We start from the raw sequence: 144,179 nt of genomic DNA, 5'->3' as shown, positions 1-144,179 counted from the left end.
TTTCCCTTTTCACAAAAGTACCTCTTGTGAATTCCTTGATTCTAATTAGTCAACAGGTTGAATCGGACATTACTGCTTTGTTTCGACATACTCTTTCCTCAACTTATTTTATGTTTAACCAGGAATATTTTGAACAGTCTGATGGTGTCGCCATGGGCAGCCCTCTGTCTCCTCTGGTGGCTAACCTTTTTATGGAGGATTTTGAGGAGAGAGCACTTGAATCAGCACTCTGTAGACCAACTGTTTTTTGGAGATACCTCGATGACACTTTCATAGTGTGGCCCCACGGAGAAGAAAAGTTAATGGAGTTTTTTCATCATCTTAACTCCATCCATGAGAATATTCGATTTACTATGGAACTAGAGAAAGATGGCTGCCTTCCATTCCTGGATGTTTTGGTTAAACGGAAGAGTGATGGCACTGTGGGACATTCTGTCTATCGCAAGCCCACTCACACTGATTTGTATTTACATTGCTCAAGTTGCCGTCACCCATCCCAGACCATGAGTGTACTTAAAACCCTTGTACACAGGGCACACACAGTGTTGGATGCAGAGAGTTTGCCTAAGGAACTGGCACATTTGAGGACGGTGTTCAGAAACAATTGGTACTCGACCCGTCAAATTAACAGGGCCTTCTCAACTAGAGCCAGGAATTGGGAAGTGGATAAAGAGGAGGACGCGCCAGCCAAGTCCCTAGCTTTTCTTCCCTTTGTCGGAAATATCTCCTTCAAGATAGCAAGGATTCTTAATCATTTTAATGTGAAAGTGGTTTTTCGTCCACCTTCTAAGATTTTGGATTTGCTGGGATCGGTGAAGGATGATTTGTTACTGCGGAAGACAGGAATCTACACATACTGTGTCAATGTGGTATGGCCTATATAGGACAGACAACGCATACAGTGGAAGAGCGTTGTACAGAACATCAACGTTGCACTCGCCTACTGCAACCCAGTAAGTCTGCAGTTGCGGAACATTGTATTTCTAACGGACATTCAATGGAGTACGACAAAACTTCGATTTTTGGCACTGCTAAAATTTTTTTGGACTCCATCATCAAAGAATCGGTTGAAATACGCATTGCAGGAAATCTAATGAACCGTGACAGTGGTTACCAATTGAATAACACGTGGAATCCCATCATCTCCGAAATTTGCTCAAGACGAAGACGCCAGAAGACTTCGATAGCTGAGGTCAGCGACAATACCAACGGCAGCTGAGTACTGCAGTTCCACCAGCAAGGGCACTGCCACTGGGCGATGTGGCCCTTCTGTCTCCGCAGTTGCAACTCACTCGCGGCAGTACTATCAGCGCACTATATAAGCTGGAGCGGTGAACGTCTTCGTCAGTCCTTGTTCGGCTCACCTGAAGATGGCTGGCAGTTGTCCAGCCAAAATATCATGCAATGAAGTTTACGACGACCGGCTGCAAGCCCGAAATCTTTTTGAACACTCTCTTGGCCGTCTGTGCCGGGGTTCGATGCCTGGCTTGTGGCCCAGCATCTGGGTGTTCCCTCGTAGGTCTGCACTCAGGGAGGCTTGCCGGCAGTGTTTCAGAGGTTCCTCCTCCAGCCCCCGAAGTCATACATTCTGGGATATTTCCATCTTCTCCTTAATCCAGGTAATGGCTGGTTCCCAAGCTTGGTTAAGGGAATAGCCGCTGTCACAATTCAGTTCAGGTTTTCTTACTCTGATCTCTATAGCTTCTTTGATGATACACTCCAAATATTTTGAAGTCTATGTTAGAACCTTGGTCTTGTCATAAACCATGCCGTGAAGTTCTGACATGCAATGCTCAGCAATTGCAGACTTATTAGGCTGTTGCAATCTCGTGTGCCATTGATTTTCATAGCATTGGTCTTCAATGGTGCAAATTGTTTGACCTTTGTGTTCCTTACTGCATTGGCACGGTATTTTGTAAACACCTGATTTATGTAAACTAAGGTCGTCCTTAACACTGCCAAGAAGTGCTCTGGTTTTAGTTGGAGGGCAGAAGACGGTTTTTACTTGATATTTACATAAAACACATCCAATTTTTCCCGATAAGATCCCACAGAATGGTATTAATGCCATGGATGTGTTCTCCTCAGGTTCTTCATTAGTTTCTGCCAGTTGTGTTGCGAGTGTCAGATGTAGAGCATTCTGGATTTGCCTTTCTTTATATCCGTTCCTCAGAAACACAGCTTCAGATGGGCCAATTCTTGTTGGAGACTGTCCTCGTCAGAGAGGCTGCGAGCTCTGTGTACAAGAGTTTTTCGCACACCATTCTTCTTAGCAGGGTGGTGGCAGCTACCTGTGTGTAGGTACAAGTTGGTGTGAGTTTTCTTTCTATACACGCTGTGCCCCAGCCTGCCATCATCTTGTCTGTTGATGAGAACATCCAAGAAGGGGAGCATCCCATCCGATTCTACCTCCATGGCGAACTTGTTATTTTCATGTCTTGAGTTGAGATGTGCAAGAAATTCCATCAGCTTGTCTCTTCCATATGGCCAAATAACAAACGTGTCATCCATGTATCTGAAGAAACAGCTAGGTTTTAGATGCGCTGACTCCAAGGCTTCTTCCTCGAAATGTTCCATGTACATGTTAGAGATGACGGTAGAGAGAGGACTCCCCATAGCAACACCTTGGGTCTGCTCGTAGTAGTCACCATCAAATAGAAAATATGTTGACGTTAGAACATGTCTGAACAGATTGGTGGTTTTCTTATCAAATTTCCAGCTGAGGAGTTCCAGAGATCCAGGTAGCGGAACCCTAGTAAACAGGGAAACCATGTCGAAGCTCACAAGTATGTTAGATTCCTTAATTGTGAGGTGGTTGATGTGTCCCAAGAAATCTGAAGAGTTACAGATATGGAATGGGCATGTCCCCACGTGAGCCCTGAGCAGTTCCTTGAGGTACCTGGTGAGAGGGTACGTCGGGGCACCAATATTGCTGATGATAGGACGTAACGGGACATGTTCCTTGTGGACTTTTGGTAATCTCTACAGCCTCGGAGGGACAGAAGCCCTCGGTTGTAACTTCTTTGTGACCTCTTCAGAGAAGCTGGAATCTTTGAGAAGCAGCAGAGTTTTCCTTTTGACTCTCTTGGTAGGATCAGTGTCAATCTTGTGGTATGAGGTGTCATGTAGCAGGTCCTGCATCTTCATGGTGTAATACTGGTGGGACAAGGTTATCGTAGCATTACACTGGTCTGCCAGTAAGACCAATATGTCTGGATCTTCTCTTAGCTTCTCCTCGTTTTTGGAAATATTTGGTTTCATTGGTCTAGTTCTAGTTATGGCCCTGCAGGTTTCAAGACACACCTCTTCCACTGCCTCAGGTGGGAGACGAGCCGCTGTCTGTTCAACTGCGCTAATAATGTCTGCAACAGGGGCATCTTTAGGTATCGGAGCAAAGTTCAATCCTTTCTTGAGATTTGAGATTGGGTATTTTCCAGTTTTATGTTCATGAGATTGATAATGGTCTTCCCCCTATCTTCAGAGGGCCATTTATCCGATATACGTTTGAACTTGGATGTCTGTCGTTTGGTGGACTTTATTTGGGCACAGTGTGCTGTGGCCCATGTGACACCATCAACCTAATCCCAGGTGCAGGAGTTGAAGCAGTTGGTGAGCTGTAGATGTAGATGTAGGAGTTCTTTATTGGTGGTGTCCAGACACCACCGAGTGTAGCAAACACTCTCACTCATACCAAAGCTAGGCTGGCACGTTTCTTGATTTTTCAGGCTCCTGCTGAGTTCATGTTACCTTAGCAAAATTCGGTACCACACGTTCTTCTCGGCCCCTCATAAGGAAAGCAGACGAGCTCAGTAGCTGACTTCTTTGATGACGCAGCTTCTCGAAACTATTCATACTGTGATGCATCTCCTCCCCGTTGAGGTATGTGATGTGATTCTTCCAATTCTCCAGGCATATTTTGTGATGAAATAAATCTCAGGTGAACAGCCTGGTGCGACACAATATTTCGGCAGTCGATCTTGTTGCCATCATCAGGTGTGCTGATCTACTGCCAAGGAACAGCAGGTGTGAGGTATATATCAGATACCTCCTACCCCTCCTTGTGCACTCCCTCCATCATCCACGACATGTGCGCTCTCTTGGCCGTCCGTGCTAGGGTTTGACGCCCGGCTTGTGGCCGAGTGTCTGGGTGTTCCCTTGTAGGCCCACGCCCAGGGAGGTTTACCAGCGGCATTTCGGAGATTTCTCCCCCTGCCCTCGAAGTCAGTACATTCTGGGATATTTCTATTTTCTCCTTAATCTGAGTAATGGCTGGTTCCCAAGCTTGGTTAAGGGAATAGCCGCTGTCACAATTCAGTTCAGGTTTTCTTACTTTGATCTCTATAGCTTCTTTGATGATACAGTACCAATATTTTGAAGTCTGTGTTAGGACCTAGATCTTGTCAAAATCCATGCTGTGAAGCTCTGACATGCAATGCTCAGTGATTGCAGACTTATTAGGCTGTTACAATCTCATGTGCTATTGGTTTTCATGGCATCGGTCTTCAATGGTGCGAATTGTCTGACCTATGTATTCCTTACTGTATTGGCATGGTATTTTGTAATCCCCTGATTTATGTAAACCAAGGTCATCCTTAACACTGCCAAGAAGTGCTCTGTTTTTAGTTGGAGGGCAGAAGATAGTTTTTACTTAATATTTGTGTAAAATGCTTCCAATTTTTCCCAATAAGGCCCCACAGAATGGAATGAATGCCATGGCCGTGTTTTCCTCAGGTTCTCCTTTAGTTTCCGCCGATTGTGTTACTAGTGTCGGACATAGAGCGTCCCGGATTTGCCTTTCCTTATAACCATTTCTCAGAAACACGGCTTCAGATGGGCCAATTCTTGTTGGAGACTGTCCTTGTCAGAGAGGGTGCGAGCTCTGTGTACAAGAGCTTTTAGCACACAATTCTTCTGAGCAGGGTGGTGGTATCTATCCATGTGTAGGTATAAGTTGGTGTGAGTTTTCTTTCTATACATGCTGTGCCCCAACCTGCTGTCATCTCGTCTTTTGATGAGAACATCTAAGAAGGGGAGCATCCCATCCGATTCTACCTCCATGGCGAACTTGTTATTTTCGTGTCTTGAGTTGAGATGTGCAAGAAATCCCATCAGCTTGTCTCTTCCATGTGGCCAAATAACAAACGTGTCATCCATGTATCTGAAGAAACAGCTAGGTTTTAGATGCGCTGACTCCAAGGCTTCTTCCTCGAAATGTTCCATGTACATGTTAGAGACGACGGTAGAGAGAGGACTCCCCATGGCAACACCTTGGGTCTGCTCGTAGTAGTCACCATCAAATAGAAAATATGTTGACGTTAGAACATGTCTGAACAGATTGGTGGTTTTCTTATCAAATTTCCAGCTGAGGAGTTCCAGAGATTCAGGTAGCAGAACCCTAGTAAACAGGGAAACCATGTCGAAGCTCACAAGTATGTCAGATTCCTTAATTGTGAGGTGGTTGATGTGTCCCAAGAAATCCAAATTTGATGAGAAAGCCACCGATCTGTTCAGACATGTTCTAACGTCAACATACTTTCTATTTGATGGTGACTACTATGAGTAGAATGAAGGAAGGGAGTCCTCTCTCTCCCGTCGCTGTTAACATGTACATGGAACATTTCGCGAGGAAGAAGCTGTGGAGTCAACGCATCTAAAACCTAACTACCTGTTTCTTTCGATATGCGGTTGACTTGTTTGTTATTTGGCCACATGCAAGAGACAAGCTGATGGAATTTCTTGCACATCTCAACTCAAGACACAAGAATATCAAGTTCACCATGGAGGTAGAATTGGATGAGATGCTCCCCTTCTTGGATGTTCTCATCAAAAGATGAGATGACGGCAGGTTGGAGCACAGCGTGTATAGAAAGAAAACTCACACTGATTTATACCTACATGCAGATAGTTGCCACTACCCTGCTCAGAAGAACGGCGTGTTAACAACTGTTGTACACAGAGCTTGCGCCCTCTCTGAAAAGGACAGTCTCCAACAATAATTGGCCCATCTGAAGTCCATATTTCTGAAGAACGGTTATAAGGAAAGGCAAATCCAGGATGCTCTAGGTCCGACACTTGCAACACAACTGGCAGAAACTAATGAAGAACCTGAGGAGAACACATCCATGGCATTAATACCATTCTGTGGGGCCTTATCGGAAAAAATTTGACACATTTTATGCAAATATCTTCTGCCCTCCAACTAAAACCAGAGCACTTCTTGGCAGTGTTAAGGGTGACCTTGGTTTATGTAAATCAGGGGTTTACAAAATACCATGCCAATGCAGTAAGGAATACATAGGTCAGACAATTTGCACTATTGAAGACTGATGCTATGAATACGAATGGCACACTAGATTTCAAGAGCCTAATAAGTTTGCAATTGCCAAGCATTGCGTGTCAGAACTTCACGGCATGGATTATGACAAGACCAAGTTCCTAACACAGACTTTAAAATATTGAGACTGTATCATCAAAGAAGCTATAGAGATCAGAGTAAGGAAACCTGAACTGAATCTTGACAGCGGCTATTCCCTTAACCAAGCTTGGGAACCAGCCATTACTCAGATTAAGGAGAAGATATAAATATCTTAGAATGTACTGACTTTGAGGGCCGGGGGAGGAACCTCCAAAATGCTGCTGGCAAATCTCCCTGGGTGTGGACCTACGAGGGAGTACCCAGATGCTGGGTCACAAACTGGGCATCGAATGCCGGCACAGACAGCCAAGAGAGTGCCCGCAGCGGGGACGGTGGAGGCAGCACCCATAGGAAGGGAAGGGGTAATCTGATATATACCTTATGCCTGCCATCCCTTGGCAGTAGACTGCTGAAATATTGTGTCCTTTGTACGCTCACACCAGGCTGTTCACCCGAGATTTATTTTGTCATGAAATATGTCTGGAGAAATTGAAGAATCACGTCTTTATACTTGTATTAGTTGTCCTTTGTACTTTGGTAATGATTGCTGCCATAACTGCATCATGGTTACTGATACCAGTTTTGATGTGGACATCCTCAAGGAGGTCAGGTGCATTTGTTGCCATTAGATCTAATATATTTCCATTACGAGTGGGATCCTAACTATTTATTATAGGTAATTTTCAAGGAAAGCATTTAGCAAAGTTTCACAGGATGTCTTATCACTACCACCACTAAGAAAACTGTAATTTTTCCTTTTAATTGTTGGATAGTTAAAGTCTCCACTGATAATTACAGTATGACTGGTGAACTTACAAGTGAACTGATGTTTTCTCTAAAGCTTTTGGTTACATCAGGAGACAAGTCTGGTGGGTGATAGAAGGATCCAATTAGTATTTTATGCCCACTGCTGATACTGAGTCTCGCCTAAACAATCTCACATGCAGCTTCAATTTTTACCTCAGATGGGTTGAGTTTCTTGTCTACTGCAACAAAAAGACCACCTCCGTCCTTTCGATATACACTTAAATGTTTGCCAAAAAACTCACTGCTATCAATTTCGGGTTTCAAGTGGCTTTCTGTACTTAGTATTATGTGAGTTTCACTGCTTTGCATGGGGGCTTCAAACTCTAGTACTTTTTTGCAGATGGTTTGGCAGTTTACCATTAGGATTTTAACAGTATCATCTGTGGGAGGCATTTCTTAATCTTACACTGATGCTCCTGGGTTTCGTACAGCTATCGTTATCTGGATTGGATGCAGGGTTGCCTAATCTAAAAAACCCTTGTGTACACACCACACGCAGTTAGCTACCTGAGTAGCAGCCTCTGACATGTAGTGCACACGTGACCCATTTAGTGACCACCTACAGTTCTCAACTGTATGGCACAAGTCCAGGAAGTCACGGCCTAACTTGTCACAAAGCTGCATGTTGCTAGAATACACCAATAACAAATCAAGCAGCTTGCCTCTGAATTACTTTGATGTCTGCCTTAAATCTGACTTGGTATGTATCCCAAACACCTAAGCATTACTCAAAAATATGTCGCACTAGCACCCTATATCTGGTATACTTTACAGATAGATCAAACTTTCCTAGAATTCTCCCAATAAATCAAAGCTGATCATTCGCCTTTCCTACCTTAAACCTCACATGCTCATTCCATTTCATATTGCTTTGCAACATTTTATTCAGATAGTTAAATGATGTGACTGTGTCAAGCAGGACACTACTAATGCTGTATCTGATCATTATAGGTTTGGATTTCCTACTCATCCACATTAACTAACATTCTTCTACATTTAGAACTAGCTGCCATTCATCACGTCAATGAGAAATTTTGCCTAAGTCATCTTGTATACTCTTATAGTCACTCGACTTTGACACATTACCGTACACCACAGCATCATCAACAAACAACCACAGATTGGTGCCCACACTGTCTGCCAAACCATTTATGTATATAGAGAGTAATAGAAGTCCTGTCACTTTTCATTGGGCCACTCCTGATGATACCCTTGTCTCTGATGAACACTAACCATCGAGAACAACATACTGAGTTCTATAACTTAAAGAGTCCTCGAGCCACTAGTATATCTGTGAACCTATTCCATATGCTCATACCTTCTTTAACAGCCTGCACTGGGGCACTGTGCTTCCTGGGAATTTAGAAATATGGAATCTGCCTGCTGCCCATCAACCATAGTTAGCAGTATATCTTGTGAGAAAAGTGCAAGCTGAGTTTGACACAAGCAGTGCTTCCTATAACCATGCTAATTCATGGATATAAGTTTCTCAGTCTCAAGAAAATTTATTATGTTTAAACTCGGAATATGTTCAAGCATTCTGCAGCAAACCATTGTTAGGGATATTGGTCTGTAATTTTGTGGGTCTATTCTTTTGCCATTCTTATACACAGTAGTCACCTGCACTTTTTTCCAGTTGCTTGGGACTTTGTGCTGGATGAGAGATTCATGATAAATGCAAGCTAGGTAAGAGGTCAGTACCATAGAGTACTTCCTGAAAAACCAAATTGGGATTCCATCCAGACCTGGTGACTTATTTGTTTTCAACTCCTTCAGTTGTTTCTCAATGCCAGGGATGCTCATTACTATGTCATCCATACGGGAGTGTGTTTGATGGTCAAACAATGGTATGTTTGTATGATTCTTCTGCTGAACAGTTTCTTGGACATGAAATTTAACACTTTGGCTTTCATTTTGCTGACTTCAAATGCCACACCAGACTGGTTGAAAAGTGACTGGATGGAAGGTCTAAACCCACTTGGTGATTTTACATACAACCAGAATTTTCTTGGGTTCTCTGCCTGTTCTTTTGTTGACTTATGATAGTGGTAGTAGTTGTATGCCACATGCGTAGATTTTTTCACAGACACATGGATCTCTATTAACCTTTACTTGTCATCATTTGTGTGAACTGGGAGTGCAATAGCCTCTGCTTCCTCAGCATTTTCTGAATCTCCTTATTAAACAAAGACATGTCTTTTCCATCCTTTGTTGACTTACTGGGCACATAATTCTTCAGATGACCAATTACAGCCTGCTTAAACATTGCCGATAATTCTCCTATGTTCATCTTACTGCAACTAGGTGATGTCAGTTCATTGTCTAAGTGAGATGCTAACAACTGCTTGTCTGATATTTCTGGCAGAAATGCTCTCCTAGCCTTGTTAACTGATTTCTTACCTTTCATAATCATATTTGCTATAATTACATCATGATCACTTATCTCTGTTTCTATACTGACATTGTCAATAAGGTCTAGCCCATTTGTAGCTGCAAGGTCTAAGATATTGCAAACTAGTTGCTCAAGACTTGTTCAAAAGAACCTCACATGACTGTCTGTACCCCTTGTAATGAATCGATAGACATCACAGTCTATGTTTGTTAGGACTCTAGAATTGTCACAGCAGAATCAGGTGGCTGATAAAAACATTCAAAAATTAACTTGGTTTCACTGATCTATTAGAGGGTGGAAGTGCTTCTCACTGTCCTAAGTAATTCTCTATTATATGCACTACAGCATATTTTTCCCTGCTGCAGCTTTTCAGAAAAGAAACTTAATGATTGCCAATAGTTATTTACTTCTTGATCTAGAGCCACACCGACAGCACTTTGGCTGGACCTATTACTGTAGCCAATGGAGTGGTATACAACAAGCAAGCAGCACCACCTCAGCAAGGCTTCTCTGTAGAATCTTGAATGTGTCGTCCATTTCTGACTTCCACTGGAGTATTCATTTTCCCTGTTTTTTTTTTACCAATCAGAGTATTGTTGAGGGGTGTCTGAATGGAGGTGCCATGTGCTGATACCTTGTTGCATAGGAAAGTCACTTCCGATTTAGTAACCACACACTTATACTGATCCTGTTTGATTCAGTAGCTGTGTAACCTTCACTGTGCTTCATTAACATGCTGCTCATGCAACTGAGCATTTTGTGAAAATACTAGCAGATCCTCTAGACATGCAAAACAAAAGGGAAGCCCCTTCAAAACTTTATCCACAAACTGCTGCAAAGTTAACATATTGTTTTAAGTCAAAATGGCATAAACAAAAATTCAAACAGCCAAAGGGATTAATCACAGCCATCTTGGCTATATCACCAGGTACCACCTTGTCCTTGCGGCAGTCCAAAACACTAAAAAGGATTGTCCCTGCCAGAATGCTTATACCTATCAGGTGTTGTTCTAGTATTTGTTCCTCGGCAATCAGCGCAAGGGTGCCACAAACCACATCCTTCTTGCAAACTTCTTGTCGTTGTGATAAGCAAAGACTGTCAGATCATGGATAGCTCTATCCTGAAGCATCTCTTTAAATACTGGTTTAAGCTCCAGTAGGTGCTCCAGTGTTATCATGCGGGCACAAAGCAAAACATGGGGGGGGCCCAGTGTGATACATGTACGATGTGCCATGTTGTGCTTAACACTGCTCTGTTGAATCACTTTCTGTGTCACTGCAGGAAACTTCATTGAATGAGCATAGTCTGTGTTCTGTACACACTTTGTAATGCCCTTCAGCTTGTCCATCATTTTCTGGGCTGCTTGTAATTTGCTTGCTGTGGGCAGCAGTTTACGATGTAACTCATGGTTCTCTGCCCGCAACAGATCTGTGTTGCACTTTACTCCATAATACTTCTCCTCGGTGTCGCAATGGTTTGAAATCAAGCTGTGGTGGGAGTTTTCCACCTGTGCATGCTCATTGCCATCATTGGATGCATTAATGTTGTCGACTCCAATTGCCATATTTGTTGCAGAGTGACTGTGGTATCCGGACACAGTGCAACCATTAATTGCATGTGTTAATTGGGATTTCTTTCGTTATGTCTTAATTGCATACTGTGTGGTTCTACAGTGGATACAGGAGTGAGAAACAGAAACTATTCATGAACAGAGAATTCAAATATTAATTTATTCTACAGCTAATATCAAATAGTAAAAATAATACATAACTTTGTTGTTAAAGTTGTAGTGCCAGCTGCTAACAGTAGAATGGAATGTAGAAATATATACAGATACGAAATATTTATAAATCCATCACTTTCAGTGCAATGTCTATTCAGCAGATGTTGAGCCCTGACCACTATGAAAGTCTGTAAATGTTATTCAACAGGCGAACCCACAAAAGGGGGTCAGTGCATGAATGTTCAAACTTAAGTGCATCTGCTGTTGCAGCTTTTGAGAGGGCGTGCTTGCACCTCATTGGCAGTGGTGTAATTGTTTGTCACAGCACCCTCACACCATTTTGGCAGCTATAGAAAACACAGCAGCATAACTGGAGTGTGTGTATTTGAATTTACAGACAATCAGACAGTGGCCAATACTGTATCTTCAAGTCCACTGTCAATGCAAAATATGCAAAAGAATTGGTTCCTAACATAGGTTGTGTTATGTCAGTGGCCACAAATGTTCACTCGAACTGATGCAGGACCAATATTGGTTGTCATAATTTTGCATACATGTGTGAGGATAGCAGAATCATTCATGGCCATTGGCATTAAGGATCCATTGGTCTTGATATCCCATGAGTATGAAGCTGGAATGGTGCTGATGTCTGAGCCCATGTCGACTAAGAAGACAAAGCCTAATGTTTTGTCAGGGATGTGTAACCATTATGACAAAGTAGTGTATACTGTAGGTAGCAGTGACTGAATTGGTGGCCTTGATGTTGTGCTGCTATGAACAACCCATTGATCAGTGTTTTGTAACCTGTACTCCTTTGTGTGAATATGAACCTCTGGTAGCTGGTGCTGTGTAGCGATCTGTCATACCTGCTACAGAAAGCAGTTGTGACTTGGTTGGGAACACAAGTTCATGCTCATTGTAGCTTTAAATCCAAAGTGTCTATGAAACCAAAAAATACCTGTTTTGGTAGCTTGGGGTTGTCTCTAATTTTGGGATTGTAGAGCCAAAAGTGGGCGTGGAAGAGTGTTGTCATCCAGAGTAGTCCAGAACTGTAACATCTGAAGCTGTCTTGTCATCTTCCCAATCACAGTGCAGAGGCTTTGGAGTTCATCAGAGACATTCATTGAGGGTCAGGGAATAGGGGTTAGTGCATTGGTGCAGTGCGGCATTGAGTCATTGGGCAGACTGGGTGGGTGCCAGCCATCCTCAGCTGGTGCAGTGGTTGATGTCACGACCATTGTGGCAGGCAAGTTGAGAATAGTGTGCAGTCTGTTGGCCACCTAGAGCAACTTGTGCAATGACTGCCCCTCGTGTACAATTAAAGCCACCAGTATTTCAGGGGGCATTTGTTGTTTCTAGATGTGCAATAACAATGTGTCAGAAACTTCATTAAAATTGATCATGGCATACACATATCACCACAACTCTGGCAGAAAGAATCAGCATTATTCTGCAGTCAGCTTGAAGTGACGGTTCTGAAAATTTTCTCAATAGGTATTTGCAAAAATAACATTGTCTTCGTGGCCGTGCGGTTCTAGGCGCTTCAGTCTGGAAGCGCGTGAACGCTCTGTTCGCAGGTTCGAATCCTGCCTCGGGCATGGATGTGTGTGATGTCCTTAGGTTAGTTAGGTTTAATTAGTTCTAAGTTCTAGGCGACTGATGACCTCAGAAGTTAAGTCACATAGTGCTCAGAGCCATTTGAACAAACATTGTTTTCTCTCCAGGAATTACCATTTGAGTTCACGAAGCATCTCCGTAACTCTAGTTGCCCATCTTCTAACTGCTTCAATGTCTTTCTGTAATCTGCCTTGGTGGGGGCCCAAACACTCGAGTGTACTCAAGAATATGTCACACTAGTGTTCTATAAGTGGTCTCTTGTATAGATGAGCTACACTTTACTAAAATTCTCACAATAAATTGAAGTCAGTCTTCCCTACTATTGTCCTTACATACTCATTCCATTTCAGATCACTTTGCAACATAATGCCTAGATAATAATCATCATGGCTGTGTCAAGCAGCACACTACTAATGCTGCATTCAAAAATTATGGGATTATTTCTCCTATTCATGTGCATTAGCTTATTTTTTCTACATTTAGAGCAAGCTGTCATTCATCACACAAAGTAGAAATTTTGTCTAAGTCATGTTGCATTCTTCTGCAATCACTCAACAATGACACCTTCCCATGCATCATCAGCAAACAGCCACAGATTGCTGCTCACCCTGTCTGTCAGGTCATTTATGTAAAAAAAGAAATCTCCCCCCCCCCTCCCCCCCTCATCAATCTTCTGACTGGTTTGATGTGGCCTGCCACAGAGTCCTCTCCTGAGCCAACCTCTTCATCTCAGATTATCAATCTCACCAAACATCCACAATTATTCATTGGGTACATTCCAATCTCCCTCTTCCCCCACAGTTTTTATTCTCTACACCTCCTCCAAGTACTATGGAAGTTATTCCTTGATGTCTTAAAACATGTCCTGTCAACCTGTCCCTTCTTTTTAATGTTTATTATATGTTGCTCCTCAGTGATGTTAAAGAGACTCCTCTCATTTAGTATCTTATCAGTAAACCTAATTTTCAACACCCATCTGTAACATCACATCACAAAGGCTTCAGTTCTCTTCTTTTCTGGTTGTTCCACAGTCCTTGATTCACTTCCGTACAGTGTTATACTCCAAACATATATTCTCAGAAATTTTCTCTTCAATTTAAGACTTTTGCTTCATGCTAGTAGACTTTCTTGGCCAGGAACATTTTCTTTGTCTGTGCTAGTCTGCTTTTCACATCATTGTTGCTTCGTTTTTTATGTGGTGTTTTGCTCCAAGATAGCATAATTCCTTCACTTTGTCTGCTTCATGATACCCAATTTTGATGCCAAGTTTTTCAGTTAACTTATTTCTGCTACTTCTCATTGCTTTTGTCTTTCTTTGGTTTATTCTCAATCCACAGTGCGTATAGATTGAACAGTAGGGACAGATAATCTGAGTACTTCATTCCATCTCTTCCATTCTTATTTTTTTCCTCTTGGTTCTTTTGCATTTATGAGACTACCCATCTTACCTTATAACTTACACCTATTTCCTTGAGAATTTTGAACCCTTGCAGATTTTACATTGTCAAACACTTTTTGTAGGTCTACAAATCCTGTGAATGTATTTAGATTTTCCTTAAGCCTTGCTTCCACTATCAATGGCAATGTCAGAACTGTTCTTATGCCTTTACCTTTCCTAAATCCATAACAATCACCATCATACAGAAGGCAGATTTTCTTTTTCATTCTTCTGTATTTTATTGTTGTCAGTAAATGAAATGCTAGGATGTTCGGCTGACTGTCCTGCACTTATTTGCCCATTCTATCTTTGGGAGTACGTGGAGGATATTATTCCAAAAATCTGGTAGTATTTCTCCAGACTTGTAGATTCTACAATAGTTATAATGTAATTGGATAGATAAAAGATCTATTCTCCAAGAGGTGGCAGGAGAACACATGTATTAAAGGAAGTACGTATGCAAACTTTCGAAGCCAGTGGCTTCTTCTGGTAGAAAGACCGAAGGGGAAGAAAGAGGGGTGAAGTAAAAGGATTGGTAAGTTTAGGAAAAGGGGTAGAGTTCAGAAAAGTCATTCAGAAACCCTGCATCGGGGGATGAGAAGGAAGGACTGATTGTTGGGGACTGTATTGGACAAGATTTGGACACCTGTGGGGTTTTCAGGTGTAGTTGCCAACAATCAGCCTTTCCTTCTCATCCTGTCCAGTAAGTCTCTCCTAACCTGTGGTTCTGGATGACTTTTCCTAACCCTACTCCTTTGCTTAAACCTCGCTAGTCCTTTCCCTTCACCCCTCTTCCTTCCTCTTCAGTTCTTCTGTCAGGAGGAGGAGCCACTGGTTCTGAAAGCTTGCATATATGTAATACCTTTTATATATCTAAAAACAAAGATGATGTGACTTACCAAATGAAAGTGCTGGCAGGTCGACAGACACACAAACGAACACAAACATACACACAAAATTCAAGCTTTCGCAACAAACTGTTGCCTCATCAGGAAAGAGGGAAGGAGAGGGAAAGACGAAAGGATGTGGGTTTTAAGGGAGAAGGTAAGGAGTCATTCCAATCTCGGGAGCGGAAAGACTTACCTTAGGGGGAAAAAAGGACGGGTATACACTCGCACACACACACATATCCATCCACACATATACAGACACAAGCAGACATCTCACAAGCAGACATATTTGGTCTTTAAATATGTCTGCTTGTGAGATGTCTGCTTGTGTCTGTATATGTGTGGATGGATATGTGTGTGTGTGCGAGTGTATACCCGTCCTTTTTTCCCCCTAAGGTAAGTCTTTCCGCTCCCGGGATTGGAATGACTCCTTACCTTCTCCCTTAAAACCCACATCCTTTCGTCTTTCCCTCTCCTTCCCTCTTTCCTGATGAGGCAACAGTTTGTTGCGAAAGCTTGAATTTTGTGTGTATGTTTGTGTTCGTTTGTGTGTCTGTCGACCTGCCAGCACTTTCATTTGGTAAGTCAAATCATCTTTGTTTTTAGATATATTTTTCCTACGTGGAATGTTTCCCTCTATCATAACCATACCTTTTATATATGTGTTCTCCTGCCACTGCTCAGTAAGTAGATTTTATATCTATCCGATTACATTATATTTTCAAACATTGACTATTTTCATTTACAACTTGAATAGTTGCCTCTTTGTCCCAGTGATTTTAGAAATCCCAAGGGAATCTATTCTCTCCCCTGTGTTTAACATGAAATTTCTCTTTGAGTCATAAAGTTGACACCTTTGCATTTAATTATGTTGAGGGTAGTTTTGATTTTCCTTTATGCTGGATCAGTCCTTCCAATGACCTTTCTTATAAAATTACTTCATATTTTTCATGCAGGCATTTCATCTTGGCTTCCCTGCACTTACATTTATTTGATTCATAAATCAGTATGTATGTGACAGCATGCATATGTAAAGTGTTCCAAAATGCACACCTAAAAATAGAATTTTCTGGTGTTCGTACATCAGGTTCTATTGGTGATTAAAAGGTAAGGTCAAGTAACTTGGGCAGCCCCTGTGCAAGGGACCATTTGTATACCCAACAGAAGGATTGTCTTAATGTCTCTGTCCTACAATACAGGATCAAAGTACAAATATTACATGCGTCCTGCTTACGCAAATGAAGAAGGCCGGTCAGCTCATTTTGCATTTGATGTGGTCTATGATGGGCTTTATGTGACTTATGGAGGCATCATTAGTTTGTGGGTGTTTCCTCAAAAAACTACAAAAACTTTATTACTATATTTTTTCCATCACCAGTGCACCAAAACCCAACTGAAGATTCCAAGATGGCTACACACAGCAAAGGCTGTCATTTTTATAGTACAATTGGAGGTCCTTATCTCAAACAGACTTGACAATGTCCTTGATTTTCGTATCCATTTTCAAGATACAGAGGTTCAAAGTTATCTTACTTCTACACATAATTTCTTATATGAGACAATTCTCAATAATAAATAACACAGCAAATTACTCAAATTTTAATGGCATATTCTCTAGGAATTTATCTAGAAGAACCATCTCCCCATTTTCCAAAATCTTTATCCATCATCAAGAAACACCCCAGAAATCCTTTTTTTTTTTTTTTTTTTTTTTTTAAATACCAAAACCCAGCCATTGATTCCAAAATGGCTATGCACAGAAAATGGCTGTAATTTTTATGTTGTATTCCTAAAATCCTGAACTCAAAAAACCATGATAATTTCTCCACATTTTTGTCCATTTATGAGATAAATAGGTTCAAAGCCACTCTACTTGTACACATAAAATACACATGTACAATCTAGAGTGAGGCGAAAATTTAGTTTATAAAATGTCATAGGACAGAGAAATAACCTGTAAAGTGTTTCCATCATCATCTGGGAACACCAGTTCTCAGAATGGAATAGAAAAAAAGTACTTACATCACTGAAACTTTTTTTATTTTTCAATGTAGTCTCCTTGTAGATTAATGCACTTGGTCCAACAATGTTCCACTGCCTTGATCCCAACTCGAAAATGAGTTTCCTCCAGGCCTGCAAAATAGCTGTCAGCTCTGGCTATCAATTCTTCGTTTGAAGTGAATCTTCATCCACCAACAAAAATTTTCAGTTTTGGGAAGAGATAGAAGTCTGATGGAGCCATATCAGGTGAATAAGGCGGGTGTGGCAACAATTCATACCTCAGTTTGTGTAATTTTGCCATGGTGATGGCACATGTGTGCAGACGTGCATTGTCTTGATGGAAGACAAATTTCTTCCTTGCTAAACTTGCCCTTTTTCACATATATTTTGTTACAATTTGTTCAGGACATTAGCATAGTACTTGCCAGTAATCGCTTGCCCAGTGGGGAGATAATCTACAAACAGAATACCCTTTGCATCCCAGAACACTGATGCCATGACCTTTCCTGCTAAAGGAATTGTCTTTGCTTTCTTTGGTGATGGAGAATCAGCATATTTCGACTACTTTGATTGTTGTTTTGTCTCTGGGGTATAGTAGTGCACCAAAGTTTCATGTGTGGCTACAAACCAGTGAAAAAATCTTACAGAATGAGATTTTCACTCTGCAGCGGAGTGTGCGCTGATGTGAAACTTCGTGGCAGATTCAAACTGTGTGCCGGACCGAGACTCGAACTCGGGACCTTTGCCTTTCGTGGGCAAGTGCTCTACCATCTGAGCTACCCAAGCATGACTCATGCCCCATCCTCACAGCTTTACTTCTGCCTATGAGAATGGGGCATGAGTCGTGCTTGAGTAGCTCAGATGGTAGAGCACTTGTCTGCGAAAGGCAAAGGTCCCGAGTTCGAGTCTCGGTTCGGCACACAGTTTTCATCTGCCAGGAAGAAAAAAATCTTGTTCGTTTCTCCTAAAATGAGCCAAACATTATTCCAATATGTTCATTCTTACGCGTTTTCGATCCAGAATCAAGAGCCGCAGCACCCATCTTGCAGAAATGTGAAATACCGTTTCAGATGACATCTGGCAAACATGAGCAATTTCATGCACTTTCAATTGGTGATCCTCCATGACCATTTTGTGCACTTTTGCAATGATTTCTGGAGTAGTGACACATCAAGAGTTAAGGAGGCAGTGCCACAGGATCAGGTGGGAAGGGGGAGGGAGGGAGAGAGAGAAAGAGCAAGTGAAAGTGAAAGTCAATGTGGGTGACAGACAGTGAAAGTGAGAGACAGAGCATATGACAATGACAATGAGGAGGAAAGAGATAGTGACAGTGAGAAGAGAAAGCTGCAGTAGGAATGAATGAATGAAGTATTAGCAGTAATTAGCAGTTAAAGAAAACAAGAGGAAGACAATGACAGTGCGAGGAGAATGTAGTAGTCGGACAGAATAAAATGGTCTGTGACATGACACAGGAGACAATGACAGAGAGACACAAAGAATGACAATGCTTGAGCGAGTGAGAAAGGGTTACTGGGAGTGGATGGGTATGAGCGACTTGCAGTGAAGGACTGGTGTTACTGGGTTACAGTAAGAGGAGCTTGTGGGAGTTTCAGGTGAGCTGCATGTTAAAAAAGGCACAAATATGTTCGCATGCTAAAATTTTTATGAAAATTTTTAAAGGTACTGAGGAAGGTAGAATGAGACAGTTGGTACCCCACTTTTCATTCAAAGTCTTTTAAATAAACAGGAACATATTCACATTTTTTGTGCTCTGATAAGAGCATTTTTATGCTGGTGACTAATCAGTATTATGTATTCATATGTTTCCTTGAACATTTTTGTACTTCCGTCTTCTGGTGATAATTGAAGTATTTCTTTTGTTATCTCAGGTTTCTTTGGAGTTACCTTCCTGGTACTTATATTAAACGGTCCAACTTCTGTGATTGTCCTTTTTAGATATCCATTTCTCTTTAACTGCCCTCCCTGATGTGGTATTCATTACCGTGGTATCAACAGCCTTAGAGAGCTTGAAACGCACCTCGTTATTTCTCAGTACTTAAGTGTCCCACTTAAAATTCTGTTTACACTTTATCATTACTAAATTTTGATCTGAGTCTGTATCTGCTAATGGGTACACCTTACAATCCAATATCTGATTTCATTATCTCTGCCTGACCAAGATGTAATCAAGCTTGTATCTTCACAAGTCTTCAGACCTTTTCCAGATACACTTCCTCCTCTTGCTGCTTTTGAACATTTGAACAGTGTATTCACTAATACTATCTGAAATGTATCGCAGTCTCAATTACTCTTTCTTCTTTCTCATTCCTACCACAACCCATGACTCCTATAACTCTGTCATCTCTTCCATCTCCTACTAAAGCATACAAACCCATGACTATTGGCAGCTGTTGTGGCCGAGCAGTTCAAGGCACTTCAGTCTGGAACCACGTGACTGCTACAGTCGCAGGTTTGAATCCTGCCTCGGGCATGGATGTGTGTGATGTCCTTAGGTTAGTTAGGTTTAAGTAGTTCTAGGTTCTAGGGGACTGATGACCTCAGATGTTAAGTCCCAGAGCCAGTGCTCAGAGCCATTTGAACCATTTTTGAACTATGACTATTAGACTTTTGCACCCTCTACACACTACATTACACACTCAATATCCTCATATAATTTGTCTAATTTTTAATTTTCTGGTTGTGATGTCAGCACATATATCTGAACTACTTTTCTTGGTAGGCCTATTGTTTTGCCATTGATTTTGATGTGAATGATGCTGTCACTAAACAGTTCACAGTAACTCACTCTCTGCTTTAGGCTACTGTTTTCACAATCCCTATAATTGTATGACCATAAATTCTTACCTTCTTTTGATTTTACTTCAATGACTTCTCCTGTATCCAGACTGAGCCTTTGCTTTTCTCATTCCAGATTTTCTATCTTCCGTATCACATACAGCCTTCTAACATACCATGATCCAACAAGCAGAGTATTATCCTTTGATTATTCAATGTTTTTCTCATGGTCACATCCATCTTGACAGTTCCATCTTGGAAGATCCAAGTGGGGAACTAATCTGGAATCTTTGCTAATCAAGAGATCATCATAACTTTTTCAATTAGAGGCCCCTTTTTCTGTGGATACATATTATATTATTTAGTCCTTTCCAATCCAGTTTTTTCTACTCAATGCATTCTTCCCAAGTCTTCTTTATAGCACTATAATGGAAATGTGTTGGACATTGTCCAACATCAGAGCCGTAGTGAAAATCGTAATGTAAAATGTAGTCCAAGAATGAATCCAAAAGGATTAATGCAGTGGTTTCAGTTGCCTTTGCTTGCTCATGTTGTTGATCATTACTGAGTCTTCCATCATTTAGAGGCTTTTTCCCGTCCATTGGCAGGAAGGTGCCTCGAATCTCTGTCCACTCCTCTGCCCTTTTTGACAAGGTCATTAACAGAACAAGGGTGACTCCTTGCACTGGAAATCTTTGGCCACCATTACTGATGAATTTTATTCACAATTTAAACTGTGGCTGGGATTGAAAGCAGAACATTTTGGTTTCTAGTCAAAGATGCTAACCCTAGATCATGGCTCATTGCTGTGGTATATAGTGTTTGCTTTGATAAAGTGTTTTGCATCAAAAGCAGAGCTACAAACCTAGAATTCTTTGTTACAAATATTAACAAATTACGATAAATGAGTGATTGTGACCAGAATTTGCAGCATCATATCTTTACTGTAAGGTATTTCCCTTGAAACACTCTTGTTTAATATTTTTATTTTAAATACAGTGGCATGGGAGGAGAAAGTATCTCAGATAACTGTTCCTGGAGATCAGTTATTTGCTACCATTAGTGGACTGCAGCCAGCTAGCAGCTATCATTTTAGAATTGTGGCAAGAAATTCTCTTGGGCCCTCAAATGCTAGTAATGATATTATGGTCACTACAGCTGAAGAAGCTCCTGAAGGACCACCACAAGACATCAGTGTCAGAGCTTTTGACTCAGAGAGCTTGTCTGTAAGCTGGAAGGTACAGTTTTAGCTACATTCCATTTTTTAAGTAGCCATATAAACCAAAGTTATCTACAATGCTTCTTGTGTGAAAATAACATTTGTAATTTGTATGTAACCTTCCAGCCCTGGTCAAATATTAATATTTTTATTTTTATTTTGAGTTCAAATAAAATACTATTATTGTACAAGTTATGATTTGTAATGCTTGACATTATCTCTATGGTCATCAATTATATGATTTTGGACTGAAGAAAATCATAATTACAACAAGCATTCAGTGTAGTATGCAAGTTTTTTTAAGTCTAATTGATAAATGTGCAGCATAGCAGTATGAGCCACAGATGTGATTTTGTATTGAGCTATTAGTCCCTTTTGTTTGTCCCGCTACTATGTCATGAACATTGTGTGAGGACATGGAAACAGCAAAAAGTCAGTAAGATTAGGGTTCTCCATTCTCAGATAACACTTACAGAAGAGTGCCCTATATGTTAATTTTTTTTAAAAAAAATAAAGAAGTTGGTATTTTTATCCCTACACTACAGAGGAGTTAGAAATTGGCAACAAGATATGAGAAGATGAACATGGAAGAGGAGTCAGCTATCATTATACACTGTAAGGCAAAAGAATGATGCATCATGAAGGAATTATCCAAATTGGATGAAAATCAATAGATTTGACGTACATGAACAGACAAACAAATGATTGCAGTTTCAGAAAAAACTGAATAATTTATTCAAGAGACAGCGTTTCACAGAATGAACAATTCAATAATGTATTGGTCCACCTTGGGCCCTTATGCAAGCAGTTACTTGGCTTGGCATTGTTTGACAGAGTTGCTGGATGTCCTCTTAAGAGATATCATGCCAAATTCTATCCAGCTGAGGCATTAAATTGTCAAAATCCCAAGATGGTTGGAGGGCCCATCCCATAATGCTTCAAAAATTCTCGATTGAGGAGAGACCTGATGACCTTGCTTCCAAGGTAGGGTTTGGCAAGCTCAAAGACAACAGTAGAAACTTTCACCATTTATGGAAGGGCATTATCTTGTTGAAATGTAACCCCAGGATGGATGGCCATGAAGGGCAACAAAATGGGACAAAAATATCATCGATATACCACCATGCTGTAAGGGTACTGCAGATGACAACCAAAGAGTGCTATGAAATGAAATGGCAATGCAAACCATCACTCCTGGTTGTTGGGCCATAAGGAAGGTGACAGTCCAGCTGATATTCCACCTCTGTCTGGGTCATCTCCAGTTATGTCTTCAGAGATCATCAGGGCTCAGTGTGAAGCAGGACTCATCACTGAAGGCAGTTGTACTCAAGTCAATATGATTCCATTCCCTGATAACCTATGAAGACAGGCGAGCAGGTGCCCCAGACAGCAGTAGGATACCAACCTGACTGTCACCAGCCATACCAACAGTGAGGAGTCACGCTCTGTGGTGCCATTTGGTTTCATAGCAGGGCCCCTTTGGTTGTCGTCTGCGGCACTCTTACAGCACAATGGTACATTGACAAATATTTTATGCCGTGTTTTGTTGCCATTCATGGAAAGCAATCCTGAGCTTATGTGTCAGCAAGATAATAAGCTTCTGCAAACAGTGAGAGTTTCTACCGCTTGTCTTCATGCTTGCCAAACCCTACCTTGGGCGGCAAGGTCGCCAGACCTCTTCCCATTTGGGAATGTTTGGAGAATTATGGGCTGGGACCTCCAACCAGCTCAGGGTTTTGACACTCTTAACATGCCAGTTGGACAGAATTTGGCACAATACCCTTCAGGAGGATATCCAATAATTCTATCAATCAATGCCGAGCTGAATAACTGCTTACGTAGGGGCCAGAGGTGGATCAATGCATTATTGACTTGCTCAACTTGTAAAGAGCTTCTTCTCTCTAATAAATCACCCTATTTTTCTGAAATTGTGATTATTTGTATTTTTGTACATGTATGTCACATCTACTGATTTCTGCCCCATTTGGATAATTCCTTCATGGTGCATCCCTCTCTCTCTGACTTTAGACATTTAGAAAGCAATTTTTGTCTTTGACCATAGTGATCTGAAAAAGACATGGAAAATATAATTCAGAGTAGCAGGTGTGTAATTTCAGACTTTTTTTGCACCTAATCTGCTGCTAATCTACTGAGGTTGTGGAAGCATTGAGAATAATGACAAAAATAAAATTTCCTATTGTTAGTAGATTTGAAATATCTTTATAATATTATTGTCCACTACAATTAGGGGCTGTTTCTCAGTAACTACAACATTTCATGTACATTTATGAAGCTCATACTATAGGCATTAAAAAAACTATAATAATTTAATTTGTTGTATAGGAAGTTTTAGTCTCCATCCCGTATCATTTTCTTCTATTCGTGTGTGAGAAAACAACTTACTGCAGCAGTATAGGATACTGACCTACACTCTAAGACTAAAGAATACCAGACTAGGTTTTGCTGTATTCTGGAAGGAGTATAGGTAACAACACACAGTAGTGTTGAGTAATTGAGTACCAAAAGGCACATAAACAAAACTGAAAAATTTCTATGTCATATTTTTCAGTATTAGTTTACATGGCTATCAGTCATTCAACACTTCAGCTTTATGGTGCGTTGTTGCCTTTACTCCTATGACTGTTTATATTCCACCAAGTACTTTCTGTTACCATATTTTCATTAACTCTGTCATATTAAAGAATCTTTTCTATCTATGGATACATTATGTATGCATAAATATCCTCACAATAATTTCTCACTTTGAAATTATTTGGTATCCTTCATCTATCTGTACTTTGTGCATCCTTAGTGTCTCATTGTTTTGCTGATAACAACTGTGGTGACATATCTTTGCTGATTACTTCAGATTCTTTGTAACTGTTTACATGCTTAATCTCCAGCTCCCTCTTCGCTCTCCTTTCTTCCTGTTCCACCATGCCCTCTCCATTGGGAGTCTCTATCCAATGTGCATGCCTTTGAGGTCTAAAAGGTTATCACAGGAGGCATGATAAATGTTTGCATTTTCTTTTAGGAACCTATCCGTGAACTTCAGCATGGAGAAATAATTGGATATTATATTGGTTACCGAATGAGTAACTCTACTGAGCCATTCCAGTATAAAACATATGAAGTGATACCAGATGCTGAAATGAAAATAATCATCTCAGGCCTCCACAAGTTTACCCAATATGCAATATTTACTCAAGCATATAACAGTGCGGGTGCAGGACCACAGAGTGCAGAGATATTAGTCTTCACAGATGAAGATGGTAATGTTGCATCCTTTGGCATTGTTAGTCAGTAATACAGAAAAAATATTTTAAAAAACATGTGGTTTATTTAAAGTCAGTAGATATTAGGCTATGTTGTGTGTGTTCCATTTATTAGTTCTAAAAATTAAGTATGCATACACTAAATACAGTGTTTATTTACACAAATCTTGGTACAGAACATTTGCAAATACACCAGTGTAAAATGAATGCCCTGAAGCAGTGATCCAATGTAAGTGAAGATTTATTCACATATTAAGCAGGTTGTACACTCTATATGACAACAATCACAAAGTCATACCAGGTAGTTATAATTAAAGTGCAGCTACTTACGGAGGTCCAGTGTGGGCTGTAATTATTGTATGGCAGTGAAACTTGGTAGATATGCTAATGCTTTAATGCAGAACTGATTTACGCTGGAAAAAATTAGTTTCATATTTGGCTACCAGATGCAAATCTGATGCTATAGACTGTTTGTATGGTGGTATTACATCCATGCTGCCACTGACAAGCCATAACATGAGGGAAAAATATGATTGTTGAGAAGAGAGACTGCGTGCTGTTAGTGGAACTGTGTTATCTGAGTGGTAGCAATTACAGTGATGTGTTGAGAGAGTATCACTGACTGAAAGGTCTGAGGAAAGGCCCAATGTCATAAATTATTTAAAGAAGATGACCTGGTAGAAGCTATTGATGAGGTTGCTGTTACTGTAACTGAACCTGCAGCATGTGCCTTGCACAGTGCTAGAGCTCATGCAGTGTCACTGGAATTTTCCATCCCATGGTCAACAGTCTATTTTACACTTGGTACCCATATAAGATCCAGATGGTGCAGCAGTTGAAGCCTCATAATCCACAGCAACATTCTCAATTTTCTCTTCAGTTTCTGAAGGGATTGAAGTTGCTGACATGTGGCCAGGCAATATTCTATGGACTGATGATGCACATTTTACACTACAGGGAGCAGTGAGTACACAGAATTGCTGAATTTGGGGTACTGTTAAACTGTGTGTTGTGTATGAAGATCCATTGCACTCACTGTAAGTGACTGTGTGCTGTGGATTACAAGCACCTTTATTCTTGCTCTGTTCTTCTGTGAAGAGAAAACACCCAGAGGGCCAGTCAGATGTACTTTGATGTTTGCACATTATCGAGACCTCCTCGTACAGTACATAATTCTTGATTTGTAAGAACTCAGTTGTGTCCAAACAACTGTTTTCAAGCAAGTTGGGGCAACGCCTCATGTTGATTGCCCAGTGAAAGGTCAGCTTAATGCAATCTTCCACAAACATGTGATCTCCAGAAGTTTTCCAGATGCATGGCCTGCAAGATCACCTGACCTGAATCCATGTGACTTTTGGCTCTGGGAATCTATGTGACTTTTGACTCCAGGGTATCTAAAAGAATGCATTTACCAGGGATAGATTTGGTCTCTACTATCTGAAGACCAATACACAGGGACACATTGCTCAGATTCCACCAGAATTGCTGCAAGCAACTGCTGAGCACATCATTCTACGGATGCATTTACCGGCTTTAAATGATGACTATATGAGTATACTACAACCCCATAAATATCACTCACATAGGGATCACAAGAACACGATTAGAATCATAACAGTATGCTCAGAGGCATTCAAACAATCATTCATCCCACACTCCATATGTAAATGGAATGGGAATAAACCTTAATAACTGGTACAATGAGACATACCCTTTGCTATGCACTTCCACCTGGTGGCCAAAATTGGAACTAATTTTTTTCCAGCGTAAATTGGATTTCAATTAATGCATTGGAATATTACCAAGTTTTGCTGTCGTACAGTAATTGCAACCCACATTGGACTTCTGTGAGCAGCTGCATTTTAAATGTAACTATCCAGTACACCTATAGACAGACTGTCTGGGACAACAATATTGGTATATTCTGTGGAGTTCTGAAGCTACAGCATTGTCCTGCAAGCATGCACTGAGGTGAGCGTAAAGGTGTAAGATACCATCTTGAGAGATAATGTTCCACACTACTTCCTAATGGGTACAATTGATTAATGCATCTTGGCAGTTATGTTGATAGCACCAGCCACCATCCCACCACACTCTCCACATGCTCAATGTATGGCATGTTTGTTGATTGTGTAGCCACAGGATTTTAAATCACCTTGGATAGCTTGCTGGTCAACAAACAAAATATGGGCTGGGTGCTGTCATACTCAAAAACACATATTCCTAATGTTGTAGTATCAGAATTGACTGGATGATATCTTGTATATATTCAACAGTATTCAGTGTTCTCTCAACAAAATCCATAGATGTGAAGCCATTTTATCTGTTGTTTCCCACACAATGACATCTGGAGTTGAGCCTATATGTGACAGCCTAGAAGTTGCCAATCTCATGGTTGATGTTATACTTGCATAAGACAGTTATATTTATTGTCATTGTCAAAGCCAACTTGGCACGCCTACAGTGTTTACAAATCAAGTACTATGTTTGGAACAGCAGACAGACTTTTCAAACAATGGACATTCCAGGTAGGAATATCAACAATGTAGGAAAAAACAGATTGCTACTAACCATAAAGAAGACACATCGCATTGCAGACACCCAGATAAAGAAAAACACACACACACACACACACAAACAAACAAACAAACAGACACGCGCGCGCACGTGCGTGCAAGCAAGCAAGCACAAGCATTCCAGTTTGATACGCTAGAGTTGGCAGTCATGTGTGCATGAAGTGTGCTTGCTTGTGTGTGTGTGTGTGTGTGTGTGTGTGTGTGTGTGTGTGTGTGTGTGTGTGTGTGTTTTACTGATGAACACTGTGACCAAAAGCTTTATGTGAGTGTCTTTTAATTATACCTGTCTCAGACTGGACATGTCTTCTTTACGGTCAGTAGCAATCTGTCTTTTTGCTACATTGTAGACAACTCTTTCAGCTATTCAAAGTAAAGTACATTTGTCTTCATAGAGATGTTGTTACTGTATAGTGTAGATAATAGAAGTTAAATTAGATAAATGGTGGTATATGAGAAGTGTTGAACTGCAGTGACGTTAAGATATTAGATGTCATGTCTATCGAAACATTCTATTTCCATTTTTATTTCATTAGACCTTGCAGAGTCCTTTATGCTAATAAACGTCCATCAACATTGATGTCAAGTCTGTCCATTTTCCTACATATTCAGTTTTGAGTTTAGCATTTCATTGTTCTTTCTTTTTGTTTTGAACCAACTTTTTGTTCCAGATTTTACATTTGTTTGCATTAATTAGTGGCAATGACTAATTTATGATCTCAGCACATTATTTTTAGCAAACTCACACCCATCTAGAATCTTCTTCCAAAACATAAGAATCCCCACAAAATTAAATCTTCATACTTACTCTGCAATTTGCGGTTAAGTGCCTGATGGAGGTTTCATCGAACCACCTCCGAGCTACTTTTCCATTCTCAAATTGCACACAGAAGAAACAAACACTTAAGTCTCCCCATGTGATCTCCAATTTCTCCTGTTTATTATGATGATCATTTCTCCCTATGTAGGTGGGCTCCAACAAAATATATTCCCATTCAGAGGAGAAAGCTGATGACTGAAATTTCATGAGAACTGCCACAATAGAAAACAGCTTTGTTTTACTGATTGTCACTACAGTACATTTCATGAGAAAATCCTGCCACAATAGAAAACAACATTGTTTTAATGATTGTCACCCCAGTTCGGGCACTCTCTCCCCTAATTTGTGATAATACAAAATGAGCTACCCTTCCTTGAACTTTTTTGATGTTCTTCATCAGTCCCATCTGATGCGGAGCCCCTACAATGAAGTGATTCTTTGGGAGAGGATGGATAAGTGTAGTATAGGCAGTCTGCTTAGTAGACCTGTTGCACTTTTTGTGATTGTTCTGCCAGTAAATTGCAGTTTTAGGTTCACTTTCTCCTCAACATTACCCAATTTAAGTTATTTGTAATTGTTGTCCCTAAATATGTGGTTGAATTCACAGCCTTTAGATTTGTGAGATTTATCATGTAACTGAAATTTAATGGATTAAGTGTACATTGTGTGAAATTATTAAGAAATATTAAATTTTGCCATAGTAATTTAATTTTCACATCATTATTACAAAATCTTACTCGCTTTCACTCGCATTGCTTGCTATGCCACAACAAAAATCCGGATGATATTTGTCGTAAAAGCAACCAAAACACAATGTTTTACAGCAGCAAGCACATTTCATAATAGCTACTGTCTTGCAGGTACACTGAGTTTGTAAGAGTGATACCAGAAAAATTGTTCATTTACATGTAGAAAGGTTTCTCTTTCATCCATTAACTTTGATGTAAACCATGCATATTTTATCATATTAGAGGAAGCAGGTGCCCTGAATTGATGCAGAATTAATAAGTGTAGTTTTATGGAATTATCTCTGGACACTATTGCTCTGTTGGTCTTCAACAAATCAGGAGCGTTCTGAATTTTCTTCGTGAAAATCTTAACCTTTTGGTAAAAATATATGTCACAAGGCTGGCAAAGTGGTGTAGACTTTGGTGGGATAACTTTTACGGTACAGGTGTATGCTTTCCTCTCATCCAGGAAGACGTGATTCTATATGGTCAGATCAGTCTGGCCTCCCCACGTATCAATGATGTATAGAAATTTTTCCTGTCCCATGTACAGAAGAATCACAGATTTTAAAAATTCTTTGTACACCATTTTCATGAACTTCCCTGATTTTGTGCAAATTACATTTTTAAATTTGATGGTTAGTTCATCCACTCTTTTCTGAACATTAGGGCCAAATTTTGCTGATGGTTCCTGCATACATAAAAAATGTACTGGATCACCTTTCCTGACACAGAGTGTACAGTGCTCTGTACGACTCTTGTTTCACTTTTTTCTCTACATGAAAACAGTTCTAGCCCCTTTCTCCAAGAGAGATCTGTTGTACATTGATTGATATTGACAGCTCATTTGATTGGTAGTGATTACGTAGTCGAGGTTAAAATTACCAATAAGTATTTTCGTTTGTGAGCAGAATTCTTCCGCAGCTACAAATACTTCTTCCATCATTGCACATTCTTTGGAACAGATGAACTTTGTAATCTTCCTTTGCCTGATTTTATGCTTTTGTTTAAATAATTTGGCCCAAGCTGAGCTGGCCACAAAATTAAAGGTATCCAATAAAACTGGAACAGCAGTGTTCATTGCCCATTGCTGTAAAGTTATGGTTGTCACCTGCTCGTGGAAGAAATTATATTATTTTCACAAGCCAGTTTCTTTCTTACAGTGTATTTGACATATATTGTGATATGATTTACCTGTTCCAAATTATGTCTCGCTTCGAGAACCATTCAAACATCTCATGATTGATCGCATTCCATTTATCACAATGAGTTCCATCTCATTTCACATCCTCTTTCCATTGATATAGCATTGATTTATGTTTTAATCAAGAGATGCCATGGGACTGCAAACTCTTTAGGCTTCATCTATCTCAGATAAGCTACTGCAAGAGTGACTGCTAGTTCTTTGTAGAATAGAGGCACATAATCTGCTTGTTCATGTGAGAATTTGTCAGCAACGAAATTGCCATCTCCCTCTCCTGTAAACTGCAAAGTAAATAGCTTATATTATGTCAATTCATCTGCAAGAAAGAGAACATCCACACAAAAATGAAACTTACCACCTCATATTCGTGCACCTCGTCTTCTTCGTTGATGTTTATTAATTCACCGCTATTGATGATCCATCTATTGGCCAACAAGTCTTGTATTATAATAAATACCTCATAGCCAATTGCAATTGAATTAGCAGACATAATGCTGGGCACTGTATTTGTTAGAAGATTTAAATCACGAAGCAACTTTTCAGCATATTTGATGGTGTTACTGATTTTGCCCCCAATTGTTCATTCAACTCCTCTATCTCTGAAGTATCTTCTTCTGGCTGCACTTCTGTAGACACACTTGGGTCATCCATTTCACTGTATTCTTCAAACACGCACAGCACTAACAATGCAGTGTGAGCAACTGACATTGAAGATAAATGCAAACTAGAGGTTTAGGAGCTAGTTCACTGCCATTTGTTTGACTATGGCGATACATGGTCATAGTACACAAAAGACTGTCTGTTCAAACTCTATGTATTATGAAATTATATTGCCAAATAAAAGGCGGTGACCAGTGCGATACACTGTCACAATGCAGAGAGTTTGCACGAGATATCCACATGGACAGTCGCTTTCTGTTTGACCTAGCCTACACAATTTAAACTTCTTAATAATTTCACACAATGAACACTGTTTGTTGATATTCTGTAAAATAAAATGGAAAAATGTTGGACTATTCTGATTTTTTAAAAAAGCAAAAACACGGAAAGGACTTGAGCACAATACCTCCAGCATGGTAGCTGTAGACCTTAACCGATCCGCCACACTCACCAAACAGCGGATAGCTTCATACTGAGGGCCTGTCTCTCTACAACATATCAGAGACCCATCAAAACCTGTTATTTACACTTCTGATAGTCCCCTTGTGAGAGATGATACTCCATAGGCACTCAATGTGATTAGAACTCACTTCTGAGGAATGGTGTCAAAAACCTTGTGTAATCAATTTAACATCCCATGTCAATAACGCTTGTTACCTTGGGAGAATAAACAGCTAGTTGTGTTTCACAGGAATATTTTCTGAATTTATGTTGCCTATTTGTCAATAAATCATTTTCTTCAAGTTAATGCATAACATTTGAACACAGTATGTGTTCCAAAATCCTACTGAAGTTTGAGATTAGTGTTAAGGGCCTGTAGTTCAGTGGATTACTCCTATTTCCATTCTTGAATATAGCTGTGACCTTATCAACTTTCCAGTCTTTAGTTACAGATTTTTTGACATGTGAGCAGTTGTATATGACTGCTAAATATGGAGCTATTGCATCAGCATACTCTAAGAGGAAACTAACTGGTATACAGCCTGGACTGCCTTTATTAAGTGGTTTAAGCAGCTTAGCTTCACCTCATATACACTCCTGGAAATTGAAATAAGAACACCGTGAATTCATTGTCCCAGGAAGGGGAAACTTTATTGACACATTCCTGGGGTCAGATACATCACATGATCACACTGACAGAACCACAGGCACATAGTCACAGGCAACAGAGCATGCACAATGTCGGCACTAGTACAGTGTATATCCACCTTTCACAGCAATGCAGGCTGCTATTCTCCCATGGAGACGATCGTAGAGATGCTGGATGTAGTCCTGTGGAACGGCTTGCCATGCCATTTCCACCTGGCGCCTCAGTTGGACCAGCGTTCGTGCCGGACGTGCAGACCGCGTGAGACGACGCTTCATCCAGTCCCAAACATGCTCAATGGGGGACAGATCCGGAGATCTTGCTGGCCAGGGTAGTTGACTTACACCTTCTAGAGCACGTTGGGTGGCACGGGATACATGCGGACGTGCATTGTCCTGTTGGAACAGCATGTTCCCTTGCCGGTCTAGGAATGGTAGAACGATGGGTTTGATGATGGTTTGGATGTACCGTGCACTATTCAGTGTCCCCTCGACGATCACCAGTGGTGTACGGCCAGTGTAGGAGATCGCTCCCCACACCATGATGCCGGGTGTTGGCCCTGTGTGCCTCGGTCGTATGCAGTCCTGATTGTGGCGCTCACCTGCACGGCGCCAAACACGCATACGACCATCATTGGCACCAAGGCAGAAGCGACTCTCATCGCTGAAGACGACACGTCTCCATTCGTCCCTCCATTCACGCCTGTCGCGACACCACTGGAGGCGGGCTGCACGATGTTGGGGCGTGAGCGGAAGACGGCCTAACGGTGTGCGGGACCGTAGCCCAGCTTCATGGAGACGGTTGCGAATGGTCCTCGCCGATACCCCAGGAGCAACAGTGTCCCTAATTTGCTGGGAAGTGGCGGTGCGGTCCCCTACGGCACTGCGTAGGATCCTACGGCCTTGGCGTGCATCCGTGCGTCGCTGCGGTCCGGTCCCAGGTCGACGGGCACGTGCACCTTCCGCCGACCACTGGTGACAACATCGATGTACTGTGGAGACCTCACGCCCCACGTGTTGAGAATTCGGCGGTACGTTCACCCGGCCTCCCGCATGCCCACTATACGCCCTCGCTCAAAGTCCGTCAACTGCACATACGGTTCACGTCCATGCTGTCGCGGCATGCTACCAGTGTTAAAGACTGCGATGGAGCTCCGTATGCCACGGCAAACTGGCTGACACTGACGGCGGCGGTGCACAAATGCTGCGCAGCTAGCGCCATTCGACGGCCAACACCGCGGTTCCTGGTGTGTCCGCTGTGCCGTGCGTGTGATCATTGCTTGTACAGCCCTCTCGCAGTGTCCGGAGCAAGTATGGTGGGTCTGACACACCGGTGTCAATGTGTTCTTTTTTCCATTTCCAGGAGTGTATTTATGTCTAAGTTGCTCATGTTGGCAATTGTTCTTGGTCTGAATCCTGGATATTTACTTTCTGGTGAAGAAACTTCAGAAAAATATGTTTAGTAACATTACTTTAGCGGCACTGACATCAATGACATTTCCATTACTATCACACAGTGCAGGTAGTGATTACATCTTGCTGCTGGTGTACTTTACGTATGAACAGAAGCTGTTTGGATTTTCTGCCTGATTTTGAGGCAGAGTTGTTTTGTGGAAAATATTAAAAGCATCTTGACAGTATTATGAAAAGGAAGGATTGCTACTCACCATATAGCAGAGATGTTGAGTCGCAGACAGGCACAACAAAAAGACTACTAAACATGTAAGCTTTTGGCTAGAACTCCTCCTTCCGAAATAGACGACATACACACATGCGGTCATGCAAAAACAGCTCACACACACATGACCAATGTCTCTGGCTGCAGACAGATACAGTGGTCATGTGTGTGTGTCAGCTGTGTTTTCATGAATGTATGTGTGCTGAGACCATCTGACCTAAAAAACTGCCAACTTCCCTTGCCACAATTCCTACTACCCATGTAGTAGTACAAGAAAATGAAGGATGAGTTGAATATCAACAGGAGTGGATTCTGATCCCACTTTGAAAACATTAAATTAGAGAATGCTTCTGCATAGATACAAGTTAATATCTAACTGTATTTGAAACAATAAATGAAAAAGGCTAGTGACTATATAAACACAAAAATCAGCATCAAGTTGCAGACCTTACAGGTTAATAAACTGTGTCTTGAAGAGCTCTTTGAATACTGTTACAACAATGGATCTGCAAACATACAAGGTGGTACTGCTGGCAGTTCATAAGCCATTTGTAGGAAATTTCTTGAGTTTTATCAAGCAATTAGGGATTCATAAGGTTATGTAGAACTAGATGGTTGTGGAGACAGTAATGTTATTTTCAATGTGATATTAGTAAAGAAGGTCACATATAGAGCTTTGGTTCACTTCCACAGTATAAATTTCCTATTGGGAATTGAAGGCATAATACAAAGGCTGCTGACTATTAGTTCCTGACTTTACTACCCATAGTGGTTTAAAATGTAAAATTGAAAGTAAATAAAACAATGGGAGTCCAGGTTGGAATGTCAACAATATTATGAAAATGATAAATTGCTACTCACCATGAAGATGGCGTGCTGAGTGGCAGACAGGCACAACAAAAAGTTTACACATTCTCACAAGCAAGCATGCTTCTCAAACACATACCTGCTCTCTGGTCTCTTCAGCAAGAATGCACCCGTGTTCCGTCAAGTGGAAGCACCAGTTCAGAATGGGGTGGGGAAGAGGGAGGGATAGCAGGATATGGGTGGGGGGAGAGGAGTCTCAAGAACTCTTCTCCTCCTCCTGATTCCTGCAGTGGAAACACTTCTTTGCCACTGATCCCTCCTACCAAAGCCATCCTAATCCCAACACTGAACTCTGCCTCTCTTAGTTAATACCCCCATCCATGGTCTTCCCTCCCGCCCAACCAGACCCAGGTCACTGTCCAGGAATTCCTTACCTTCAACTTGGCTTCACCATCCTTCCCCAGGTCCCTTTCTAAGGACATCAACCTTTCAACAGGAGAAATGACAGCCACACACAGTCTCAAAACAGGTCCCAAAGAAAGGACAGTGATAAACAGCCTCAAAACAGATCCCTCCCTAATCATTCTACCTGCAGACAAAGGTTCCACCACTGTTGTTATGAATCACAGTGATTACAAGGTGGAAGGTCTCTTCCAATTGTTTGACTCCTTGAACTATAAACTCTAACAGAGTAACCTCACCTCAGAAGTCCAAAATAATCTCCAAACACTGTTGGAAGTTTTAGGCCCTTCCCAGAACCTCCACCCAAAATCCATTTCCTTCCTCACCCCTATGACATCCTACCTACCCATTTCTACATGCTCCCTAAAATCCACTAATCCAAAAACTTTGGATGTCTGATTGTAGCTGGTTATTTGGCTCCCACTAAAACAATTTTGACCCTCATTGATCAACACCTCCAACCAACTGCCTGAAATCTAGGATCCCATGTCAAAGATACCAACCACTTCCTTCACTGACTCTCCACCATTGTCACCAGTTTTCTACTGAGACCCTACTCGTCAGTGCTGATGCCACTTTTCTATACACCAACATCCCACATGACCACAGCTCATTCCTCATACACCTTACTAATTTTATCCTAAAAGACAACTACTTCTCCTTTGAAAGCTAGGTATACAAACAAATCCACAGCACAGTCATGCACAACCATGTGGCACACTTCTATGCCAACCTGTTTACGGGCCATCCAGAGGAAAACTTCCTAGCCTCCCAAAACTGCAAACCATTGGTCTGGTCCAGGTTCATTGATGATATATTGATGACCTGGACTCAGGGCCAAGATACCCTATCCTCATTCCTTCACAATATCAAAACCTTCTAATCAATCTGTTGTACCTGGTCCTCCTTGGCACAGTATGCCACCTTCCTGGATGTTGACCTCCACCTTTCTAATGGCTCCATCCTCGCCTCTGTCCACATTAAACCCACCCACCACAAGCAGTACCTGCATGTTGGCAGCCAGGGGTAATGTATCTGCAGTGACAATAACTCCCTTGCCCAATATGCTGAAGGTCTCAAAAGGGCCTTCACAGACAGGCATATCCCCCAGACCTAGCTAGACCACAAATAGATTTCCTGTGCCATATCCCCACATACTCCCAATCCTCCCATCACCCTCATGAGCCAACTACAAAGGAATGCCCCATTCATCACCCAATACCACCCCAGACTGGAACCACTGTATCACGTTCTTCATCAGGGCTGTGATTGACTATCATTATGACCTGAAATGAGGCGCATCCTACCTGTGATCCTTCCTACTGCACTGGTTGTTACCTATCTCGTTTCTTGATAATTGAATGATTGTGGAATCTTACGCGGTATATTGTCGTAGGACCACATTCGCACCACATGTTTGTAATTGAGAATAGTACGAGTAGTTCCAGCACAATTTCAGCAAGACTTATTTATTAGTAGCTGCTGAAAGATTACACACTGCAGATCTCGTTTGTCTAGGGGTTTTCGAAGTTTTATCTGCAAAAATAATTACTCCAACAAGCATGGCCTGGGTTTTCTTCTTGTTTGAAATAAACACTACCGGATTCGAAATACTTTCAGCTAAAAATAATATTTACTCGTACTTTTTGTTTAGTAACTACAACATTTTCACTATGAACATTGATACTCTAAAGTGTATTATACTGTACTGGTCATGTAAACACGTCCATCTCCCTCTAATACCGACAAAGAAGTGGCGGGCAAGCCAAAATGTGCCCGGAAGTTGCAGACATTCCTGCATTCCAGATTCTTTGGTCTACTGACCTTAATAAACTCCAAAGATACATATAAATAAATACATATAAATCTACAACATTTAACATCTCAAACGAATCCATTATTTATCATAAAAGAAAATATTCATAATTAAATAAATTAAACACACTTTCAGGCAACATAATGAAGTTACCTTAGCTCTTTACTGTGGGCATCGTACTTTTCCCATGAGATAAACTTTATCTCCGACAGTTAAATACATTACACTACCCTTCCTAAAGTTTTGTCCCATCACCCACCTAATCTCCATAACATCCTACTCTCTCCATATGCCACTCCCACTCTCACCTCCTTGCCACAGGGATCATATGATTGTGGAAGACCCTGGTTCAAGACCTGCCCAATCCATCCACCCAGCACTTCCTATTCTGAACCTGACTGGCTTATCCTACCCCATCAGAGAACAGGCCATCTGTGAAAGCAGCCACATCATGTACCAGCTCTTCTGCAATCATTGCACAGTTATTTATATTGCTTATTTGAGGCGTGCTTCCACAAGATTGTCGGTCCACAACTGTTCAGTACTGAGGAAACTGGAGACTGTCAGTCAGTTGCAATGGACACAGAGTCTAAGATCAATGTTGCTACTTGTTGCCCATTGTATAGTTTGCTGCACCTTTTGGCACCATATTGTATGAATAATTATGGTTAATAGCAAGGTGCATGGTTTGAAAATGGATGTGTCAACTTGAAGTTGGTAACCACTACAGCTGAATCTTATGCAATCTTATGCAACTGAGATGGCCGAAATAAAATATTATCCACTGTCAGATGCATAGTCCAAGATCAGTGAGGATACTTGATGCCCACTGTATAGCTTGCTGTGCCTTTTGGCACCATAGGTATGAATAATTAAGGTTAATAGCAAGGTGTGTGGTTTGAAAATGGGCATGTCAGCCTGAAACTGGTAACTACTACGGTTGAATTTTATATTAGTGCAACTGAGATGGACAAAATAAAAAATTATCCTATTTCCTCAGCTTGTTTTATTGGTATTATCACCAACCAGTTGTCCACCAGTATGAATGGCCACCATCAATCTGTGGGCAAAAGCAAAGTGAACCACTCTGTGGTACGACATGTAGTTGAACATAACAAACTTGATTTCCATGGCTGCTTTGCAACCTGAGCCATACTGATCCTCCTCCTCCACCACCAGGTTTTCTGAACTGCACAGGTGGGAGCTATCCGTACAATACATTCTCCGCTTGTGACATCATTCCACCATCAACCTATGGTAACCTAATGTGCCCACAGCCTCCACCCAGCAGTTTCCACCCCGTCTGTCCCGTCACCTCTTCCCATTTCAGTTCCCCTTACCCTCGTGCACCACTTTCTGCCAGTGCATCCACTGATCTTTCCCTCTTCTCTGCTCCTATCCTTTTCTGCTCCCTATTCCCCTCCCCTCCTCCCCCACCACCTCCTGATGCTGTGCCTGGCAGCCTTCTCAAGCCACCATCTAATCCATACATGTATCACAGGGAGTACTGATTTCTCTCTCCCCACCTGTTCCCCACAATCTGTCTCCCATTCCACTCCGTATTGCTGCTTCTCTCTGACACAACACAGCTGCATTCTGGTTGGAGTGGCTAGAGACATGCTATGTGCATGAGGTGTGCTTGCTTGTGTGAATGAGTGCATGTTTTCCTTTCTGAAGAAGGCTGTGGCCAAAAGTTCAGTGTGTAACAGTCTTTCAATTGCCCCTGTCTGCAACTCTACATGTCATCCTTTCCATAATATTATTGAAAGCAGTTTATCTAACTATAATGGTCCAATTTTAGCAATTAAATATGCTGAATAATTAGGTTTGCATCATTACAGGAAAATACTTAATGAAGGAAAGCTCTGCTGGCTTTACATGCAACCCACTGCAAGTTGTGACTCAAAATGATCACCAACAAAGTCTGTTGCCTGGGTTCAAAGGCAAGTTCCATAGTGCCTTGTACTACCTGGTTAAACTAGTGAGAGCCCATTAACATCATTCACTGTATGAATTTGTAGTTCATGATTTTTAACAGAAACTTCAGGCTGAATATGGCCCACTAGTTTGGATCCAGGTTGAAGGCATAAAATAAATGCTTTGGCAATCCTGCAACTCTCTTGGGTGCAAATTTCTTGATCTGTACTACCAGAAGGAAAATTGGGGGGGGGGGTCTCTTAATAGTTAAGATGTGCACTACAGTTCAAAAGCAGCTATTATTGTAGCAGAGTAGGTACAGCATGATTACGATAGCATTTTTATTTTAGAGAAATCTCTCTGTGTACTAGATGAGCAGTAAGGTGTAGTATGCCAAGGAGAGATGTGCATATTGTCTATTATGGAGAGGAGTAAGCATTATACACTCCTGGAAATTGAAATAAGACCACCGTGAATTCATTGTCCCAGGAAGGGGAAACTTTATTGACACATTCCTGGGGTCAGATACATCACATGATCACACTGACAGAACCACAGGCACATAGACACAGGCAACAGAGCATGCACAATGTCGGCACTAGTACAGTGTATATCCACCTTTCACAGCAATGCAGGCTGCTATTCTCCCATGGAGACGATCGTAGAGATGCTGGATGTAGTCCTGTGGAACGGCTTGCCATGCCATTTCCACCTGGAGCCTCAGTTGGACCAGCGTTCGTGCTGGACGTGCAGACCGCGTGAGACGACGCTTCATCCAGTCCCAAACATGCTCAATGGGGGACAGATCCGGAGATCTTGCTGGCCAGGGTAGTTGACTTACACCTTCTAGAGCACGTTGGGTGGCACGGGATACATGCGGACGTGCATTGTCCTGTTGGAACAGCAAGTTCCCTTGCTGGTCTAGGAATGGTAGAACGATGGGTTCGATGACGGTTTGGATGTACCGTGCACTATTCAGTGTCCCCTCGACGATCACCAGTGGTGTACGGCCAGTGTAGGAGATCGCTCCCCACACCATGATGCCGGGTGTTGGCCCTGTGTGCCTCGGTCGTATGCAGTCCTGATTGTGGCGCTCACCTGCACGGCGCCAAACACGCATACGACCATCATTGGCACCAAGGCAGAAGCGACTCTCATCGCTGAAGATGACATGTCTCCATTCGTCCCTCCATTCACGCCTGTCGCGACACCACTGGAGGCGGGCTGCACGATGTTGGGGCGTGAGCGGAAGACGGCCTAACGGTGTGCGGAACCGTAGCCCAGCTTCATGGAGACGGTTGCGAATGGTCCTCGCCGATACCCCAGGAGCAACAGTGTCCCTAATTTGCTGGGAAGTGGCGGTGCGGTCCCCTACGGCACTGCGTAGGATCCTACGGTCTTGGCGTGCATCCGTGCGTCGCTGCGGTCCGGTCCCAGGTCGACGGGCACGTGCACCTTCCGCCGACCACTGGCGACAACATCAATGTACTGTGAAGACCTCACGCCCCACGTGTTGAGCAATTCGGCGGTACGTCCACCCGGCCTCCCACATGCCCACTATACGACCTCGCTCAAAGTCCGTCAACTGCACATACGGTTCACGTCCACGCTGTCGCTGCATGCTACCAGTGTTAAAGACTGCGATGGAGCTCCGTATGCCACGGCAAACTGGCTGACACTGACGGCGGCGGTGCACAAATGCTGCGCAGCTAGCGCCATTCGACGGCCAACACCGCAGTTCCTGGTGTGTCCGCTGTGCCGTGCGTGTGATCATTGCTTGTACAGCCCTCTCGCAGTGTCCGGAGCAAGTATGGTGGGTCTGACACACCGGTGTCAATGTGTTCTTTTTTCCATTTCCAGGAGTGTAGTTGGCCAGAAAAGAAAATATAAACCTAGTGTTAATTAACTACAGAAGCATACAGGGTAAGACCCTAAAGCTATGTCACTAATTAGTATTAACACATTTAATATTTGGAATAAAATGTTAGTTCAAAGCCAAAATGAAGAGCAACAAAATGTTAAACTTAGAATTGAATATATACCAAAATGGACAGGCTTCACACAAATTTTGGCAGTGTATTTACTACCATAAAGAACTCTATAATGTCTAATAAAAGGAATATAGATATAGAATGTTTCAATAGATGTGACGGAAATAATATGGCATCTAAATGTCACTACAGTATAACAATTGCTGTATACCAGCATTTCTCTAATTTATCTTCTAGTAACTAGAACTGTACAGGAACAATATCTTGATGGAGACAAATTTACGTTAACTTGATACAGCATAAATAAATACAAATAAAACAAAATAATGTATAAGTTTATGATAGAATGTCATTGATAATGAGACCTTTCATTTGCTCAATTGTTTTAGTTCCGGACTCACCTCCAAGAGATGTTCATTGCACCAGTGTATCTTCACAAAGTATCCTCTTGACCTGGCTGGAAATTGCTGTTAATAATGTCAATGGTGTCCTGCTGGGGTACAAGGTCACATACAGGACAGTTTCTGAGTGGGATGGTATGTATTTATGTATGTATGCTTATATTTTTCTTTATGCATGGGTCTACAAATTTACTAAATAACACATTCCAATCTCAGGAGCTGTGGGTACATATGGAGAACAATACCTCAATGAATATTGTGAAGAACTTAGTTCACAACCTTCATTCAGCTTAAGGTCACCAACACTTTTTTTTTATAATAAAAGAGATACATAAGTTTACATGGAATCTAGGGACTTTAGATCTTTAATAGACTATGTAATAACAAATGACAGGATATGTAATCAGGTTCAGGATATACACTTACACTGAGGAAGCAAAATCTGTTCTGAACACTGTTTAGTCATTGCAGCAGTTACAATGCTAGATAAGTGGAAGAAAGCTAGGGCAAGAAGACAAACAAAGCTTGAGGATGTCTTTAAGGTGTATCTTCTGGAACAAGAAAGTATTTGGATATTTTACCAAAGTTGGCTACAGAAATATCTGCTGGACACTCCAACTGTATGGGATGTAGAGAAAGAATGGCAAAATATTAAAGATAGCATAAAAAGAGTGACATATGAGGTATTGAGGAGAAGAAATGGCTAAGGAAAAAAGAAGGATTGAGGATATGAAATGAAAATATTGTAAAGGCTGTTGAAGAAAAAAATAGAGCCCACAAAAACTCCTGTGGAATAAAACACCAGAAACTGAAGGGGAGTATAAGCAAAAATGGAACCATGCCAAACAGATAACTAGGGTAACATACCAAGAGTCATGGGACCATTTTATAACTAAAGTAGAACAAGATATACAGAGGAGGCAAACTTTTGGCTATAAACCAATGAAACACGTAAACAGATTGAAGAAAAGATACTGAAGGACTAAATATAATTAGTGAAGATGAGTGGGAAGAGTTTTATAAAAAAATTGTGGGAAATAGAAGATCCAGAATTAATGAAGAAGGAGAGGATCATATCACATACTAGAACATTGGGTTCAATCACAATAAAAGAACTGCAAGTAGTTTTAAAAAGTATGAAAAACAGGGAAAGCATATGGACCAGATGGTATTAATTTGGATCATCTAAAATATGCTGGCCCCTTTTGTGATTTTAGGTTATTACACTTATTTGATGAATGTTGGCACTGGTGTAAAATCCCAGATTTCTGGAAAATATCAGAAGTAATATCAATTTTTAAAAAAGGCCAAAGAAACAATGAGAAAATTATTGGAGAATCAGCCTCCTAAACTTGGCCTATAAAATCTTTGCAAAAATAATAAATAGTCATTTAAGAACCGAAGTCTCTCCTATTGAAAGAACAATGTGAGTTCCAGATAGGCCATTGATACAGTGATAATATACTTACAATAAAGATAATTTTAGGAAGATGACAAGAGTTCAGTTTAGAAATGTATATAGCTTTTATTGGCTTTGGAAAAAGCTTTTGACAATGTGAACATAATTATTAAAGCTGGATATTGTAGACATAGAAGCTATAAAAAGCTTATACATGGACACGAAAATAATAATAACAGATGGTATTAACAAAACTGAAGAAACCACTAGCAATAAGGGACTCAAACAAGACTGTAGCCTGGTACCAACCTTATTTAATGTATATATAAATGATTTGATTAAAAACTGGAGATAGGAAGTAAATCTGAGTATACAGTTCAACAGAAATAATTATTTTAATGTTCTTATGTGTGCAGATGATGATACCATTTTGTAATAAAGTAAGATGAGCTACAAAAAGTAGTCTATAAATTACATCAACTAGGGAAAAAATAATGTAATGTTTGAATATCAACAAGAAAAATTACAATCTCGGCACATCATGGGAAATACCCCACATGCTCGAAACTAATAATAGATAATACACCACTTGATCAGGTCTCCAGCTTTAATTTTGTAGGATACAATGTAAGCTATGATATGGATAAGGACATAGAAAATAATGTTAAAAATAATCAATATGCAGAATGATAAACAAAGCATTGCAGAACAAAATACAGAAGGAAACAAAATTAAAATTTTATAAAACCATGGCTACACCTGTATTGTTGTATGGAAGTGTGCCATGGATCCCTAAAAAAATGATAAAAGCAAACTACAAAAAGTGGAAATGAGATTTCCTTAGGGAAGTAAGAGATGTTACCAGGCAAGACCATATGAGATATGAAGATATTAGGAATGAACTATGTACTTGTAATATTAAAGAAAAAACTGAACAAAATAAAACATTATGAAAATCACCCACAAAGAATGAGTGCAGAGAGAATGCCATGTCTGGCCATGCAGTACCAGCCGAGAGGAAGAAGGATCCTAGGAAGACCCAGAATGAGGTGGCAGTGAAAACTGAAGACAGAGCAGATACAAGTGCCTAAGCTTTGAAGTGCAGAAGAAGAAGCAAACAATTTTTCCTGCAAGGCTATGTTCATAATAAATAAATAAATTACACACTGCCTGACAAAAAGTGTGTAGCACCCAGAAGGGATATGAGCTCCTCATCCAGGCTTTGAATGCCCAAGGGATGTTGATCTGCTGTCACGCCATCCCCTGCCTTGCAGCATCATTTTGATGCTGTTTGGAGGGGCATGTGCTCAGCACATCATTGTCCCAGATGTTTCGCCAACTTTCCAGACCTTGGAGCTGCTACTTCTCAATCAAGTAGCTCCTCAGCTGGTATCCCCATACCGGTCCTCCCACCAAGGAAAAATTCTTGGCAGTACCAGGAATCAAACCCAAGATCTCCACACGGCAGCCATCTACACTATCCACTCTGCTATGGAGGTAGACATCAAGAAGGGGAAAAGAAAGTAAATGTAACTTCATAAGTTGAGAAGGTATGTGATGTTGTTACTGTGGTTACAACATCGAGGAAAATTTGCAAAGAACTTGGTATATGAGTCAATTTATCAGTATGATGCAGTTTTTCTTGCCTGGATGCGAGCACTGGTTTGGCTGGGAAGCATGTCATAAATGTGCTGTATCCTCTCCTGAGGTGAGGAGACCCACAGTTGTTATAAGTGGTCTTTGATATCCTGGATATTGACTCTGGGACAGAGATAACATCCAAGCTGGTCCCACACATCTTCTGTCAGGGTCAGATCTATAGATGTTGCTGGCCACAATTGTACCTTAGCATCACATAGATGGTTCACACATATACATGCCATGTGTGGAAGAGCATTGTCCTGTTGAAAAATAGCACTACAGTACCATCACATCAGAAATAGCACACGAGGATGCAGGATGCCAGTAAGATACTGTTGTGCCTTCAGAGTTCCATTGATCAGTGCTGGATGTGACCTGAAGTCATACCCTGTGGCTCCTCACACCATGACACCAGGAGTAAAACCACTGCACTTCTCCAAAACATCAGAAGAATGGGACCTTTGTTCAGACTCCCATCATAATACTGACGATGGTCATCCACGTTAGTGCAGATCCACAATTCATTGCTGAACAAAACGTGTTTTCATTCATTAGCAGTCCTTGCTTCCCTGTCTCACAGCACCATTCCAAATGCAGTTGTTTATGTCACAGTGCTGACATTAGCCCATGTGTGGGGCAGTAATTCCCTAGTATAGATGCTGCTGTATCTGACCAAGGGCAGAGAATTACACACAATGTTGCAGGAAGTCCATTACTTGTTCTTGGACAGCAGGGGCAGATATGCAGGTGTTACAATGTGCTTGGTCAAATCTTCCCTAATGTTGATTAGATGTGGTCAGTCAGAGGATATAAAATGTAGACTGGCAATGGCAATGAAAGCATTTCTGAAGAAGAGAAATTTGTTAACATCGAGTATAGATTTAAGTGTCAGGAAGTCGTTTCTGAAAGTATTTGTATGGAGTATAGCCATGTATGGAAATAAAACATGGACAATGAATAGTTTGGACAAGAAGAGAATAGAAGCTTTCAAAATGTGATGCTACAGAAGAATGCTGAAGATTAGATGGATAGATCACATAACTAATGAGGAGGTATTGAATAGAATTGGGGAGAAGAGGAGTTTGTGGCACAACTTGACAAGAAGAAGGGACCGGTTGGTAGGACATGTTCTGAGGCATCAAGGGATCACAAATTTAGCATTGGAGGGCAGTGTGGAGGGTAAAAATCGTAGAGGGAGACCAAGAGATGAATACACTAAGCAGATTCAGAAGGATGTAGGTTGCAGTAAGTACTGGGAGATGAAGAAGCTTGCACAGGATAGAGTAGCATGGAGAGCTGCATCAAACCAGTCTCAGGACTGAAGACAACAACAACAACAACAACAACAACAAAGTATTTTCAATGGGAATTAGTGATCAGAGCTGAAATGGATGTAATTAGCTCCGCTCCGGTTTACTGTCAGTGAGTTTACTTTGAGCCAGGTTTTGAGTTCTGAAAGTAATTTGTTGACATCACTCTCTATATTGGTGGACTGGTTATTATTTATCACATTGGCTAGTATTGTCAGCAAACATAGTGAACTTGCATGTTTTTTATGGCAAAGATAAGTCATTTATTTACATGAGAAACAGCAGTGGATGAAGGACAGAGCCGTGGGGGACTCTATGGAGTACAGTGCCTGAGTCGTATCTGCCCTCTCACCTGATTTGCTGCTCTCTTCAAAAACTGTGATTCCTATCTCAGAGGTAAGATTTTAGCCATTTTTCCACTGCCCCTCTGGTGCCACAGTGACATGCTTTGTTGATAAATATTTTATGATCCGCATAGTCAAAAACCTTAGAAAGATCACAAAATATCCCAGCCGGCTTTCAGAATGTCATTCTAACAGGCCAACTGGAGGCCACGATGTGGCACCTTTCGGACTCTACCAAGTGCTGGTAATGCTGTGTCACATGAGTACACAGCATCTTCAAGTCCTTCAGAGTGATCACTAAGCATCTGACACTATTTGTGCCCATTATATACCCTACCAGGCTTAGTAACAATGCTAAACATGAACAACACTAATGCACTCTAGTGGTTGTTCTACTGTCCTCAGCTGAGAATAATAACCACAGCAGGTGTGCAGCTGTAGGTCAGGGTGTAATCTATGGCAGAACAGTGCACAGCATTTTGAAAACATTGTCAATGTAATGTTGAACAATGTGATACTCCACAACAAGGCTATAATGAAGTCTACCATTAATGCAATATTTTTTGTATGGCCAATACCACTGCCCATTAGGCACCCATGGAGCATAGGGCATAAGGGAATGAGGGGAAGGACTGTGTTCCCCTCCCCACCTCAACCCTCATAGTAATCCTTCTGAGCTGCTTGCTGTATTGTTACAGAGAAATACAGGTCTGATCATTTACATACTTGCTACACTGACATCTGACCACATCTCCTGGGTGCTTCACTCTTTTGTCAGACAGTGTACATCACCACAGGCCAATTTTGACTGAATTGTAATTCAAGTGCATTATCGCTCCTGCAAGTGTGTGGTGAAGCATGTTGAAGACCTGTTAGAATGACATTCTGAAAGCCGGCTGGGATATTTTGTGATCTTTCTAAGGTTTTTGACTATGCGGATCATAAAATATTTATCAACAAAGCATGTCACTGTGGCACCAGAGGGGCAGTGGAAAAATGGCTAAAATCTTACCTCTGCGATAGGAATCACAGTTTTTGAAGAGAGCAGCAAATCAGGTGAGAGGGCAGATACGACTCAGGCACTGTACTCCATAGAGTCCCCCACGGCTCTGTCCTTCATCCACTGCTGTTTCTCATGTAAATAAATGACTTATCTTTGCCATAAAAAACATGCAAGTTCACTATGTTTGCTGACAATACTAGCCAATGTGATAAATAATAACCAGTCCACCAATATAGAGAGTGATGTCAACAAATTACTTTCAGAACTCAAAACCTGGTTCAAAGTAAACTCACTGACAGTAAACCGGAGCGGAGCTAATTACATCCATTTCAGCTCTGATCACTAATTCCCATTGAAAATACTTTGTTGTTGTTGTTGTTGTTGTTGTCTTCAGTCCTGAGACTGGTTTGATGCAGCTCTCCATGCTACTCTATCCTGTGCAAGCTTCTTCATCTCCCAGTACTTACTGCAACCTACATCCTTCTGTATCTGCTTAGTGTATTCATCTCTTGGTCTCCCTCTACGATTTTTACCCTCCACACTGCCCTCCAATGCTAAATTTGTGATCCCTTGATGCCTCAGAACATGTCCTACCAACCGGTCCCTTCTTCTTGTCAAGTTGTGCCACAAACTCCTCCTCTTCCCAATTCTATTCAATACCTCTTCATTAGTTATGTGATCTACCCATCTAATGTTCAGCATTCTTCTGTAGCACCACATTTTGAAAGCTTCTATTCTCTTCTTGTCCAAACTATTCATTGTCCATGTTTTATTTCCATACATGGCTATACTCCATACAAATACTTTCAGAAACGACTTCCTGACACTTAAATCTAAACTCGATGTTAACAAATTTCTCTTCTTCAGAAATGCTTTCATTGCCATTGCCAGTCTACATTTTGTATCCTCTCTACTTCGACCATCATCAGTTATTTTGCTCCCCAAATAGCAAAACTCCTTTACTACTTTAAGTGTCTCATTTCCTAATCTAATTCCCTCAGCATCACCTGACTTAATTCGACTACATTCCATTATCCTCGTTTTGCTTTTGTTGATGTTCATCTTATATCCTCCTTTCAAGACACTGTCCATTCTGTTCTACAGCTCTTCCAAGTCCTTTGCTGTCTGACAGAATTACAATGTCATCGGCGATCCTCAACATTTTTATTTCTTCTCCATGGACTTTGATACCTACTCCGAATTTTTCTTTTGTTTCCTTTACTGCTTGCTCAATATACAGATTGAATAACATCGGGGACAGGCTACAACCCTGTCTCACTCCCTTCCCAATCACTGCTTCCCTTTCATGTCCCTCGACTCTTATAACTGCCATCTGGTTTCTGTACAAATTGTAAATAGCCTTCCCACCTTTTTGCAGTTTCTTCAGTTTTAATCTACAGTTCATAACCAATAGATTGTGGTCAGAGTCCACATCTGCACCTGGAAATGTCTTGCAATTTAAAACCTGGTTCCTAAATCTCTGTCTTACCATTATATAATCTATCTGATACCTTCTAGTATCTCCAGGATTCTTCCATGTATACAACTTTCTTTTATGATTCTTGAACCAAGTGTTAGCTATGATTAAGTTATGCTCTGTGCAAAATTCTGCCAGACAGCTTCCTCTTTCATTTCTCTCCCCCAATCCATATCCACCCACTATGTTTCCTTCTCTCCCTTTTCCTACTCTCGAATTCCAGTCACCCATGACTATTAAATTTTCGTCTCCCTTCACTACCTGAATAATTTCTTTTATCTCATCATACATTTCATCAATTTCTTCATCATCTGCAGAGCTAGTTGGCATATAAACTTGTACTACTGTAGTAGGCATGGGCTTCGTGTCTATCTTGGCCACAATAATGCGTTCACTATGCTGTTGGTAGTAGCTTACCCGCACTCCTATTTTTTTATTCATTATTAAACCTACTTCTGCATTACCCCTATTTGATTTTGTTTTTATAACCCTATATTCACCTGACCAAAAGTCTTGTTCCTTATTACTTATTACCTCAAATTCATAGGCCTCCACATATACATTAGGTTTGGCTGGAAACATCATGTCCTCCACACCATAGAAAGGTTGCCCACTGCTACTTTTGCCATTAGGACAATAGCACAATTTGGAGACATACCTTGTGAACTTCCACTCTGTTATATGCATGGACTTATCCTGTGGGCCAATTCATCTACATCTAAGAAAATTTTCTTTCTGCAGAAAAAAGTTGTCTGAATAATGTGTAGAGTACCCCTGAGAACCTCCTGCCATTATCTCTTTATGAAACTTGGAATACTGTCTACAACTGCCCAACATATTTATTTGATTATGAGTTTCAAGGTTGACAATCCTGTCCACTATGAAACCAATGAAATGTACTGTGATCACAATACAAGAAGAAAGACTAAGCTCCATTGTGATTTCAAAAATCTAACTCAGCTTCAGAGAGATGTACAGCATTCCAATGGAAAAATATTTAATTCACTGTCAAACTACATCAAGGGCCTATATAGTAATAGTGTATTACTGAAAAATAAATTGAAGATGTTTTTACTTGAAAAAACATTTTATTCATTAGATGAATTTTTCAACAGAGAAGTATAATCTGTATGTATAATACTAAGATACATACTTACTGTGTGGTTTCTTAGGTTGTTCACTTTGCTTCTGTTTTGCTCTAGTTTTGTGTTTTGTATTTTTCCTGCAACTGTTTTTTCTTTTTTTTAAATAACTATATGACATCTGTGTAAAGTACATTTATATATTCTTTAAGCTTCTCCACATCCTAGTGTCTCACATGCATAAAAGGTTCTAGGTATATGTAAATAAATAAATAAAAGAGATAAGTTATAAGTTAACATAGAGAAACAAATATATAAAATATTCTAAATGATGAGGTTCTGCCAAAGACATGTTTGAGACATAAATTTTTGGGATTATGCATAGATATAAGGCCTTTATAGAAGCAGTAGGTGACCTATCTGCAGAAAAAGTAATGTCCAGTCTATATGTATTAAGGATACTATGGCCATACCAAAATTCTGAAACTGTATTTTCATGGGTGACAACTACTATGAATTGTCTGTAGTTGTTATGGATTTATCATAATTTGATGTTTTTTTGAAAACTGTTCTGATTACATTTTCCTAATCATATGCTACTACTCATAAAATGTTCCAATTACTTCCTTACTGAGTAAGTAGTAAACCTGTCTATGAATAATTCTGTCACCATGGCTTACTAAGATAGCTTATGCTGAGAGACAACAAAAAATTTTTTGTTCTGCGCATGTTAACTTAAAGGATAGGAATAAAATTGTTTTTGATCCAAGAAGGTTCCACGCGTTTGTCTTCAAACTGCTGCAATTTTTTCTAACCTGACATTTTTAACCTCTTGAGTGAAGAGCTGCTAAGAAAAGGGATTTCATGGAAGAACTATGTGTCATTTACATGTGGCAATGCAAATACAATGGTGGGATGTATAAACCAGAATTGTTGCTTTTTTGATGAAAGTTCAACTGCACAAACTTGTTCCTACCACTTGCTTCATTTAGGTGCACAAACATGTGTGAAACCTTAAATATTTTTATGCTGAAGAATTTATGATATGGAGCTTTACCACTTTCTCCAAAAAAGTTAAAAAAGACAGTCTACTTTTAACCCCCCAGTGACCCATGAACCATGGGCCTAACAGTTGGTTTGGTGGCTTGCATGCCTCAGCAACACAGATAGCCATACCGTAGGTGCAATCACAACTGAGGGGTATCTGTTGTGAGGCCAGAGAAATGTGTGATTCCTGCAGAGGGTCAACAGCCTTTTCACTGTTTGTAGGGGAAACAGTCTGGATGACTGACTGACTGGACATTCTAACATCAATCAAAATGGCCTTGCTTTTCTGGTTCTGCGAACAGCTGAAAGCAGGAGGAAACTACAGCCATAAATTTTCCCGAGGTTATACAGCTCTACTCTATGGTAAATGATGATGACATCCTCATAGGTAAAATATACCACAGGTTAAATAGTTTCCCATTCAGATCTCCAGGTGGACAATACTCAGGATGTTATCATCATCAAGAGACATAAAACTGGTGTTCTACAGGTCAGTGTGTGGAATGTTAGATCCCTTAATCGGGCAGGTAGGTTAGATAATTTTAAAACATGGATAGGTTGAAGTTATATATAGTGGGAATTAATGAAGTTCAGTGTCTGGAGGAGCACGATTTCTGATGATGTCAATACAGAGTTATAAATACAAAATCAAATAGGGGTAATGCAGGAGTGGGTTTAATAATGAGTAAGAAAATATGAATTTTTTTTTTTGCAGGTAAGCAACTGCGAACAGTATAGTGAATGCATTATCATAGCCAAGATAGACACTAAAAAATTGTTATCAAACTTAACAAGTTTCAGGAAAAATAATTACACATGATAAACAGTTTAAGTATTTAGAACTCAACATAACAGTTTTCAAAGGTCCCTAGACTGTGTATGTCATATATTACAACAATAATTTTTTTAGTCATCTTGTCCTGTTTCAGATATTTTCAGTCACAATTCTCCATCCCAGTTTGGTGATTCGAAAACCAGCTCTGTGATAGCTGAACAGGCCCATAAGTGTATCACAGCAAACAATTTAAGTCTAGAACTCACAAAGTCTCATATGGTGACAGTATTATGAAAAGGGTTGATTATAATGTAGGATAAAAAACTCTACTCACCAAACATTGGCAGAATATGCATGTAAAGAAATTTATAATTGTGCAAGATTTCGGAGTCAGTGGCACCTCCTTCTGGCAGAAGGAGTGAAGGGACGGGAAGAGCGATGAAGGAAAAGGATAGTAGAGGTCTGGGAAAAGGGATAGATTTCAGAAAACTCACCCAGAACAGTGGTGCAGGGGAGACTTACTGGACAGGATGTGAAGGAAAGACTGATTATTGGGGACTGCACATAATGAGATTTGAAAACTGGAGAGCTTAAATGTGGAAGATAGGGTAATATGCAGAGATTACTGCTAAAACAATGTGCGTGAGTTAATAAGAGTGAAAAGCTAAGTGCATTGTACATAACAGATGTGGGAGAGGGATGGAGAAAAAGAGAAAGGTGAGATAATGAAGGATGTAGAAAACTAAAACAGATTGAAGAAAGGAATAGTTACTGCAAAGAAATGCTGAGACAGAATAAATTAATGTAAATTAAGGCCAGGACCAAGGACATGTTGTAATGCTAGTTCATCTACATCAACATTTATACTCCGCAAGCCACCCAACGGTGTGTGGTGAAGGACACTTTATGTGCCACTGTCATTATCTCCCTTTCTTGTTCCAGTCGCGTATGGTTCGCGGGAAGAACGACTGCCGCAAAGCCTATGTGTGTGCTAGAATCTCTCTAATTTTACATTTGTGATCTCCTCGGAAGGTATAAGTAGGGGGAAGCAATATATTCGATATCTCATCCAGAAACACACCCTCTCGAAACCTGGACATCAAGCTACACCACGATGCAGAGCCCCTCTCTTGCAGAGTCTGCCAGTTGAGTTTGATAAACATCTCCGTAACGCTATCACGCTTACCAAATAACCCTGTGACAAAACACGCCGCTCTTCTTTGGATCTTCTCTATCTCCTCTGTCAACCCGACCCACTACGGATCCCACACTGATGAGCAATACTCAAGTATAGGTCGAACGAGTGCTTTGAAAGCCACCTCCTTTGTTGATGGACTACATTTTCTAAGGACTCTCCCAATGAATCTCAACCTGGCACCCGCCTTATCAACAATTAATTTTATATGATCATTCCACTTCAAATCGTTCCGCACGCACACTCCCAGATATTTTACAGAAGTAACTGCTACCAGTGTTTGTTCCGCTATCATATAATCATACAATAAAGGATCCTTCTTTCTATGTATTCGCAATAAATTACATTTGTCTATGTTAAGGGTCAGTTGCCACTCTCTGCACCAAGTGCCTATCCGCTGCAGATCTTCCTGCATTTTGCTGCAATTTTCTAATGCTCCAACTTCTCTTTATACTACAGCATCATCTGCAAAAAGCCACATGAAACTTCCGACACTATCTACTAGGTCATTTATATGTATTGTGAAAAGCAATGGTCCCATAACACTCCCCTATGGCACGCCAGAGGCTACTTTAACGTCTGTAGACGTCTCTCCATTGAGAACAACATGCTGTGTTCTGTTTGCTAAAAACTCTTCAATCCAGCCACACAGCTGGTCTGATATTCCGTAGGCTCTTACTTTGTTTAACAGGCGACAGTGCGGAACTGTATTGAATGCCTTCCGGAAGTCAAGGAAAATGGTATCTACCTGGGAGCCTGTATCTAATATTTTCTGGGTCTCATGAACAAATAAAGCAAGTTGGGTCTCACATGATCGCTGTTTCCGGAATCCATGTTGATTCCTACAGAGTAGATTCTGGATTTCCAGAAATGACATGATACACGAGCAAAAAACGTGTTCTAAAATTCTACAACAGATCGATGTCAGAGATATAGGTCTATAGTTTTGCACATGTACTCAATGACCCTTCTTGAAGACTGGGACTACCTGTGCTCTTTTCCAATCATTTGGAACCTTCTGTTCCTCTAGAGACTTGCGGTACACTGCTGTTAGAAGGGGGGAAAGTTCTTCCACGTACTCTGTGTAGAATTGAATTGGTATCCCGTCAGGTCCAGTGGACTTTCCTCTGTTGAGTGATTTCAGTTGCTTTTCTATTCCTTGGACACTTATTTCGATGTCAGTCATTTTTTCGTTTGTGCGAGGATTTAGAGAAGGAACTGCAGTGCGGTCTTCCTCTGTTAAACAGCTTTGGAAAAAGGTGTTTAGTATTTCAGCTTTATGCATGTCATCCTCTATTTCAATGCCATCATCATCCCGGAGTGTCTGGATATGCTTTTTCGAGCCAGTTACCTCCTAGGATTTTCTGTCAAGTCGGTACATAGAATTTTACTTTCGAATTCACTGAATGCTTCATTCATAGCCCTCCTTACGCTAACTTTAACATCGTTTAGCTTCTGTTTGTCTGAGAGGTTTTAGTTTTACTTGGCACATACCTGTCTAAAACGTATTTTATGATTGCCTTGAACTTTTTCCATAAACACTCAACATTGTCAGTGTCGGAACAGAAATTTTCATTTTGATCTGTTTGGTAGTCTGAAATCTGCCTTCTATTACTCTTGCTAAACAGATAAACCTTCCTCCCCTTTTTTTATATTCCTATTTACTTCCATATTCAGGAATTCTGCAACAGCCTTATGATCACTGATTCCCTGTTCTGCGCTTACAGAGTCGAAAAGTTCGGGTCTGTTTGTTATCAGTAGGTCCAAGATGTTATCTCCACGAGTCGGTTCTCTGTTTAATTGCTCGAGGTAATTTTTGGATAGTGCACTCAGTATAATGTCACTCGATGCTCTGTCCTTACCATATGTCCTAAACATCTGAGTGTCCCAGTCTGTATCTGGTAAATTGAAATCTCCACCTAAGACTATAACATGCTGAGAAAATTTATGTGAAATGTATTCCAGATTTTCTCTCACTTGTTCTGCCACTAATGCTGATGAGTCGGGAAGTCGGTAAAAGGAGCCAATTATTAACCTACCTCGGTTGTTGAGTGTAACCTCCACCCTTAGTAATTCACAAGAACTATCCACTTCTACATGACTACAGGATAAACTACTACTAACAGCAACAAACACGCCACCACCGGTTGCATGCAATCTATCCTTTCTAAACACCGTCTGTGCCTTTGTAAAAATTTCGGCAGAATTTATCTCTGGCTTCACCTGCATTATGAGAAACTGGTGTCTAGGGGAAGAATCCAGGTGGTGTGTGTGGTGAAACAGCACTGCGGTCATGACTATCATCTTGCACAGCTGCTCTGCAACAAGATATTGTGTGTTTCCAGTATACACGCAGTGCCTATGCCCATTCATCCTAACTGATAATTTGATGGTGGTCATGCCAATGTAAAAGACCGAACAGTGTTTTGCATAACAGCTGGTGTACGATGTGTGTTGTTTCACAGGTGGCTCTCCCTTTGATATTATATGTTTTGTCAGTTACAGGACTGGTATAGGTAGTGGTAGGAGGGTGCATAAGACAAGTTTTGCAGCAGGAATGGTCACAGGGGTAGAACATAGGGTAGGGAGATGAGTGCAGAAGGAGCATAGAGTCTGACAAGGATATTTCTGAATTTGGGAGGGCAACAAAAAGCTATTCTAGGTGTGGTGGAAAAAATCTCAGATAGAATGGATCTCATTTCAGGGCATGATTTTAGGAAATCATGGCCTGAGCTGATTAATACATTCCAGACCAGGATAGTACTGGTTGACAAGTGCTGTACTCAAAAGTTGTCTTTTGGAAGGTTCAGTAGTACCAGGATTTAAGGTGAGGTAGTAATCTGTAAGTATAAAGTTGATTAAGATGAGTAGGAAGGATGTCATAGGTTTTGAATCAAGTGGGCACTAACAGAAAATATTCAGCAGCAGACAGACTGTGTATGTGGGGGACGTTGTTATAGAGGGAGGCAGCATCAATGGTGACAAGCAAGGTGTGTCGTGGGGAATGGGACAGGCACAGATTTCAGACAATCTAGCAAATGGTTGGTGTCTTTGATACAAGAGGGAATTCTCTGTACTGTAGTTTGCAGGTAGTGATCAACTGGGGCAGATGTATGTTTGGTAGGTGCTTTGAAGCCAGCAACTATAGGATGACCAGGATGATTGGATTTGTGTATCTTAGGAAGAAGGTAGAAGGTGTGGGTGTATGGTTTGGGGGGGTAAGAAGTTCTACGGATCGAGGTGTTGTCCTTGTGAGGGACCTGAGGTTGTAAGGAGGGACTGCAGGGTCAGTTTGAACCACAGGGATGGGATCTTGATGGCAGATTGTGTATGTAGAGGTGTCCAGCAGCTGGCATAGACTTTCACTAACATACTCCTTTCAAATGATGAATAACTGAAAACCTCAGCTGCTGACAGGTGTTGTTGATATACCTCGATGTGGACAGCTGAAAATGTGTGCCCCGACCGGGACCGGGATCTCCTGCTTACATGGCAGATGCTCAATCCATCTGAGCCACCGAGGACACAGATGAATAGCGCGACTGCAGGGACTTATCCCTTGCACGCTTCCCGGTCGGGGCACACATTTTCAGCTGTCCACATCGAGGTACATCAACAACACCTGTTGGCAGCTGAGGTTTTCAGTTATTCATCATTTATTCCAGGGAAAAGCTACACGGTCATCAACAGTAATTGTTCTTTCGAGAACAAGTTACTGTCTCGTATATATACTCCTTTCAGTCAAGTACCACAGTAGTAGATCCTTTGTCTGCTGGGAGGATAATGATGGAGTCATCAGCTTTTAGGGAATGCAGAGCCAGAAGTTCTTCAGGGGACGGGTTAGGTTCATGTTGTAGGGACCCGAGGAAGCGTTGTGAAGCAGAGCTGGATGTGAGGCATTCTTGTAAGGCTTGTAAAGGATGATTTTGAGGTAGTGTTGGCGGATCAAGTTGAGATATTGGTCAGAACTGTTCAAGGCAGGTTCAGTGTCAGGTGTGCTGTTGGAAAGATTTTGAGATTGGGTTGCAAAGTGATATTCCAAGTTGCATTGTGTGTGAAGGAAAGTAGGTCCTTCACCAAAGCACCACGATCAAATCCATGTTTAGGGCTGAAATTGAGACCCTTGGGTAATACAGATGCTTCAGGAGGGAGAGTGCTTTAGATAAGAGTTTGAGAACACTGTACAGTTGTGACTGGTTCTTGTGATTATGGGTTATTAGTGGTCTGGGAGGCAGTGGTGCAGGCTGTGGGATGTTAAGGATGTTGGCCAAGCTCGATTTGTAGGAGAGGAGTGGTGGTTGATGGTGTGGCTGTTTAGGGAGCTGCAGAGGGACAGAAGGGGAAACACTACTGTTCAGGTAGTTTAGGAGAAAGTGGGATAACTTTCTGAGATGAAGTCTGGCATTTGTTGCACTTTGAAGTCGAATACTTGTCACCATTGATGCCACCCATCCCTCTATATCAACATCCCCCCACATACATGGTATGTCTGCTGCTGAACATTTCCTCTGTCAGCACCCATCTGATTCCAAACCTATGATATCCTTCCTGCTCACCTTAATCAACTTTATACTTACAGACTGCTACTTCACCTTTGAGGGCCAGACATACAAACAGATCAGGGGTATAGCCAGGGGAACCAGGATGGCTCCTTCCTACATCAAGCATTCATGGGTCACTTGGAGGGGACTTTCCTGGAATTCATAAGTCTTCAGTGCTTGGTTTGGTTTAGATACATTTATGAATCTGGTGCCAGTTTCCTTGATGTTGATCTTATCTTCACTGAGGCCAGCTACACACATCTGTCCACATTAAACCTGGTAACAAACAACAGTACTTACATTTTCAGAGTTGCCATCCTTCCCTTGTCAAATGTTCCCTCCCATACGGCCTTGGCATTTGAGGCTAACGTATTTGTTCGGATGCAGATTCTTTACAGCAATACACCACCACTCTCACCTCAGTCTTCACTGGGTATAATTACACCACCAGCCTAGGTCAAAAGCAGATTTCCTGGGCCATAGAATCCAATTCTGGTACTGCTGATCCTTCCAAAAAACAACTTCAGAGCACACCACTTATCACCTAGTGTTATCCTGGTCTGGAATGTATTAATCAGCTACTTTGACTAGGCCATGACTTCCTAAAATCATGTCCTGAAATGAGATCCATTCTATCTGAGATTTTTTCCACCACACCTAGAATAGCTTTTTGTTGCCCTCCGAAACTCCACAATATCGATGTCAGACCCTATGCTCCTTGTGCACCCATCTCCCCTACCCTATGCTCCTACCTCTGTGACTGTCCCCACTGCTAGACTTGTCCTATGCACCCACCAACCACGACCTATACCAGCCCTGTAACTGGCAAAACATATACTATCAAAGGGAGAGCCACCTATGAAATGACACCTCAGATACCATCTGTTATGTAAACACTGTTTGGCCTTTTACATCGGCATGACTACCACCAAATTAACAGTTAGGATGAATGGGCATAGGCAGAGGGTGTATACTGGCAACATACAATAGTCTGTTGCAGAGCATGCTCTACCCACATAGCAGACATGACCTCAGTGCCCATTTCATGACACTCGCCATCTGGATTCTTCCCTTTCACGACATGCACCATCTGGATTCTTCCCCTAGACACCGGGGGGGGGGGGGGGGGGGGGGGGGTTCTCGGAAATTTTCAAGCGTTACAACATGTTATTGGTTCTTGCCACCCACCTGGCCTTAACTGACATTAATTTATTCTGTCTCAGCATTGCATTGCAGTAACTGCTCCTTTATTCACTCCATTTTAGTTTCCTACAGCTTTTATTTTCTTTCCTGTCTATTTTTTGGCATCTTCCTCCCACCTCTGTTATGTACAATGCATGTAGCTTTTCACTCTTATTAACTCATGTGCAATGTTTTAGCAGTAATCTCTGTCTTGCATATTATCCTATCTTGCACCTTTAAGCTCTCCAGTTTTCAAATCTCATCCGGTGCAGTCCCCAGTGTTCAGTCTTCCCTTCTCATCCTGTCCAATAAGCCTTCTCTGACCAATAGTTCTGTGTGACTTTTTCTGAAATCTACCCCTTTTCCTGGACATCTCCAGTCCTTTTCCTTCACCCCTCTTCCTACCCCTTCAACCCTTCTGTTGGAAGGAGGAGCCACCGCACACAAACAAACACACGCACATGCACATGCAAATACAACTCACATACACATAACTACTGTCTGTTGCTGCCAAGGTCAGACTCCAGACAACTGCACATGAAAGGAGAAGCAAAGGTGCTGTTGAGAGGTTAGACAGATGATGAGGTGGGGCAGAAAAGGAAAGAAATAATAAGACTGTGGGTGTGTTGGTGGAACAGAAGACTGTATAGTGCCAGAATGGGAATAGAGAAGGGGATAGTTGAGTAAAGGATAATGACTAAAAACTATGCAAGAAAGTCCATCATAATCCATATATCTCCTCTCAAATTGCTTGTACAAGTTAGTATAAATTGCATGGTTTAATATCAGTGGAGACACACCTTGAGCTAATATAAGTTGACGTGCTACTTATGACACCAAACTATACTTTGTAACTATGCCTTCACCAAACTATACTTTGTAACCATGCCTTTGTGAGAAAGTAAAGCCAAACAATGTTGCTACTCAACATATAGTGGAGATGCTGAGTCGCAGATAGCACAACAAAAAGACTGTCACAAAATAAACTTTTGGCCAACAAGACCTTTGTCAAAAACACACACACACACACACACACACACACACACACACACACACACACACACAGGACCACAGTCTCTGGCAGCTGAAGCCAGATTACAAGCAGCAACAGCAGCGCATGATGGGTGGGGGTAAGGAGTAGGCTGTGATGGAGAGGGGATAGAAGGGTAGATGTGGGGGATAGTAAAGTGCTGCTGGGGATTGTGCAGGGAATAGGTGGAGAGATGGTAGGGCAGTTAGATGCAGTCGGGAAGCTAGACGGAAGGTGAGAGAGAGGGGGGCAGGGGGGGGGCAGAAAAGGAGAGAAGTAAAAAGACTGGGTTTGTTGGTGGAATAGAGACCTCTATAGTGCTGGAATGGGAACAGGGAAGGGGCTAGATGTGAGAGAACAATAATGACTAACGAAGGTTGAGGCTAGAAGGACTATGGAAATGTAGGATATATTGCAGAAAGGGTTCCCACCTGCACATTCTGAGATGCTGGTGTTGGTGGGAAGAATCCATATGGCACAAGCTGAGAAGCAGTCATTGAAAGGAAGAATATCATGTTGGACGGCGTGCTCAGCAACATTGTGGTCCAGTTGTTTCTTGGCCACAGTTTGTCATTGGCCATTCATGCGGACAAACAGCTTGTTGGTTGTCATGCCCATGTAGAATACAGTACAATGGTTGCAGCTTAGCTTGTAGATTACATGACTAGTTTCACAGGTAGGCCTGCCTTTGAAGGCATAGGTGATGTTTGTGACTGGACTGGAGTAGCTGGTGATGGAGGGGCAGGGGGTGTAAAATTACTCTTGACTGTCAAGCTTTTTTGGTGGAAATGAAGAAAGACTCTTCCACTGTGAAGACTGTTGCGTTTCACGATCATGGCCATAAATCCAACTTTTGTCAGCTGTGACAATCTTTAAAAGACAATTTAGTTTTATATATGAAAGCAGTTGTTTAATTTCTTGCAGAATTCCATGTAATGTTGTTTCTCATCATCTAGAACCAGCCATGCCACAAACTTCACTGAAATCCCTCTCATATCGAGTTACTCAGGCAGAATACTTTCACATGTGCCATAACTTACTTTTAGAGCTCTTGGGTGGTCAGTCAGTGATCTTGTGGAATTAAATCCCTCACACTCTGAAGATATTTTGATGTGGTGCCAGTTGACAGCTGACTGTAACAACTACCATCATCATTTAATGGAAATACCAGGATAGAATGTAATATGTGTGGAATATAGTTGTCATCATCATTTGATGTTCACCAGTTTTTGAAACGCTTATACCAGTCATAAGTCTGTGTCTGATCTAAAGTTTTGTATAAAAAAGCTTGCTTCACCATTTGATGTGTTTCTGCAGTAGTTTTGCCAAGTTTAAAACAAAGCTTATTACAGTCATACTGCTCTTTCAGGTCAGCTACTGCAAAGCTGCAAACTCGTGGAAACATGACAGTGTAAAAGTGCTCACTAACATCTAACAAAACTGTCCACCTCACAGCTGTTGGTCACTCTGCTTCAAGCAGAAAGTATGGAGAGACACCTAGTAGTATTTCAGTGTACTAGTAACTGTTTGCTCACAAAATTCTAACTTTGGATACCTCCTCATTATAATGCTTTCATTTTCGTTGCTGAGAATGGCTCCTTTTTTGAACCACTTCTTTCCATCCATTATTTTGTTGCTTTGTTTTCCTGATACTGTCATATAAATAACTCATGAATATTATAGTATCACTGTTACAGAAATTAAACAACAATATTTTAATGTCCAGAGGCTTCATCTCAGTCTGAATCTTCCACTGAAGAATGCAAAATGGAGTTAGTTGGGCTTCAAAAATATTGTAACTATAGCATGGAAGTGAGAGCTTACACCAGAGTGGGGGATGGTGTTTCAAGCAGACCTGTCTTCTGTAGAACACAGGAGGATGGTATGAAATGTGTTAGTACTGTTTTATAACTAAATATTTTGTTAGTATTCTGTTAATAGTTATTAGGCATGACTGCAGCATGTTTGTCAATAATGAACATTCCATTTTGTTATACAGGGTGTTACAAAAAGGTACGGCCAAACTTTCAGGAAACACTCCTCACACACAAAGAAAGAAAATATGTTATGTGGACATGTGTCCGGAAACGCTTACTTTCCATGTTAGAGCTCATTTTATTATTCTCTTCAAATCACATTAATCATGGAATGGAAACACACAGCAACAGAACATTTGCACTGAAATGAGGATTGACACATTGTTGGATGAACCATTTGCAGAAGGGTACCCGTGGAGTCCAGTCAGCTGCTGATAGTGCCTGCACATGCTGTACATGGAACAGAAACAACTGGTTCTCCCGTAGCACTCTCCATACAGTGACGTGGTCAATGTTACATTGTACAGCAGCAACTTCTCTGACGCTGACATTAGGGTTATTGTCAACTGCACGAAGAATTGCCTCGTCCATTGCAGGTGTCCTCGTCGTTCTAGGTCTTCCCCAGTCGTGAGTCATAGGCTGGAATGTTCCGTGCTCCCTAAGACGCCGATCAATTGCTTCGAACGTCTTCCTGTCGGGACACCTTCGTTCTGGAAATCTGTCTCGATACAAACGTACTGCGCCACGGCTATTGCCCCGTGCTAATCCATACATCAAATGGGCATCTGCCAACTCCGCATTTGTAAACATTGCACTGACTGCAAAACCACGTTCGTGATGAACACTAACCTGTTGATGCTACATACTGATGTGCTTGATGCTAGTACTGTAGAGCAATGAGTCGCATGTCAACACAAGCACCGAAGTCAACATTACCTTCCTTCAGTTGGGCCAACTGGCGGTGAATCGAGGAAGTACAGTACATACTGATGAAACTAAAATGAGCTCTAACATGGAAATTAAGCGTTTCCGGACACATGTCCACATAACATCTTTTCTTTATTTGTGTGTGAGGAATGTTTCCTGAAAGTTTGGCCGTACCTTTTTGTAACATCCTGTATATTGATGATTAATGAGTTATATATCATATTATGATATGATAATTTTTCTATATCACAAATCATTTTATTTATAAATTGACAGTCCCTGATAAGCCTGAAGACATTAAAGCACTGGCTGCTAATGCAAAAACATTGCTGATTTCTTGGAAAAAGCCAAAATCTCCAAATGGAATAATAAAAAGATACAATTTGTACATGAGGTCCCTGGATGGTGCACATCTGGTAAATATTCTCATAATTCAAAATATATTAGAAATGCATGTGATAAATATTTAACTGTTTGACGTAAAAAAGATCAAATTCATTTTAACTTGATTCAGAGTACTAATTGCACAACATGATAACATCTTAAACAAGCCTGCCACTCACATATTTGCTTTTATGACTGGATCAAACCAGCTGTTTTATTTCTGATAAACTCCACAGAGCAGCATACTTACATACTAAATAAAAACTTGCCATATCTGTGACAACTTCAGTTCATATTATAAATTTGACTGCTTATGTAAATAATCGTGAGATCATATTGTAGAGCACTGCCCCCCCCCCTCCCCACCACCACCACCAATATACACACACAGCAAAAACTGAAGTACATCAACATGCACAGACTGCAAATATGGCCATTGAATACAGAAGTTTTCAGAACCATATTGGACAAGGAATAGATATTGCAAAGACCGAATATCAGCATTCTGAATTACAGTCGAGAGTACAGTTGCCTTATCTGAAATGAGCTTTTGTTTTCTAAACTTTTATTTCTATATTTTGGGCAGTTACTTCTGTTGTGTTATCTTTATCTGAAGTCAATATTTTAGCAAAAAATTCAGAACTTTTACATTGATTCTATCTTTGTCTGTTTTTTGTAAAATAATTATATTGCCTAGTATTATGAAAATCTTTTTTTTTTTTAAGAAAACTTTTACTTTCAGCTTCTAAATCAGTTTACTTTGACATTGTAAAACATTTTAGTTTATCTACAGTTGAAAGAAGAATATGAAATACCTCCAAGCCAGACACACTACTTTGTGTCACATCTTGTTCCACATCATCGATATGAATTCTGGGTGACTGCAGCCACAATGGTTGGGGAGAGCCAACCCAGTCTGCATGTGATACAGGCACCATCAGAGCAAGTGCCAGCAAAGATTGCCTCATTTGGTGACCATGTGGTGGGTGCCAGAGGGGAAGAACTTGCCCTGCCATGTCTCACTGTTGGGCTTCCTCAGCCTACAATAATATGGAGGAAGGGGTTAGTAATCTTTAGCAACATTTAAGCTACATTTTACTTTTTTTATATGCTAGACAGAACATAAAGCAACCGTGGTTGTCTGGATTTACTAGATGTAAACGATGACATATCTTTTTGAAAGGGAGTGACTGATAGGGAGACTGTACTGTGGCAAGAAACCTTTTAATGGTTCAATGAATAAATCACTTGATATCTTCTACCTAGCTTACCTACCCTCTTTTCTGATTTTTCACAACTTTCTCTTGCATCTTTTTCCTATTTCATATGTTTCCCTCTCTTTGTAAACATTTCTTTCCTGGTGTATTTTCTTGGCCTGTTCTTTTCATACCAGATATTTCATTCACCACCTTCCTTCATTTATTTCATTCAGTTTTATGCTATTAATCGGAATTTTGCATTACATATGTGACCTAATAACATTCTGTCACTTCTAGGATGAGTACTCGACTTGACTTGGACACTTCATATATGCAAATCCTTTTCTTGTGCTGCCTCTGATGCACTCATAGACGGTGTATCTCAAATATCCCTCTTAGTTTGGGTATAATAAAATTAAGTCTGTGACATCTTTTAAAACTGCTGTTTAATTACAACAGCAATATCTGCATCAAAGCAGTCAGCTTGCTTGGAACTGATTGTCTCAATCAAGTGCAAACAGCAGAAGTGAGTGGTACTTGCCATGTCCTGATGTCAGGTAACTAATGCATCATGGAGTTGTTGTTGTTGTCATAATCAATAGTTCAAAAACTGGTTTGATGCACTCTTCATGCTACTTACTCTATCCTATGCAGGCTTCTTCCTCTTGGAGTAACTATTGCAAATCACATCCATTTGAACCTTTATACTGTACTTGTCTCTTGGTCTCCCTCTGGAATGTTTGCTCTCCACACTTCCCTCAAATGTAAAATTGACAATTCCTTAATGTCTCAAAATGTATCCATCAACTGTTCACTTCTTTTAGTCAAGTTATGCCATAAATTTCATTTTTCCCCAATTCTATTTGCAGTAGCCACCAGAAAGATTGCAGGAGGCGCACATCAGCACGGCACGTCACGGACGGTAGTTGCCGCAAATAGAGTTCCGTCCACCAGAGGGCACGCGAGAATTCGGCCGCGACCTCTGCCAGCGGAACAACAACAACAACAACTCAGGCAGCATGGGCTGTGCCCAGTCAGTTCACATCGGGCATGCCTATGAGACAGTTCTCGGTCTACTCTGAAGTGCGACGGAAAACGTGAACCGTGTTACTACACAATTGGCGACGAGTAGGGTCGTTGTTTCGCGTGTTGCGTCATTGTTCCGGTTTCGCGGCTTATCCACGGCATGGAGGATTTAGTGCGGGTTTTGGTTGCGCAGCAAAAGGAGCTCATGGCCACCATGAAACAAGTGCTTCCGGCGTTGCTCTCCACGCCGACTGCTCCAGAGCCGTTCCCTCCTCCCTTTCCCCTGTATGACGAGACGGCGGAGGATTGGGACACGTATGAACATCACCTTCGGCAGCATTTCCAGGTGCTTCATGTTGCCGATGTGGAGGTACTTCATGCTCTTTTCTTGTCTTCGATATCTCCCTCGCTGTATCAAGTTTTGCGGCAGCTAGCGCTGTTGCCGGAACCCTCGTCCTTGTCTTTTGACGCATTGTGTTCATTACTGTCTTCCTATTATCGCCGCCGCATGCATGTTGTGGCGGCTAGGGTCGAGTTCTATCATTGCAAGAAACAGCCCCATCAGTCTTACCGGGCGTGGGCCGCTACCCTGCACGGTCTTAGTCACAAGTGTCATTTTGTCACGGAGCAGTCGCGAGAGTCGTATGCCCATGTTATGGTGTGCGACGTCATTGTTCGTTTGGCCCCTGATAGGGAGGTCCGGCAACGGGCCCTGCAGTTAGAAGACCCTTCCCTCGAGGAAGTCCTGTCCATTGCTCAATCGTATGAAGTCTCTCACGCCGCCGGTCAACAGTTGGAAGCGTGGTGCGACGTCGCGGCGGTTCAGGGCGGCGCGGCCGCGTCCACTGCATCCGGGGTGGACGATGTGCGAGCGGTACAATCCGGCCGTTACGGCCGCTCCCGCATGGCGCGTAAACAGAGTTCCGGCCACCGGCCCCTGTTACCGTCCTGTGTGTCGTGCTATATACATCACGATCGGTCGGAGTGCCCCCAGCGTTGGGCCGTTTATCGCAAATGTAATAAAAAAGGACACATTGCTAAAGTTTGCCACTCAGCCTCGAAAGAATCGAAGGAAGCAGTTACAGAGAACATGGACGTTGACATTCAGGAAGTTTCATCGGGCCAGGCTCCCGACGCATCGGCCCACAAACTCTTTATCGAGGTGTCGGTCCGGTCACGCCCATTACAACTGCAAGTAGATACGGGTGCGGCGGTTTCTTTGTTGAATGCACAAACTTACTCCGAACTTGGGTCGCCCCCATTGGCGCCAGTTTACCGGCGTCTACACGGTTATGGTAAACAGTTCATTCCCCTACTGGGTCAATTCACTACCGACGTGACTTACAAATCAGTCACTCGGCATATTACTATTATTGTTGTCAGTGATGCGAGCTCCGCTAACTTTTTTGGCTTGGATGCCTTTCAAGCTTTCGGGTTTACTATCACTGACACCATACAGTTGGTCTCCGAAGATGTTCCCTATCAATCATTAGAATCTTTGATCTCTGACTTTCCGGATATCTTTGAGGAGGGCCTGGGGCGTGTTTCAGACTTTAAAGCTCACTTAACGTTGAAGGCGTCGGCTCGCCCGCGTTTTCTACGTGCGAGGCAGATCCCCTTGGCTCTCTGCCCTCAAGTAAAAGAAGAGCTAGACCGGCTGACAGCCCTAGGGGTCGTTCTTCCCATTTCTTCTAGTGAGTGGGCTTCGCCCCTCATTATTGCCAGGAAACCCTCGGGAAAATTACGTCTTTGTGGCGATTTCAAGGCCACCATTAATTCCCAATTGGTGGTGGACACCTATCCTTTGCCTCGGGCTGATGAATTGTTCTCTGCCGTAGCGGGAGGCCAATATTTTTCGAAAATCAATCTTTCGGAGGCTTATCATCAGATACCTCTTGATGAGGACTCTAAACGGCTGGTGGTTGTCAACACCCCGTTTGGCCTTTACCAATACCAGCGGTTGGCCTTTGGAATATCCAGTGCCCCGGCGATATTCCAGCGTTATCTTGAGCACGTCACATCGACAATCCCTCATTGTATTAATTACCTGGATGACATAATTGTCACGGGCCGCAGCACGAAGGAACACTTGCACAACCTTCGCACCCTCTTTCTCAAATTCAGGTCCGTGGGCTTGCGTTACAACCTGCGTATGTCAAACTTCTTCCAACCGTCCATTGAGTATGTGGGCTACACAATCTCTCGGCACGGCGTCCAGCCGCTAGGAAGTTTGGTCCAAGGTGTCATCAACCTTCCGCGGCGTGCTTCGCTGAAGTAGTTACAAGCTTTTTTAGGCAAGATTGCCTATTACCACCGGTTCATTCCCAGGGCTTCCACCATTGCCCGCCCCCTGTACTGCCTTCTGCGCAAGGGTGTTCCTTTTGATTGGTCGCCTGCATGCGAGAAAGCGTTCACCTTGTTGAAAGGCCTCCTCACGTCAGCGCCGTGTTTGGCTACTTTGGACCCCCATAAGCCGTTGGTCCTGGCTACAGATACTTCGCAGTATGGGGTAGGGGCGGTCCTGGCCCATCGCAACTCAGATGGTTCTGAGCAGCCACTGGCGTTTGCGTCTAAAACTCTTAGTCCCGCACAGGCCCATTACTCCCAGGTGGAAAAAGAGGCTTTGGCCATTGTCTACGCTGTTACCAAGTTTCACCCTTTCTTGTATGGCACGAAGTTTCAGTTAATCACTGACCATAAGCCATTAATATTGTTATTTGGCCCCGCCTCTCAGATTCCGGATAGGGCAGCCCACAGACTACAGCACTGGGCCTTGTTCCTCTCTAAGTACCATTATGACATTCATTTTCGCCCTACCGGACAGCATGCCAACGCAGACACTCTTTCCCGTCTTCTGGTGGGCCCGGATCCTAAGTTCGATCGAGAGGAGATTATGTGTTTTCATTTGGATGTGGCATCACGCCAAGCGGTTGATGGCTTCCCGATCACTAGTTCTAGAGTCACCAGGGAAATGGCAGCTGACCCGGTTCTCCGGCAAGTGGTTCGCCTCATTCAGCAGGGGTGGTCATCCCGACCTCCAGGCCGGGCCTCGGACCCTCTTCATAATTATTTTGTTCTACGAGACCGCCTCTCCGTCTTGGAAGGAGTTCTCCTTCTGGCTACCGATGATACAGCTCCTCGCGTGGTTGTTCCTGCAAGTTTGCGAAGGGAAGTCCTCACGTTATTACATGAGGGGCACTGGGGTGTTTCCCATACTAAAACCTTGGCTTGCAGACATGTGTACTGGCCCAGTATTGACAGAGAAATTGAGCACTTGGTGGCCGCCTGTTCCCAGTGTGCGAGCCAACAGGCATCTCCCAGGTCAGCGTTCTCTTCATGGCCACCTGCAACCCAGGCATGGGAACGTGTTCACATCGATTTTGCGGGCCCGTTTCTCAGTGGCTTTTGCCTCATTGTCATTGATGCTTATTCCCGATTTCCATATGTGGTTCGCTACTCCTCAACCACTTCAGAGGTTGTAATCCAGGCACTAGCAAAAATCTTTTCTGTGGAAGGTCTGCCAGTCACCCTGGTCTCGGTCAATGGACCTCAGTTTATGTCGCAGACCTTCCAGGATTTTTGTAGGCGCTCCGGTATTCGGCATGTTTGCTCTCCCCCCTTTCATCCACAATCGAATTGGGAAGCCGAGCGCATGGTGCGCATGTTTAAGACACAGATGAAAACGTATGTGCACGAATTTCCTGCGGAGGAGGTGTTGACGTTTTTCCTGACGGCATACCGGACCACACCTATGGGAGAACACAGCCCCGCAGAGCTCCTCCACAGGCGCCAATCTAGGACTCTGCTGCACCTCCTTCGGCCCGGTCCTCACCAGTCTTCGCAAAATGGAGTACCCGGCTTTCCACCGGGTATGTCGGTCTGGGCACGTGGGTTTGGTCGCAATCCACATTGGATACTGGCGGTGGTCCTGCGCTGAAATGGCCGCCGGCTCTATACCTTGCAGACGGGGAACCGGGAGGTACGTCGTCACCTAAATCAGCTTCGTCCACGTTTGGGCCCCCACACTCCAATCCCTCGGGCACCGGCTTCCCCATTGCCGGCACCTGTGTTCGTTTATCAGGGGACGCTACCACCCCTCCCCCCTGTGATTCCGCACTGCGATGGCTCTCAGCCTTGGCAGCCTCCAGTCGCTCCAGCACCGGCATTGCCATCATTAGCGATGCCCCAGCGAGAGCCGGCCCCCCTCGCAGGCCCGGTTTCTCAGCAGGCTGGTTCACCTGTGGTCATCCCTTCCCCATCGTCCCCCCCCACTGGGTCTTGCCCCTCCCGGGGTGGACCAGGATCCAGAGTTCGACGGCCTGTCTCCCGTTCTGTCCTGGGTTCCAGTGGTGGGACGAGAGGGGCCTCTTCGTGTGGGTCACTTCCAGCCATATTCGAAGGTTCCGGCTCGAGGGTTGGCAGATCCCCTCGACTCCAGCCTTCCAATGGACGTGGAGGTCGTCACTCCTGCACGACGCTCCACTTTCCGACACAGTGGATCACAGTGGCTTCACCCCCCGAAGGAGGAGGAGTGCAGTAGCCACCAGAAAGATCGCGGGAGGCACACATCGGCATGGCGCGTCACGGACGGTAGTTGCCGCAAATAGAGTCCCATCCACCAGAGGGCACGCGAGAATTCGGCCGCGACCTCTGTCAGCGGAACAACAACAACAACAACTCAGGCAGCATGGGCCATGTGCAGTCAGTTCACATCGGGCATGCCTATGAGACAGTTCTCGGTCTACTCTGAAGTGCGACGGAAAACGTGAACCGTGTTACTACACTATTCAGTACTTCCTCATTAGTTATACATACTACCCATCTAATTTTTAGCATTCTTCTGTAGCACTAAATTCAAAAGCTTCTATTCCCTTCTCTAAACTGCTTATCGTGCACATTTCACGTCCATACAGTACTACACTTAAAACAAATGACTTCATAAAAGACTTCCTAATCCATAAATTTATATTCAGTGTTAACAAATTGCTCATCTTTAGAAAGGCTTTGCTTGGCATTGCCATTCTACATGTTATATCCTCTCTGCTATGTCCATCATAAGTTATTTAATTGCCCAAATTATCCGCTACTTTTAGTGACTCGTCTTCTGATCTAATTCCCTCAGTTTCGTCTGATTTAATTTGACTACATTCCACTACCTTTGTGTTTGTTAATGTTCATCTTAGGTCCTCCTTTCAAGCCATCCATTCCATTCAACTGCTCTTCCAAGTCCTTTGCTCTCTCTGACAGAATTACAATGTCACTGGCATGCTCAGTATATAGATTGAATAACTTGGGTAGTAGACTACAACACAGGTTGTCAACATGCTCCCTAATGCCCATTACTGGGTATTCCAGCTTTCAATATAAGCAATACACAGTAGTGGTTTTAAAAACATTTTCGTTTGGTTTCCATAAAATGTTGACATAAAGTATTTGTTAACTAAATAATATGTGGTGTGCACACTGTGTGCAGATGCAGGAGGAGCTGACCGCAATTTGCAAAGAGATGAATGCACTTTTGCCTATAGTCAATCATCTTCAGGCTGCTGCCTCAGGGTGCAACAGTAGTGGAGAATGTGGCACGTCGCATGGGACACCTCATATGTCAGTTGTTTTGCCCATGGGCTCTGCTGCCGAGGCACCTCCTAGTGTACCCAACACAGTGGATCCACCCTCACCACAGAGTGAGCAGCAGGTGGTAATGTGTTTATGTTGCTTGAGTTGGGGGGCCAATATGGAGACTGGTCACCCTGTGAGTGGACAAGTGACCACTGCTTCAGTTGGGTCTGAGCAGGCACGAGGGGGGAGGGTTTTACTAGTTATCACGAACTCCAACATTAGGTGTGTTATCGGGGCCCTTAGGCAGATAGAATTCAGGACAGGACAGAAAGCCAATGTGCACTCGATATGTCTGCCAAGGGGCCTCATCTGAGATGTGGCGGTCGCCTTGCCTGCAGCTATCGAGTGTGCAGAGTGCAGTCATCTACAGGGTGTGCCTCACATTGGCACCAACGATGTCTGTCATATGCATTCTGAGGCCATCCTCAGCTCAGACAAGTGGCTACCAGTGTTGGTAAATACTGCTGGGCTTGCATTGTGGGTGAAAGCAGAGCTTGCAATTTGCAGCATTGTTCCCAGAGTTGATTGAGATCTTTTGGTTTGGAGCTGAGAGGAGGGTCTCAACCAAAAGCTTCATTGACTTTGTGATGCTGCTGGCTGCAGATTTCTAGATCTGTGTTACTGGGTGGGGATTTGTAGGACTCCCCTTGATAGGTCAGGGGTACACTACAAGAAGGAATCAGCTACTCAGGTAGCAGAGTACTTCTGGAGTGCACATGAGGGTTTTTTAGACTAGATGGTAGTTTGAGGTACTCTGATGAACACTCGCATGTCGATACACACCAAGGGAAGTTATACCATGTTCAGAGTAAAGACACTTTGACTATCAAAATTTTATCAGTAAACTGCCAAAGTGTTCATAACAAAGTTCCTGAATTTATTGCCCTCCAGAAAAGCTTCCCTCTCTAATGACCTCATTGTCAGCAGGATGTTAAACAGTAATCTCCTCCTCTTCCTCCTCCAGGAAAGCTCTCATGCTTAAATTACTCTTGGGACTGAGAGCTGGCTGAAACCTGAACTGGAAACCTCTGAGATACTTAGTGAGTTGTGGAACTTATGTAGGAAAGACAGATTAGAGGCCATAGGAGGGGGACTGATCATTGCATTTGAGACAGAAATATTGTCTTTATTGAGGTAGAAGTTAATTGTTGGATTTTTTATGGTCATTTGATATCACTGTGACAGTTCTAAATACTAGTTGGAGGTGACTTTAACCTACCAAGTATAGACTGGGATGTCTATTGATTCATTGTGAGGGGCGGGGGTTACAGACAGAGTCATGCAAAATACTTTTGAAAACGTTTTCTGAAAACTATCTTAATTAACTAGCTCAGCAGCCCACACACAATGGAAGTACCTTAACTAAAATATAAATGGGGATTAGCAAACATAATGTCATTATAGCAATTATGATTATGAAAGTTAATAAATTAATTAAGAAGGTTAGGAGAGCATTTCTACTAGAAATATCACATAAGCAGTTGTTAGCATCTCACTTAGACAGTAAACTGACATCACTTAGTTCCAGTAAGATGGACATAGAGTAATTGTGGGCAATGTTTAAGCAGAATTTAAATCGTAACCTGAAGAATGTCTAGTAAGTCAATTAATGACGGAAAGACCCATCATGGTTTAATAATGATATTCAGAAAATTCTGAAGAAGCAGAGGCTATTGCACTCTCACTTCAAAAGAGAGCAAGCAAATGATGACAAGTAAAGATTAGTAGAGATTCGTATGTTTGTGAAAAGATCTATGTATGAAGCATACAAGTACTAACATCGTCATATGTTAGAGAAAGATCTTGCATAGAATCCTATATAAAATCACTAAGTGGGTTTAGGGTTTCCATCCAGTCACTTGTTGACCAGTCTGGTGTGACAGTTGAAGATAGTAAAATGAAAGCCAATGTTTTAAATCTGATGTCCAAGAAATCGTTCACATAGGAGAATCGTACAAACATACCATCATTTGACAAGTGGACAGACTCCCATGTGGAAAAAATAGTAATAAGCATCTCTGGTATAGGGAAACAACTGAAAGATTTGAAGGCAAGTAAATCACAAGGTCCAGGTGGAATCCAAGTTCAGTTTTACAAAGAGTACTCTAAGGCATTAGCCTCATACTGAGCTTGTATTTATCATGAATCTTATCACTCAACACAAAGTCGCAAGTGACTGGAAAAAACTGCAGGTGACTCTTTTGTGTAAGAAGGGTAAAAGAACTGACTCATAAAATTACAGACCACATGATATACTGTGAACTATGGATGAAGGGCAGCATTCAGATTCCATATTTCTAGATCTTGGAAAGCATTTGACATGGTGCCCCACTGCACACTGTTAATGAAGGTACAAGCATATGGAATAAATTCCCAGCAGTGTCTCGAAGATTTCTTAAGCTATAGAACCCAGTATGTTGTCCTCAATGGCGAGTGTTCATTGCATGGCAAGTGTTAATCAGAGACAAGGGTATCGTCAGGAACACCCCAGGGAAGTTAGGACCACTGTTGTTCTCTATATACATAAATGATTTGGCAGATGGGTTGGGCAGCAATCTGCAGTTGTTTGCGAATGGTGCTGTGGCATACGCTAAGGTGTCAAAGTTGAGTGACTGTAAAAAGATACAAGAAGACTTAGACAAAATTTCTAGTTGGTGTGATGAATGGCAACTGGCCCTAAATGCGGGAAAATGTCAGTTAATGTGAATGAGTAGGAAAAAGAAACCTTTAATGTTCAGATACAGCATTAGTAGTGTTCTGTTTGACACAGTCACTTTTGTTAAATATGTGGGCTTAATATTGCAAAGCGATATGAAATGGAAGGAGCATGTGAGGACTATAGTAGGGAAGGTGAATGACTGACTTCAGTATATTGGGAGAATTTTGGGAAAGTGTTCAAAAATGGCTCTGAGCACTATGGGACTCAACTGTGGGAAAGTGTGGTTCATCTGTAAAGGAGACCGCATATAGGATGCTGGTATAAACTGTTCTTGAATACTGCTCAAGTGTTTGAGATCCATACCAGGTCAGATGAAAGTAGGACACTGAAGCAATTCAGAGGCAGGCTGCTAGGTTTGTTACCAGTAGGTTCAGACACCACCTAAATGTTATGGAAGTGTTTCGGGAATTCAAATAGGAACCCTGGAGCGAAAGTGGTGATCATTTCAAAGGACACTATTGAGAAAATTTAGAGAACCAGCATTTGAAGCTGACTGTCAAATGATTCTACTGCTGCCAACATACATTATTCATAAGGACCACAAAGATAAGATACGAAGAATTAGGGCTCGTATGGTGGCATATAAACAGACATTTTTCCCTTGCTCTATTTGCATGTGGGACAGAAAAGGAAATGACTGGTAGTGATACAGTCTCTGCCAGGCTTCGTATGGTGGCTTGCAGAGTATGTATGTGGATATGGGTGTGGGTGGCTGGATTATTACATGATTTAACTAGCTGTAACTCTCAGTCCCTTCTCAACCATTGCTACCCTTTGATAGCCTCAACTGTTATGACTGCTGTCTGGTTTCTGTAAAAGCTATAAATAATCTTTTTCTTCCTGTATTTACCTGTGCTACTTTCAGAAATTTCCAAAGTGTATTCCACTCAGCATTTTTGAAAGCTTTCTCCAAGTCTGCAAATACTATAAACGTAGATTTTCCTTCCCTTAACCTACGTACTAAGATAATTTATAGGTTAAAAATGAAGATAGTGTGCTATTGCATACACATCTGTTTCAATTGGTTTCCAGTGTATTTGCCAATCTTGCCAACTATTTCTCACTATGACACATATTCTGTCAGACTTTAACATTAATAATATCAGGTATTCCTAACTGTCCAAATTTGGTCTCATATTATATCACATATACTCTATTGTCATTTTTTTATTATTTGATTATTGTAGAAAGCCAAAGTGCCTTGCAATTCACACTCATAATGGGATCCTAAATATGTGCATGTCTTTTGGAATCATGATGTTTGTTGTGTGGTCTTCAGTCCAGGGATTGGTTTGATGCAGCTCTCCATGCTGCTCTATCCTGTGCAAGCTTCTTCATCTCCCAGCACCTACTGCAACCTACATCCTTCCGTATCTGCTTAGTGTATTCATCTCTTGGCCTCCCTCTACGATTTTTACCCTCCACGCTGCCCTCCAATACTAAATTGGTGATTCCTTGATGCCTCAGAACATGTCCTACTGACCAGTCCCTTCTTCTAGTCAAGTTGTGCCACAAATTTCTCTTCTCCCCAATTCTATTCAATACCTCCTCATTTGGAATCATATACAAGTAAAAAATACTTACTCAATGTGATGTAACCATCTGAAACTAGTTTCCTCCACTATTTCTCTTCTTACCTGAGATTTCTAATGATCCTTTTTCTTTCTTTCTTTCAGCACCTGACATTACTGTCAGTGAATCTGTTATGATGTATGGATAGAGCATCCATAGGCTACATCACGTATTCAACTTTGTTCAGTCGGTGAAGATGCTTGTAGTACTAAGCACCTGTCTGAGGGTGATTTTTGAAGGGATCAGAACAAATCATAGCAAGCATTATTCCATGTCGTGTTTTAATGTACAACATAGTAGCTCCTCAGTTAAAAGGGTTTTTGTATATTAGAGATTTGTGATCATATTAATCTCATGAATTACATTCGATACAACCAAGAACTCATAATATAGAAAACATCAGTATGCTTACAAGCTATAAATACACACATACAATAGTCTACACACAGAACACAACAGAAATTATGTGTAACGTATACTCATGAGCAGCTGTGTTTTAAATGGCTATTGTTTGTATTAGCATCTCTGTGATCAAAGTAAATGGATTTATGTGTCGCATTACTCAGGTATAGCCAAAATTTGCACAGGCAGTTGCCAAGACAGTTGAGTATAGCATAAGGAAGATACAGGGTGTCCAGTGAAGGATTCCCTGGTTTCAAAAACTAAGTATCTTGAAAACTAAGATCGATAGGTGAGTGCAACAAATGGTTTGTTTATTGTGGAAGCTGTAAGAACTTTGTACAGAAAGTTTGAAGTAATTTGAAACCTGCTAACATATGGAACTATAATCACAATATTTAGCACTTATAAATAGTGTGCCACAGCTCAGAGCAATCAGTTCCACCATCAAAGCATAAAAGGAGGTCAGCTTACCAGAGGAAAAGGTTCAAATCATGTGTTTCTTTGAACAATGTGTTTTTCTGGTACTGGTATACCACAGGTTAGAACCATTTGCATGCTTTCCACCAAAGTCCAATGGACAGCCAGCATGGCTGGCCCCAGGCAAACAGTAATTACTCCTGAAGATGTAGCCATGGTTTCTGGAATTATTCAGCAAAAGCCAAGAAAATCCAACTGAAGAATTGCAGCAGACACTGGTTGAAGCAATCAAGCATGCAGAACATACTTAGACACAGCCCACACATTGTCATTCAAAATTCAAACTCACCAGGTCATACCTATATGGGTGTGCAGCAGAGGACTGACTTTGCAAACTGTATTCTCACAATGATTGATAGTGAAGAAATTGATATTGGCTGCATCTGGTTCACAGATGAAGTACACTGCCACCTGAATAGAGCCATGAATAAATAAAACTAGTGATTTTAGGGTTCTGAAAATCCCCATTTCCGTGAAGCCAAACCAAATAACCATTTGGGCTGTAGTATGCGGCAATGGCATTTTTGCATATTTTTCTGTGCGAGCAAAGATCATTGGTGTACATTATGTTGTGATTTTGGCACAATTTGTCACCACAAAGCAAGATGGGGTCCTATCACATGGCACTGAACAAGTGTTTCGCTTTTGGTGATGAATACTTCAGGAACAGAGTTGTTGTGTTGGATTATTCCTCATTTACTGGCACAGGGATAGACTGGCCTCTATATTTGTGTAACCTGACCCCTTGAAACTATTATTTATAGGGTATGTTGAAAGACACTATCTTCTAGAACCATCTCACCATACTGGATGAGCTCAAATTGGCGAGCTGTGTGGCATCTGAGTCCATTTCTATTGAGAAACTAGAGGATGTGACGGCAAATTTCACAGTTCATTTGCACTATCTCCATACCACAGTGGCGGACATTTTGAAAAGATTGTGAAATGATTGTAAAGATTGCGGGACAAGTTCAGTTATGCACACTGATTCTGTATGAGCTGCACAGGGTACAGTGCCTTGTGTTAGCAGCTTTTCAAACTATTTCATAACTTGAAACTACCTGGCAGATTAAAACTATGTGCTGGACCAGGACTTGATCCTGGGACATGTGTATTTTACAGGCAAATGCTTCACCAACAGAACTTCCCAAAGGTGACTCAAGACCTGCCCTCACAGTTCGGTTCCATCAGTACCTCTTCTCCTACTTCTGAATTTCACAGAGGTTCTTCTGCTGTACTAGTCATGCAAGGCATGCAGGGAACCTTTGTGAAGTCTGGAAGACAGAAGAAGAGGTATTGATGGGAGTGCAGCTGTGACGGTAGGCCGTTCTTGTACTTGGATACCTCAATCAATAGAGCACTCGAGCACAAAAGGCAAAGGTCCCAAGTTTGAGTTCCAGTCTACCACACAGTATTAATCTGCCAGGAAGTTCCAACCAATTTACTTTATTTTTAACTAATAGGAAGCAGAGAGTTATGTTAGGCAGACCTATCAGTTTTTCATAAGGCACCACCTTCTGACAGGATGCTAATAATTAATGGTAGGTCTAAGGGTTTGATGTTCTGTTCACTGTTGTCTTTTCTATGTATGAATGTCACTTCCTGTATCAAAATATTGTCTGATCGTTTCTTCATTTGGATATGTAAACCTTTGTTGACTATGTATAATAATGAAACAGTGATGCACTCGTATCCCTATCTTTGTCGATATCGACACTACTACATCCCCTTACAAACGTTTTGATAGTAAAAATTTATTTTCTTATCTTATTTTTTTCTAATAGACTCTTACATGTAAATGACTTACAGGGGGAAAAATATCCAGGAAAATGGTCAGATTCGCATCAACACAGAATGGACTCTTCACATGATGTCACTACAAACAACAGATGCAGGAAATTATTCTTGTAGAGTAGAAAACGTACTGGGGACTGATGAAATAACATACATTGTCACAGTGAAAAGTAAGTAAAATAATATATGTCAGTATTTCACATTGTTAAGTGATTAACTGAAAAAGATCAGTTACATAATTTATTGCATGTAACTTGATTTTTAAGTTGATGAATGTTCTTAATTTCCTAGGTTTTAAGACTTCTCTGAGAGCTGTAGTATTATGAAGGAAAACATTGCTGAAAATCTAAGTATAAAAGAATCCTTTTCTCTTCTTACATGCCTCCAAAGCCCGAAGGAGTCATGGTGGTAAGCACAAGAATGAAATTTCCAAATTTCTACTCTGTCTTTAGGAACAAGTTCATTAACACACCACCATACCAGCTGCAAGCAAGCACCTACATATTCTGAAAATATAAAAAAGTTATGTTCTTTCGTACAATTTTAACCATGGGGAAGATGTAATTCATTTAATTTTATGAATGCAATTACAAATTCAGATAGAGATATTTCACTAAGTCTGTTTTAGCTACTTTGTAGTATTCATTAAATAATGAAGGAGAAATTGATAAGCTTCCAATATATATTTAACATTGAGAATTGTAATAGAAAATTGCTCAAATGAAAAGAACATATCCATGTGTCTTTGTTGTATAATTAATGAAGGTGTGATAACATTTGCATGGCATGTGAGTCACTGGCCAATGAAAATTGTATGCACAAAACCATTTCCTCTAAACATCAAAATAGTCCCTCTCTCTACTTTATTGAACATCTACAACAGTCTGATTTTGTAATCTCTCACTCTTGATTTCTTTTGCTTTGTAATTGATTGTACACTCCAGTTTTCACATTGAAATAATAGACAGATATGAGTCAATTATGCTTTTTCATGAGACGACAATTTTAGTAAAACTGCAAGGAAACAGAATTTTTATCCAGTACTAGCCTTCAGAAAGTGAGAATCTCGTACTGCTGCGACACACATTTAAGTAAAAAGTAGCTATTCTTAAGTTTCTGAACTGTTAGTTCTTTCTTGGAAAGGAAAGAGGGATATGTCTGGGTAGGTTGTAAAGAGGGGCAGGTAACTCAGACCCCACATTGAAAGTGGCCCACATATTGTGATGAGAAAGGTAGAGAAAGATGAAGGCAAGGCTTCAGAGAGAACAGTGATGGCATGTTGGTAAGGATCATGGCAGCTTCAGTCAGAAATGATAAAAGGAGAGAGTGAGATGTAAAGATGTTAGAGAGGGAAAGAGATGAGAAATGGAAGGAATAGTATAATTAATAACTGAGATTAAAGAAGAAAAGGAGATGGGAGAAAATGAAAGAGAGGTGAAAAATGATAATAGAAACATTTCAGAAAATAATGAGAATGAATAGTAAATTCCTCTTTATCTATTTACATACATATTCCGTAGATCCTTATAAGTGATTAAGATGCTAGCATATGGAATGATTTGAGGAATATATAGATGTAGATTACATAGAACACAGCAGAGTTAATTTGTAGAAACAGTTGCAAAGAAAATAAAACAAAGAACAAAATAGAAGCTAAGTAGAAAAGGGCCATCATACAAGAATTAGCAGATGTTGTAGACTACATATACAAACAGTAAAAGTATATGCATAAAAAGTCTATATGTCCCTTTTGAAAACCTTTCTTAATAAACCCACCAAGCTCCTTTATTTGAACTAACTATTTTTGTATGGAGGATTATTATTCTACTTTAGATTGTTAACAAACACGAGCACACATATTTCAAACCTTTTAAGCATTATTAAGATTTTGTAAGTGTTAGTTGGTACTTGTAACTGTTACTACATTTATGATTGAATGTAATTATTTCACCTGTAAGTGATCTGTTTTCTTAACTGTTTCATTCTTATAGCCCCACTCGCTCCAGTTGATTTTAAAGTGTCTTCTGCTACGGAAACCAGCATGTTACTCCAGTGGACAACACCCAGCAATAGTATATATGTGCCTGAAGGTATGAAAGATGGAATTAAATGTTATAACTTTGCATTCCTGTAGTTGAATTTCATACTTTTTAATTGCACAAATTATATTTGTGGGAAAAGTAAAGTGAATCCTCCACAAAACACTGCACATTGACTTGCAGAGTACAAATGTGTATGTAGACGTAATGTATCTGCATGTCACACTAATGGAGACCTGTAAAGGCAATTATATGGAATACGTTGTATATGAACCATGTATTGAGCACAAAAATAAAGTTACAATCACCGTATTTGACCTGCTGAAAGAGAAGTTTGTTTCTTGAAGCATGATCCTGGTTCAGTATATGATTTCTGTATGTCCAGATGATCTTCATGAGCTTCGCCATTAACTGAATTTTGGAAAGATCATAGTGTGGGCTTGTGAGATGAACAATTTTGTGGAAGATGAACAATGGATATACTGTACTAATCCGCCTGTTTTCTACACCTACTGATTACTCCAGCAAGTATAGTGCACACCGACATTAAAACAGTGCACTCGCAACTACATGAGGTGGCCATCAGGGGCAGCCCAGTAACCAACCACTGTCACCTAGTTAACCATGTGCCTGCAACATGGTCAACCATGTGCCTGCAACACAACACCAGCGATGCCTGATGGGGATAGCATCTTTATAAGGACATGCACGGGCCTCCTTTCCCTTAGTTGATAATGTCAGAGAAGGAAAGTTGCTACTCACCATATAGCGGAGATGCTGAGTCGCGATAGGCACAATAAAAAGATTCACACAATCATAGCTTTCAGCTGTTAAGGCCTTTGTCAGCAGTAGACACACGTACACACACACGCACACACACACACTCACGCAAACGCAACATGCACACAGATGTATGTGCAAGTTGCGTTTGCGTGAGTGTGTGTGTGCGTGTGTGTGTATGTGTGTCTACTGCTGACAAAGGCCTTAATGGCCAAAAGCTATGATTGTGTGAATCTTTTTGTTGTGCTTATCATGACTCCGCATCTCCATTATATGGTGAGTAGCAACTTTCCTTCTCTGGTATTGTTAAATTCCATCCTGGATTTTCCATTTGGCATTGGCAAAACAACATTTGGACACACAGGTTTCTACACTACTTAGTCTCTCTCTCACTCACTCACTCTCTCTCTCTCTCTCTCTCTCTCTCTCTCTCTCTCTCTCTCTCCCTCTCTCTCAAAATCTTGTTACTATCATGTGTAATTTTTGCCACAGTAGGTGATCATTAATAAGTGGAAATTGAGCCAGTATTGTCAGTGCTGAACAAGACAGTGGAAAGTCTTTTCCCCACACCCCTTCTCTCCCAATGATGATTCATATTCTGTTTTTCCTCCTCTTCCTGCACCACCTAAGATAAGGTCTCATAATGTTGTGCATAGATATTCCCAGTCATTGTTTGGTCATGATTTCAAGAATGAGCTGGTGTTTAATAAGCTATTAAACTAATAACAAATATTCCTGGAAGGAAGTGCAGGTTTTCTGTGAAACTACAAGAAAAGTATCCTTGTTTTATAGACATAGCAGGAATGAATTGAAATGTGAACATACTATTTGTAAAAATTGACTGGATGTTGATGTGACAAATTCACTGCAGCAATATTTGGACTCCACAACAGATGTTAAGAATATCTTCAGAAGTGGTTGACTCCGTGCAAGATTTCACATATTTTATGTAGATATCTCTTCAAAAATCACCTGAATGGAAGGACTTAGAATCAACCATTAAATATCTTTTGGATAAAGGTGTACATGTAGGTGACGCAAAATGTCTTAATGAGCACTGCTGCCTGAAGAAGTCCTACAATGCAAATATAGAAAGACTTTTCTTTCTAATCCAGAGTCACTGGGCAAAATAAACAAGCAGTTTGTCTGTGCACTTCCTGTTGCAAGTACAACATGATTATAAAAATGTTTGTGGCAAAGAGTCCCACAGCTATCTAATGAATGACTAATGACTATTAAGGAAGATAAGCTGTACTCTTGGGCTACCGTTAACAAAGTGCAAATGACAGGAAACATATAATAAGGTGTGTAATTGTTTCTAAATATAAAAATGTAGAAATAAAGCATACCTATAGTTTGTTCACATTTTCTTGACCTGTGAGCCCATTGTTCCAATCTTTTGCTTGGCAATAGAAGCAGGAAGACTCTGTGTCACATGATGCTACTGCCAGCCTATACGACCTTACAACAATGGTATTATAACAGTTTTAATTTAATTTCATATTCATTGCTACAAATGCCACCACTTTTGAACATGAAAATCTCTTTAATAAGCTTTTAGGAAACCTTGTTGTTACCACACATTGTTTCTACCACAAGAGATGATCAGTACCACTGAGCATGATAGCAGAAGCATTCCCTCAAACCCCTCCTCAGCCTGCTGTAGTCTAGTGCTTCTTCCTCTGCTCCCTGAGGCCACCAAAGTTTACAGGTCAACAATAGGTGAACAGTCAGTGGTTCTCAATGTAAATATTAGTACTGTAGGAGTCTGGGCCTGTTTCAAAAAAGCTGTGTTAGAATGTGTTTTTATGAGGGCTGCCAATTTTTTTTTATCTTTTCTAGGTCACTACATTCATCAAATACTCATACAGAAGTGATTCCTACAATTTATTAACTGAAAACTATTTGTGATGGTAAATTGCACTCCTTTTTTCAGTTTTCCACTGTTAATGTATAGTAGTAAATAGTTGTTGTATGTCCACTGAATAAAATATCCTCTTTTAATTACAAAATATGGAAATTGTCCTCTTTTTATGTTCTAAAATATAGAAAGTATCCTCTTTTTGCAATCCAAAATATGGGAGACTTAACCTAGGGATTTTTTGTCATTTGACAGAACATAAGAAATATATTAGGAAATTTCTGTTAGAATTTAGTTTTAGGGAGTAAAGAAGATCACTGACTGAACAGCAGAAGCATTGAGTCATGTGCACACATGTCTATGAGCTAGGCATTTTATGCACGGGTGCCAGAGGCGTTGGGGACTGGGGCACAGTGAACATGATGTGAAGGTGTGGTGATAAGAGATAGGAAGGGGAAATTGTTGGTTGTGGGGTGTGGGGACAGTGAGCTAACAGAGACTGAGGCCAGGAGGATTGTGGAAGTGAAGGTATATCACATCTGTGTAGTTCAGAAGGGTGGTGGAGAGAAGGGTCCAGATGGCTCGGGTTGTCAAGTAGCCATTGAAATCAAGTATGTAGTGTTCAGGTGCATGTTGTGCCACTGGGTGGTAGAATTTGTTTTTGACCATAGTTTGGTGGTGGCCATTCATTCTGCTGGACAGCTGGTCAGTTGTCATACCAACAGAAAATCTGTGCAGTGATTGCATCAGAGTTGGTGTATGACATGGCTGCTTTCACAAGTAGCTGTTTCTCTGGTAGGGTATGATAAACCTGTGACCAGACTGGAACAGGAAGTGCTGGGTGGGTGAATGGGCAAGTCTTGCACATGAATCTTCTCAGTGATGTGATCCCTTTGGCAAGAGGTTGGAGTGGGAGTGCCATGGATATAAGAAATGTCAAATGATATGTAGGAATTAAATACTATGGTTATCCAATAAGTTTCCCAGGGGCCATCAACAAAGAGAACACGCAGATACATAGGAACATTTACTAAAAATGATACAGAAACCATCGGCCTTCTTCTCAGCATAGTCACCAACAGAAATAAGGTATTTTTCACACCATGCCTTTGTATTCCTGGGTAACAGAAGGTTGCTGCGCAGGGGTAGAACAAGCATATGAAAGCTGTCTTACACTGAAAAATGTTAACTGATAGGCATATCTTCAGGCATAAGAAAATATGGAGATAGTTGGAAGTACGAACAGTAGTACACGATGGATGGTAAAAAACTTTACGACCTAATTTATGCAGGAAATGAACTGTACCTGGATGAGAATTTTCATAGATTGACAAAAGATCTACACTGTCCACCCCACAGTTCTTGTTTTCAATGGTCTTTTCAAGTTCTTGCAGAGTTTCATAATTGTGGTAGTTCCCAGTTCCATAGTGCAAGTAGCAACTGCTCAACAACGTCCTCACTGATGAACAATGGCTACCTATTGCACTCTTCCCTGTGAACAGTTTGACAGCTCTGGATAATATCGTGCACTAACAATACAGCTGCTGTATGCTCATGATGTTGTGTCCATATACTAAACAGAGTTGACAATGAATTTAAATGGGTGCCATGTCAATTATACAAATTTTATCAATGATCTAATTTCAGGGCAGGAGAAGGAATCGGAGCTGTCTTTGTCAAAAGAAGCAGTAACAGGACTTGAGTTAATTAAACTCTTATACAGGGAAGCCACATCTTGAATTTCTCACTTGTATGTGCTTGACGTTTTTGCATGGGCTGCTGTCTTTTGATACGGTGGGAACATTGCATTTAGAATAACTCTGCAGAAAAGCCATTTGTGACCTCAGATCAAGAGAAGATACTGCCTGTTAGAGAAATTAATGCTAATGAATAATTAATGTAACCACAGCCTGTAGGCATGCAATACTGTATTAAAGGGATCTTAATTCATTCTACACCCCAAGAGCTAAAAATGAATAATAAAGATGTGTATTTGAACGAATTTCGCTTATTGAGAGAACTACGGCATTAAAGCCACAAATTCATGCTAAAATATAGTCCATTGTTTTGAAAATGACATGGGAATTTATTTAAGGGTGAACAGAAATTATATGGATTTTATTTTAATTGTTTCATTTAATACGCTTCACAATTTGTCATCATAGTGTAGTTATCATTAATACTTTCTAAACCAATAGAACATGCTGAGACCTTAGAAGTACTAATGTTATGAGGATGTATTCAGTCGTCTCTTTGTAATGCACAGAATAGAACCTCTTGATTGGCTTACTTATACCATCAATTTCAGAAAAAAAATCTGTATTTTAATACCACTTAGAAGTTGCCTTTCCTATTTTTAGTTCCTTCCACACTGTTCTTTGTTACAATGAGTGGGTAAGGTTTGTTAGGAAGACTACTGCAAAGCTGATGCTGTTTGTCACAAGCTAGTTTACTCCCCCTCTTTTTTCTGATCCTGTTGTTAGTAAAAACTTGAGCATAGTAGATTCAAACCATCTTTTTGATGTTCAATATAACTTTATTTTCAGGTTATAGCTTACATTTCAAACGAGAATTTGGTGAATGGGAAAAAATGATCCTGCATGCTGAAGACAACCACTTTAATCTAGAGAACCTCCAGTGTGGCTCCAAGTATCAGCTTTATATTCAGGCTTTCAATCAAGCTGGACACAGCAACCCCACAGATACTCTGTTTGCTTACACACAAGGAAAAGGCAAGTAATTTGAAACTAGCATAGAAATAGTTTTTAATAGTTCATTTGCCTTTATATGTTCAGCAACAACACATGTACAATATGGTAGGCAGTATAAATACATGGTATTTCATGCATGATGTAAACACTACGTCCATTGTTGCATGGGACTTGATACCAGGAGTCAGGTTCTAACTACCACATTCTCTGGCCTATTCCTTGGATTCTGACAGGGTAGTGTCTCAGCTTTTGATGAAGTAGAAGAAATAGGATTGCTCTTGGAAAGGAGACTGAGAAAATTGTTGCACTGTTAACCACTTGGGAGTCACAGAGTGTGTGACCTTATTATGAGGAAAGTTCCTGCCATCAAAAACACCTTGTAAAGTTGTCACAGATACAGTGGCAGGATGTGCTCTTGGATTATCCTGCATTAAATAACTACAGGTCATTTCAGACAATGGAAAACCTAAGGTTGGAATAATAACAGCATGAATTAGCAGAGACTGTTACTCACCACTTAGAGGAGGCACTGAGCAGCAAAAAGGCACATTTAATAGTAAACAAAGCTTAGTCTGTCTGCCACTCAACACCTCCATAGGTTATTTTGATAGTCATTAATTCCCTGAAAAGAGATTGCAGTATACTGTTTACTTACCTATCAGAAGTTATGGTTTGGTTGAAAAAGATCAGTCAGATAACTTCTGCTGCACTAATTGCACACCACACTCCTGTTTTCACATCTTTATGTTACTTTTAAGAATTTGCAGAACTGCAGCTTCAGTTTTTCTGCAAGTTCATATACTCTAATAAATGCAGCATGGTTCATGAGAAGGAAAGAGCATTTTGTGATCAATCAGCCTCTCCGTCCCCCCAAACTGCAGTAGCATGTTGCATTAGTCATGTTGAGCAACAGATTTGTGAGTAAATGCACTATTGTTATTTCATATGGTTCTGGTTTGATTTTGTGCACATCTCTGTAAATAGATGCTGCTAAGGCACTGGGCTGGAATGGCAACTCACAGATTTCTTTCTAATGCCCCTCCTCAGTTGTCTAATTTGGCTAAAGTCAATATGCCACTTGTCAGAGTCCAAGGAACGGGTCATAACTTATGCAGCAAAGGGACCTGCTTATTCTGTATTAGTTTCCATGCAGCGCTGGATACAACAATTGTTTCGTATATGAAACACTATGTACATGGCATTTATTTGATTTCAAATGCACAGTTTCATGTTCAGAATGAGAATCAGTCAGTGGACAGACACAGTTTTTGGTATAATATTGATGTGCAAAAGACAAGGAAATTGTGAAATATTTTACCTAAAAAACAGTAAAACTTAACACACTGTTTTTCACATCATATTACAGCAAGAATTAAATAGAATAGAACACAACTGAGAAGCATAGTGATGAAATACACTATCCACCCAAAAAGTTCCAAGACTGATTTTATTTCTGGCATATTAGTGACATCAGTGCAATAACTGTGGTGGCAGCTTGAATTATTGTAAACAACAGATTTGCCTTTGACCAATTTGTTTTCAACTGTCAGTGGTAAGTAGTGGATGTATGACCATAGTGTTTCAATGTTGTCTCAAAAATCAAGTGTTCAAGACATACTCCATGATGTTATGAAGAAGATAAAAGAGTACACATAGTTCATTCCACGCAAATTGACTCCTCATCAAAAACAACACATGGACATCTGCTGCGTCCTGATTGAAATTCAAAGTGTGGACAATTCTTTTCTGAAAAAGATCATAATGGGTGGTGAGACTTGGCATTGTCAATAAAACAAAGTTCAGAAATTGAATGAAAGGTCAAAATTTTGATGGCATAATCGACATTGAAGCCATTATGACATGCAAGTTGAATGATATCTCAAACAAATTCTTTTCTGGCAGTTTCACATGGTTGTATGAATGTTCTAAGCATTGTACTCAAGTAGGGGGGGGGGGGGGGGGGCAACTATGTAGAACAACTGAAGTATTAAAACCATCATCTTCAAGTTTTTTTGTTTTTTTTTATTAATCAGTCTTGAAACTTTTTGGACTGACAGGAGTGACAAAAATAATAAAAGAAAATAAATAGTGAAATTACTAGTGACAGAATTGGATAAATTTGGTACAAAACTGAAGGTTTCTATTTTTACATTTTTATACTGTGTGCACATATTATCCCACTGCATTTTTAACTTTTGTAGATAATACTGAGTACTTTCACACACAGATTTTTTGTGCTGTGAGAATCATAAATGTTAACAACCATTATTGTGTTTGTTTATGTAACCATGTGAAAGTAGCATTGTGTGGTTGTGGTATCTCAGGCAGAATGATTATCAAGTTTTCCGTATTTATTATCTTCGTTATCTTTTTCTGGACAAAGCAATTCAGTTTACATTCTATAACCAAGAACTTTTGATTTTACTTATATGTATCCTGTTGCTTTTATTGCAAATTAATGCTGATTTCTAACTGTGGGAAATAATACTAATGTTACCTAAAAAACCAGTCTGCCATAGCAGTGTCACAATTATAACCTATGTTTTAACTTGCACCCAGTATGTTTTTAGTTGTATTTATGACATGGTATTTGCTCCAACAACCTCCTAACAGAAAGTGTTGAAAGGTGTTATGCAAGCGCAATGTAGGATTTTTTTTTTTTTTTCACTGTCCTCAGTAGTTGATGTGATTTTAGTAGTGCTGATGCCACATTGAACATTGCACACTTTGCACATTGCACAGTTATAACCCATAACTGGTATTTAAATTACCATCTGTGTTGATTTTTACAGTCCCTTTATAACACAGTTGCAACACTTTCTGCATGTTCCAGAAAATACAACATTGATTTTCCTGTGGTTCCTTCACCTTCAGACATAGAAAATTCATCGCCCATCTCATGCTGTGAAAAATCGAGGGTACTAGTACACATAATTCAAGCCACTTAAGTTCTGGGACATTTACAAAAAGAGCTTTGTCACTGACCATTAGGTTGCCCAAATAGGTACTCTGTAAACATATTTGGTACACATTTTGATCTGCACCTATGAACAAACATCCAAAAACAACACATTTTCATAAATACTACTCGTTTCTATATTGTCAGTAGTTCCCAAAAAATTTCAAGAGCTTTAAGCCCTAGTACAAGTGTAAATATCCTCCAGGCTTTCATTGAAGACAATGTGGGTCTTAGTGGGTGTGAGAAGGCCTGTATTGGTCTGATATGTTGGACTATTTGAGTATTTGTTATTAGTCCTGTACATAGGTAGGACAACTGGAAAAGAAGGTGGTTACTGAGCACTTACAGTCATCTCTGAGGGTTCTCCCATGTGTTGGAATCTACAGAGCTAGATTTATTTATTTTATGAATGAATACATATGAGGTGTGTTCAAAAAGAAACTGAACTTTCGCTGTATCGGCTTTATTGCTTATTGTACAAAATTTTAAGCATTGTCCCCTTAAAAATAGTTCCCTCCACTGGCAATATACCATTCCCATCATTTCTTCCAGTTTTGGAACACCTCCTGGATCACATCTTGTGGGATGGTGTGCAGGTTTCTCATCACATTGCCTTGTATCACCTCTGTGGTTTGGAAATGACATCCTTTCAAAGTGTTTTTCAGTTTGGGAAACAAGAAAATGTCTGCTGGGGCTAGGTCAGGAGAATACAGTGGATGGGGCACAACTGGAATGTGGTGTTGTGCTAGATAGCTGCAGACAAGGAGTGAGCTGCCACATTGTCACGATGCAACATCCAACTCTGGTTTTCCCACAATTCAGGCCTCTTCCTGCACACAGCATCCCTCTTGGTACTAGGATTCCCTTGTAGACGTCCTTGTTTACCTTCTGACCACGCCACACAAATTCATTATGGATAATACCTTTGTAGTCCAAAAACACTACCAACATCACCTTGATCTTCCACTGACTCATGTGTGCTTTTTTTGGACGAGGTAATGCTTCGTCCACCCACTGCAACGACAGCAACTTCATTTCAGCATCATAGCCATACACCCATGTCTCATCACCTGGAAAGTTTTCATTGTCATCAACTGTGGCAAGCAGTTCCTCACACATTTCAACATAGGTCTGTTTCTGATCTTCAGTTAACAAACACAGTACAAATTTTGCACTGAACAGATGCATCTAAAGTTTTTTGCTCAAAATTTGATGGCATAATCCTACACTGAAGCCCACCTCCTCAGCAACTTCCTGAACAGTTAAACGACAATTTCTACAAATCACAGCATGAACACTATCCACATGGCCATCACCTGTTGATGTGGAAGGATGTCCAGACTTGTAATCATCACAGACCAACTTCTGCTCTTTTGAAAACGTTTAAACCACTCGTAGCCCTGCGTGTGACTCATACAGTCCACCCGTATGCTTGGCTAAGCGTTTTAAATGTCTCTGTGAAAGTTTTCCCAAGTTTGTAGCAGAATTTCACAGACACATTGTTCATCAAGCTCCTTCATTGTATTAATCTGATGAGCAGACCTAACAAGTGCTTACTTCAGCAGCTATGGTTTGCTTGCTAATTGTCTGAGTGACATGAGGCAAATGGCAGTTTGTTGTCTAAATCTGTCACTAGGTGTGTCAGTAGCTGCAGCGTGCTCTCTCTGCTTGTTGGCATGCTGTTTCAAAAATTTGGTTTCTTTTTGAATAGATCTCACATAATTCAGCATTGCACCAATGACATACACTCCTGGAAATGGAAAAAAGAACACATTGACACCGGTGTGTCAGACCCACCATACTTGCTCCGGACACTGCGAGAGGGCTGTACAAGCAATGATCACACGCACGGCACAGCAGACACACCAGGAACCGCGGTGTTGGCCGTTGAATGGTGCTAGCTGCGCAGCATTTGTGCACCGCCGCCGTCAGTGTCAGCCAGTTTGCCGTGGCATACGGAGCTCCATCGCAGTCTTTAACACTGGTAGCATGCCGCGACAGCGTGGACGTGAACCGTATGTGCAGTTGACGGACTTTGAGCGAGGGCGTATAGTGGGCATGCGGGAGGCCGGGTGGACGTACCGCCGAATTGCTCAACACGTGGGGCGTGAGGTCTCCACAGTACATCGATGTTGTCGCCAGTGGTCAGCGGAAGGTGCACGTGCCCGTCGACCTGGGACCGGACCGCAGCGACGCACGGATGCACGCCAAGACCGTAGGTTCCTACGCAGTGCCGTAGGGGACCGCACCGCCACTTCCCAGCAAATTAGGGACACTGTTGCTCCTGGGGTATCGGCGAGGACCATTCGCAACCGTCTCCATGAAGCTGGGCTACGGTCCCGCACACCGTTAGGCCGTCTTCCGCTCACGCCCCAACATCGTGCAGCCCGCCTCCAGTGGTGTCGCGACAGGCGTGAATGGAGGGACGAATGGAGACGTGTCGTCTTCAGCGATGAGAGTCGCTTCTGCCTTGGTGCCAATGATGGTCGTATGCGTGTTTGGCGCCGTGCAGGTGAGCGCCACAATCAGGACTGCATACGACCGAGGCACACAGGGCCAACACCCGGCATCATGGTGTGGGGAGCGATCTCCTACACTGGCCGTACACCACTGGTGATCGTCGAGGGGACACTGAATAGTGCACGGTACATCCAAACCGTCATCGAACCCATCGTTCTACCATTCCTAGACCGGCAAGGGAACTTGCTGTTCCAACAGGACAATGCACGTCCGCATGTATCCCGTGTCACCCAACGTGCTCTAGAAGGTGTAAGTCAACTACCCTGGCCAGCAAGATCTCCGGATCTGTCCCCCATTGAGCATGTTTGGGACTGGATGAAGCGTCGTCTGACGCGGTCTGCACGTCCAGCACGAACGCTGGTCCAACTGAGGCACCAGGTGGAAATGGCATGGCAAGCCGTTCCACAGGACTACATCCAGCATCTCTACGATCGTCTCCATGGGAGAATAGCAGCCAGCATTGCTGCGAAAGGTGGATATACACTGTACTAGTGCCGACATTGTGCATGCTCTGTTGCCTGTGTCTATGTGCCTGTGGTTCTGTCAGTGTGATCATGTGATGTATCTGACCCCAGGAATGTGTAAATAAAGTTTCCCCTTCCTGGGACAATGAATTCACGGTGTTCTTATTTCAATTTCCAGGAGTGTATCTGTTAAAGCAACCTTTCCTTCTAGAATTATGTGGGATTTGTGGTAGTAACTGAATGAACCATGACAGCTGTGGACTACATGAACATTATTGTGTACCATGTTCATCTCTTCATGTTTGATGTTTTCCCCAGTGGCAATGGCATCTTCCAGCAGGATAACCATTCACATCATAAGCCTAGAATTGTGCTGCAGTGGTTCGAGGTGCATTATAGTGAATTCACATTGACGTCTTGGTCACCAAATTCACTTGATCCGAACCCGATGGAATACATCTGGAATGCTATGAGATGCCAGTTCGCACTCTGTGGCTCTTGAATTCAAGCTCAGTAAACAATTTTTGACCTCAGAAGAAATAATTTGAATAAAAACTACTTATTTTTAATGTATGTTTGAATATTAACTGTACCACAACTACTTCTGAGCAGCTTCATCAACATATACTGTATAATTTAGTTACCAAACTCAACTTAATCTCTTTAAATAATTTGACCATGTACTCTGCATTATATGTATGTTACAGCTCCAGTTGCTCCAAACAAAGATGAGTTTTTGGTAATCAATTCTACTTTTATACATCTGAATGTAAGGACATGGGACACTGGAGGATGTCCCATAACAACACTGGTAGTAGAATATAAACTGAAATCTGACAAGAAATGGACACTCGTCACGAATAATTTGAAGTACACAGAAGAGAAATTTTCTATCCTTGATCTTAATCCTGAGACAGAGTATCAGCTGCGAATTACTGCACACAATAGTGCAGGCTCAACTGTATCCCTGTATGATTTCATAACATCTTTCAGTGCCGGAGGTAAGTCTTGTATGGATTTCTGTTTAATTTACTCAGCTGAAATATCACTCTTAATTAGTCACTAATACTTATTTAGAACACAAGAAAGTAAAATCTCCAGTGCTGTTTTTATGTAACTCTGGTAGGGAAATGGGAACAAATTACAGAAGGAACAAGAAAAACTCGAGATTATCATCATTGAGTCTTACACAGTATTGGAGCACAGGTATAAGCTTACAACAGAGAAAGAATTGTGATTTAGCAGCAACTTGATATACAGTTAATCACCAGAAACTTCTTGGCAAACTATACAATATTAAGAAGGATTTTTATATCACCAGTATTGTCATGAACCCTATTTCAAGTCAAAGATTATATGCCCCTCGCCAAGGTAAAAGAAGAGTCACAGGGGAAACCAAAGAGTGCTATGCTAAAAGGCAGTGTGATCTTGCTCCTACAACCAGACATGCAACTGTAGCAATTATCTTCTAATCCCGGCATATCAAAGAAAATTTATATGCAGACAATGCTGTCAGTTATGACCAAAGAAGGAGTTTTGAAGACGTTGGAAAGACTTTATCAGCAGCTCTTTAGATGTGCTGTCCTTACCATAAGGCAAATCATCTAAAGCCTGAATCAAGTACAAACCAAAAGAGTGCTTTTCTCTTATGAAATTAAGAAGCAAGGAAATACCTAAACGTTGAATGGGAAGGACTCATCATAGTGCATTATGGCCACCTATAAGATCTAGCGGAGAAATTAGAGCAGATACTGCACCACCATGAGCTTAAAAGGGAAAAATAAGTCCAGGTAATAACATCATAAAAAATATGAGAGGTTCACTTTTTGGAACACAGCCAGCAGATTAATGCAAAACAGCTCTAACCTTGTTTTTGTACCTAGAGAGTGTGCCACAACAGTCTGAGAAGCATCTGCTCACACAAAGCAAATTGATATGGCTCTAAGTGAATAAATTTTAATCACCAGAGGGTTTCTAAGCCCAATTTATGAACTTTACTTTTTTGCATAGCACCACCTAGCACTTACATGCCAAGAATATGAAGAGAGTGAGAAGAAGAAGCAAGTGTATAATTCTTGGGTGTCTGCTCAGGTCACATCGTAATTCCTCCTCAATATTTTGCAGACAAAGTCATAGCCATGTCAGGTGGTCCCTGATGTCTGTTGCCCCACTCTTGTTGGTATCAGCAGTGTACCAGGTGGTTATAATTAAACATTCCCTGTTTAATATGTTATAACATGGAAACTTGGTAGCATTAATGTCCAGAGTATGGGTGCACAATTTCCATGTGTCACAGCACCACCGTCCAGTTCCAACTATGGCCACCAAGTGCTGTGATCAGTCATCTTGATTCATAGTCTCACACAAATGACCAGTTGCAGTGCACTTTTTGACGTATCAACACGAGCTTGGACAAAGAGAGCAGGGCATTATTGGTCAGTTCTATTAGCAAAACAATAGTAATTCTGCAGTTGCACTTCCAGATTATCACCAGCTGAAAGGATTACAGAAGGTTCCTCTTTCTCCACCTGCTGTGCAGAACATGATGAAGTAGTTTGAATCAACTGGAGAACTGGGTGTCATGCCGGGAAGAGGCCCATGACCGTTTGCACCATAGGTGGTTGATGAAATCGCTGTTGCCATGGCAGATAATGCTGTGCGCAATTCCCAATCATCAGGGAGTGCACATGCTGTGTCATGACAGTTGAACATCCCATGGTCCGCTGTACAGAAGGTGCTTTGAACATTTCTCAAATGGTGTCCTACAAGATCCATATCATACAGCAGTTTGCACCACAGGATACACAACAACATGCTACATTCACTCTCCACTTTCTCACAAGGATTCAAGTTGATGAGGGCTGGCCTTAGACCGTCCTACAGAGAGATGCTCATTTTTCTCTGATGGGTGAGGTGAACACACAGAATTGCTGAGTGTGGGGGATCTTCATCTCCAGTCACTGTGCATGAAGTTCCTCTGTATGGTGAATGTGTCACCATATGGTGCGGCTTCATGGCTACATTCATCATTAGTCCTCTTTTTTTTAAACAGGTTGGCACTTAAGGACCAAAGACTCAAGAACCAAAGATGTGCAGTGTGACTGGCCAGCATTACTGTGAGGTGCTTCACCAGCATGTCATACACCCTACAGGAGAGAGATGCATTGAACTCAACAGTTTTCATACAAGGTGGGGATCCACCACACATCACTCATGAAGTTCACCTGCTTTCCCAAAACACATTTGGAAATGATCGAATTATCAGCCAATCATTTCCAAATGCTTGTCCAGCATGATCACCTGATCTCACTCTCTGTGATTTCTGGTTTTTGAGCTACAGGAAGAATAGGGTTTACCAGGGGAACATTCACACATGTGCTGATCTGAAGCGTAGCATATCAAGAGAGGTAGCCAGCATAGCTACGGACATACTTTGTTGTGCTATGCAGAATGTAATCCTGCACTTTCAGACTCTTCTAGACACTGATTGGCGCCATATTGAGCCCCTTTTGTAGCAGTAATGATTCTGGTATGTAATTGTATGGTGTACTGTAGCAGCTCATCAAAAGTGTTTCAGTTGAATTGATTCTGCATTATTTCCCTTCCCTATATCCTTGACATTTATGCTACCAAATTTGGTACTCATACAGTAATTAGTTTCCTTGTTATAATGTGTTAAATAGGGAAAGTTTAATTATAACCACCTGGTATATATGCTGGTTGTTACCCTCCTCCACTCTACTACTATTGCTATCTGTGTGGCTGCCGCTGTAAATGGTGACAGCGGGAAGCTGGATAACAGCATCTTGCTCCAAACTCTGGTCTCCAGCACATGCTATCGCTGTTGGGTGGGGACCTCACCATACAGAAAGACAGAAGGAGATCTGACAAGTTGCCTCCAGAGAAAAATATTGAACTTCTTCACAGTACCTTTGATGTGAAAACTGTCAAGAATATTTGATCTTGAGCAGTTGCACCATGATGACTGTCAAAGGTCCACAAAGAGAGCATTCCGCTGTGCCCCACAGATAGCAATACGGGACCAGCAAGATACGGCTTGGCCCAACAGCTGATGACTCTTCTGAGACCACCTGCAGGAAAATGTGGACATCACATCAGCAAATCCATTCACTTTGTACAACATTACAAGAACTTTGCCTCAACGATAATTGCTTGTTGGGGAGTTTTGACACAGTATCCATCTTCACCAGTACCATTAAATGACTACATCTAACTAATAAGTAAGAAATTCATCACCAGCAGGTGGACAGCATGGCCATGGGGTGTCCTCTCTCACCAACTGAGCAAATTTGTTTGTGGAAGATTTTGAGGAGAAGGCCACAGAGCAAGCCCAACAAAAACCAACACATTGTGTTACAGAATACCTACACACACTGGTCGGTATCTACATGCCTCCAGTGGCCACTACAACTCCCTGTATGAAGGCATTTTATTCACACTTGCTCACAGGATGCGATCCATCTGCGAACAAGACAGCCTTCCAACTTAGCTGAAGCACCTGGAGATGACAATTTGAAGAATGGCCAGAGCAGCAAGGAGCTAAGATGTGTGGTTACCTAGAGAACAGCAGTTACCTATGCAAGAAGGAAAAGAAGAGCACAAATCACTAGCACACACCCATTTGTTGGCAGTACCTATAGAAAAGTTGGCAGAATCTTGGAATGACAAATGGTAAATGGGTATTTTGCCCACCCCAGAAAACCTTTACACTACTAGTTTCAGTAAAGGATGATATAGGCCTCCAAAAACTGAGGGTCTACAAATCCCCAGTCAGTGCAGCAAAGCACTAGGGAAACTGTATGCACTACATAAGAGAGGTGCCATGAACATGTATGCCACAATGAATTACGCCAGGCCACCATATCAGCCATTGCCAACCACAGTGTAAGAATGGCTGTACTATAGATTATCTTCTTCTTCTTCTTCTTCTTCTTCTTCTTCTTCTGTAGTGGTCAATCCAACGATTGGTTTGCAACAGCTACAATGGCAGCTTGTCTCCATTCTGTGCATCTTTCAGCTTTTCTCTTCATTTCTTTATAGGTGTTACATCCCACATCTTTCACGATTTGATCCATGTACTATAGATTATAACAACACCAAAATACTTATGCAATCTTCCTCCTTCTGGGATTGGATTATTAAGGAGGCCACTGAAACGTGGGTTTACGATGCTTTAATCAACCAAGATAGTGGTCTACTACTGAGTCAGTGGCCTACTACCGAGTCAGGCATGGAACCTTGCATGGGATATCAAAAAGAATCATGTTCCACTACAGTGAGGTCTGCACCCTACAGCAGTAACTGGGACACTGACCAGAGTCTGGAGCAGCTGTCACAAGGACAGTGATAGGAGAGGGTAACAGCCAGTGTATATAGTATACCGACAAGAGCAGAGGAGCAGTCATCAGGGGCCATCTGAAGGTGGCAACGAGTCTGTTTCCTGAAATATTGTGGAGGAATTATGACATGGATCATTAAAGTCCCCCAGACAACTCAACAGTAGCTATTATGACTAAGAGTTAGTACCATATTTGGTTATGAAGGAAATCAACTGGCAGAAACTGAACAAAGAGCTCTTGCAAGGCAACAGTTGCCATGCTGTATGTGGAAAACCTGGGTAACTGACTAAAAATAAAAATGTTCAGATACATGAATAGCTTTGAAATGTAGGATATGAGAATGATAATGGATTTGAATGTTGCATTCAGAAGATGGGCATCATCATCTTACCAACCTAGCATGTATGAAGGGTATGAAATTGAAGATTTACCTCTTAAAAGTGACAGTAAGACACATGCCACAGAATACAGGAGTGCTGTTATTTATTTGAGTGTTTTTGGACTCAGAAAGTAACTAAATATTGTTAACTGAGTTTAAAAATTTATTTATTTGTTAATTTTATCTGATTATGCCCACCAGGCCCACTCTTACACGTGACCAGTAAACTGAATAGCCTAATTTAATTTTAAAAATGTGAACATAGTGAAAGACAAAGATGCTAAACAAACTGCTTAGCATTCCTTCACAAATTTCCAGTGAGTTCACATTTTGTACAGGCTAGTGATGACAACAAGTAAATGCAGTTGTTGGAAGCAGGAAGGTTCAATCCTTGTATCATTATTGACAGTAATTGCTGTGGTCTGATGTGAGTGCCAAATATGTCTGTAGAAGACAGGTGATTCATCATGTGCAGTGACAGAGTATCTAGGTCACAGTCCAAAGATAGCGGGTGAGAGACTCAAAATTGCAGAAGTGCAGCAGAGTAATGATACATAGCAGTCAAAAACACATGTACTAACTGTACCCATTGGTGCTGCTTATACTGTGTCCAAAACCACAAGTCAAAACCATGTCCAGACTGTGTGGAGAAAATGACAATGAAAATGTCCATCAAGCCCCTCTAGAGCCCCACAGCCAGCTGTGTAGTTAGGCTATCTTCTGGTCTGCTGTCCAGCTGGCATACTAAAAGGAGGCAAGTACTGAACTTCAACTTTTAAAATCTCATTTTACTCCATCTTGAACTTAATTTTATTTTAGTGGTAGCCCTAGCTGTAGTAGTTTCCTCCAGATCGATACTATGCATTGTGCATCAGTTGTGAGGGATTGCCAAGGATCATAGAGGAAATCAGTGTGGATGTCCTGTTAATCAATTAACCATATGCGAGGAATGGGGAACTTTGCACCTCTCAACACATGTGGCATCAGTAGTTGGGCATCAGAATACCAAAGGAGCAGTTGTCATTTTCAGCTGTAGTTATCTTGTCACCAAAGTCGCATGACTGTGCGATGACATGTTGTTATGGTAGAGATGTGTAACCCACAATGCAAGTGAATTATCACCACACACACACACACACACACACACACACACACACACACACACACACACACACACACACACCACATACACATACGGTTCATCCATACTTTGACAAATTGAGAGTTGCAACAATGTACAGGCATGAGCATGCCACATAATAGAGGCTGGCATAGTAGAAGAATGATATATAGATGAAGAATAGACAAATCTGGAATTATACTGTGTCAACTTGCCATCAAAAAGTAAGAAACCAAGTGCTACGTACAAAAAATTCAAAATTCTAAGAAAAAAAGCTGAGTAAGGAAACTTAGTAAAGAAATTGTATTCAACTCCCTGATCAATGTAACATCAAGACAGATGACATTAAAGCTGAATCAGCAGCCACTAAATTAAATGAACTTTTCATAACAAGTAGCTGAAGACACTAAAACAGAGAGGCAGAAACAGACCATCAAAAGCTGATCCTTTAGCCAACTTCGATGGGCATTTCAAGCTTCACAAGCAGATTTAAGTTTAGCCATTTGAGCTGTTAGAGACATCACAAAAACCATTAGGTAAGTGAAACCACTCAGTGAATTGAGGTGTGGTATATATAATAACCATTTATAAAAAATAGAGACAAACAAGTGAAACCTAGTTATAAATTCACCTTCTTCCTCCTTGTGGGCTCAAAAAATTTTGAGGGGGTAGCTTTCTACAGAATGTTGAACCAGCTTTCTGAGAATGAACATTCAACAATAGCTCACTTTGGCTTCTTCACCGAGGAAGCAATATATGACCTTACACATTTAGTTATAGAACTAAAAGTTAGTGGCTATAATGAAGCTGCGAGGGCAGGTCATCATATGTGCCTGGATAGCTCTGTGACTAACAACATTGCCCATGAATGGCAATGCTCTGGGTCTGGGACACAATTTGAATCTGCTAGCAAGACTCAAAACAATGCGCACTATGCTGCAGGTTGGGAGATTCATCTTGGATTAGACTGCTTGATAATAGCTAAGTAATAGAGACATTTTTGGACAGGAATAATCACAGTCAGTGACAGATGAAATGAAACACAGTATGTATGTAATAGAGGTGGAGTGGTATATTTATAACAAAAAAATCATAATGGATTTCAACACATGGGAAAACATGATAACCTGTTTGAAACAGGTCAGATTCCCAACATAAAGGTCAGACTCTCAGTAAGGAATATGCCCTCCTTGGGCATTAATGTACATTTTGCATCTGTTATTCATTCTAACCACCAAACTGTTGCTGGTTACCAAACCATTGGGGAGTCCTACAGGGATACTCTCCCACTCCTGTCTTGCACAGTTAAGGAAGGAGGTATTTGTTGAGAAACACATGTGTCAAGAGCATCCCAGGCATGCTGTACAGGCTTTAGGTCTGAAGACTACGCAGGCCATTCTGTATGTTCAGTATCTTCATTTCCAGTGTATCAGACACCTCAGCTGTCCTGTGTGGGTGGGCACACCACATCATCTCTAAACAGAAAATCGGGACATACTGCACCCCATAAACAAACCGATATGATCCAGATAGTCTCCTTGAAATATCACTGTTATGTAACAGTACCTCATGCAAAGATATGCAGCAGTGTTGAGGTATTGCACATCCAGATAGTCTCCTTGAAATACCACTATGATGTAACAGTAACTCATGCAAAGATATGCAGCAGTGTTCAGGTATTGCACATAAGTCCTGCTCACACCACAACAGCTAGGCCATACTGATTTGACATTCATGAAATATTCTGTGGTGTGTAATGATTTTACCTCTCTCTCCACACTAACTGGTGGCTAGAGTCATTTTCCACAGTGAAGCATGATTTGTTGGAGAATATCACTTTGGACCACTATTGCTGACCCCAGTCCTTAAGCCTGACCCCAGTCCTTAAGCCATTGCCTAAGAGTGAAACGTCTCTTCCTTTTCAACACAAGGGCTAAATATTTATCCTCTTGTGGTGGGGTGGTCCATCTACAACCACTGGTATGCTTTCACATAGCATTTCCACCTTCAGTCATCTTTTTAAACTTGACATGACACTTTTGGACCTCATTACTGTGACCACAGTAGCGGCATTTTGGCTGGCTTTGAGCCATCCAACTGATCATCCACAATCGTAAGCACTCAGATTATGTCTTGCAGACATGTTACAATACCACACAGAATGTCAAAGACCATACTGGATGAACTGTCAAATACCTACAGTGTGTTTGCACACAGGCTTTGCTGCAGTTAACACAACCTACCATTTCCTTTTACTGTCACTGGATGGGTGTTCTGTAGAAATTGTTAGTTGCTTTTAATAATTGACAGTTGTTCCTTATCAATTGTCAAGCAGTGTAAATATAGTGTCTACAAGGTTCACTCCTTCGTCTACTCCTATTTTTGACCTACATAAGTGATTTATCTGGGACACTGAAGCACATATACATCTACATATATACTCTGTGAACCACTGTGAAGTGCATGGTAGAGGATACTGTTATAACCTTTAATCACCAATAATTGTGTGGATATTCAAACACACTCACTTAGAAACAATAGCTGGTTACTTGATAACAACTCAGTATCTCTTATTCGACTGCCGTGCCGTGACATGCGGCCGGCGCCGTTCATAGCTAGGTGGCGCTCCCGCACTCAGCCAAGTTGCGGTGGCGCCTCTATCGCCGTTTGTCTGTACTGTCATGGCGGCACTGTAAATGTCGTGGCACTGTCACAACACTTTTCCCCCCTTGAAAAAAAAACACTCACTTCCTTGGAGACATGGACAGTGCGGAGACATCCATGGCCTCTTGTGAGGCCCCAAGAAGATCCCGCGGAGAGACACGAGAGTATGGTCGAAAATGTCCAGGACAGAAGCTCGTGCGTGGAACGTGCCTCCTGGACGAGATGATGGGTGAAAACTCCGGAGCAGCATCCATAGGTGTCGTGGACCTGGGGGTGTGCTCCAGCAAGATGGGTCCCGGAGAAGGCGGCGTCGTGACTGGGGCTGGTTCCGGTGTACTCGGAAGCGGTAGCTACGTCGGCTGCAGCAACACGTACAGTAGGTCAGCAGCAGCGACAGGACTGGCGTCTTGGGCTGGTGGAGGCGAAGGAAGGGGCCACCACTCGTGGGTGCATCTGGTCGTAATGGCGAACAACCATGCTGTCGTCCGTACATATTTCACAAAGCCGGCGGCCGCGAAGAGCCTTGACCACCCCTGGAATCCATTTAGGGCTAGATCCATACCCTAGTGCCCACACATCAGCGCCCACCGAGTATTTTCCCGCACTAGGGGACACAGCACAAGGCCTGACAGGGTGAAGCAGGTGCAGTAGAGTGCGCGGTTGGCGGCCATGCAAGAGTTCAGCAGGGCTGCGATCACCCAGAGGCGTGAAGCGATAAGAACTCAGAAATTGCAGCAGAGCGTCATCTGTGGAAAAATCACTAAGGAATTTTTTCATCTGGCTTTTGAAAGTGCGGACAAGGTGCTCGACCTCCCCATTCGATTGCGGATGGAAGGGCGGTGCTGTAACATGATGAATCCCTTGTCCAGTACAAAAATCACGGAAGGCCTGTGAAGAGAACTGAGGGCCATTGTCCGTGACGATCGTGGATGGAAGACCTTCTAGCGCAAAGATTTTGGACAAAGCCAGCGTCGTCGCCGCAGTGGTGGGCGACGGACATCGAACAACAAACGGAAACTTCGAGAAGGCGTCAATCAACAGTAGAAAGGGCATTGTACGAGGTGCAGCCAGTTGTGGAGCACACTGACCACACGCAGCAACCATGTGGGTGATGTCCGAATCAATACCATGCCAATAAACGTGCCTGCGGGCCAGGGACTTAGTCCGAGAAATACCCCAATGGCCTTCATGCAACAGTTTGAGAACATCTTTGTGAAGAGAGGCTGGCACCACGACCCTTGGAGATGCGCCATCCGTGGCCAGAAGAACACCATCACGAACAGACAGACAAAGGTGCAAGGCATGGTAGTTGCGAAGGGGATCCGATGCCTGGCCCTTGGTCCTGTCCGGCCAACCCCGTTGAACAAAACCAATCACCTGATGCAGGACCGGGTCCCGCGCAGTAGCCGATGCGACCTGCGAACCTGTAAGTGGAAAACCCTCAATCGCACGACGTTCTTCCTCATCAATGTGGAAACAGAGTAGTTCATCACGATCGAAAACCGGGTCGGGGCCCATCTGCAATCACGACAATGCGTCAGCGTTGGCGTGCTGGGCCGTGGGGCGATAGTGAATCTCATAGTGAAAACGAGACAAGTGTAAGGCCCAACGTTGCAGGCCTTATCCGGAAGCAACGCCGATGGGCTGAACAGAGAGACCAGCGGCTTGTGGTCGGTGATGAGGTGAAACTTAGAACCATACAAAAAAACGCTGAACTTTTTTAGAGCATAAATGATAGCGAGCGCCTCCTTTTCAATTTGAGAGTAATTCCGTTGCGCATCATTGAGGGTCTTGGAAGCATAGGCGATGGGTCGTTCCGACCCATCCTCATACCGATGGGCGAGAACAGCCTCTAGGCCATACTGTGACGCGTCAGTCGCCAGAACCAAGTGCTGACCCGGACGGAATGTGGCAAGACAAGGCGCCGACTGCAAATGAGCCTTCACGTGGACAAAAGCCTGCTCACACTTGTCGGACCAACAGAAAGGGACGTTTTTGCGTAACAGCTGATGCAGAGGATGAGCTACCACCGCTGCGGATGGAATGAATTTGTGATAATAAGCAATCTTGCCTAGAAACGCCTGAAGTTCTTTGACCGTAGACGGCCGGGGTAGAGCGTTAATGGCCGCAACGTGCTGACGTAGAGGACGTATACCCTCACGGGACAAGTGGAAACCAAGATACACAATGGAGGGTTGGAAGAACTGTGACTTGTCCAGATTGCACCTCAACCCAGCCGAATGCAAAACCCGAAACACGGAACGCAAATTGCGAAGGTGCTCCTCAGTGGAGGCCCCCATGACAACAATGTCATCCAGATAGTTTATGCAGCCAGGAACGGAAGCCGTGAGCTGTTCCAAAAACTGCTGAAAAATGGCCGGCGCACTAGCGACGCCAAATGGTAACTGCTGGTACTGATACAACCCACAAGGAGTGTTGATGACGAGAAATTCCTTGGAAGAAGCACCCAACGGCAACTGATGGTACACCTCCGATTAGTCAAGTTTGGAAAAGAACTGGCCCCCAGCGAGCTTGGTAAATAACTCCTCAGGACGGGGAAGAGGATAAGTGTCAATGAGGCTCTGAGCATTGACAGTGGCTTTAAAATCACCACACAATCGCAGACTCCCGTTTGGTTCAGAAACCACCACGATGGGCGATGCCCATTCGCTGGAGGTAACAGGAAGGAGAATCCCTGAAGCTGTTAACCTGTCTATCTCAGCCTTGACAGGTGCACGCAACGCCACCGGAATAGGGCGTGCCCGGAAAAACTTAGGGCGAGCTGTAGGTTTAAGAGTAATGTGGGCTTCAAAATCCTTAGCACGACCCAGACCAGCAGAGAACACGGACGAAAATTCAGAACACAATCCATCCAGCTGTTGATACGAAATATCCTCAGATATGAGGTGCACATCATCATCAATGGAGAACCCGAACAACTGGAAAGCATCATAACTGAACAGGTTTTCAGTGCCCGCATGATCCACCACATAAAACGTGAGGGGCCTAACAACAGACTTGTAGGCAGTGGAAGCATCAAACTGGCCAATGATAGGAATTTTCTGTTTATTATAAGTTCTCAGATTTCGCATAACTGGAGACAAGGGAGGGGAGCCCAACTCCAAATATGTGTGAGAATTAATGAGAGTTACTGCAGAGCCAGTGTCCACTTGCATGCGAATGTCTTTATCCAGAACACGAACAGTAACAAACAACTTATTTGTTTGAGAAAGCACACAGTTAACATCCATGTCCGATGCCTCGTCCTCGTCGACAGGAACTTTAGGGGACTGACACACAGAAGCAATGTGGCCTTTTTCCTACAGGAATTACACGTGGCCCAACGTTTTGGACACGCAGCCCTGTCATGCTGTACGAAACAATGTGGACAAGAAGGAAGTGCGGAACAAACCTGCTTCTGTGGTTGCTGTTTTCGCTGCGAGCGTTGCGGCCCAACGCGACGTTGTTTACGCGAGTGAACCGCCGCCACATCTTCGTTTCCCTGTGAAACAGGCAAATTGTCCGTGTCAAAAGTTGACTGTACAGCGCCTACATTACACCACGCGTCTATTTGCGCGCCAGCAGCGTGAGACACTTCAAAGGATTGAGCGATGCTTAGAACTTCCGACAACGACGGGTTTGGCAGTTGTAGGGCACGTTGCCGAACTTCTTTATCAGGAGCAAGCCTAGAATAGCATCCCTAACCATTGAATCAGTGTAAGACTCATTATGAGTGTCCGTGACAAACTGACATTTCCTACTCAGACCGTGTAGTTCCGCCACCCAAGCCCGGTAAGATTGATGGGGCTGTTTACGACACCGGTAGAACGCCACGCGGGCAGCAACGACGTGAGTGTTTTTTCGGTAATAGTTAGACAATGTCACACATTTCTTGGAAGGACAGAGAGGCAGGTTCCCGCAGAGGGCTTAACTGAGATAGCAGCTGATAGATCCATGGGGAAATCCAACATAGAAATAACGACTTACATGTAGGAGCGTCGACAACGCCGAAAGCCAAGAAGTGTTGCTGCAAACGCTTCTCATAATCCTCCCAGTCTTCAGCGGCCTCGTCGTAAGGAGGGAATGGAGGCAGAGAAGAGGAAGACAGACAATGAGTAAGCGACGTCGACAACGCCTGAATAGCAGCCGTCAGCTGTGTTTGTTCTTCAATGAGCGCTTGCATAAGCTGTTCCATGTTGCCCCATCACGAACACACAAATCCACAATGCAGTGAAAATATCCCATCCTCGTCACCAAAAAGTGTCATAATCTTTAATCACCAATAATTGTGTGGATATTCAAACACACTCACTTAGAAACAATAGCTGGTTACATGATAACAACTCAGTATCTCTTATTCGACTGCCGTGCCGTGACGTGACGTGCGGCCGGCGCCGTTCATAGCTAGGTGGCGCTCCCGCGCTCAGCCGAGTTGCGGAGCGCCTCTATCGCCGTTTGCACGTACTGTCGTGCCGGCACTGTAAATGTCATGGCACTGTCACAACAGGTACATCCCACCATACCAGTTATTTGGGCTTTTTATTGTTCCATTCATCTATGGAGTCCATGAAAAATGATTGTTTGAATGCCTCTATGTGTTCACTTATTAATCTAATCTTATCCTCATAATCCCTGTGTGAGTGGTTTGTAGTATATCCCTAGAGTCTTCAGTTCTTCAATCTCCAAATAGTTTACATATATCCTCAAGGGTCTGCCAGTTCAGTTCTTTTGCCATCTGAGTGACACTCTCCTGCGGTTCAAACAAATCTATGACCATTTGTGCTGCCCTTCTCTGTATATGTTCAATGTCCCATTTAGTTCTATTTGGTACAGATCCCATGCACTTGAGCAATCTTCTAGGATAATGATTTTTAAGCAATCTCTATTGCAGACTGATTGCACTGCCCTAGTATTCTACCAGTAAACTGAAGTCTGCTACCTGCTCTACTCACGACTGAGGTTATATGATTGTTCCTCTTTATGTACCTACTAAGTGTTACATATAAGTATTTGTATGAGTTTATAGGTTTCAGCTGTGACTCACAAATATTATATTTGTAGAATACTATTTTTTCTTTCAATTTTGTGAAGTGGATAATTTTATGCTTTAGAACTTTTAAACAAAGCTGCTAACCTTAGCATCACTTTGAAACCTTATCAGGGTCTGACTGAATGTCTGTACAGCTTCATTCACATTGTTCTTCATTGTATATAACTGCATTATCTGCATGACATCTGGGGTTACTATTAATATTGTCCTCAAGATCATTAATATACAACATGGACAGTAAGGGAACCAACACATTTCTCTGGGGTACATCCAAAGTTATTTCTACATCTGTCAGTGACTCTTTATGCAAGACAGCATGTTGTGTCCTCCCTACCAAGAAATCCTCAGTCCAGTCACAAATTTCACTTGCTACCCCATATGGTCATACTTTTGAAAATAAATGTAGGTGTGGTACTGAGTTAAATGCTTTTAGGAAATCAAGTATTACTGCATCTACCTGACTGCCTTGATCCAAAGCTTTCAGTATGTCATGTGAACAAAGTATGAGTTGAGTTTTACATAATCGATGTTTTTAAAATCCATGGTGGTTGGCATGAAGGAGGTCATTCTGTTCAAGATACCTCATTATGTTTGAGCTCAGAATATGTTCTAAGATTTTTACAGCAAATCAATGTCAAAGATACTGAATGGTAGTTTTGTGGGTTACTTCTGCTACCCTTCTTGTAGGCAGGTGGGACTTGTGCTTTCTGACAACTCCTGGGCACAGTCTTTTGTTCGAGGGATCTACTATAAATTATAGTTGAATTGAATCTGACAGGGATTCCACCAGTCAGATCATGTGGCTTTGTTCAATTTTAACAATTTCAGCTGTTTATCAATTCCACTGACACTAATATCTGTTTCACTCATCTGTTCAGTGGTACTAGAATTAAGCTGGGACAGTACTCCTTGGTTTTATTTTGTAAATAAACATTTCAAAACAGGCTGAATTTCTGCTTTTGCTTTGCTACTCTTGACTTCAGTTCCAGTCTCTTCACCATGGACTGGACACTAAATTTGGTGTCACTAACAACCTTTACATATGACCAGAATTTCTTCAGGTTTCATGAAAGAGCACTTGACAGTATTCTGCTAGGTACTCACTGAAGGCTTCACATGTTGCTTGCTTGACTACTAAATGCCTTTCTTTCAGTATCTCTCTATCTCCTGCCCTATGCTTTGTTGTACACCTATTATGCAGTAGTATGTTTCTTTAGAAGTTTCTTTACAGTGAATGTATACTATAGAACTATGGAGTATCTCTCCCATTATGAACTGTTCTACTGGATATATTTCATTTCTATTCAGTGTGTGATCAACTATTCTTTTATCCTGCCTTAGGTAAAAATTTTAAGTTCCTTATTAAGGTATGACACTATTGTTTCTCTGTGTAGTTTGCTGAACACATAAATCATTTTGCTTGTTTTAGGTGCCTTTTGTGTTTTGGTATTCATTGTTAATATAACTGATACCAGTTTCAGTGTGGACTTCCACAAAGAGGTCAGGTCTGTTTGTTGCCATTAGATCTAATATATTTCCTTTGCGAGTTGGATTCTGAACTATTACTTCTAGGTAGTTTTCTGCGAAGGCATTTGGTAACATTTCACAGGATGTCTCGTCATGCTCACTACTAACAAAACTATAATCACCCCAAATGACTTTTGGATGATTAAAGTCTCCAACAATGACTACAGTATGTAACTTATGTTCATAGGGAACTTAACTACAAGTGAACCAAGGTCTTCCTTGAAGTTTTCAGTTAAATCAGGAAGACAATATGGTGATCAATACAAGAAACACATCATAATTTTTCGCCCCCTGCCACCCCTCCCCCCCACCCCTCCACATTGATACTGAGTCTTGCCCAGACAATCTCACATCCAATATCAGTTTCTATCTTGGTAGATCTGAGTTTCTTGTCTAATGCGGCAAATACGCCACCTCCACTTACCTTTCCCTGACCATTTGCTATATGCTTAAATTTTCCCCAGTGATTTCACTACTGTCAACTTAAGATTTTAACCAGCTTTCTGTGCCTAATATTACATGAGCTTCACTGCTTTTCATGAGTGTTTCGAACTCTGGCACTTTGTTGTGAATATTTTGGCAGTTTATCATTAGGATTTTAATGCTCTCACCATTTCTTTCAATCTTACACTGATACTTCTGGGTTTTCTATAGCTATCATTATCTGGATTGGGTGGAGAGTTGCATAATGTAAAAAAGCCCTTGTGTGCACCCTACAACTCTAAACCCTTTGGAGCAAGGCTCGGAAATCAGAGCTTAGCTTGTTGCAGAACCCTCAGAGTCTCTCATTTAAGCCTTCACTCGACAAGGAACCAGTGGATCCTAATCTGTTCTGCAGACAATGCTGCAGATTGTGAGCTTTATTGAAACTAACTAAGCAGGTCTAGTATCCTCAACCCTTTCTGATAGTCACTGGAATAATCCAGGTATGTCTTCAGAATTCAGATGACAGGCATTGTTTGTCTCAACATGTGCTACAGTCTGCAGTTACTTACACCCTGTTCCCTCAATGGCTGCCAGAATAATCTCTTCAACATACTGAATGAGGCCCCCAGGCATACAAACTGATTGCAACTGGTGTCCTTTCCTACCCCTTGCTGCCATTTCCCTAAGGAGTACCTTCATTCATTGTACATTTGAACTGCTGCTGATAAATAGCCCCTACCCGTTTATGTTTGCCTCCTCTTGACGTGGGACAAGACAGGTTTCCCCAAAACAAATGAAGTTAGTCCCACTGGCTCAGTTTGAGTTTTAGAGAGAGACAGCATCTCATATTTGTGTGGTAGAGGGATCAGTGTAACTTTAAAAAGACCCACTATATGCATTTCAGAACCTGTAAAAAATTTCCTTCCAGCATGTGTATAACATATTAAGACATGCAAATTGAAGAGGTTGACAGTGTTAAATTTCTGGTATTACAACTAGGGCATACTACAGAATTGCTGAGTGCCTAAACAAGCCTGTATTTGGTGTGAGAATGATTTCAGATGGAGGAGAAGGATCAGATTCTTGGGTAACATGTCAAGCTAAGCAAAAGTTTCTAGCATGCAAAACTGTGTAATAAGAATCATTTGTGGTGCAAATTCAAGAACATCATTAGAAACCTGTTCAAGGAAATTTGTATAGTAACCACTGCTTGCAAGTATATGTATTCCTTAATGACATTTATTGTAATATATATCTATTTTCAACCAATAGCCCAATATGTATTATCAGTACTAGGCATAAAAACAATCTACATACAGACTTAAAATCATTACCTTGGTCCAAAAAGGGGTCCCGTATTCAGGAACACACATTTTCACTAAATTGCCAGCAACCATTAAAACCTTGGTTTCAGATAAAGCACATTTTAAACAGAGTTTGAAAGACTTTTTGATAGGCAACTCCTTCTACTCTATAGATTAATATCTTAACAGGGACTGTTAGACCAGCTTAAGTAAAAATGTCTTAGATTTCAGTTTTGTCAGCACTTGGGCATAAGTCAAGATTAGGTATTTTGTGTATGATCAATTTATTAAAATGCATAACTATGTTTCATTCTGACAGTGTATTAATTCTGTAAATATTAGCAGTTGCAGTTCACTGTGATGTATTTACCTATTTTGACATTCTCCTGACAAATGACCAGTGTAGTGAGTATTATATTCAAATGTTTTATGTTTTCTACGTTATACATTCTGACATGTTCCACACTTATGAGAACCATGTCTTTTTTGGGTCTATGGAACGAAAACTGGATCAAATCTAATCCAATCCTGAGCCTTCCTTGTCCATGTCTACTGTGTACTGTAGACATGTACTGTGTACTGTGTACTGTGTACAGTGACATGCCACTCACATTCAGGCAGACAGCCAATGATGGGACTTGGAGTAACCAACTCATTCCCTGCCTGAGAACAGCAAATACAGTGGGGCTACATTAGAGGACAAATGTAAGGATGTAGAGGCTTATCTCACTAGGGGTAAGATAGATACTGCCTACAGGAAAATTAGAGAGACCTTTGGAGAAAAGAGAACCACTTGTACGAATATCAAGAGCTCAGATGGAAACCCAGTTCTAAGCAAAGAAGGGGAAGCAGAAAGGTGGAAGGAGTATATAGAGGGTCTATACAAGGGCAATGTACTTGAGGACTATATTATGGAAATGGAAGAGGATGTAGATGAAGATGAAATGGGAGATACGATACTGCGTGAAGAGTTTGACAGAGCACTGAAAGACCTGAGTCAAAACAAGGCCCCGGGAGTAGACAACATTCCATTAGAACTACTGATGGCCTTGGGAGAGCCAGTCCTGACAAAACTACCATCTGGTGAGCAAGATGTATGAGACAGGCAAAATACTCTCAGACTTCAAGAAGAATATAATAATTCCAATCCCAAAGAAAGCAGGTGTTGACAGATGTGAAAATTACCGAACTATCAGTTTAATAAGTCACAGCTGCAAAATACTAATGCGAATTCTTTACAGACGAATGGAAAAACTGGTAGAAGCCGACCTCGGGGAAGATCAGTTTGGATTCCGTAGAAATGTTGGAACATGTGAGGCAATACTGACCTTACGACTTATCTTAGAAGAAAGGTTAAGGAAAGGCAAACCTACATTTCTAGCATTTGTGGACTTAGAGAAAGCTTTTGACAATGTTGACTGGAATACTCTCTTTCAAATTCTAAAGGTGGCAGGGGTAAAATACAGGGAGCGAAAGGCTATTTACAATTTGTACAGAAACCAGATGGCAGTTATAAGAGTCGAGGGGCATGAAAGGGAAGCAGTCATTGGGAAGGGAGTGAGACAGGGTTGTAGCCTCTCCCCGATGTTATTCAATCTGTATATTGAGCAAGCAGTAAAGGAAACAAAAGAAAAATTTGGAGTAGGTATTAAAATCCATGGACAAGAAATAAAAACTTTGAGGTTCGCCGATGACATTGTAATTCTACCAGAGACAGCAAAGGACTTGGAAGAGCAATTGAATGGAATGGACAGTGTCTTGAAAGGAGGATATAAGATGAACATCAACAAAAGCAAAACGAGGATAATGGAATGTGGTCGATTTAAGTTGGGTGATGCTGAGGGAATTAGATTAGGAAATGGGACACTTAAAGTAGTAAAGGAGTTTTGCTATTTGGGGAGCAAAATAACTGATGATGGTCGAAGTAGAGAAGATATAAAATGTAGACAGGCAATGGCAAGGAAAGCATTTCTGAAGAAGAGAAGTTTGTTAACATCGAGTATAGATTTAAGTATCAGGAAGTCTTTTCTGAAAGTATTTGTGTGGAGTGTAGCCATGTATGGAAGTGAAACATGGACGATAAATAGTTTGTACAAGAAGAGAATAGAAGCTTTCGAAATGTGGTGCTACAGAAGACTGCTGAAGATTAGATGGGTAGATCACATAACTAATGATGAAGTATTGAATAGAGTTGGGGAGAAGAGGAGTATGTGGCACAACTTGACAAAAAGAAGGGACCGGTTAGTAGGACTTGTTCTGAGGCATCAAGGGATCACAACTTTAGCATTGGAGGGCAGCATGGAGGGTAAAAATCGTAGAGGGAGACCAAGAGATGAATACACTAAGCAGATTCAGAAGGATGTGGGTTGCAGTAAGTACTGGGAGATGAATAAGCTTGCACAAGATAGGGTAGCATGGAGAGCTGCATCAAACCAGTCTCAGGACTGAAGACCACAACAACAACATTATGCCTGGTGCAATATTTTACAGAACAGTAAAAATTTATGCCTGGTGCAGTATGTTACAGAATAGTTATTAAATTACTTTGTACCAAGATTACTGATTCTCTTTTAATTTATGAGTCTGACACGCCACAGGTATTATCAGCAGTGTTTTGGAATTTCAGTATATTGTAGCCAAACGTGAGATACCTTTTATGACAACAGATAACTTGGCACAAGTTCTACCACTTCTCCGAAGTGTTTTCAGGTTATGGTTACAAATAAAGTTGGACAGTAGCATTATTTTATGATAAATGTAGTCAATATATACTCCTATTGAAAGAGAAAACTAGTATGACATGATATGTAACTTATTCACAATAACTGCAAATCACGAACTCCTATATATTACAAAATTTGTTATTCAGAACACTCGTTAACTGTGAAAACCTTTGCAGACTTCCCAAAATGACTCTTAAAAAACTATGATGTTCGTTGAAGACGTAAGTATACTGATAAAAGGCACTCACACACTGAGTGGCCGAAAGCTACGAGAAATTCCTGGATGTTACGTTAATAGTGAGTCGCTCCTCTGCTGCTGAAGCTTGTGTGGTGCATTTGTCTTCTTGCAATCCTAATAGAATTGTGTTCCAGATGTCCCACATCCAAATCTGTGGTGATCTGACTGACAGAAGAATACTGACTGTAGATTGCCTAAGTTGCATTTTTTATTTTGTTTATTTATTTATTGCATTCCATGGGATTGTGTGAACCAAAGCTACTTTGCTGCAGAACAAGTCAGCATGATGTTTGCTGAGTGCTGATTAGAAAATTTACAAATAAAATAATTTTGAAACAAGAAAAAATTGTTTGAGAGTATATGAATAAATAACACATTACAGAGAAAAGTTCTCACCTACTGTGAGAAACTCCTGTCCAGAATAGGAGTGAGCCACAAGGAAACCTTCCAACTTTGATTTTAATACTTGGGAGTTTATCACTCAGTTTTTTCAGTTCTTGCCAGAATCCCATTGCTTCCAGCTAGTATCCACTGGATGAAATTTGCAGTTTATGCTAAATGATTCAATATTTTCAACAACAAATACCATGCTGGGGAATTTATGTACATGTTTGGTAAAGTCTGAATATCAAGACATCTGAACCATGCACAAAGTTCACAAAGTGACAGCAGAGATCAGCACTCTTTTCTAAGCTAAGAATATTCTTGATGAGTACACAGAGTTGCCCCAAAATATAACACCATACGAGATAGTAGAATGGAAGTTATCAAAATAGACAAGACTTTGTGTTTCAGTATCAGAGATAGGGGACATCATTCTTATGGTGGAGACACCAGCATTTGGTTTCTGCATAAGAATTCTGAAAGCCACATGCTGATGTTAGTGACTACTCTATCAGCTGCATCATTTATATTAGGTTCCACATCACTCAGAGTAATAATGGTGTGATAAGCATTTGTCAGGCAATTGTCATCTTCCTGTGCTGCAGTTTATGTGTGGGAGACATTGTCTCTGCAATATTGAAGATCCACCCTAGATACTGTTGATGTTGGAAACCCAAATTCTTGTGTGACCTTCCACATGCTACAACTTTTGTGTTTCATACCAATTATCATTGCTTATTCAAAGCAGTTAACAGGAGACAGCCTGCCATGTTCGTTACACAACTATGTATAACAGACTTTTCAGATATTGTGTCTACACTTGTGCCATATGCCACATCCAGCAGCAATGTTCAGGCATCACACACAGCACATCATGAAATGAAACAACCCATCCCATGACCAATGGACACTGAGCTTATTATGCAGTTACAAACAAATAAGAGTTAATTATATATACCAGAAGTAAAGATCAGTTGGCATACCAAACATTTTGTAGAAGCCTTTTCAGAGACCTAGGGATTCTTACACTTATGTACCAACACATTTACTCCTTATTGGCACTTGTTTTAATAACAAGAGTGAATTTAGTATGAACTGTGTGATTTGAAACCACAGTATTATAAGTAATACTAATTTCCATTTAGGCTACGTATCCCTATGTATGATTCAGAATGGAACTTTAACTTTGATGCCAGATAGATTAGGCAGACCATTGAAAACTCCCAAATGTTAAAAAAACTTCGTTACCCATTATTACTATAATTTATCAGTATATCTGGACTCAGTGATGTAACTTCAGCATATCTATAATGTTTGTATGGAACACATCTTGACTTTTTTAGTATGTAGACAGCAGACATTGTTATTTGCAAGTGGAATAAATACTTTATTGGAATTGTTGGGTGAAAACTGCAGCTGAATGCCTTAAGAGGAGCTGCAGTGGCTTTTCCCAGGGTAGCTGTTTTGCTCATTTATAAAAAAAGTAACCTAGAAGCAATTCACATAATTAAGAGTATTCATATTAACATTAGTCATAACTCACTGTTATTATTCATTACACAAGTAACCTACAGTGGCTGCAACTGTCTGTTAATGTATGGCATGACCCGTTCCAAATCCCAGAAGACTCTCCTTCATTATAGGATTTATGGTAGATTTGTGAATGAAAGAATGAATTAATGGAATCTTGTTTTAAAAAAAGTACCAGCTGTGAAGGAAATTTAATAGGCTAAATACAATCTTACAAATCAGCTATTCTTTAGTGTAGTGCATTTATTTCTGAAAGGGTTCCCTTTTTGATAGTTTATTCTTTAATTTCTTAAGTATATGTAATATGCAGATACATCTCTCTGTTGCAGAAATTGTTCAGCCAGAGCTCATTCGACATAGAGGTTATAGGAATAAGAATTTCTATAAAGAACTTGGCGCCATAATTCCCATCACTGTTGTGGCATTAACTGGGATTATTTGTGGAATAGGAATGTTACTGTATTTTAGACGAAGGAAACAGAATAACACAGGTGTCAAATGTGAAGGTAAGCTCTGGATTTTTTTTGGCATGCATTGTAAACCAAGAAAATCTTTCTGCTGTTCTCACTGTGTGTGAAATATAGTTTCTGTTTACATGTCACATAAATCTATACAAAAAGCTCAAATATATCTAAAAACAAAGATGATGAGACTTACCAAATGAAAGTGCTGGCAGGTCGACAGACACACAAACGAACACAAACATACACACAAAATTCAAGCTTTCGCAACGAACTGTTGCCTCATCAGGAAAGAGGGAAGGAGAGGGAAAGACGAAAGGATGTGGGTTTTAAGGGAGAGGGTAAGGAGTCATTCCAATCCCGGGAGCGGAAAGACTTACCTTAGGGGGAAAAAAGGACAGGTATACACTCACACACACACACATATCCATCCACACATATACAGACACAAGCAGACATATTTAAAGTTTGGGCAGAGATGTCAGTCAAGGCGGAAGTGAAGAGGCAAAGATGATGTTGAATAACAGGTGAGGTATGAGTGGCGGCAACTGAAATTAGCGGAGATTGAAGCCTGGTGGGTAACGGGAAGAGAGGATATATTGAAGAGCAAGTTCCCATCTCCGGAGTTCGGATAGGTTGGTGTTAGGGGGAGTATCCAGATAACCCGGACGGTGTAACACTGTGCCAAGATGTGCTGGCCGTGCACCAAGGCATGTTTAGCCACAGGGTGATCCTCATTACCAACAAACACTGTCTGCCTGTGTCCATTCATGCGAATGGACAGTTTGTTGCTGGTCATTCCCACATAGAATGCATCACAGTGTAGGCAGGTCAGTTGGTAGATCACGTGGGTGCTTTCACACGTGGCTCTGCCTTTGATCGTGTACACCCTCCGGGTTACAGGCTGGAGTAGGTGGTGGTGGGAGGGTGCATGGGACAGGTTTTACACCGGGGGCAGTTACAAGGGTATGAGCCAGAGGGTAGGGAAGGTGGTTTGGGGATTTCATAGGGATGAACTAAGAGGTTACGAAGGTTAGGTGGACGGCGGAAAGACACTCTTGGTGGAGTGGGGAGGATTTCATGAAGGATGGATCTCATTTCAGGGCAGGATTTGAGGAAGTCGTATCCCTGCTGGAGAGCCACATTCAGAATCTGATCCAGTCCCGGAAAGTATCCTGTCACAAGTGGGGCACTTTTGTGGTTCTTCTGTGGGAGGTTCTGGGTTTGAGAGGGTGAGGAAGTGGCTCTGGTTATTTGCTTCTGTACCAGGTCGGGAGGGTAGTTGCGGGATGCGAAAGCTGTTGTCAGGTTGTTGGTGTAATGCTTCAGGGATTCCGGACTGGAGCAGATTCGTTTGCCACGAAGACCTAGGCTGTAGGGAAGGGACCGTTTGATGTGGAATGGGTGGCAGCTGTCGTAATGGAGGTACTGTTGCTTGTTGGTGGGTTTGATGTGGACGGACGTGTGAAGCTGGCCATTGGACAGGTGGAGGTCAACATCAAGGAAAGTGGCATGGGATTTGGATTAGGACCAGGTGAATCTGATGGAACCAAAGGAGTTGAGGTTGGAGAGGAAATTCTGGAGTTCTTCTTCACTGTGAGTCCAGATCATGAAGATGTCATCAATAAATCTGTACCAAACTTTGGGTTGGCAGGCCTGGGTAACCAAGAAGGCTTCCTCTAAGCGACCCATGAATAGGTTGGCGTACGAAGGGGCCATCCTGGTACCCATGGCTGTTCCCTTTAATTGTTGGTATGTCTGGTCTTCAAAAGTGAAGAAGTTGTGGGTCAGGATGAAGCTGGCTAAGGTAATGAGGAAAGAGGTTTTAGGTAGGGTGGCAGGTGATCGGCGTGAAAGGAAGTGCTCCATCGCAGCGAGGCCCTGGACGTGCGGAAGTTTGGTGTATAAGGAAGTGGCATCAATGGTTACAAGGATGGTTTCTGGGGGTAACGGATTGGGTAAGGATTCCAGGCGTTCGAGAAAGTGGTTGGTGTCTTTGATGAAGGATGGGAGACTGCATGTAATGGGTTGAAGGTGTTGATCTACGTAGGCAGAGATACGTTCTGTGGGGGCTTGGTAACCAGCTATTTAGGAAAAAAGGACAGGTATACACTCGCACACACACATGTCCATCCACACATATACAGACACAAGCAGACATATTAAAAGTTTGGGCAGAGATGTCAGTCGAGGCGGAAGTGAAGAGGCAAAGATGATGTTGAATGACAGGTGAGGTATGAGTGGCGGCAACTTGAAATTAGCGGAGATTGAAGCCTGGTGGGTAACGGGAAGAGAGGATATATTGAAGAGCAAGTTCCCATCTCCGGAGTTCGGATAGGTTGGTGTTAGTGGGAAGTATCCAGATAACCCGGACGGTGTAACACTGTGCCAAGATGTGCTGGCCGTGCACCAAGGCATGTTTAGCCACAGGGTGATCCTCATTACCAACAAACACTGTCTGCCTGTGTCCATTCATGCAAATGGACAGTTTGTTGCTGGTCATTCCCACATAGAATGCGTCACAGTGTAGGCAGGTCAGTTGGTAGATCACGTGGGTGCTTTCACACGTGGCTCTGCCTTTGATCGTGTACACCTTCCGGGTTACAGGACTGGAGTAGGTGGTGGTGGGAGGGTGCATGGGACAGGTTTTACACTGGGGGCGGTTACAAGGGTAGGAGCCAGAGGGTAGGGAAGGTGGTTTGGGGATTTCATGGGGATGAACTAACAGGTTACATTTAAATGTGTCTGCTTGTGTCTGTATATGTGTGGATGGATATGTGTGTGTGTGCGAGTGTATACCCGTCCTTTTTTCCCCCTAAGGTAAGTCTTTCCGCTCCCGGGATTGGAATGACTCCTTACCCTCTCCCTTAAAACCCACATCCTTTCGTCTTTCCCTCTCCTTCCCTCTTTCCTGATGAGGCAACAGTTTGTTGCGAAAGCTTGAATTTTGTGTGTATATTTGTGTTTGTTTGTGTGTCTATCGACCTGCCAGCGCTTTTGTTTGGTAAGTCTCATCATCTTTCTTTATATATATATATATATATATATATATATATATATATATATATATATATATATATGCTTGTGTATGTATATGTGTGGATGGACATGTGTGGTGTGCGAGTGTATACCCGTCCTTTTTTCCCCCTAAGGTAAGTCTTTCCGCTCCCGGGATTGGAATGACTCCTTACCCTCTCCCTTAAAACCCACATCCTTTCGTCTTTCCCTCTCCTTCCCTCTTTCCTGATGAGGCAACAGTTTGCTGCGAAAGCTTGAATTTTGTGTGTATGTTTGTGTTCGTTTGTGTGTCTGTCGACCTGCCAGCACTTTCATTTGGTAAGTCACATCATCTTTGTTTTTAGATATATATATAAACAAAGATAATGTGACTTACCAAATGAAAGTGCTGGCAGGTCGACAGACACACAAACGAACACAAACATACACACAAAATTCAAGCTTTCGCAACAAACTGTTGCCTCATCAGGAAAGAGGGAAGGAGAGGGAAAGACGAAAGGATGTGGGTCTTAAGGGAGAGGGTAAGGAGTCATTCCAATCCTGGGAGCAGAAAGACTTACCTTAGGGGGAAAAAAGGACAGGTATACACTCGCACACACACACACATATCCATCCACACATATAGAGACACAAGCAGACATCTCACAAGCAGACATATTTAAAGACAAAGAGTATATATATATATATATATATATATATATATATATATATATAATTTTTTGGGGGGGTGGGGGTGGGGGGGGGGGTGGGGGGGGGTGTAGTTTGTGAAATAAGCAGAATCATGATACATGACACAACCAACTATAATAATTAACTTAAAACATTATGTCGTCATTCTGTTCTTCAGACTCATAAAAAATAAATGTGTCTTTCCTAATAATACCATTATAAATATATACTTCCAGAAAAGTAGAGCAAGAAAACAGCATGTCAACAAAAATATATAAACCCAGACTGCAGATTAATACTACATTTCAGACAACAGAAGGTTTGCGTTTAAAGCTTTTCTTATCATAAAGAGCACCGTTATGGTGCTCGGCATAAAGTCAAATGGTCACACCAGACCTTTCCAGCATTTCAACATAGCATATGTTCATAATCTACATCTGCATCCATACTCTGTAAAGCCACTGTGAAGTGCATGTCAGTGGATACTTTTCGTTGTACCATGTATAAGAATGACTTCTTAGATGTCTTAGTGCATACAGTAATTAGTATAACATTTTCTTTGTGATCCATATGTATAGCAGACTGGTATATATTCCTAGATACCTACATAATATTGGGTCTTGAAACTTTGTAAGTAAGGTTTTACAGGATAATAGTGTCCATCTTCAAGCATCTGTCAGTTCTGTTTATTAATCTTACCATGGTGTTTTCCCATGGGTCACACGAACCTGTGACCATTTGTGCTGTCCTTTTTTGTATATGTTTAATACCACTTGTTACTCCTATTTGGTACCAGTCCTATTAACTTGGGCAATATCCTAGAATGGTTCCCACAAGTGTTTTGTAAGCACTTTCCATTGTAGATTTATTGCATTTTCTTAGTATTCCACCAATGAACCTAGTGTGCCACCTGCTTCACCTGCTACTGAAACTAGTTAAGAAACTCAAACCACCAAGATAGCAATTGAAATTGCAAGCATGACTGTTTAGGTTAGACTCAGTATCATAGGTGGATGTAAAGTTGTAATTGGATCTGTTTATCTATCAACAACCAGACTCAGCCTCAGGTGTAACAAAAAACTTTAAGAGAAAACCTTCAGTTCACTGGAATGAGTGTTCCCCAGTTGTACTATCATTATTGGAGGAGATGTAAATCTTCCACAGTCTATTGGGGTAATTACAGGGCATCCAGCGAAGGGTTTCCTGATCTCCAAATTCAGTATCTTCGAACCTAAGATCAATAGACGACTGCAACAGAAGGTATGCATAGTATGAAAGATATAAGAATTTTATGCAGAAGTTACACAGAAGTCTCAAGTAGTCTGAAAAGTTGCTAACAGATGGCACTGTATGCTGTGCAGTTTGTACTGTATCAACATGTATAATTAAACTTATTCTCTGCAAGCAGTCTTTGCAATCACGTCACAATCTTTTTGAATGTGCGCCTCTTGCAGTACGGATAGTGCAAATACACAGTGAAATTTGCCATCGCAAATCCACCCATGCTCCAGTAATTATGCAATAACCAAACACAATGATTCTATTTCTGAAGTATTCATTAAGAAAGTGAAACATCTGTTCAGTGTGATGTGGTCTGGCCTCATCTTGCATGAGCCACTCGGTGCCTAGTTGGTCCTCAAATTGCATCAAATGGACTTGACACCTCTTTCAGAATGCCTATTTTGAAATACGTGTCGGTGACAAATTGTTCCAAAATTGCAATGTAATGTTCATTAGTGATAATTTTTCATATGAAAAAAGGGCCAACAATGCCTCTGCTGCATACCATAGCCCAAACAGTAACATTGGGAGACTACAGTGGTTTCACTTTACACGAAGTGGGATTTTTGGAACCCCAAAATCAACAGTTTTGTTAACACACAGCCCTATTCTGTTGCAAGTATGTCTCATCTGTGAACCAGATGCAGCCACCATCAAATCCTTCATTATCAATTGTTGTGAGAATCTGGTCTGCAAAGTCAGTCCTCTGTTGCACAGTCATACAGGTGGCTTTGAAATTTGAATGGCAATGTGTGGACTCTGTCTCAGTATTTTTTGCATCTGGAATGCTTCAGCCAGTCTCTACTGCAATTCTTTTCATAGATTTCCTTGGATTTTACTGAATAATTCCAGAAACTGTGGTGACACCTTCAGGAGTAGCTACTGTTTTCCTGTGGCCAACATTCTCTTGTAGATGATCAGCCACATTGCCTATTTGTTGGAATTTGATGAAGAGCTTGCAAATGAACTTCTGTATCAAATACTTAACATCTTTAACAATAAACATACTGTTTGTTGCACTCATCTATTGATATTAGTTTTCAAGACATTAAATTTTTAAATCAGGGACTTCTTCACTGGACACTCTATAGTGTTTTGCAGGTCATGGCTGTGACATGAACTCCTGCAAAATAATATTAAATGCTTCCTCTGTAAGCTAGTTGGAACAAATTATTTGGAACATCACTTTTGATGGAAATATATTAGATCAAATTGCAACAAATGGACTTGACACCACTTTCAGAATGCCAATTTTGAAATAGGTGCCAGTGACCATGAAGCAGGTGTAATAACACTAAAACACAAAGGGCACCTAAAACAAGAAAGATGATTTACATGTTCAGTAAGCTAGACAAAAAGGTAATGATGTCATTTAAAAGAGACTCAGAACTTTTCCCTCTTGGAAGGAGCATAGGTGAACTGTGGGTCAAGTTTAAACAAATGCAGTGGATACATTCGTACCTAGTAGACCAGTTCATGATGGGAAATTCCATTTTAGGAGTGGTGTTCCATTGCCCACTGTAACTTGACAACAACCTAGTCCATCTCTATGCCACTCCCAGTCCCAGCCCAATCCCTGTAGAAAACCCAGGTACAAAGCCTGCCCAATGCACTCACCCAGCACTTTCTACTCAGTCCAGTAACGTGCTTGTCATATACCAGCTCTTCTGCAATCATTACACATCTTTTTATACTGGTATGACTACCAACCAGCAGTTCACCAGAATGAATGGCCACTGCCAAACTGTGGCCAAGAGCAAAGTGGATCACCCTGTAGTGCAACATGCAGCTGAACATAACAAGCTTGATTTCAATGGCCACTTCACAACCCAGACCATCTGAATCCTCCCCTCCACCACCAGCTTTTATGAGCTTTTATCCTTACACATTTTCTGCTCCCAAAATTATCCTGGTGTCAACCTACAATTAACTAACATTCCTACACCCTCCTCCCCACAGTTTCCACCACCCCTGTACCCTCACCTTCATTCTGCACCACTCTCTACCAATGTACCCTCTTACCTTTACCCCTTCTCTGTTCCTCTCCTTTTCCACTGCCTGTACCCCTCCTCCCCCCTCCCTCCCCCATAGCCACCTGATGCAGCACCTGGATGTCTCATTTTGCCACCTTCTAGTCCCCACATGCTCTGCCAGACAGCACTCTCTCTCCCCCTGCTCATACCCTGCTATTCCTTCCTCTTCCCTGACCCCATTTGGATGTGTGCTTTCTTTCAATGCAACAGCTCCAGTCTGGCTTGAGCAGCCAGAACTAGCGATTGTGTGAGTGAGGTGTGCTGCTTGAGTGAATGATGTGTGTTTTCCTTTATTTTCTGGAGAAAGCTTTGGCTGAAAGCTCAGGGTATAAGCCTTTTCATTGTGCCTGTCTGCAACTCAACATTTCATCTTTATGGTGAGCGGTAACTTGTCTTTTTCATAATTGTTGATATTCCAACTTGGACTTTCCATTGTTAGAAACACATTTTTGGCTTTTTTTTTCTTCACTTCAGTCTGATGTAGCCACCATATCCATGCACTGATAGCTGTGCCACAGACAGTCATGACATGTGATTAGAATTTGGGTTTTTGGAGAGGTCCTGCCAAAGAATTTTGCTACAGTAATCAGTGAAGGCTTCACATACCATCCTAATGGTGGCAAAGGACATTTTAGTTACCATTTGCCTACTTGCAGTTGATAATATGCTATAATATGGTTTCATTCTATGGACAATCAATAAAATCTCCAAATGCTAACTTGAAATAACTGAAAGTCCTGGATGGAATAACACCACCTCTTGTCCTGTCACAGGCATACCCTACCACATCAAAGGAAGAAGAATTTTGCTACAGTAATCAGTGAAGGCTTCACATACCATCCTAATGGTGGCAAAGGACATTTTAGTTACCATTTGCCTACCTGCAGTTGATAATATGCTATAATATGGTTTCATTCTATGGACAATCAATAAAATCTCCAAATGCTAACTTGAAATAACTGAAAGTCCTGGATGGAATAACACCACATCTTGTCCTGTCACAGGCATACCCTACCACATCAAAGGAAGAGCTACCTGTGAAAGCAGCCATGTGATCTACAAACTAAGCTGCACTCACTGTGCTACTTTCTATGTAGCATGACATCTAACAAGCATCTAACACAGTATGAAAGGCCACCAACAAATGGTGGCCAACAAACAAATCGACCACCTAGTTTTTGAACATACTGCCCAACACAATGGATTTCACTTTAATTACTGTCTCACAGCCTGCACCATCATGTGGATTCTTCCTAACAACACCAGCAACTCTGAATTGCACAGGTGAGAACTCTCCTTACAACAAATCCATCATTCCTGTAACCTCCTGCCCTCAACCTACACTGATCCTTGTCCTCCATTAACCTACCACCTTCCCTGTTCACACTCCAATACTGATCACACCTTCTATCCCACAACTGTAGTACTAGTGTTTTTCCCTTCTCTACTTCTCTCCTCTCCCCTCCTCCCTGCCCCCACCCACTCCCCAGCACAGCCACAGAGTGCTCCACCCAGTAGACATATCCTGTCTCCACCACATCTCTCACACTCCCACAGGCAGCACAGTATCTTTCTCCTCCTTACCTCTACCACCCATCCAGCAGATTGCTACTCATATCAGACACAGTCGGGCTCCAGTGCTTGGAGACAGTGGCTGTGTGTGTGTATGTGTGTGTGTGTGTGTGTGTTTGTGTTTGTGTGTGTGTGTGTGTGTGTGTGTGTGTTTGTTTTCTATTTCAGAAGAAGAACTTTGTCTGAAACCTGTCTTTTCCACTTCGTGTGACTCAGCATCTCTCTATGTGGTGAATTATTCAAATGCTTACATGTTTTTTTCTCCTGAATGTTTCAGGCATGAATGTTCATGATACAAATGCCACACCTGAAAACAAAGGAGATTACTTGAGTAGCGAGATCCCACTGGACCAGAAGTCTGGACACTCTTCTGTGATGCCAGAGATAACTGCAAAAGTCAACCCATATGCCACATTTAGACTAACAGATGAAGAGAAAATGGATTCCTTGATACCTGATGTAAGAACACTGTAGTGTATGACATGTCTCATTTAACATAAAATTTTAAGTAAGAATAATTGCATAAAGGGAGGAAAGTACTGCTTTCAGTTTTAGAAAATATCTGAGAGGTATTTAGATGAAATTCTAGGTTTTTTACATTTAAATGTAACAGAAACAACAGCAGAGCTGCTTTTTATGAATTATTTAGTAGTTGTAGTATTGTCATTGGATGTGGTAGCTGGATCCTGCATTCATCTGAAAATTATACACAGAAGAGTCAAAGAAACTGGTACACCTACCTAATATTGTGTAGGGCCCCCACGAGCAAACAGAAGTGTCACAACAAGATGTGGCATGGACTCAACTAATGTCTGAAGTAGTGCTGAATGGAACTGACACTATTAATCCTGCAGGGCTATCTATAAATCCAAAATAGCACGAGGGGATGGAGATCTCTTCTGAACAGCATGTTACAAGGCATCCCAGATGTGGGCAATAATGTTCATGTCTAGGGAGTTTGGTGGCCAGCAGAAGTGTTTAAACTCAGAAGAGTGTTCCTGGAGCCACTTTGTAGCAATTCTAGGCCCTTGGGGTGTTGCATTGTTATGCTGGAATTGCTCAAGTCTGTCAGAATGCACAATTGACATGAATGGATGCAGGTGATCAGACATGTCACCTGTCAGAGTCATTTCTAGATGTATCAGGGGTCCCATATCACTCCAACTGCAAATGCCCTACACCAGTACAGAGCCTCCCCCAGATGGAGCAGTCCCCTGATTATATGCAGTATCCATGGATTCATGTGGTTGTCTCCATACCCGTACACATCCATCCACTTGGTACAATTTGAAATGAGACTCGTCTGGCCAGGCAACATGTTTCCAGTCATCAACAGTCCAATGTTGATGTTGATGGGCCCAGGTGAGGTATAAAGCTTTGTGTTGTGCAGTCATAAAGGGTACATGAGTGGGCCTTCAGCTCTGAAAGCCCATATTGATGATGTTTTGTTGAATGTTTCACACGCTGACACTTGTTGAAGGCCCAACATTGAAATCTGCAGCAGTTTGCGGAATGCTTGCACTTCTGTCACACTGAATGACTGTCTTCAGTTGCTGTTGGCCCCATTCTTGCAGGATCTTTTTCCAGCCACAATGATGTCAGAGATTTGATGTTTTCCGGATTCTTGATATTCACGGTACCTTCGAGAAATGATTGTACGGGAAAATCCCCAGTCTTAGCTACCTCAGAGATGCTGTGTCCCATCACTCATGTGCCGACTGTAACACCGTATTCAAACTCACTTTAATCTTGATAATCTGCCATTGTAGCAGCAGTAACTAATCTAACAACTGTGCCAGACTCTTTTTGTCTTATAAAGGTGTTACCGACTGCAGCATTGTATTCTGCCTATTTATATATCTCCGTAATTGAATATGCAAGTCTAAACCAGTTTCTTTGACACTTCGGTGTATTTCAGTGCTCAATCTAGCCACCATCCTCAGATGAGACACTATGCTGTTACTCATTGAACTAGTAGCAACGAGAGATGACCCATGTATCTCCATGATATTACTGAAAGAACAGGATCTCACACATCCATATCAGCACTGCCTCTTAATTAGACCCTGATCACATACAGTGCTTTAGTTATAAACAATAGCAAGTGTAATAATTTTTATTGAAGATTTCTATTAAAACTCTCCATTGGCTGATACAAAGAACCAATAAACAGAAAAAGGTAATGAGAGAGAGGGGTGATTTCTGGTGTAGCATCATTTCAGCAGAATGTAGCACAGCATGATGTCATCTGGTGGACTGCTAAAATACTATCTTCCGAATGCCACACACAGAGTTTTTTGGTAGCTGCCTTCATCACTTCCACACAGTCTATGAAAATAAAAGTTTCAAACCTGTGTTTCATTCATGTGTTTTTTTCCCAAATTATCTGTGAGTTAAATTCCTTATACAGGCACATACATAATCCAGTTATCCAACACCAGCACTGTAAACACATATTTTATCCCAAATCAAATATTTTATGGGGTGAGGCATTTGGCTGTTACAATCTAATTACAAATGCACACATATCAGTAATAAACACAAGTTTGACAGTGTTGTACTGTACTGACTGCAACAAAATAAACATAATGCAGAAATTACAGTGAAAAAGATCAGTGCTGTACTTCAGAAAAATTAAAATTTGTCAGAAAAATTAGAATTTGTCAGCACTTTTGTTATCTGATGGAATGTCTAATTTTTAAAAACAGTGAGTACACGACTTTTATATCAGTAGGCTGTGACTTCCTGGGTCTGTGCCACAGGACAGACCACATGATTGAGAAATGCAGGTTCCCCCCTAACTACATGTCAGAGCCTGCTACTTAGATAGCTGACTGTGTGTGGGGTGCACACAAGGGATTTCTAGATTATGCGTCTCTCTATCCAATCCAGGTAATGATAGCTTTTGGAAACCAAGAAATGCCTCCAAAAGGTGAACATATTAAAATAGTAATAGTTAACTGCCAAAACATTTGCAACAAAGTGCCAGAGTTTTAAGCACTCTTGAAAAGCAGTGAAGCCCACATAATACTAGTTACAGAAAGCTGGTTGAAACCTGAAATTGATAGCAGTAACATTTTTGGGGAAAATTTGAGTGTATACCAAAAGGGTAGGCAAGTGGGATATGGAGGTAGTGTACTTGTCGCAGCAAACAAGAAACTCAAATCCACTGAGATAGAAACTGAAGCTACATGTGAGACTCTTTGGGCAAGAATCATTATCAAGCGTGGGCATAAAATGATAATTGGCTCCTTTATTGCCCATTAGACTCATCTCCTGACATAACCAAAAATTTTAGACAAAACCTTGGTTCACATGTATGTAAACTCCCCAATCATTGATGGAGATTTTAATCATAAACCAATTAATTGGGAAAATTACAGTTTTGTTAGTGGTGTGCATGATAAGACATTCTGTGAAGCATTACTAAATGCCTTTTCTGTAAACTTCCTAGAAGAGATAGTTAGGAACCCCACTCATGATGGGAATATGTTACATCTAATAGCAACAAATAGACCTGACCTCTTTGAGGATGTCCATGTCGAAACTCGTATTAGTAACCCTGACACAGTTGTGGCAACAATGATTACCAAAGTACAAAGGCCAATTAAAACAAGCAGAAAGATTATGTGTTCAGCAAAGTAGATAAAAAATCAGCAGTGTCATATTTCAACAAGGATCTTAAAACTTTCAGCACAGGGCAGTAATATGTAGAGGAACTATGGCTCAAGTTGGAAAGAACAATTGACATATACAACAGTTAATAATAATAATAATAATAATAATAATAATAATAATAATAATAATAACTTAGAAGATACAAAAAAAGTGAAAATAGAAGGAAACAAAACCAAACATTCAACAGAAACCAAAAGAAATTTTACCAGACAATAGGTAACACACACATTAAAATAGACAATCCACCAAACGTAACAGACATGGAACACTTCTGGAGCAACATATGGTCAAGCCTGGTACAACATAACAGACATGCACGGTGGATACAAGCAGAAACAGACACATAGAAGATGATACCACAATGCCTGAAGTGATAATTTTGCAACATGAAGTCACCCGAGCAATTAATTCTACGCACAATTGGATAGCCCCTGGAAAAGATAAAATAGCAAATTTCCGGCTACAGAAGTTCACCTCAACACATTCACATCCAACTAAATTATTTAACAGTTACATTGCAGACCCAAACACAGTCCCTGATACACTTACACAAGGAATAACGTATCTGAAACCTAAAGATCAAGCAGACACAGCAAACCCAGCAAAATATCGCCCCATAACATGCCTACCAACAATATACAATATACAAAATATTAACTTCAGTCATTAGACAGAAATTAATGACACATACAACACAGAACAAAATTATAAACGAAGAATAAAAAAACCCTGCTGCAAAGGAGCACGAGGTAGTAAAGAGCAACTGATAATAGATGCATAGGTGACACATCAACAAAGGTCGCTACACTACGCATACATTGATTACCAAAAAGCTTTTGATAGTGTACCCCACTCATAGGTACTACAGATATTGGAAATATACAAAGTAGATCCTAAATTGATACAGTTCCTAAACATAGTAATGAAAAATTGGAAAACCACACATTATATCCAAACAAATTCAAATAATATCACATCACAGCCAATACAGATTAAGTGTGGAATATACCAAGGACACTCATTCAGTCCTTTCTGGTTCTGCCTTGCTCTGAACCCACTATCCAACATGCTAAATAATACAAATTATGGATATAATATTACTGGAACATATCAACACAAAATCACACATTTGTTATACATGGATGATCTAAAACTACTGGCAGCAAAAAATCAACAACTCAACCAATTACTAAAGATAACAGAAGTATTCAGCAATGATATAAATATGGTATTTGGAACAGACAAATGTAAGAAAAATAGCATAGTCAAGGGAAAACACACTAAACAAGAAGATTACATATTGGACAACCACAGTTGTAGAATTTTGGAACACGTATTATGTTCGAGTATAATGACTTTTCTGGAGACTAAAAATCTATTCTGTTGGAATCAGCAAGGGTTTCGAAAAAGACGGTCATGTGAAACCCAGCTCACGCTATCCGTCCACGAGACTCAGAGGGCCATAGACACGGGTTCACAGGTAGATGCCGTGTTTCTTGACTTCCGCAAGGCGTTTGATACAGTTCCCCACAGTCGTTTAATGAACAAACTAAGAGCATATGAACTATCAGACCAATTGTGTGATTGGATTGAGGAGTTCCTAGGTAACAGAACGCAGCATGTCATTCTCAATGGACAGAAGTCTTCCGAAGTAAGAGTGATTTCAGGTGTGCCGCAGGGGAGTGTCATAGGACCGTTGCTATTCACAATATACATAAATGACCTGGTGGATGACATCGGAAGTTCACTGAGGCTTTTTGCAGATGATGCTGTGGTGCATCGAGAGGTTGTAACAATGGCTCAAATGGCTCTGAGCACTATGGGACTCAACTGCTGTGGTCATCAGTCCCCTAGAACTTAGAACTACTTAAACCTAACTAACCTAAGGACATCACACACATCCATGCCCGAGGCAGGATTCGAACCTGCGACCGTAGCAGTCGCACGGTTCCGGACTGCGCGCCTAGAACCGCGAGACCACCGCGGCCGGCGTGTAACAATGGAAAATTGTACTGAAATGCAGGAGGATCTGCAACGAATTGACGCATGGTGCAGGGAATGGCAATTGAATCTCAATGTAGACAAGTGTAATATGCTGCAAATACATAGAAAGATAGATCCCTTATCATGTAGCTACAAAATAGCAGGTCAGCAACTGGAAGCAGTTAATTCCATAAATTATCTGGGAGTATGCATTAGGAGTGATTAAAAATGGAATGATCATGTAAAGTTGATCGTCGGTAAAGCAGATGCCAGACTGAGATTCATTGGAAGAATCCTCAGGAAATGCAATCTGAAAACAAAGGAAGTAGGGTACAGTACGCTTGTTCACCCACTGCTTGAATGCTGCTCAGCAGTGTGGGATCTATACCAGATAGGGTTGATAGAAGAGATAGAGAAGATCCAACGGAGAGCAGCGCGCTTTGTTACAGGATCATTTAGTAATTGCGAAAGCGTTACGGAGATGATAGATAAACTCCAGTGGAAGACTCTGCAGGAGAGACACTCAGTAGCTCAGTACGGGCTTTTGTTAAAGTTTTGAGAACATACCTTCACTGAAGAGTCAAGCAGTATATTGCTCCCTCCTATGTATATCTCGCGAAGAGACCATGAGGATAAAATCAGAGAGATTAGAGCCCACACAGAAGCATACCGACAATCCTTCTTTCCACAAAAAATATGAGACTGGAATAGAAGGGAGAACCGATAAAGGTACTCAGGGTACCCTCCGCCACACACCGTCAGGTGGATTGCGGAGTCTGGATGTAGATGTAGATGTAGCCTACATAGAAGTGATGGAAAAAACAGATGCCTATAAATATCCAGGATACAGACAAAAAGTAGGATTAGATAACACAAATATTAAAGAAAAACTAAAATATAGACAAAGACTAACAAAAATACTGAAAACAGAATTTACAGCAAGAAACAAGACAAAAGCTATAAATACTTACGCTATACCAATATTGACCTATTCATTTGGAATAGTGAAATGGAGTAACACAGAACTAGAAGCACTCAATACACTTACACGATCACAATGCCACAAATATAGAATACAAAACATACATTCAGCAACTGAAAGATTCACATTAAGCAGAAAGGAACGAGGAAGGGGATTTATCGACATAAAAAAACCTGTGAAGCTTTCTATATGGGAATGACCAGAAACAAACTGTCCATTCGCATGAATGGACACAGGCAGACAGTGTTTGTTGGTAATGAGGATCACCCTGTGGCTAAACATGCCTTGGTGCATGGCCAGCACATCTTGGCACAGTGTTACACCATCCGGGTTATCTGGATACTTCCCACTAACACCAACCTGTCAGAACTCCGGAGATGGGAACTTGCCCTTCAGTATATCCTCTCTTCTCGTTATCCGCCAGGCCTCAACCTCCGCTAACTTAAAGTTGCCGCCCCTCATACCTCACCTGTCATTCAACAACATCTTTGTCTCTGTACTTCCGCCTCGACTGACATCTCTGCCCAAACTCTTAGCCTTTACAAATGTCTGCTTGTGTCTGTGTATGTGCGGATGTCTTTCCGCTCCCGGGATTGGAATGACTCCTTACCCTCTCCCTTAAAACCCACATCCTTTCGTCTTTCCCTCTCCTTCCCTCTTTCCTGATGAAGCAACCGTTGGTTGCGAAAGCTTGAATTTTGTGTGTATGTTTGTGTTTGTGTGTCTATCGACCTGCCAGCGCTTTTGTTTGGTAAGTCACATCATCTTTGTTTTTAGATATATTTTTCCCACGTGGAATGTTTCCCTCTATTATATTCATATCATTAATTTGAACCCAACAATTACGTTTGTTATCGTCACTGTTGCATTTCGAAATCTTTTCTGTCCTCTTATTTTCTCTTTCTGTTTTTGCCAGTAGTTTCACTTTGTATTCACCTTCTCCTTTTTACCGTAATCTACTATACAATTTTATCCCGCCTATATATACTCAATAATATGTAACCCACTTCCAAACCATAACCAAAAAATTTTTTTTCCGCTTTCAACACTACCGCTGCTATAAAATCCACTGTTTCTAGTTCACAAACAGTTCCTTTCACCATTTCGGCTAGTTCTAATAACTTTCACTTTATTTCCATTTCCATTTTTCCCACATCACTGATCATTTTTAGCCGCTTCCCACATGTTTTAACGTCATTATTTCTTCGTCAGACGATTGTTAGCCTCATTTTCATAATCTGCCACCACAAAACCACTCCTTTTAATACATTTACACGTAGTTTTTTCGAAATTTTCCCGGACTTCTCCACCCTTTAACATGTTTTGGCGGCAACACAACCACCTAACCTTTCTGCACATCGTTGTCTACCAATCCAAGTTCACCACAGGATCAACATAGCCCAGCTTTAACCAACACTTTTTCGCCCTTTTTCAAGCCAGATCTCCAGTTGCTTTCTAGTTCCCCTTTATCTCTCCCCATATATTTTTATTTTCATTTTCATTTCAGCCTCATGTTACACTTTCCACCTTCTAATACCACGTCACCCTCACAACACCCCCGCAACGACCCCATTAAGTTTTATTTACATTCCCTCCACAAACATGCCTTCACCCTAGCCAGATTACGCTCCCATACTTTATTTTCTCAGGCTTGTCTGACATTTGGCATTACCCCCAAAGGCCTCACACTTAAAGTTCCCATTTCTGGCTGCAACCCTTCTTTCCATCAGTCCCTATACCAGTTCCAAACTGAACAATCCATTGCCCTCACCCACCTAATCCTTCACCTACACATCAACTCAGCCAATGAACACACCCATCAGCTCCTATCCTTAATAAAAGTCCTAAATCTTTCCTCTCCCACATCCACACCGACTGTTCAGAGCATCCTCCTACAGGCCAACCACAAATTAGAACAGCATGCCACCCTTCACCTCAAAAAACTATCCAATCTCCTGGTTTCCCACCTCCGGAAAGGCAACTCACTCACCCTTCACAACCTTTCCAGCAAACCTCAACCTCCTCTCATTGCACACAAACCCAGTCTCTCCCATCTACTCAATCTCCCACTTCCAGCTCCACTCCCTCCAAAATCTCAAAATTCCAATCAACACAATCTGGAACCACAACACCCTAATTCGGTAGTTAACCTTTCCTCCAAACCTCTCTCCCAATCCGAAACCTCTGTCCTATCCAAAGGCCTCACCTTCAGCCCCACTCCCAGATTCAACCAAACAGCCCTCGTCAAAGATTTACTGTCCTACACTCGTACTCTCTGCTGGAAGTATCACTTTGCCACGAAGAAAAATGATCCTAATCCTACCCCTAATGATCCAACTCCCCAAGACACTATCCAAATTGAGCCCTGCCTGGAACAGTTCCGTCCTCCATCACAGCGGGACCCACCTCCTCTTCCTCAAAATCACCCTCTCCAAACCTTCCAGGAATTTCTGACTTCCAGCCTTGCCTCTCAATCCATCTTAAAAAACCTTAATCCTACTCCCAACATCACCACTGCTGAAGCCCAGGCTATCCGTGATCTGAAGGCTGACCGGTCCATCATCATTCTTCCAGCGGACAAGGGTTCCACGACTGTGGTACTTGATCGTCGGGAGTATGTGGCTGAGGGACTGCGTCAGCTTTCAGACAACACCACATACAAAGTTTGCCAAGGTAATCCCATTCCCGATGTCCAGGCGGAGCTTCAAGGAATCCTCAGAACCTTAGGCACCCTACAAAACCTTTCACCTGACTCCATCAACCTCCTGACCCCACCGAAACCCCGCACCCCTACCTTCTACCTTCTTCCTAAAATTCACAAACCCAGTCATCCTGGCCGCCCCATTGTAACTGGTTACCAAGCCCCCACAGAACACATCTCTGCCTACGTAGATCAACACCTTCAACCCATTACATGCAGTCTCCCATCCTTCATCAAAGACACCAACCACTTTCTCGAATGCCTGGAATCCTTACCCAATATGTTACCCCCGGAAACCATCCTTGTAACCATTGATGCCACTTCCTTATACCCAAAACTTCCGCACGTTCAGGGCCTCACAGCGATGGAGCATTTCCTTTCACGCCGATCACCTGCCACCCTACCTAAAACCTCTTTCCTCATTACCTTAGCCAGCTTCATCCTGACCCACAACTTCTACTACACTTTTGAAGGCCAGACATACCAACAATTAAAGGGAACAGCCATGGGTACCAGGATGGCCCCCTCGTACGCCAACCTATTCATGGGTCGCTTAGAGGAAGCCTTCTTTGTTACCCAGGCCTGCCAACCCACAGTTTGGTACAGATTTATTGATGACATCGTCATGATCTGGACTCACAGTGAAGAAGAACTCCAGAATTTCCTCTCCAACCTCAACTCCTTTGGTTCCATCAGATTCACCTGGTCCTACTCCAAATCCCATGCCAGTTTCCTTGACGTTGACCTCCACCTGTCCAATGGCCAGCTGCACACATCCGTCCACATCAAACCCACCAACAAGCAACAGTACCTCCATTATGACAGCTGCCGCCCATTCCACATCAAACGGTCCCTTCCCTACAGCCTAGGTCTTCGTGGCAAACAAATCTGCTCCAGTCCGGAATCCCTGAACCATTACACCAACAACCTGACAACAGCTTTCGCATCTCACAACTACCCTCCCGACCTGGTACAGAAGCAAATAACCAGAGCCACTTCCTCATCCCCTCAAACCCAGAACCTCCCACAGAAGAACCACAAAAGTGCCCCACTTGTGACTTTCCGGGACTGGATCAGACTCTGAATGTGGCTCTCCAGCAGGGATATGACTTCCTCAAATCCTGCCCTGAAATGAGATCCATCCTTCATGAAATCCTCCCCATTCCACCAAGAGTGTCTTTCCGCCGTCCACCTAACCTTCGTAACCTCTTAGTTCATCCCTATGAAATCCCCAAACCACCTTCCCTACCCTCTGGCTCCTACCCTTGTAACAGCCCCCTGTGTAAAACCTGTCCCATGCACCCTCCCACCACCACCTACTTCAGTCCTGTAACCCGGAAGGTGTACACGATCAAAGGCAGAGCCACGTGTGAAAGCACCCACGTCATTTACCAACTGACCTGCCTACACTGTGAAGCTTTCTATGTGGGAATGACCAGCAACAAACTGTCTATTCGCATGAATGAACACAGGCAGACAGTGTTCATTGGTAATGAGGATCACCCTGTGGCTAAACATGCCTTGGTGCACGGCCAGCACATCTTGGCACAGTGTTACACCGTCCGGGTTATCCAGATACTTCCCACTAACACCAACCTGTCAGAACTCTGGAGATGGGAACTTGCCCTTCAGTATATCCTCTCTACCGTTATCCACCAGGCCTCAACCTCCGCTAATTTAAAGTTGCCGCCCCTCATACCTCACCTGTCATTCAACAACATCTTTGCCTCTGTACTTCCGCCTCGACTGACATCTCTGCCCAAACTCTTGGCCTTTGCAAATGTCTGCTTGTGTCTGTGTATGTGCGGATGTCTTCCCACTCCCGGGATTGGAATGACTCCTTACCCTCTCCCTTAAAACCCACATCCTTTCGTCTTTCCCTCTCCTTCCCTCTTTCCTGATGAAGCAACCGTTGGTTGCGAAAGCTTGAATTTTGTGTTTGTTTGTGTGTCTATCGACCTGCCAGTGCTTTCGTTTGGTAAGTCACATCATCTTTGTTTTTAGATATATTTTTCCCATGTGGAATGTTTCCCTCTATTATATTCATTCTACATTATGGACAGGTAGACAGTCTAAGAAAATTCTTTATAGAACGAGCAGAAACTAGCAAAATACACAAAACAATCACTCATATAAATACATCGGCTACACCATTGCGATTTCATAACCACTTCTACAACCCTTTAGATCACATAACATCAACAGATACAAAGAAAGTAAACCGGAAAGAGAAAACACTACATGGCAAGCACCCGTATCATCTAACACAGCCACACATCGATCAAGATGCATCCAACACATGGCTAAGGAAAGGCAATATATACAGTGAGACGGAAGGATTCATGATTGCAATACAGGGTCAAACAATAAACACCAGATATTACAGCAAGCATATTATTAAAGTTCCCAATACCACAACAGATAAATGCAGACTTTGCAAACAACAAATAGAAACAGTAGATCACATCACAAGCGGATGTACAATACTAACAAATACAGAATACCCCAGAAGACATGACAATGTAGCAAAAATAATAAATCAACAACTTGCCATACAACATAAATTAATAAAACAACATGTTCCCACTTACAAGTGTGCACCACAAAATTTACTGGAGAATTATGAATACAAATTATACTGGAACAGAACCATTATAACAGATAAAACAACACCACATAACAAACCTGACATCATCCTCACCAATAAAAGAAGAAATTAACGCAACTAATCAAAATATCCATACCCAATACAACAAATATACAGAAGAAAACAGGAGAAAAAGTTGAAAAATACATCCAACTGGCTGAGGAAGTCAATGATATGTGGCATCAGGATAAAGTTGACATTTACCAATTATACTATCAACTACAGGAGTCATACCACACAATATCCACCAGTACATCAACGCAATACAGCTACATCCAAACGTATATATACAACTACAGAAATCTGTAATTATTGATATATGTTCAGTTACCCGAAAGTTCCTAAATGAAATGTAACATATACCGTACAGTTAAAAGGATGTCACGCTTGATCAAGGTCCGCGTCACTTTCCATTTTTAACCAGACATAACGTCTGAGAAAGGAAAGAAATAATAATAATTATTATTATTATTATTGGAAACGGCCTTGCCGCAGTGGATACACCAGTTCCCGTGAGATCACCGAAGTTAAGCACTGTCGGGCGTGGCCGGCGCTTGGATGGGTGACCGTCCAGCCGCCATGCGCTGTTGCCATTTTTCGGGATGCACTCAGCCTCGTGATGCCAATTGAGGAGCTACTCGACTGAATAGTAGCGGCTCCGGTCAAAGAAAACCATCATAACGACCGGGAGAGCGGTGTGCTGACCACGTGCCCCTCCTCTCCGCATCCTCATCTGAGGATGACACGGCGGTCGGATGGTCCCCATGGGCCACTTGTGGCCTGAAGACAGAGTGCTATTATTATTATTATTATTATTATTATTATTATTATTATTATTATTATTTCTCTTTCCTGTCTCAGATGTTATGTCCATAATCTACCATAGATTCCTTTAACAAAAAAAATGCTCAGTTTTATTATTACTATTATTATTATTTTCATTTGGCCATTACAGCAATAGACAACTACACACATATTATACAGTACAATTGACCATTTAAAAGAAACAACAGCATTTTTATTAGTGTTACAATATTATATTACACTTGAAATATTCATTTATGTCATAGAGTGGGTAGGTAACTAGTCAGTCATACAGTATTTGTTTGACTGCAAGGGACCTGTCAAGAGAGCAGCGTGTGGTGCGATGATTGACTACTGAAGTAAAATATTGTCAAATGATCTTTAACAAAACCAAAAGAAATTCTGGTTGTATGTAAAGGCTGTTAGTGGCACTAAAGTCAGTGTCCAGTAACTAGTGAATGAGATAGGCACTGAAATTGAGGGTTGCAAAACAAAAACCGAACTGCTTAACTCCATTTTCAAATTTTCCTTTACAAAGGAAAGCCCAGGAGAATTGTCCCAAACTTGTACCAATTAAAAGATGAATGAAATAAGTATCAGTATCAGTTGTGTTGAGAAACAGCTGAAACCGTTACAACTGGACTCAGGTCCCGCGCCTGACAGAATCCCTGTTGGCCACTTCTAACTATAATCTACCATAGATTCCTTTAACAAAAAAACATGCTCAGTTTTATGAAAAAATCACAGGTCACATCCACCTACAAGAACGGTAGTAGAAGTGATTCACAAAACTATTGTCCAATATCCTTAATATCAATTTGTTGTGGAATCTTAGAACATATTCTTAACTCAAACATAACAAGTTATCTCGAACAGAGTGACCTTCTCCATGCCAGCCAGCATAGATTTTGAACACATTGATCATGTGAAACCACACTCACACTTTTCTTACATGACATACTGAAAGCTTTGGATCATGGCAATCACGTAGAAGCAGGATTTCTTTATTTCCAAAAAGCATTTGACTCAGTACCACAACAACACTTATTGTAAAAAGTACACTGTTATGGGGTATAAAGTGAAATTTGTGACTGGATGGAGTACATTTTGGTAGGGAAGACACAGCATGTAATCTTGGATGGAAAATCATGGACATATGTGGAAGAAACTTCAGGTGTGCCCTAGGGAAGTGTGTTGGGACCTTTCTTGTTCATTTTGTATATCAATGACCTTGCAGACAATGTTAATAGGAACCTCAGGCTTTTTACAGATGATGCAGTTACCTGTGATGAAGTAATGTCTGACAGAAGCTGCACGAATATTCAGTCAGATCTCAGTAAGATTTCAAAGTGGTACAAAGATTGGCAACGTGCTTTGAATGTTCAGGAATGCAAAACTGTGCACTTTACAAAATGAAAAAATGTAGTATCCTATGACTATAATATCCATGATTACCTGTTTAAATCAGCCAATTCACACAAATACATGGGTGTAACACTTTGTAGGGATGTGAAATGGAATGATCACATAGGCTCAATTGTAGATAAAGCAGGTAGTAGTTCAATTTATTGCTGGAATACTGGGGAAGTGCAATCAGTCTACCAAGGAGATTGCTTACAAATTACTCATGTGACCATATCTAGAATACTGCTCAAGTGTGTGTGATACGTACCAAACAGGACTAACAGGGAATATTGAACATATATAGAGAAGGGCAGCACAAATGGTCACGAGTTTGTTTGATCCATGGGAGAGTGTCACAGAGATACTGAAGGAACTGATCTGGCAGACTCTAGAAGATAGATATAAACAATCCGGGTCAGAAAGTCTATTAACAAAATTTCTGGAACCAGCTTTAATTGACGACACTAGGAATACACAACCCCTATGTATCACTCACACAGGGATCATGAAGATAACATTAGAATAATTATTGTATGCAGAGAGGCATTCAAACAATCATTTCCCATGCTCCATACATGAACAGAACAGGAAGCAAGCCTAATAATGGATACAGTGAGATATATCCTTTGCCATGCACTTCACAGTGACACACGCACACACACACACACACACACACACACACACACACACACACACAAACTGGAAGAGGGGGTGGGTACGGGAAACCTGAGTTGCAACTATTCACACTGGGACTTTACTGTTAATTCTTGGTCATGCCAACATACAAATCAATAGTTCTCTTTAGTCATTAGGTTTTTTTTTTTTTTTTTTTTTTTTTTTTTTTTTTTTTTTTTTTTCTCCATCCGTGGAACATTTACAATGAAACAGGTTTCTCATATTTTGTGTAGTTTTTATAACTAGTCATACACACATTTATAATTACATAATATTTTGGTGATAATGTCATATGTTGCTAATAATCTACATCTATGTTAAATATTCTTTTACAGTATAACAACTTTTACTTACTAAAAAGGTTTTAAGCTTTTGTCTGAAAGTGAGGGGCTCATTTATTTCTTTAATTTCTTGTGGTAATTTGTTATACAGTTTTATCCCATTATAAAATATACTTTTTTACGTCTTTGCCTTGTTCTTTCTATCTAGATGGAGGTGGTGACAAGCTCTTGTTTCATGGTCATGTATTAGGCTGTTTGTGTTGTACATGTTGAGATTTTTCTTAATGAACATTATGTTCTGAAAGATATACTCACAAGAAACAGTTAGAATGCCTAGCTTTCTAAAAAATTCTAGACAGTGGGCCCTGTTGTTGCTGTTTGTTATTATCCTTATGGCTCTTTTTTGTACTTTGAACACAGTTTGTATGTTACTGGCACTTGTTCCCCAAAACATGATCCCATAGCTGAGGACTGAGTGTAGATATCCGTAATATGTTATTTTAAGACAGGTATTATTGCATACCTGTGCAAGGATTCTAAGAGCATAGCATGCTGTGGATAATTTCTTTGTCAAAATGTTGACATGGTTTGTCCATTTCAGTTGGCTGTCTACATTCATCCCTAAGAATTTGGTACTTGTTACACATTCTAATTCATTATTATTAACTTTTATTCTAGTGGCATTGTGTTTTTGTTCAATTGGAAGTTAATATAGTTAGTTTTCTTTACATTTAGGGTTACTTTATTTTTTAATGACCAGTTGTGGACATCATTGAGAGCCTCGTTTGCTCTTTCTGACAGTTGTGTTTGATTTTCACCTGTTATTACTATGTTGCTGTCATCAGCAAAAAGTATTTTTTCTCCATGTCTGATACTTTGTGGGAAGTCGTTAATGTACACTCCTGGAAATGGAAAAAAGAACACATTGACACCGGTGTGTCAGACCCACCATACTTGCTCCGGACACAGCGAGAGGGCTGTACAAGCAATGATCACACGCACGGCACAGCGGACACACCAGGAAATGCGGTGTTGGCCGTCGAATGGCGCTAGCTGCGCAGCATTTGTGCACCGCCGCCGTCAGTGTCAGCCAGTTTGCCGTGGCATACGGAGCTCCATCGCAGTCTTTAACACTGGTAGCATGCCGCGACAGCGTGGACGTGAACCATATGTGCAGTTGACGGACTTTGAGCGAGGGCGTATAGTGGGCATGCGGGAGGCCGGGTGGACGTACCGCCGAATTGCTCAACACGTGGGGCGTGAGGTCTCCACAGTACATCGATGTTGTCGCCAGTGGTCGGCGGAAGGTGCACGTGCCCGTCGACCTGGGACCGGACCGCAGCGACGCACGGATGCACGCCAAGACCGTAGGATCCTACGCACTGCCGTAGGGGACCGCACCGCCACTTCCCAGCAAATTAGGGACACTGTTGCTCCTGGGGTATCGGCGAGGACCATTCGCAACCGTCTCCATGAAGCTGGGCTACGGTCCCGCAAACCGTTAGGCCGTCTTCCGCTCACGCCCCAACATCATGCAGCCCGCCTCCAGTGGTGTCGCGACAGGCGTGAATGGAGGGACGAATGGAGACGTGTCGTCTTCAGCGATGAGAGTCGCTTCTGCCTTGGTGCCAATGATGGTCGTATGCGTGTTTGGCGCCGTGCAGGTGAGCGCCACAATCAGGACTGCATACGACCGAGGCACACAGGGCCAACACCCGGCATCATGGTGTGGGGAGCGATCTCCTACACTGGCCGTACACCACTGGTGATCGTCGAGGGGACACTGAATAGTGCACGGTACATCCAAACCGTCATCGAGCCCATCGTTCTACCAGTCCTAGACCGGCAAGGGAACTTGCTGTTCCAACAGGACAATGCACGTTCGCATGTATCCCGTGTCACCCAACGTGCTCTAGAAGGTGTAAGTCAACTACCCTGGCCAGCAAGATCTCCGGATCTGTCCCCCATTGAGCATGTTTGGGACTGGATGAAGCGTCGTCTCACGCGGTCTGCACGTCCAGCACGAACGCTGGTCCAACTGCGGCGCCAGGTGTAAATGGCATGGCAAGCCGTTCCACAGGACTACATCCAGCATCTCTACGATCGTCTCCATGGGAGAATAGCAGCCTGCATTGCTGCGAAAGGTGGATATACACTGTACTAGTGCCGACATTGTGCATGCTCTGTTGCCTGTGTCTATGTGCCTGTGGTTCTGTCAGTGTGATCATGTGATGTATCTGACCCCAGGAATGTGTCAATAAAGTTTCCCCTTCCTGGGACAATGAATTCACGGTGTTCTTATTTCAATTTCCAGGAGTGTATATAAGAAACAATATTGGGCCTAATACACTTCCCTGTGGGACGCCTATATTCACATTTTCTGGGTCAGACAGGTGTTTTATAAGGGAATTGTTTGAAACTTGTGATATCTCAACTTGTTGAACTCTGTTTTCCAAGTATGATTTGAACCACTTCTTTGTCATACCTCTTATTGCTATTTGCCCTAATTTATGAAGTAAGATTTTGTGGTCAACTGTATCAAAGGCCTTGGACAAGTCTAAAAAGATACCACTTACATCTTCACCTTTGTCCAGTGCTTCTAAAATTACTTTAGTGAACAGTGCTATAGCAGATTGTGTGCCTTTTCCGGGCCTAAAACCAAATTGGGCATTGGAAAGAAGATTATATTTATTCAGGTAATTTAGCAGTCTCTTTTTGACTAGTATTTCTATTATTTTAGAAATGATAGACAGTATAGAGATCGGCCTGTAGTTCTCTACATTTTCCACATCTCCGTTTTTAAGGATAGGTATAACTTTTGCTTGTTTTAGGTACTCCAGAAAGTATCCAGATTCGAAAGATTCATTAATTATGTTTGTTAATGGGCCCTTTATGGAGTCTATACAATCTTTAATTACGCAGACTAGGATTTCACCAAGTCCTACTGAAGTTTTATTTTTTAGTTGGTGTACTACTAGTGCCACTTCCCTTTCTGCAGTTGGCAAGAGCACCATTGAGTTTGTTGGCTGGTTCTGAGTAGGTAAATCATACATATCTGGAAATTTCTGCTGTAATTTTTTTGCAATACTACTGAAATATGAGTCTACAAAATCAGCTGTACCTTTGCACTGGACATGAAACCTTTTTCATGCTGGTTACTGCCTCCAACATGAATAATAATTACCTGGATGGATGGCAATGTCTATGTCATATTCACTTAAACATGCTCCTTCATCACCATTAGCTTTCTAATGTAGAGCTTGTTACCATAATACATATATATGATACAGGATAATCCTCTAATTCATATAGCAGAAATAGCACTTTCTCCTTGTCTCCTTGTATCTCTTTGTTTTAAAAATCCACTTCAGCAGTGAAAGCATTTGGAAGGAAATTGGAGGCATTGACCATGTGTATTATGAGCCAACTGCAGGTAAAATATCACCTACATAAAAACTATCAGTTAAAACCATAATTAATTTAGGAGTGCCTTAATGCCATGCATACACTTTTTTCAACTAATTGATACTATATTATGTTTCTGAGATAAGAAAGTAAATAAGGTAGATATGATTTTTCAGTCTGTTAATCTTTAACAATAGTCAACTGGCTCCTATTAAACTGCACTTGAATCGCACAGGAGCCACTTTTTTTATCTCTGTTATCACTCTTCTCATTCATAATTAGATTGTTTCTATGCACTTTACATATGTATGCGTTCTTCTCGACAGCCAACATTCAGCTGTAGTTCAGCAACTGGTCTAGTTACCTACTGTTGGGTATATTATAGACAATGACTAAAAATATACAAAAACACTATAACTTACTGAAAGAAAATCTACCAAATGTAATCAAAGTGTGCTTGAAATCTACACAAATGCATAAATAATGTTGTTAAAATCTCATACTAGCAGCACAATACAATACTAGTAACTGTGCGCAGATAAAGATGATAGCAATTTACAAGTGCATTGTAGACAAAAAATCCAAATGTTTTTGTGCATTTTCCTTTAAAGGTGACAGGGAATTCTTATTGTGTTGTTCAGTGACTCAGTGCCAGAATGTAAATCCAAAGGTCTTGGTTTCAATCCCATTGGCCTTAGGATATTTTTCTGTCATTTATCACTTCTTTTCTCTCTGGCAACGATTTCTTAACGTGAAAAATTGTAAGTTATATTATGGTGTGGGGTCCAAGTTAAACTGTATATCCTCATATTTGGTTGGGTACATCACTTCAAAGGTTGCTGGAAAGCAATGGTATCTGCTTCCAAGAGGACAATGCTTTCCAAAAGGACAATGCTTTGTAAAGCATTTTGATGGTCAAATCAACTGTCTGGTGGAGAACAGCTTTACTGTCATATTATGACTGTAATAGTAGCAGGTGCAATGAAGCAATAGTAGTTAGTAGTTAGAGTAGTTGTAGCATAAGTGGTAATAATAGTAGTAACAGCAACAGTCTTTCATGCTTCCCAGGGTGACAGATATGTCTTGACATGATATGGGCAGTCAGACCCAGTTTGAGAACATTTTTCCACACAAGTGAACTACCATTTGGCACCCCACCCCCACCACCACCCCCCTTCCCTTCCCCAGCCCATACTTTTTTCCTAGAACACTTTCACTTTTGTCAGTTTTCACTACTGTTTGTAATACACACTGTATACAAATCTTGCACTTGGGCACCACTCTCATCTTGGTGCTGCAAGTAACTGCTGCTGTCCGTGATATGTCCTGTACAGTAATGGCCCCTCCCATCTTGGTGCATAAGTGGTGGCTTGTGTCACTTGTGCCTTAAACCAGCCCATTTGGCTTTTGTATGTCCATTCTTGTACCTGGAGGTCTGGGAGATGTGGTCGTTCACTATTGTAAGAAAATGAAACACCTACAGCCATCCTTATGATGTGATTTATTGTGTAGCTACCAGTTACGGCACTTCAGTGCACCATCTTCAGGCCTTAGTTGAAGCTGAAGGGGTTATCATGATCCATATATACAATGCTTCAGTGGCCAACAACTGGTTTACACAGACTACCTTGTAACTGTGATGTCGTCTCTCCAGTCATGGCTGTAGTTGTTTCGTTTTCTTGCGGTAGCCCATTTGGCAGTTATGGCTTTCAAAAAATCTTGGTACTATTGCTTTTTATTTAATTATATCTAGGTACACATGTATTAATAACTTTGACTTTTTTGTTTTTTATAGTATGAAAGCTGCAGTGAATACATGAAGATAAAAAAGAAAGTGGAGAGTGAAGCTGAGGATGTTGACTGGATACCACTGCACAGTCTTTATCAGGCTCACAGATACTGAGTCTCAAACATTCACAAATGACATGAAATGTTGAGATGAAAGCTGTTTAAAGACAGGAAACTAAGTGCCTTATTCTCATAACTGTTATGCTGAAGCATTGATGTGCAACAGATATTTGCATGTTTTGAAATACAGAAATCATTGACATGTACTGCTGATCAATATATTCATTGTTTACCTTACTTCTAAATCTCAAAATTAACTACTTGCAGCAACTGAATAAGATCCTTGTATATACTACTAAAATAAATAATGTTCAACAATTTTTTCAGTAACGTTACTCTCTCCTTGATTGTCATATAAAAGAATGTGTACACAACACAATTAGAAATGTTTGCAGATCTAGTGCAGAAATATTTATGTACTAGCTGTTACCTGCTGCTTCGCTCTCATATCAGTTGTTTTGTTATGATGAGTGATGGTGAGTAAGCAAGCTAGTAATTTCACAATATGTCTGTGTATATAGTGGTGTAGAGACATATGTGTAAAAAATGAATGTGGTTTACTACTTTGCTGTATGTTGAATATGAAAGCACACATTATATTTGCTAATCATATTTAAATAATGCCTTGACTCATACGTTCTTGCAGAAGCAAAGTTTTTAGGAGTTTCTCTGGCTCATCTAGTACCAGATGTGGGATTTTGCCACTAAAGTAAACTTAGCAACCATTTCTCCCTTCCACTTTAATGCATAGTGGTGCATACATTTTTGATCCATCCCCCTATGATGATTAATTTATGATTAACATAGTCAGTTAATAGATAATAACCAAATGCAGCCTCACCTAAAGCCTCCCACTTCCAGATGTAGAAGTCCAACACTGTTTTTCATACAGCCTATATTTAAATGATGCTGTCATTGTGAGTCTTCAAGCGTCTTGGAAGCTGTAAGAGACATGATGCACAGCATCTAAAATGTGATGGGCTTGTGATTGTTCTAATTTCTCTGTAGCTCTTAAGGCCACCTGACAGTTCTCCATTCAAATTCTGGCAGACATGAGACTGCTCTGGGGTTTTTTGGATTTGATTAACTTTTGCAATTTGAGTTCTCTTAGAACTGTGCTCTAAAGAAGACTTACGTTTGCGAAGCTTATAGTAACAGTTTTCAATATGGTTCTTGGGCTTACCGATTTTATTTTTGTAGCTCCACCAAGACTCTCAAGCTATGCTAGGTGGTGTAGGAACTCAATATCATGAACCATGCACATAGTAAAATTGGATCTGCATTATCAAGGAATAATCTATAGACACTAAGAGTCACCGACCATAGCACCAGCATCATCTGCATGCCGCTCACATATACCATATTTAAAAATGTTAATACTCAGAAATATACAGTTTTCTAAAGTAGCCTATTGTTTTCCTCAGGGTTCAAGCTAACTCCATATGAAATACCATCAGAATCGATTCAGTGGTAGAGATGTGAAAATGTAACAGAGTGAGCTACTTTTGCAATTAATAATACTGGTATTAGAATGGAAGTATGCATTAAACACATTGAGAATTGAATAAGTATTGTGTATTACATACTTTGTAAAGCAGACTGTCTTCTTCATCAAGGGTCAAACTATCTCATGCCAAATTTCATGGACGTTGGTTCAGCAGTTTAGTCGTGAAAACATAACAGACAGTGCTACTTTTGCATTTATAATATTGGTATGGAATTACAGAGTGGCATGGATTAAACACATTGAGGATTGTGTAAGCATGTATTCTTTTACTGACAGCAGTGCTTGTGTGTCAATGAAATTAAATTAAATGTTCATAGGGCTTTAATGGCTGGGGAAACCACATTTGAGATGTTCGGCAGATTGGTACAAATCTTTTTATTTGACCCTGCATTGGTGACTTGCACATTGGTTATAATAAAATAATAATGAAGATAATGCACACATCCAGATGTGATTAGAAAAAAAAAAAGACCCGAGTGGAAATTGAAACTGCACGACCACAGCTATTACCAC

At 41.4% G+C, this 144,179-nt stretch overlaps 1 protein-coding gene and 1 long non-coding RNA gene across 2 annotated transcripts; both read left to right on the top strand.

Annotated features, from left to right (window-relative positions):
• The first annotated feature begins 24,459 nt into the window (after positions 1-24,459).
• On the top strand, positions 24,460-60,523 carry LOC126260916 (uncharacterized). Its single transcript, XR_007546663.1, has 3 exons — positions 24,460-24,570; positions 40,705-40,851; positions 60,440-60,523. It is a non-coding gene; the product is annotated as an uncharacterized LOC126260916 (long non-coding RNA).
• A 25-nt stretch (positions 60,524-60,548) lies between these two features.
• Positions 60,549-142,398, top strand: LOC126260279 (Down syndrome cell adhesion molecule-like protein Dscam2). The gene is made up of 10 exons (XM_049957605.1): positions 60,549-60,624; positions 61,763-61,902; positions 62,664-62,932; positions 76,694-76,848; positions 78,670-78,768; positions 83,905-84,090; positions 90,720-91,013; positions 113,047-113,223; positions 122,029-122,210; positions 142,107-142,398. The coding sequence occupies exons 1-10, from the start codon at positions 60,549-60,551 to the stop codon at positions 142,212-142,214; spliced, it is 1,686 nt and encodes a 561-aa protein (XP_049813562.1). The 3' UTR covers positions 142,215-142,398.
• The last annotated feature ends 1,781 nt before the right edge of the window (positions 142,399-144,179 follow it).

This window comes from Schistocerca nitens, chromosome 5, assembly GCF_023898315.1.
Source record: "Schistocerca nitens isolate TAMUIC-IGC-003100 chromosome 5, iqSchNite1.1, whole genome shotgun sequence".
Lineage (NCBI taxonomy): Eukaryota > Metazoa > Arthropoda > Insecta > Orthoptera > Acrididae > Schistocerca > Schistocerca nitens.
The sequence above is the reverse complement of the archived record's forward strand: the minus strand, read 5'-3'. Positions and strand labels throughout refer to the sequence as shown.

Coding starts and splice junctions, on each gene's coding strand:
- LOC126260279 (XM_049957605.1), top strand. CDS start 60,549: ATGGAAGTGAGAGCTTACACCAGAGTGGGGGATGGTGTTTCAAGCAGA. Junction 60,625..61,762: donor CTGTAGAACACAGGAGGATG/GTATGAAATGTG, acceptor ATAAATTGACAG/TCCCTGATAAGCCTGAAGAC. Junction 84,091..90,719: donor TGCTTACACACAAGGAAAAG/GCAAGTAATTTG, acceptor TGTATGTTACAG/CTCCAGTTGCTCCAAACAAA.